The following is a 144,179-nucleotide window of genomic DNA, read 5'->3' as shown; positions in this document are numbered from 1 at the left end:
TACTTAAACCTTGCACGACGATCACTCCGTCCAAGATATCGTTAGAATGCAATTTCTGAGCAACCTCTTCCTGTGTCTCTGTTCCAGTTCCAATCCCCCCGACTCTCCCTGCTCCCACATCCTGCACCCCCGGACCCTTCCCGCTCCTGTCCGCCGCAGCCCAGATCTTCCCTCATGTTTGCTCCCTATGCGTCCTGTCCGCGTCCTCGGACAGATCTCCCAGATCTTCGACCTAACGGCACCCGACCTGACTACGATTACGGTTTTCCCTTTGACTTCGGTATTACGGATCGGACGGATTTTGGTTGTGACCCTGCTTGTTTGGACTTCTCTCTGATTTGCCCCAATAAAGGACCGTTGGACCTTTCCCCAGTGTTCTGTCGTTAAACCTGGTGAGTCAGCTCTCCCTTGTATGATATTGTCCATACCCTCGGTGTTGCTGCTGACCTTAGCCACATTGAGACCAGGGCCCAGGTCACTGGCTATGTCGGACCAGAGCAACTCCCAGAAGCTCTGAAGGGGAGTGAGGTTGTCCTCATTCCCGCTGTAGTGCCCAGGAAGCCCGGGATGACACGAGATGATCTATTTGACATCAACGCCTCCATCGTGGCCACCCTGGCTGACGCCTGTGCCCGCAACTGCCCTGACGCAATGTTGTGCATAATCACCAACCCAGTAAACTTCACTGTTCTCATAGTTCCGGGCATCCTTAAAAAGCATGGAGTTTACAACCCTAAGCGGCTGTTTGGTATGACAACTTTGGACATCGTCAGGGCTAACACCTTTGTGGCAGAACTCACAGGACTGGATCCGTCACACGTCAATGTTCCCGTAGTTGGTGGCCATGTGGGCAAGACTGTCATTCCTCTGTTATCTCATTGCACTCCCAAAGCGGAGTTCACCGAGGATACGCTTGCTGCCTTGACGCACCCTATCCAAGAGGTAGGTACTGAGGTCGTGAAGGCTAAGGCTGGGGCAGGCTCTGCCACCCTCTCCATGGCGTATGCAGGGGCTATGTTCGCCTTGTCCCTGCTGGATGCCATGAATGGCAAAGAGGGTTTCAAGGAATGTGCATTCGTCAGGTCAGAGGAAAGCAAATGCACATATTTCTCCACCCCTCTCCTCCTCGGCACCAACGGAGTGAAGAGGAAGCAGGGCCTTGGAAAGCTCTCCGCATTTGAGGAAAAACTTGTGGCGGAAGCACTGAATGAACTAAAGGCCTCCATCAGGAAGGGGGAGGACTTTGTCAGAGAAACAGCAGCTCAAGGAGAAGCACAGTAAAAAGTGCAATGGAGTCATTTCAAAATTTCTGGGATTTAAAAGAGAAGGATTGACAATCGTTTCAAATGGGAAAAAAATTACTACTGAAAGAGGAGTGTGAAGGTAACCTCTGTGGGAGAAGGCTAAAGATTTGAATGAATTGACAGGAACCACAGAGCAATTGAATGGTAGTGTATTTTATTGTTGTTGCTTTGAAATGTTCACAGTAAAATTATTATAAAAGTCCAGTATTATTTCCGAGCTATGACCCTATAAGTTGTGCATAAGCCGTGGTACAGGATGTTAGTGCCATTACCAAAGGAGAATCTACATAATTTCCATTTTGTTATCAGCAAACCAGTCCTCAGAATGTTTTCCTGCATTGCAAGATCAACTCTAATCATCGGTTGGAGTATCCCCGAATATTGCCAAGATAACAGTGTTGGGTGCATTCGGGGGCATCTGCAAGCCCCTGTCCTTGCTGCTGAAAAGGAGTGCCCTGGTGTCACACCGGCAGCTGCGACCAATCGAAGCCACACCCCCCTTCACTACTTAAACCTTGCACGACGATCACTCCGTCCAAGATATCGTTAGAATGCAATTTCTGAGCAACCTCTTCCTGTGTCTCTGTTCCAGTTCCAATCCCCCCGACTCTCCCTGCTCCCACATCCTGCACCCCCGGACCCTTCCCGCTCCTGTCCGCCGCAGCCCAGATCTTCCCTCATGTTTGCTCCCTATGCGTCCTGTCCGCGTCCTCGGACAGATCTCCCAGATCTTCGACCTAACGGCACCCGACCTGACTACGATTACGGTTTTCCCTTTGACTTCGGTATTACGGATCGGACGGATTTTGGTTGTGACCCTGCTTGTTTGGACTTCTCTCTGATTTGCCCCAATAAAGGACCGTTGGACCTTTCCCCAGTGTTCTGTCGTTAAACCTGGTGAGTCAGCTCTCCCTTGTATGATATTGTCCATACCCTCGGTGTTGCTGCTGACCTTAGCCACATTGAGACCAGGGCCCAGGTCACTGGCTATGTCGGACCAGAGCAACTCCCAGAAGCTCTGAAGGGGAGTGAGGTTGTCCTCATTCCCGCTGTAGTGCCCAGGAAGCCCGGGATGACACGAGATGATCTATTTGACATCAACGCCTCCATCGTGGCCACCCTGGCTGACGCCTGTGCCCGCAACTGCCCTGACGCAATGTTGTGCATAATCACCAACCCAGTAAACTTCACTGTTCTCATAGTTCCGGGCATCCTTAAAAAGCATGGAGTTTACAACCCTAAGCGGCTGTTTGGTATGACAACTTTGGACATCGTCAGGGCTAACACCTTTGTGGCAGAACTCACAGGACTGGATCCGTCACACGTCAATGTTCCCGTAGTTGGTGGCCATGTGGGCAAGACTGTCATTCCTCTGTTATCTCATTGCACTCCCAAAGCGGAGTTCACCGAGGATACGCTTGCTGCCTTGACGCACCCTATCCAAGAGGTAGGTACTGAGGTCGTGAAGGCTAAGGCTGGGGCAGGCTCTGCCACCCTCTCCATGGCGTATGCAGGGGCTATGTTCGCCTTGTCCCTGCTGGATGCCATGAATGGCAAAGAGGGTTTCAAGGAATGTGCATTCGTCAGGTCAGAGGAAAGCAAATGCACATATTTCTCCACCCCTCTCCTCCTCGGCACCAACGGAGTGAAGAGGAAGCAGGGCCTTGGAAAGCTCTCCGCATTTGAGGAAAAACTTGTGGCGGAAGCACTGAATGAACTAAAGGCCTCCATCAGGAAGGGGGAGGACTTTGTCAGAGAAACAGCAGCTCAAGGAGAAGCACAGTAAAAAGTGCAATGGAGTCATTTCAAAATTTCTGGGATTTAAAAGAGAAGGATTGACAATCGTTTCAAATGGGAAAAAAATTACTACTGAAAGAGGAGTGTGAAGGTAACCTCTGTGGGAGAAGGCTAAAGATTTGAATGAATTGACAGGAACCACAGAGCAATTGAATGGTAGTGTATTTTATTGTTGTTGCTTTGAAATGTTCACAGTAAAATTATTATAAAAGTCCAGTATTATTTCCGAGCTATGACCCTATAAGTTGTGCATAAGCCGTGGTACAGGATGTTAGTGCCATTACCAAAGGATAATCTACATAATTTCCATTTTGTTATCAGCAAACCAGTCCTCAGAATGTTTTCCTGCATTGCAAGATCAACTCTAATCATCGGTTGGAGTATCCCCGAATATTGCCAAGATAACAGTGTTGGGTGCATTCGGGGGCATCTGCAAGCCCCTGTCCTTGCTGCTGAAAAGGAGTGCCCTGGTGTCACACCGGCAGCTGCGACCAATCGAAGCCACACCCCCCTTCACTACTTAAACCTTGCACGACGATCACTCCGTCCAAGATATCGTTAGAATGCAATTTCTGAGCAACCTCTTCCTGTGTCTCTGTTCCAGTTCCAATCCCCCCGACTCTCCCTGCTCCCACATCCTGCACCCCCGGACCCTTCCCGCTCCTGTCCGCCGCAGCCCAGATCTTCCCTCATGTTTGCTCCCTATGCGTCCTGTCCGCGTCCTCGGACAGATCTCCCAGATCTTCGACCTAACGGCACCCGACCTGACTACGATTACGGTTTTCCCTTTGACTTCGGTATTACGGATCGGACGGATTTTGGTTGTGACCCTGCTTGTTTGGACTTCTCTCTGATTTGCCCCAATAAAGGACCGTTGGACCTTTCCCCAGTGTTCTGTCGTTAAACCTGGTGAGTCAGCTCTCCCTTGTATGATATTGTCCATACCCTCGGTGTTGCTGCTGACCTTAGCCACATTGAGACCAGGGCCCAGGTCACTGGCTATGTCGGACCAGAGCAACTCCCAGAAGCTCTGAAGGGGAGTGAGGTTGTCCTCATTCCCGCTGTAGTGCCCAGGAAGCCCGGGATGACACGAGATGATCTATTTGACATCAACGCCTCCATCGTGGCCACCCTGGCTGACGCCTGTGCCCGCAACTGCCCTGACGCAATGTTGTGCATAATCACCAACCCAGTAAACTTCACTGTTCTCATAGTTCCGGGCATCCTTAAAAAGCATGGAGTTTACAACCCTAAGCGGCTGTTTGGTATGACAACTTTGGACATCGTCAGGGCTAACACCTTTGTGGCAGAACTCACAGGACTGGATCCGTCACACGTCAATGTTCCCGTAGTTGGTGGCCATGTGGGCAAGACTGTCATTCCTCTGTTATCTCATTGCACTCCCAAAGCGGAGTTCACCGAGGATACGCTTGCTGCCTTGACGCACCCTATCCAAGAGGTAGGTACTGAGGTCGTGAAGGCTAAGGCTGGGGCAGGCTCTGCCACCCTCTCCATGGCGTATGCAGGGGCTATGTTCGCCTTGTCCCTGCTGGATGCCATGAATGGCAAAGAGGGTTTCAAGGAATGTGCATTCGTCAGGTCAGAGGAAAGCAAATGCACATATTTCTCCACCCCTCTCCTCCTCGGCACCAACGGAGTGAAGAGGAAGCAGGGCCTTGGAAAGCTCTCCGCATTTGAGGAAAAACTTGTGGCGGAAGCACTGAATGAACTAAAGGCCTCCATCAGGAAGGGGGAGGACTTTGTCAGAGAAACAGCAGCTCAAGGAGAAGCACAGTAAAAAGTGCAATGGAGTCATTTCAAAATTTCTGGGATTTAAAAGAGAAGGATTGACAATCGTTTCAAATGGGAAAAAAATTACTACTGAAAGAGGAGTGTGAAGGTAACCTCTGTGGGAGAAGGCTAAAGATTTGAATGAATTGACAGGAACCACAGAGCAATTGAATGGTAGTGTATTTTATTGTTGTTGCTTTGAAATGTTCACAGTAAAATTATTATAAAAGTCCAGTATTATTTCCGAGCTATGACCCTATAAGTTGTGCATAAGCCGTGGTACAGGATGTTAGTGCCATTACCAAAGGATAATCTACATAATTTCCATTTTGTTATCAGCAAACCAGTCCTCAGAATGTTTTCCTGCATTGCAAGATCAACTCTAATCATCGGTTGGAGTATCCCCGAATATTGCCAAGATAACAGTGTTGGGTGCATTCGGGGGCATCTGCAAGCCCCTGTCCTTGCTGCTGAAAAGGAGTGCCCTGGTGTCACACCGGCAGCTGCGACCAATCGAAGCCACACCCCCCTTCACTACTTAAACCTTGCACGACGATCACTCTGTCCAAGATATCGTTAGAATGCAATTTCTGAGCAACCTCTTCCTGTGTCTCTGTTCCAGTTCCAATCCCCCCGACTCTCCCTGCTCCCACATCCTGCACCCCCGGACCCTTCCCGCTCCTGTCCGCCGCAGCCCAGATCTTCCCTCATGTTTGCTCCCTATGCGTCCTGTCCGCGTCCTCGGACAGATCTCCCAGATCTTCGACCTAACGGCACCCGACCTGACTACGATTACGGTTTTCCCTTTGACTTCGGTATTACGGATCGGACGGATTTTGGTTGTGACCCTGCTTGTTTGGACTTCTCTCTGATTTGCCCCAATAAAGGACCGTTGGACCTTTCCCCAGTGTTCTGTCGTTAAACCTGGTGAGTCAGCTCTCCCTTGTATGATATTGTCCATACCCTCGGTGTTGCTGCTGACCTTAGCCACATTGAGACCAGGGCCCAGGTCACTGGCTATGTCGGACCAGAGCAACTCCCAGAAGCTCTGAAGGGGAGTGAGGTTGTCCTCATTCCCGCTGTAGTGCCCAGGAAGCCCGGGATGACACGAGATGATCTATTTGACATCAACGCCTCCATCGTGGCCACCCTGGCTGACGCCTGTGCCCGCAACTGCCCTGACGCAATGTTGTGCATAATCACCAACCCAGTAAACTTCACTGTTCTCATAGTTCCGGGCATCCTTAAAAAGCATGGAGTTTACAACCCTAAGCGGCTGTTTGGTATGACAACTTTGGACATCGTCAGGGCTAACACCTTTGTGGCAGAACTCACAGGACTGGATCCGTCACACGTCAATGTTCCCGTAGTTGGTGGCCATGTGGGCAAGACTGTCATTCCTCTGTTATCTCATTGCACTCCCAAAGCGGAGTTCACCGAGGATACGCTTGCTGCCTTGACGCACCCTATCCAAGAGGTAGGTACTGAGGTCGTGAAGGCTAAGGCTGGGGCAGGCTCTGCCACCCTCTCCATGGCGTATGCAGGGGCTATGTTCGCCTTGTCCCTGCTGGATGCCATGAATGGCAAAGAGGGTTTCAAGGAATGTGCATTCGTCAGGTCAGAGGAAAGCAAATGCACATATTTCTCCACCCCTCTCCTCCTCGGCACCAACGGAGTGAAGAGGAAGCAGGGCCTTGGAAAGCTCTCCGCATTTGAGGAAAAACTTGTGGCGGAAGCACTGAATGAACTAAAGGCCTCCATCAGGAAGGGGGAGGACTTTGTCAGAGAAACAGCAGCTCAAGGAGAAGCACAGTAAAAAGTGCAATGGAGTCATTTCAAAATTTCTGGGATTTAAAAGAGAAGGATTGACAATCGTTTCAAATGGGAAAAAAATTACTACTGAAAGAGGAGTGTGAAGGTAACCTCTGTGGGAGAAGGCTAAAGATTTGAATGAATTGACAGGAACCACAGAGCAATTGAATGGTAGTGTATTTTATTGTTGTTGCTTTGAAATGTTCACAGTAAAATTATTATAAAAGTCCAGTATTATTTCCGAGCTATGACCCTATAAGTTGTGCATAAGCCGTGGTACAGGATGTTAGTGCCATTACCAAAGGATAATCTACATAATTTCCATTTTGTTATCAGCAAACCAGTCCTCAGAATGTTTTCCTGCATTGCAAGATCAACTCTAATCATCGGTTGGAGTATCCCCGAATATTGCCAAGATAACAGTGTTGGGTGCATTCGGGGGCATCTGCAAGCCCCTGTCCTTGCTGCTGAAAAGGAGTGCCCTGGTGTCACACCGGCAGCTGCGACCAATCGAAGCCACACCCCCCTTCACTACTTAAACCTTGCACGACGATCACTCCGTCCAAGATATCGTTAGAATGCAATTTCTGAGCAACCTCTTCCTGTGTCTCTGTTCCAGTTCCAATCCCCCCGACTCTCCCTGCTCCCACATCCTGCACCCCCGGACCCTTCCCGCTCCTGTCCGCCGCAGCCCAGATCTTCCCTCATGTTTGCTCCCTATGCGTCCTGTCCGCGTCCTCGGACAGATCTCCCAGATCTTCGACCTAACGGCACCCGACCTGACTACGATTACGGTTTTCCCTTTGACTTCGGTATTACGGATCGGACGGATTTTGGTTGTGACCCTGCTTGTTTGGACTTCTCTCTGATTTGCCCCAATAAAGGACCGTTGGACCTTTCCCCAGTGTTCTGTCGTTAAACCTGGTGAGTCAGCTCTCCCTTGTATGATATTGTCCATACCCTCGGTGTTGCTGCTGACCTTAGCCACATTGAGACCAGGGCCCAGGTCACTGGCTATGTCGGACCAGAGCAACTCCCAGAAGCTCTGAAGGGGAGTGAGGTTGTCCTCATTCCCGCTGTAGTGCCCAGGAAGCCCGGGATGACACGAGATGATCTATTTGACATCAACGCCTCCATCGTGGCCACCCTGGCTGACGCCTGTGCCCGCAACTGCCCTGACGCAATGTTGTGCATAATCACCAACCCAGTAAACTTCACTGTTCTCATAGTTCCGGGCATCCTTAAAAAGCATGGAGTTTACAACCCTAAGCGGCTGTTTGGTATGACAACTTTGGACATCGTCAGGGCTAACACCTTTGTGGCAGAACTCACAGGACTGGATCCGTCACACGTCAATGTTCCCGTAGTTGGTGGCCATGCGGGCAAGACTATCATTCCTCTGTTATCTCATTGCACTCCCAAAGCGGAGTTCACCGAGGATACGCTTGCTGCCTTGACGCACCCTATCCAAGAGGTAGGTACTGAGGTCGTGAAGGCTAAGGCTGGGGCAGGCTCTGCCACCCTCTCCATGGCGTATGCAGGGGCTATGTTCGCCTTGTCCCTGCTGGATGCCATGAATGGCAAAGAGGGTTTCAAGGAATGTGCATTCGTCAGGTCAGAGGAAAGCAAATGCACATATTTCTCCACCCCTCTCCTCCTCGGCACCAACGGAGTGAAGAGGAAGCAGGGCCTTGGAAAGCTCTCCGCATTTGAGGAAAAACTTGTGGCGGAAGCACTGAATGAACTAAAGGCCTCCATCAGGAAGGGGGAGGACTTTGTCAGAGAAACAGCAGCTCAAGGAGAAGCACAGTAAAAAGTGCAATGGAGTCATTTCAAAATTTCTGGGATTTAAAAGAGAAGGATTGACAATCGTTTCAAATGGGAAAAAAATTACTACTGAAAGAGGAGTGTGAAGGTAACCTCTGTGGGAGAAGGCTAAAGATTTGAATGAATTGACAGGAACCACAGAGCAATTGAATGGTAGTGTATTTTATTGTTGTTGCTTTGAAATGTTCACAGTAAAATTATTATAAAAGTCCAGTATTATTTCCGAGCTATGACCCTATAAGTTGTGCATAAGCCGTGGTACAGGATGTTAGTGCCATTACCAAAGGATAATCTACATAATTTCCATTTTGTTATCAGCAAACCAGTCCTCAGAATGTTTTCCTGCATTGCAAGATCAACTCTAATCATCGGTTGGAGTATCCCCGAATATTGCCAAGATAACAGTGTTGGGTGCATTCGGGGGCATCTGCAAGCCCCTGTCCTTGCTGCTGAAAAGGAGTGCCCTGGTGTCACACCGGCAGCTGCGACCAATCGAAGCCACACCCCCCTTCACTACTTAAACCTTGCACGACGATCACTCCGTCCAAGATATCGTTAGAATGCAATTTCTGAGCAACCTCTTCCTGTGTCTCTGTTCCAGTTCCAATCCCCCCGACTCTCCCTGCTCCCACATCCTGCACCCCCGGACCCTTCCCGCTCCTGTCCGCCGCAGCCCAGATCTTCCCTCATGTTTGCTCCCTATGCGTCCTGTCCGCGTCCTCGGACAGATCTCCCAGATCTTCGACCTAACGGCACCCGACCTGACTACGATTACGGTTTTCCCTTTGAATTCGGTATTACGGATCGGACGGATTTTGGTTGTGACCCTGCTTGTTTGGACTTCTCTCTGATTTGCCCCAATAAAGGACCGTTGGACCTTTCCCCAGTGTTCTGTCGTTAAACCTGGTGAGTCAGCTCTCCCTTGTATGATATTGTCCATACCCTCGGTGTTGCTGCTGACCTTAGCCACATTGAGACCAGGGCCCAGGTCACTGGCTATGTCGGACCAGAGCAACTCCCAGAAGCTCTGAAGGGGAGTGAGGTTGTCCTCATTCCCGCTGTAGTGCCCAGGAAGCCCGGGATGACACGAGATGATCTATTTGACATCAACGCCTCCATCGTGGCCACCCTGGCTGACGCCTGTGCCCGCAACTGCCCTGACGCAATGTTGTGCATAATCACCAACCCAGTAAACTTCACTGTTCTCATAGTTCCGGGCATCCTTAAAAAGCATGGAGTTTACAACCCTAAGCGGCTGTTTGGTATGACAACTTTGGACATCGTCAGGGCTAACACCTTTGTGGCAGAACTCACAGGACTGGATCCGTCACACGTCAATGTTCCCGTAGTTGGTGGCCATGCGGGCAAGACTATCATTCCTCTGTTATCTCATTGCACTCCCAAAGCGGAGTTCACCGAGGATACGCTTGCTGCCTTGACGCACCCTATCCAAGAGGTAGGTACTGAGGTCGTGAAGGCTAAGGCTGGGGCAGGCTCTGCCACCCTCTCCATGGCGTATGCAGGGGCTATGTTCGCCTTGTCCCTGCTGGATGCCATGAATGGCAAAGAGGGTTTCAAGGAATGTGCATTCGTCAGGTCAGAGGAAAGCAAATGCACATATTTCTCCACCCCTCTCCTCCTCGGCACCAACGGAGTGAAGAGGAAGCAGGGCCTTGGAAAGCTCTCCGCATTTGAGGAAAAACTTGTGGCGGAAGCACTGAATGAACTAAAGGCCTCCATCAGGAAGGGGGAGGACTTTGTCAGAGAAACAGCAGCTCAAGGAGAAGCACAGTAAAAAGTGCAATGGAGTCATTTCAAAATTTCTGGGATTTAAAAGAGAAGGATTGACAATCGTTTCAAATGGGAAAAAAATTACTACTGAAAGAGGAGTGTGAAGGTAACCTCTGTGGGAGAAGGCTAAAGATTTGAATGAATTGACAGGAACCACAGAGCAATTGAATGGTAGTGTATTTTATTGTTGTTGCTTTGAAATGTTCACAGTAAAATTATTATAAAAGTCCAGTATTATTTCCGAGCTATGACCCTATAAGTTGTGCATAAGCCGTGGTACAGGATGTTAGTGCCATTACCAAAGGATAATCTACATAATTTCCATTTTGTTATCAGCAAACCAGTCCTCAGAATGTTTTCCTGCATTGCAAGATCAACTCTAATCATCGGTTGGAGTATCCCCGAATATTGCCAAGATAACAGTGTTGGGTGCATTCGGGGGCATCTGCAAGCCCCTGTCCTTGCTGCTGAAAAGGAGTGCCCTGGTGTCACACCGGCAGCTGCGACCAATCGAAGCCACACCCCCCTTCACTACTTAAACCTTGCACGACGATCACTCCGTCCAAGATATCGTTAGAATGCAATTTCTGAGCAACCTCTTCCTGTGTCTCTGTTCCAGTTCCAATCCCCCCGACTCTCCCTGCTCCCACATCCTGCACCCCCGGACCCTTCCCGCTCCTGTCCGCCGCAGCCCAGATCTTCCCTCATGTTTGCTCCCTATGCGTCCTGTCCGCGTCCTCGGACAGATCTCCCAGATCTTCGACCTAACGGCACCCGACCTGACTACGATTACGGTTTTCCCTTTGAATTCGGTATTACGGATCGGACGGATTTTGGTTGTGACCCTGCTTGTTTGGACTTCTCTCTGATTTGCCCCAATAAAGGACCGTTGGACCTTTCCCCAGTGTTCTGTCGTTAAACCTGGTGAGTCAGCTCTCCCTTGTATGATATTGTCCATACCCTCGGTGTTGCTGCTGACCTTAGCCACATTGAGACCAGGGCCCAGGTCACTGGCTATGTCGGACCAGAGCAACTCCCAGAAGCTCTGAAGGGGAGTGAGGTTGTCCTCATTCCCGCTGTAGTGCCCAGGAAGCCCGGGATGACACGAGATGATCTATTTGACATCAACGCCTCCATCGTGGCCACCCTGGCTGACGCCTGTGCCCGCAACTGCCCTGACGCAATGTTGTGCATAATCACCAACCCAGTAAACTTCACTGTTCTCATAGTTCCGGGCATCCTTAAAAAGCATGGAGTTTACAACCCTAAGCGGCTGTTTGGTATGACAACTTTGGACATCGTCAGGGCTAACACCTTTGTGGCAGAACTCACAGGACTGGATCCGTCACACGTCAATGTTCCCGTAGTTGGTGGCCATGCGGGCAAGACTATCATTCCTCTGTTATCTCATTGCACTCCCAAAGCGGAGTTCACCGAGGATACGCTTGCTGCCTTGACGCACCCTATCCAAGAGGTAGGTACTGAGGTCGTGAAGGCTAAGGCTGGGGCAGGCTCTGCCACCCTCTCCATGGCGTATGCAGGGGCTATGTTCGCCTTGTCCCTGCTGGATGCCATGAATGGCAAAGAGGGTTTCAAGGAATGTGCATTCGTCAGGTCAGAGGAAAGCAAATGCACATATTTCTCCACCCCTCTCCTCCTCGGCACCAACGGAGTGAAGAGGAAGCAGGGCCTTGGAAAGCTCTCCGCATTTGAGGAAAAACTTGTGGCGGAAGCACTGAATGAACTAAAGGCCTCCATCAGGAAGGGGGAGGACTTTGTCAGAGAAACAGCAGCTCAAGGAGAAGCACAGTAAAAAGTGCAATGGAGTCATTTCAAAATTTCTGGGATTTAAAAGAGAAGGATTGACAATCGTTTCAAATGGGAAAAAAATTACTACTGAAAGAGGAGTGTGAAGGTAACCTCTGTGGGAGAAGGCTAAAGATTTGAATGAATTGACAGGAACCACAGAGCAATTGAATGGTAGTGTATTTTATTGTTGTTGCTTTGAAATGTTCACAGTAAAATTATTATAAAAGTCCAGTATTATTTCCGAGCTATGACCCTATAAGTTGTGCATAAGCCGTGGTACAGGATGTTAGTGCCATTACCAAAGGATAATCTACATAATTTCCATTTTGTTATCAGCAAACCAGTCCTCAGAATGTTTTCCTGCATTGCAAGATCAACTCTAATCATCGGTTGGAGTATCCCCGAATATTGCCAAGATAACAGTGTTGGGTGCATTCGGGGGCATCTGCAAGCCCCTGTCCTTGCTGCTGAAAAGGAGTGCCCTGGTGTCACACCGGCAGCTGCGACCAATCGAAGCCACACCCCCCTTCACTACTTAAACCTTGCACGACGATCACTCCGTCCAAGATATCGTTAGAATGCAATTTCTGAGCAACCTCTTCCTGTGTCTCTGTTCCAGTTCCAATCCCCCCGACTCTCCCTGCTCCCACATCCTGCAGCCCCGGACCCTTCCCGCTCCTGTCCGCCGCAGCCCAGATCTTCCCTCATGTTTGCTCCCTATGCGTCCTGTCCGCGTCCTCGGACAGATCTCCCAGATCTTCGACCTAACGGCACCCGACCTGACTACGTTTACGGTTTTCCCTTTGACTTCGGTATTACGGATCGGACGGATTTTGGTTGTGACCCTGCTTGTTTGGACTTCTCTCTGATTTGCCCCAATAAAGGACCGTTGGACCTTTCCCCAGTGTTCTGTCGTTAAACCTGGTGAGTCAGCTCTCCCTTGTATGATATTGTCCATACCCTCGGTGTTGCTGCTGACCTTAGCCACATTGAGACCAGGGCCCAGGTCACTGGCTATGTCGGACCAGAGCAACTCCCAGAAGCTCTGAAGGGGAGTGAGGTTGTCCTCATTCCCGCTGTAGTGCCCAGGAAGCCCGGGATGACACGAGATGATCTATTTGACATCAACGCCTCCATCGTGGCCACCCTGGCTGACGCCTGTGCCCGCAACTGCCCTGACGCAATGTTGTGCATAATCACCAACCCAGTAAACTTCACTGTTCTCATTGTTCCAGACATCCTTAAAAAGCATGGAGTTTACAACCCTAAGCGGCTGTTTGGTATGACAACTTTGGACATCGTCAGGGCTAACACCTTTGTGGCAGAACTCACAGGACTGGATCCGTCACACGTCAATGTTCCCGTAGTTGGTGGCCATGCGGGCAAGACTATCATTCCTCTGTTATCTCATTGCACTCCCAAAGCGGAGTTCACCGAGGATACGCTTGCTGCCTTGACGCACCCTATCCAAGAGGCAGGTACTGAGGTCGTGAAGGCTAAGGCTGGGGCAGGCTCTGCCACCCTCTCCATGGCGTATGCAGGGGCTATGTTCGCCTTGTCCCTGCTGGATGCCATGAATGGCAAAGAGGGGTTCAAGGAATGTGCATTCGTCAGGTCAGAGGAAGGCAAATGCACATATTTCTCCACCCCTCTCCTCCTCGGCACCAACGGAGTGAAGAGGAAGCAGGGCCTTGGAAAGCTCTCCGCATTTGAGGAAAAACTTGTGGCGGAAGCACTGAATGAACTAAAGGCCTCCATCAGGAAGGGGGAGGACTTTGTCAGAGAAACAGCAGCTCAAGGAGAAGCACAGTAAAAAGTGCAATGGAGTCATTTCAAAATTTCTGGGATTTAAAAGAGAAGGATTGACAATCGTTTCAAATGGAAAAAAAATTACTACTGAAAGAGGAGTGTGAAGGTAACCTCTGTGGGAGTAGGCTAAAGATTTGAATGAATTGACAGGAACCACAGAGCAATTGAATGGTAGTGTATTTTATTGTTGTTGCTTTGAAATGTTCACAGTAAAATTATTTTAAAAGTCCAGTATTATTTCCGAGCTATGACCCTATAAGTTGTGCATAAGCCGTGGTACAGGATGTTAGTGCCATTACCAAAGGATAATCTACATAATTTCCATTTTGTTATCAGCAAACCAGTCCTCAGAATGTTTTCCTGCATTGCAAGATCAACTCTAATCATCGGTTGGAGTATCCCCGAATATTGCCAAGATAACAGTGTTGGGTGCATTCGGGGGCATCTGCAAGCCCCTGTCCTTGCTGCTGAAAAGGAGTGCCCTGGTGTCACACCGGCAGCTGCGACCAATCGAAGCCACACCCCCCTTCACTACTTAAACCTTGCACGACGATCACTCCGTCCAAGATATCGTTAGAATGCAATTTCTGAGCAACCTCTTCCTGTGTCTCTGTTCCAGTTCCAATCCCCCCGACTCTCCCTGCTCCCACATCCTGCACCCCCGGACCCTTCCCGCTCCTGTCCGCCGCAGCCCAGATCTTCCCTCATGTTTGCTCCCTATGCGTCCTGTCCGCGTCCTCGGACAGATCTCCCAGATCTTCGACCTAACGGCACCCGACCTGACTACGATTACGGTTTTCCCTTTGACTTCGGTATTACGGATCGGACGGATTTTGGTTGTGACCCTGCTTGTTTGGACTTCTCTCTGATTTGCCCCAATAAAGGACCGTTGGACCTTTCCCCAGTGTTCTGTCGTTAAACCTGGTGAGTCAGCTCTCCCTTGTATGATATTGTCCATACCCTCGGTGTTGCTGCTGACCTTAGCCACATTGAGACCAGGGCCCAGGTCACTGGCTATGTCGGACCAGAGCAACTCCCAGAAGCTCTGAAGGGGAGTGAGGTTGTCCTCATTCCCGCTGTAGTGCCCAGGAAGCCCGGGATGACACGAGATGATCTATTTGACATCAACGCCTCCATCGTGGCCACCCTGGCTGACGCCTGTGCCCGCAACTGCCCTGACGCAATGTTGTGCATAATCACCAACCCAGTAAACTTCACTGTTCTCATAGTTCCGGGCATCCTTAAAAAGCATGGAGTTTACAACCCTAAGCGGCTGTTTGGTATGACAACTTTGGACATCGTCAGGGCTAACACCTTTGTGGCAGAACTCACAGGACTGGATCCGTCACACGTCAATGTTCCCGTAGTTGGTGGCCATGCGGGCAAGACTATCATTCCTCTGTTATCTCATTGCACTCCCAAAGCGGAGTTCACCGAGGATACGCTTGCTGCCTTGACGCACCCTATCCAAGAGGTAGGTACTGAGGTCGTGAAGGCTAAGGCTGGGGCAGGCTCTGCCACCCTCTCCATGGCGTATGCAGGGGCTATGTTCGCCTTGTCCCTGCTGGATGCCATGAATGGCAAAGAGGGTTTCAAGGAATGTGCATTCGTCAGGTCAGAGGAAAGCAAATGCACATATTTCTCCACCCCTCTCCTCCTCGGCACCAACGGAGTGAAGAGGAAGCAGGGCCTTGGAAAGCTCTCCGCATTTGAGGAAAAACTTGTGGCGGAAGCACTGAATGAACTAAAGGCCTCCATCAGGAAGGGGGAGGACTTTGTCAGAGAAACAGCAGCTCAAGGAGAAGCACAGTAAAAAGTGCAATGGAGTCATTTCAAAATTTCTGGGATTTAAAAGAGAAGGATTGACAATCGTTTCAAATGGGAAAAAAATTACTACTGAAAGAGGAGTGTGAAGGTAACCTCTGTGGGAGAAGGCTAAAGATTTGAATGAATTGACAGGAACCACAGAGCAATTGAATGGTAGTGTATTTTATTGTTGTTGCTTTGAAATGTTCACAGTAAAATTATTATAAAAGTCCAGTATTATTTCCGAGCTATGACCCTATAAGTTGTGCATAAGCCGTGGTACAGGATGTTAGTGCCATTACCAAAGGATAATCTACATAATTTCCATTTTGTTATCAGCAAACCAGTCCTCAGAATGTTTTCCTGCATTGCAAGATCAACTCTAATCATCGGTTGGAGTATCCCCGAATATTGCCAAGATAACAGTGTTGGGTGCATTCGGGGGCATCTGCAAGCCCCTGTCCTTGCTGCTGAAAAGGAGTGCCCTGGTGTCACACCGGCAGCTGCGACCAATCGAAGCCACACCCCCCTTCACTACTTAAACCTTGCACGACGATCACTCCGTCCAAGATATCGTTAGAATGCAATTTCTGAGCAACCTCTTCCTGTGTCTCTGTTCCAGTTCCAATCCCCCCGACTCTCCCTGCTCCCACTTCCTGCACCCCCGGACCCTTCCCGCTCCTGTCCGCCGCAGCCCAGATCTTCCCTCATGTTTGCTCCCTATGCGTCCTGTCCGCGTCCTCGGACAGATCTCCCAGATCTTCGACCTAACGGCACCCGACCTGACTACGATTACGGTTTTCCCTTTGACTTCGGTATTACGGATCGGATGGATTTTGGTTGTGACCCTGCTTGTTTGGACTTCTCTCTGATTTGCCCCAATAAAGGACCGTTGGACCTTTCCCCAGTGTTCTGTCGTTAAACCTGGTGAGTCAGCTCTCCCTTGTATGATATTGTCCATACCCTCGGTGTTGCTGCTGACCTTAGCCACATTGAGACCAGGGCCCAGGTCACTGGCTATGTCGGACCAGAGCAACTCCCAGAAGCTCTGAAGGGGAGTGAGGTTGTCCTCATTCCCGCTGTAGTGCCCAGGAAGCCCGGGATGACACGAGATGATCTATTTGACATCAACGCCTCCATCGTGGCCACCCTGGCTGACGCCTGTGCCCGCAACTGCCCTGACGCAATGTTGTGCATAATCACCAACCCAGTAAACTTCACTGTTCTCATTGTTCCAGACATCCTTAAAAAGCATGGAGTTTACAACCCTAAGCGGCTGTTTGGTATGACAACTTTGGACATCGTCAGGGCTAACACCTTTGTGGCAGAACTCACAGGACTGGATCCGTCACACGTCAATGTTCCCGTAGTTGGTGGCCATGCGGGCAAGACTATCATTCCTCTGTTATCTCATTGCACTCCCAAAGCGGAGTTCACCGAGGATACGCTTGCTGCCTTGACGCACCCTATCCAAGAGGCAGGTACTGAGGTCGTGAAGGCTAAGGCTGGGGCAGGCTCTGCCACCCTCTCCATGGCGTATGCAGGGGCTATGTTCGCCTTGTCCCTGCTGGATTCCATGAATGGCAAAGAGGGGTTCAAGGAATGTGCATTCGTCAGGTCAGAGGAAGGCAAATGCACATATTTCTCCACCCCTCTCCTCCTCGGCACCAACGGAGTGAAGAGGAAGCAGGGCCTTGGAAAGCTCTCCGCATTTGAGGAAAAACTTGTGGCGGAAGCACTGAATGAACTAAAGGCCTCCATCAGGAAGGGGGAGGACTTTGTCAGAGAAACAGCAGCTCAAGGAGAAGCACAGTATAAAGTGCAATGGAGTCATTTCAAAATTTCTGGGATTTAAAAGAGAAGGATTGACAATCGTTTCAAATGGGAAAAAAATTACTACTGAAAGAGGAGTGTGAAGGTAACCTCTGTGGGAGAAGGCTAAAGATTTGAATGAATTGACAGGAACCACAGAGCAATTGAATGGTAGTGTATTTTATTGTTGTAAGCTCTGAAGGGGAGTGAGGTTGTCCTCATTCCCGCTGTAGTGCCCAGGAAGCCCGGGATGACACGAGATGATCTATTTGACATCAACGCCTCCATCGTGGCCACCCTGGCTGACGCCTGTGCCCGCAACTGCCCTGACGCAATGTTGTGCATAATCACCAACCCAGTAAACTTCACTGTTCTCATTGTTCCGGACATCCTTAAAAAGCATGGAGTTTACAACCCTAAGAAATAAAAAAATCACATTATAAACATTTCTAGCCAGGACTTTTGAGCTCTGAAGCTTATAGACACAGGGGTTGGCTACACATAGGTGAATGAGATGTTCTGAAATTTTATGCAGTTTGATTACTAAAGTGTTACAACTTTGGAGTGACACACTGTTTTTTTCAAAGTCAGTGGTCTACACAATATTGATGACACAGGTGTCCCACACCTGTAGGTGTTTGCATACTGTCAGTGGCCCATCAGTCTGGAATGTCACTACACCCCACAATCATCGTTTTGGAAAGGCAGTTTGAAACGCAAGAAAAGTAGCAACAATAAAATCCTCTAAAGTCTCTTTTATAAGACAGACCTGGTCAACATAGCAGCTGTACAAACTTACAAACATGTTAAAACACAACGTGTTTATGTCCTTTATCACCCAGGGGCAGAATGTTACCAAGAGTGCGGTGCGACTTCACATTTCTGGTCCGTCTTACCTACATTCTCCATCACAGTCAGGCACAGGAGGGACACAGAGACGAAGGAAGATGTTTAGTCATCTTAAGTACTTGGCCATCCATGGTGTTTGTGGAGTTTTTATGCAGTGCTTCATCGATTCAGCCAAGCAAGCAGACCTGGTAGCTATCAGACTGATTCAAGGGTGTAGCTTTGGGTACGGACAGTAAGGACATGTCCCTATAAATACTCTGGGAGTACTGTGTGTGTTATAGGGGGACGGGAGTTTCGAGGTTGATTTTGTCCTTACCAACGTTGAAACCAAACCTACGCCTTCGGGTTGGTTTAGGAGAAATATCCCAAGCAGTCAGTTTATTTCATTTTTCTTTTATTTAACCAGAGTGTCACACTGAGACAAAGTCCCTTTTCTAAGCGAGCCCTAGCCAAGACACAGCAGCACAAGGTTAAAACATAGCACACAACATAAAACATAATCGTACACAAAGGCAGATTAAAGAAAAGATGAAGTGTATGACAAAACACAATCCAATACATTCACAATGGTACCTTACAAGATTTCCAACCAGAAAGTGAAATAAATGAAGTTTTAACTGATTTTGTCATAAGTTCCAGGAAGAAGGTATGTTATAGCAAAATGCAACCTTATGAAATTCAGTTGTTATAAAGGGTTAATAAGAATGAGAATATTATTATTATTACCTGAGATTATGTATTGTTGGTTAACTATTAGAAAACATAGAGATGCGATGGTAACGAACCAATAATTGTTTATGGAGACAGTACATATCATACTCTCCTTTCCTCAACCCTATTGCGCATTTTTTTTTCAACTATCCAAGCCATGGATGAGGCATGCAGTGACATGACTTTAGACCAGCGTCAGGCCTAGATTCGCCATGCCAGAAGATTCTTTCCAAGATGCTTGGCAAGAGAAAACATTCATTGATTCAGTGATGTGGATGAGAACCTGTGGCCAAATCCACATGACATGGTTGATGGACATAAGAGCGACATGTAATCCTTTATTTAGTTTTTTGTAAGACAGGTTAGGAACATTGCAGAACTTTAGTTGTGAGAATTTATGCTGTGTATTTTATCAATAAATTTTGGATTTGTTTAAATGATTCCACTGCATCTGTATATGCATGTTTTTTTCCTTTACAACAATGTTATATGAAGCACCATAATGAAACACGTGTCAAAAATTCTGTATTACTATATCTAATGCTTGGAAGGACAACCAAACAGTGGAACTATTAGTAGCTTGTGTGTGGCCGATCTAAACAAATTTTACTATGATTCTCTGAATGTTTCTTTATAAATATGAACGCAAAAAGCAATGTTTTGAATGTTGGAGAGTGTGCGTTACAAGTGGTTACCATATTGTGTTCTGTGACTAGAGTTTTGGAAAATAACATCAGTGTTCTATAACTAGTGAAAAAATGTTTGGAAAAAACTGTAATATGTAGCCATGTGGTGTTTCTGCAAAAAAAAAAAATAATCTGGAGATGCATAAAATGGCCAATTAAATTTAAGCTTAAATTTAAGAAAATTAACCTTTGTCAGTGTGATGCTTAGTCAGTCTGGATGTTTTTCTGTATTTACTCCCCCATGAAACCCCCAGGGGTCTCGCATCATCTCACCTGAACTTCATCAATTTGTCTACAGAGTGTAGTGACACTGAGCACCCAGTTGTCCAAGCCAGCATGGAGCCCTGTGCCGCTTTGCACTTCAGTTAGTCTGCAGACCAAGCTTTGTTGGCCTACCTGGAGGAGAGTCACTGCTTTTGGGATGTATCTCTCCAGAGCAGGATGTGGAAACCAGTTCACCACTAGAGAACCCAGAAGAGATGGATGGGAAGCCCAAGATTCTTAGTCAGCTCTGTGTAGATGATGAGCTGGGCTTGTAGCTTATTTACATTTCTCATTGACTACCTTGTGTCTCATAAAACAAAAACCAATGAAAGATACAGTCAATTACATAGGTCAGGGGTAATCAATTCTGGTCCTGGAGGGCCGGTGTCCTGCATGCTACCGCATTTCACAGCATTCACACCTGGTCTCAGGTAGATAACCACCAGAAAAGACTGTTCAAGTAGGATGGAAAACCTCCAGGACACCGGCCTTCTAGCGATTACCCCTGACATACATGGATTGGATCTTGTTTGCAGTTTTGTGGACTGAAGACCAAGTACAGCTGTACTTCGAAAAAAATGTCTGAGGTTTCTGTTGCCAGTATAAGTACCTTATTGTGGTTTCAACACAATAACTATACACCAGACTAACTGACAAAGGGGTAAATCTGGAAATAAATTCTTCCATGTCCAGAGCTCAAGAGATTCAGTGTTTTTTTTTTCAAGTTTATTTTACTTGTCTACAACTTGAACGTAATCGTCTACCAACAGTCCAGAATTATAGTTAACACAAAGAGAACCTGATTGAGTTTCATGTGAAACCATTTCCTTAAACTATTATTAGAGTTTTATTGTTTTTACTGCTACTTCCACAACAAACAATTCAGAAAATTCAGGAAAAAATAAGCATGCATGTACTATATGTAGAGTAGACAGACAAAGCAGTCATAAGTTATAAACATCCTGTTTTATTTAGTGTCTACCGAGGAGGAGAGGGGTGGAGAAGTATGTGCATTCGCCTTCCTTGGACTTGACGAATGCACACTCGATGACCCCTTCTTTGCCATTCATGGCATCTAGCAGAGACACGGCGAACCTAGCCCCTGCATATGCCATAGAGAGGGTTGCAGAACCTGCCCCAGCCTTTGCCTTCACCACCTCAGTGCCTGCGTCTTGGATACGCCTCATGAGGTTAGCGAGAGTATCCGCACTGAACTCCACTTTGGGAGTGCACCGAGATAAGACGGGAATTATGGTCTTGCCCGCATGGCCACCAACTACAGGTACGTTGACATGAGCAGGATTCAGTCCCGTGAGTTCGGCCACGAAGGTGTTAGCCCTGACGATGTCTAGAGTCGTCACACCAAAGACCCGCTTAGGGTTGTAAACTTCATGCTTCTTAAGAATCTCTGAAGCTATGGGAACAGTGGAGTTTACTGGGTTGGTGATTATACATATCATCGCTTCAGGGCAGTTGCGGGCACAGGCATCAGCCAGGGTAGCCACGATGGAGGCGTTGGTATCAAAGAGGTCATACCGTGCCAGTGACCTGGGTCCTGGTCTCGATGTGGCTGAGGTTTGCAGCTACTCCGAGGGTGTGGACAACATCGTTTAGTGAGAGCTGGCTGACCAGTGGACTGGCTGAGCAGTGACAGGGGCTGGCTGATGCCCCCAAACGCACCCAACACTGCCACCTTTGTTTTGCTCCCGGCATTGTATTGCAATGCTCGCAGCTGATCTGGCGATGCGAGAGAACATTCTGATGCGAGAGAGTACTGCTTTGCTGGTAAGCTGAAAACAAAATGAGAATTCTGTAGACTCTCCCTTAGCAACAGTGAGATTTATTCCCTGGGTTTTAGAGCTTATACACGTAAGGAATGCAACATCTCCTTCGAAATGGACTGGGACTGGAACTGAATGGAAGAACATCACTTTGTGGATGAAATGTGTTTCGGGAGTGAAAGAAATGCATTTTGTGTATGTTGTAGGTGCATGCCTGTGTAGTACCTTCTAATCCCTACACAGTAGGTATACTAACTGAGTAACAAACTGTTAAAAACACAGCTAAATTGTTTACATTTGCAGAGTAATGGTCTTTAGGTCTCCGCTATCCAGATAACATTTGTTTTTTTGTCATACACATCTTCAGTGCTATTGTCACTATTTCAAATTGAGATGGTTGTTCAAGAAAATAATATTGTCAGTAGTTTTAGGTAAGTCAAAACTGTGTATTGTATTCTGAATCAGTTCTGCTTCATGTAGACAATTGCCAAACATAGTATATGATTGAGTTGATCTGTTTTTGCTAATATACATACACTTTTTCAATAGGGAAGTAACTTTAACTCTGTTTTGATCCAGCCTGCATTCAGGCTATGGTGTCGATCTGGCCTTGGTTTCCATATAGCAATGTTCATTATACTATATTCTTAAAGCACATTATTGCATCTGTGCTGGCCTTTGATCTGATCTAGTTTATACTATTTGACATCCTGTTTGGTTGTGTGATGATTCCATAGTCAAATTGTTTTGCTAATAAAGGTACTCAAATGGTGAACATACTGTAAATTTGTTTGTTAGCAAAGAATATTGAGTGTATTTTTGGTAGATGTTAAGTGACTAACATGCAAATATAGAAAGTCTCAGTGTGTGCAGAAGCTTTTGACTGAGAGTGTATTTCATTCCATTGTACATTATTTAATTCATGTGCTTCCAATCAGTCATTGTATAGGAGCAGGCATTTATGACATGCATTTGTGCTTATGCTGCATTGCCAGTGCTGCCCCCAACAGGGGTATTGTCCCTGAGCTGACCCTCACAAGCACTATATGGTGCCTCTGTCTTGTGTTTTCACTACATTTGGGTGGGCTTGATTTGCACACATTTAGCCACTGCACCACTCATGTACAACATTTACATACTGTAATTATATAGCAATGTGATTATATAGATAAGCAACAATGTAGTAATCTGGAATTTTTGGAAGCAGGGGTATTGGAAATGATGGGACAGGGGGGACCCCCTCTCCCTTCTCTGAAAATTAATTATGAATCTGAGCTTTAGTGAGGCTATTAAGTGTTTTATGAGGACAAAACACATCTAATAAAATGTATATTCCTGTTTTATATAGTTGTGAAACTAAATTTTAAATGTCTAATTTTAAATGAAATCTTTATCATTCAAAATAATTGTAACATCTTGCTCCCATCCTTTCACAATGTGACTATTGTACATGTGCCCAGTGCGATGTCACAATACACATTGCATTTGCCCCCACCCCACCGCCAAGGCAAATTCTGTTCCCCCAGTGTCACACTCCTGTAGGCACTACTGTAGGCACAAAACACATATTACTTGTGAATAATTTAGCAAGTATTATTAGAAGATAAATTTTTGGGTGTGAAAGTATTAGCGTAAACTATGACATGAACTATTTTTGGCTGCATTAATGAATCACTTTAATTACTGAGGTGTTTCTCAGTCACGCCAGTGGTCTTTGGTGTCCAGGGGTGTCTTTCTCTTGTGTGATATTATGCATTCACCACTCTTTTGGGGTTTTCCCATGTTAAGTTTAAAATGGCCTAGGAGCAAATGCATTTCACGTGGTATTTTGTATTTTTAATCCTCAAGCAAAATATGAATACAATACAAATACAGTTCTATAGTTATTTATTTATACATCAGTTTTCACTGATTGCTTGCCCAGTACAGGAAGCTACCTGTTTGGCCAGCAGATGTTGCTGAACATCCGGTCTTCTACCCTAATGTCAGTCCTAATTTGTTTATTAAGTGGTCACACCTGTTCCTTGTTTACACCTCATCAGCTGTGTATATACCCTTTCCCTGGTTCTCTGTTATCTGACAACCACATCTCGTCATGCCACAAGTTACAGTAACTGTATTTAGAGACACCTCTTGACCAAATGTTCTTGAACTGTGGGAGGAAACTGAAGGAGATTTACATAAACAGTGGGATACTATTCAGATTCCATTTGTACATAGAGAGCAAGAGGCAGAAATCAAACCCACGAACCTGGCTTTGTGAGGCACGCCTAAGCACCAAACCACTATGTCATCCTATTAGCATTATTAACTGCATTGACATTGCATCATTTCCCTAGATTCTTTTTCTTTTAGTGGTTTATATCCTTTTAATATTTAAAGTTAGGTGTAGGTGGTAAAAACTTCCTACTGGAGATGTTTTATTTGCATTTTAGCTCCATTACTTGGGCCAGCTGTAGTCTGGGCACCAAAGAGTCACCCTAAATCACAGCAGACCTTGAAGTAAGTGACCTCATAAGCGGCCCTCACAACAGGTCACTTTCTGAGGACGGAACTGACGGCACTGTATGGCCTGTAAGCATCTGACAAGAAACTACAGGCACAGCTTTTCATTATCTTCATTACCCCAAAGCCTCGGTCACACAGAACAGCTTGCAGAAATGCAAGATATATTCACCACTGTAATTATATTTGCTTTCATTTTTACTGAAATACATGAAAACACCTTTATTCCAGTATGTAATTGTTGTAAGTGCTTTAATGCAAATTGGTATCGAATACACTTCTGAGTGGTAATGCACAGGGCATAAAATGTGGCTCTTTAAAGCAAAATGAACACTGTTTCTGCCATTAAACAGCATGACGAAAGTACTAGCAGGAATTGTGCTAGCAGAATTGCAGGTTTTGTGTTTTTCATTTAGATCTGAGGTTGGAGCAGCTGCGCTTGTGTGTGAACTCATCTGTCACTCTGACCCTCCTTATTCCAAGGTTTTCTTCCAATGGTACATCTCCTGTCAGTTATAGAGAAAAGGATAATGCTTAGCTGCAAATCTCTGGCCATCTTTAACAATGAATCACAATGCAGAACAATATGTTTCCTTTATATATATTCTGCTCATATTTCTTTTTTATTTTCTAGTTTTTCATGTCTTATTCAGTAGTGTAGGAACTGAGGGAACTGATGCCATGTCTATAAGAATCTATGAACACATGACACATTATAATGCATTCATAAAGCATTATAAATATGGCTATATATATATATATATATATATATATATATATATATAAAAGGAATATAAAATTATTATGCATTATGACTTCTTTATGAAGCACTCATTTATAATGCACTATGCCTTCATAATGAAGTACCAAGCATCCTTAATTATTATACTGACCATTATAATACATTATGAAGATATCTGTGCTGCATTATAAATGAGAGCTTCATTTGGGCTTATGAAGTATTATAATCAACACTATAATGCCTTATGACTCTCAAAGGAAGATGTTGTAATGCTTTATTATTTTTTATACCAAACATTATACTGCATTATAGATGACAGCTTTAAGTAAAGAGTTACCCAGCATTCTTATAAAGACGAGCGATAATAGTCGATACTGCTGACCTTGGTTGTGGTCATTTGAGCCCCATGACTTTTAATTAAATGCCAGGTACTAATCAGTCACTTGGAAGTTTTGAAAAGGTCATCAAAGCCATGCAGGTTCACGTCTGTGTGTGTGTGTGTGTGTGTGTGCGTGCGTGCATGTGTATGACCATTGCAATAACACAAAAATCACGTTACTCTCAAAAAGTATGTCCATGTACACATTTATTTATTGAATGTTATTTATATCAGAATACACTGCTCAGAAAGTTAAAGGAACTCTTTTTAATCAGAGTCTAGTATCAAGTCAATTAAACTTCTGGGATATGTATCTAGTCAGTTTAGTAGCAGAGGGGGCTGTTAATCAGTTTCAGCCGCTTTGGTGTTAATGAAATTAAGAACAGGTGCACTTGAGGGGAAACAATGACACAGCCCCCAAAACAGGAATGGTTTAACAGCTGGAGGCCACTGACATTTTTCACTCCTCACTTTTTCCGACAGTTTTTTCACTAGTTTTGCATTTGGCTCCTGGTAGCATGAGGCGATACCTGGACCCTATGGAGGTTGCACAGGTAGTCCAACCCCTCCAGGATGGTGCATCAATATGTGCCATTGCCAGAAGGTTTACTGTATCTCCCAGCACAGTCTTAAGGGTTTGGAGGAGATTGCAGGAGACAGACAGTTACTCTAGGAGAGCTGGATCCATCAGTAGGGCTGGTACGTACTATTTTATGCGAGGAACAGGATGAGCACTGTCAGAACCAACAAAATTACCTCCAGCAGGCCACTGGTGTGAATGTCTCTGATCAAACAATCAGAAACAGACTTCATGAGGGTGGCCTGAGGGTCTGACGTCCTCTAGTGGGCCCTGTGCTCAATGCCCAGCACCATGGAGCTCGATTGGCATTTGCCATAGAACACCAGAATTTGCAGGTCTGCCACTGGCACCCTGTGCTTTTCACAGATGAGAGCAGGTTCACCCTGAGCACATGTGACAGACGTGAAAGGGTCTGGAGAAGCCGTGGAGAACGTTATACTGCCTGTAAAATTGTTCAGCATGACCGGTTCGGTGGTGGGTCAGTGATGGTCTGGGGAGGCATATCTATAGAGTTACGCACAGACCTCTACAGGCTAGACTATGGCACCTTGACTGCCATTAGGTATCGGGATGAAATCCTTGGACCCATTGTCAGACCCTGTGTTGGTGCAGAGGGTCCTGGGCTCCTCCTTTTGCACGACAATGCCCAGCCTCATGTGGGGAGAGTATGCCAGCAGTTTCTGGAGGATGAAGGAATTGATACCATTGACTGATCCCCATGCTCGCCTGACCTAAATCCAATAGAACACTAGGGACTAGTGAATAATAGAATAATAGGGACATTATGTTTCGGTCCATCTGACACCAGCAGGTTGCACCTCAGACTGTCCAGGAGCTCAGGGATCCCCTGGTCCAGATCTGGGAGGAGATCCCCCAGGACACCATCCATGGTCTCATTAGGACCATGCCTCGACATTGTCAGGCATGCATATAACCACGTGGGGACCATACAAACTACTGATTATGATTCTGAGTTACTGTAATGACATTTTGCCAAAATGGACTGGCCTGCCGCATAATTTCTTTCACTTAGATTTTCAGGGTGTCTTTGAATTCAGCCTCTGTAGGTTGATAAATTTCATTTCCATCAAACAGTGTGGCATCCTTTCATTCCTAATACATTACCCAGTCCACATTGGCATATATATCCAGTATGATTTTTTTCCCATTGAGATCTGATGTGTTTTCAAAGCGTTCCTTTAATTCTTTTGAGCAGTCTACATGTTCTCATTCAGTTGTCCATAAATAAATATATAGCAGATATTTAATTCTTGCTCAGATTTACAATTCCTTTTTTCAGTAACAGATGCAAGCAACGTAACTTCACAAGAATAGCTTCAATACAACAAACGCTGCAATCACATAAAAAGCAAAATACAAATTCACCAGAGTGGCAAAATGAAGATTCACCTTCACATGTAATAATGATGTAATCACACTTTGCTCATATACTGTAGCAGATGCTGTGAATACGGTTCTTGATATATGACTCATTTAATGCTAAATAAATCTTGTGTAATTATCAAAGTGGAGATAAAGATGAAAGTTTGTGTAAATGGTAGCAAGTGGAGTTACATACTGTTCTCATGTAATTACGGTTTTAAAATGATTGTTTTCATGAAAAATTTTCTCTTTTTGTATTTCCCAGTAGGATTATGCTGAATGAAACAAATTAAAAACAAATGTATGATTATTAATGTGTAAGAATTTATGTGTAAGAATTGGGATTGAAGACATTGGTTTCATTCTGTACTCCATATTCTATTCTCTTAGTGGAGAATTTAAATGAAACAGAAAACACATTGCTGTTTTTCAGTCGGTGTTATGACCCAGTTTGGTTAATTCAAGAGGCTGGTTTGCTACAGCAATCTGAATAAAAGAAGAAATGGGCACAGTCTTCCAATGCTTTAAACCACATATAGCAAAATGTAATGGGACATTGATTTGCTGTGATGTCTGTAAAAATAGAATTGAGAGACATTTGGATGATGCACTATCAACAAGCTGGATGATGATGAAAAACATTCACAGCCTAGGATGGACGCGAACACACATGACTGGAAATGCAGCCGTCTTTAGAACCGTCTGCAGAGGAGTTTTTAATGAAAAATTTCTCTTTATCTACTGGGCACAGTGTTTCTGTTTTGGAAAACAGATTTTTACTTTTGTACTGAAGGGTTTATGCTGAATGTCACTTAAAGGGTGACGCACCTGTGAAGACTGACAAAGCTTCCTCTGCAACACAGTGATATATCCAACATGGCATCCTGCTCCCTTTTGAGCTAACAAGGAAATAATGTAGCTGTCATCCATGCTGTTTCCTGCCGCTCTCAGACTCTCAGAGGTGACACGGACTCTGTTTGCAGTCTAAGGTGCTGTTTTGTGTTCTCAGGATCCAGATCTGTTAGGCTGGTACTCTTTCAGCTCTGTGCATGTCAAAAATGATGAGTCACGCTGACGGACAGTGGAATCCTTTTGCAACCTTCTACAATTTTAGGATTATTTTCCAAACGTCAATATTTGTTGGCCGCGAAGAGAGTAGGACGATTATCCTTTTGGCATTCTAAATAGACACACATATAGCATGATGCTATGTTATTAGGCTAAAATAAAGAACTGAATGGCATATAGAATGAAAGTCCTTCTTTCTTAATTCTGCTCAAGAAAATTCACAGGCCACCTGAACTGAAAATAATTACCAAGCTATGAGATTAATATTTTGATCACTGAGTATGTGTATACAGCCTAACGTTTTGGGCAATTATGAAAATGACTCTTACCTTCCCCTTTCCCTGAAGGCTGATGAAAAAAAACAACGAATACCGTTATTGGCACATTCAGTTTGAGACTAATTCTGCTGCTTTGATTTTACTGTAGCCATGATCCTCCCTTGCTTGCCAGGTGATATTAATTAGCATTAGCTAATCAGAGATCAGTACACAGTCTCCTTGATAACATTGGTAGAGCAGGTGTGGTTGCTGGAGGTACTATTGGAGTATCTGGTCAGGACCTGTCTCTGCTTCTTCTGGTGACAGGGCAGGCAGAAGTAATTTACCATGGAGAAAAAGATCTGCCTGTAGTTTGCCGATACCAGGTTGTAGAGGATGGGGTTGATAACAGAGCTGACATAGAACAGCACGTTTGTCACCATGTAGAAGTAGTGGTAGAAGTCATATAGGCTGCTGTGGGAGAAAAGAGACAGGAAGGGAATGTTGCTTGATCCCATCAATCCATGCAGAAGGTCTATACAGAACCACTTGTCTAGTTTATTTTTTTACATAATAGTAGAAACATTAGTTACACACCGTATACTGTAACTGCCAGAAAACGCTTTTAGACAAATATATGGTCATTTATGCAGTAAAAGCAATATTTCCAGCCGAGTATATTAAACCAATGTAATTATCGTGTCAGTATAAGCACAATGAGGTGCTGTAATACACAGCAATAATACTGTATCCATTCAGTATTTCAGTAACAGAAAAACTGCTTCAATGACATTGAGCTTTACAGAACAAGGTCTTAGTGCCAAAAGCATGGGAAGTTTATAACCCACGGCTGATTGCTCATAGTACAGTGGAGCTGAGATGTCTGTAATGAGTCCTGTTTGAAAGGGCTCTCCACAGTACCCTTGAAAATGACACAACCTCAATTGCTAAAGTAAAAAAATTCAGCTTTACGGTTAAAAAAAGTTGCTTTGGATAAATCCATCAGCCAAACAAGCAAGCGTAACTCAGCAGAATGGAAAAAAGCCATTCCTTATTGCGTTCCTTGCTAGTGCATTTGTGTAATCAGGATATGAACATCATGCACTTTTATGTAACTCTCATCAGCAGCCTTTACCTGTATTATTATATTATTAAAAGCTAAGTCAGTGTACTTGTGGTAAAAAATAAAACATCTTATATAATTCCTCTCAAGTTTCCCTCGGCCTTCACAAGCATGCATTCATTTAGTCCGAGTTAAGAACACTTTTTTCCCCCCATCATCTATAAAGCTGAATGAAATTTGAAAAACCATGGCAACTGTAAAAGGAAACATATGCAGTCAACACTCTTAGTCAGGAGAATCTGACCAAATCCCATTACTAACAGCCTTTTAAATTCGGCGCTTCTGTCAGATTGGAATATTGATTTAGTTAGGCACCAGACATGCTACAGTATGACTGTGCTCAAAGTACTTCTTTTCTCTTTTTTTAGCTTGTTACTTGTGTGTTTTTCAATAAGTAACCTATGGATGATGATCTTCAAACATCATATACACACTAACCCGCAACCCTTTACCCAAAACTTGGTAATAAGATGGACAGATCGAAGGAATTTTGCAGTATTTCATCTGACATCCACCACTGAAAATGAGAGTGAATTCCTTTCCCTGAATAGCTTTGCATTTTGCCTTATTCGAACTGACCTACCGCAGTGCATCATGTATTGGTGGCGTGTGACACTGCGTAGCGATGTCTGTGGGTCTGCTAGCATTCAAACATGAGCGGTGTGTGATTCCCTCTCTCTTCAGCATACTGTCGCATTGGTACATATTGCTGCAATCTGCTCAGGAGTTGAAAAGTCAGTGTAATTACCTACAAGACTTCTGATTAAAATGGTGACCTTGCTTGACCTTTGGGTTTGACTGATTATTCTCCCAAAGGGTTCTTCCTAAAGCAGTGGAGCAAAATAATACCACATTACGATCTGCAGTGTCACTCTGCTCCAAGCATTCCTTGTGACATATGTGGTTTGTTTGTTTCTGAAAACAATCCTGCAGAACGACTCCTTTTACCTAAAAGGCAGGACAGAAAACATCACAGGCCTAGAATATTTCATATGTAAAATAAGTCATTTATGGACAGGTATTCGTGAAGAGCACCTTGACCGATTTGATCTGCTGCACTCACTCTGTCCACTCAGTGACGTAGCAGAACATGAGCCGTCTCGTGTGGTAGGGCAGCCAGCACACCACAAACGCGATGACCACAGCGCCTGGCAAGGTACAGGGCCACACAGAGATGTCACCGAGGGAGAGACGGAGGGAGGGAGAAGAGAGACAAACAGTACTGTCACTGCAGGGGGCAAAAAAGGACTGAATGAGGAGCCGTATTCAGTCTTTTTGCCAAAATGTTTTTTAATTTAAGCGTTAATTTGTTAAGAATGCTAGTTTAATCTATCCAGTATTTCTGCTTTATTTGCCTGAAGTGAATTTACAGTAATTGACTGTTTACAGTTCTTTCCAATCATTTTCACACTTGTTTCAATACCATGTCCACTTTTTCAAAACGCTTCACGATTCACACACAATGCACTAAAAACCACCAAAACACTTCACCCAAAAAGAAGCAGAATTAGAATTTATCATTATTCATCACTTAACTTATAAAAATCAAACAAGGGCAAGAAGCTTTGTATATCTTATAAGAAGGGACTTAAAAGCTCAGTGGACTGTAATTTAGGCATAGATCATGTATTAATGCCATGACCCTGTTTAGCACTTGCACACAAACATGAAAACATGAAAATGAAAGGAACAGCAATTCTGATACCAAAGAAGGAGTCCAAAAGAGGAAGAACAACAGAATGTAGATGAGGCATTGTTTATTCCTCCCTGGTACCTTTGGGGGGGGGGGGGGGGGGGGGGCAGGGTCTGTCATTCAGCGAGTGACAAGAGTTACTGATCATACTGATCATCCCAATTACTTATTCATTTCCACACGTCTCTTGTTCCCTGGGTTTGTTTAACCTGAGATTGTTTTAATAAAATTATGCTATTTGGCATTTAGCAGTGGTTAGCACTGTCGCCTCACACCTCTGGGACCCGGGTTCGAGTCTCCGCCTGGGTCACATGTGTGCGGAGTTTGCATGTTCTCCCCGTGTTGTCGTGGGGTTTCCTCCGGGTACTCCGGTTTCCCCCCACAGTCCAAAAACATGCTGAGGCTAATTGGAGTTGCTGAATTGCCCGTAGGTGTGCATGTGTGAGTGAATGGTGTGTGAGTGTGCCCTGCGATGGGCTGGCCCCCCATCCTGGGTTGTTTCCTGCCTCGTGCCCATTGATTCCGGGATAGGCTCCGGACCCCCCGCGACCCAATAGGATAAGCGGTTTGGAAAATGGATGGATGGATGGATATTTGGCATTTATAAGTTCACACACAGAGAGAAAGAGAGAGAGAGAGAGAGAGAGAGAGAGACCTTTACTCCTATATTTGTGGGGACCGTCTATTAATTTCTATGGCAAAAACCAAAATAAAAAATGACCACCTTAACCGCTACCCAGCCTTAACCCTGACCATAAGTAACCAAACAAAATACAAGTCTTTTGGCAGTTTTAGTCACTGATTTTTATTATACTGAGGTTATCCTTAAGGGGACTGGTCCCCACAACTTAAAAATAACAGGTTTTTATCTCATTGTGGGTCCCCACAACATATGGTATACCTGTAACACACACACACACACACACACACACACATGCGCGGTATGAATACATTCATCCTTTATTGCAATGTTTCCCAGTCCGGTCCTTGGGACGCACAGACAGTCCACATTTTTTCTCCCTCCCAGCTCCCTGGGCCAAAAATGTGGATTGTCTGGCAGGGAGGGAAAACATGGACTGCTGTGGGTCCCAGAGGACTGGGTTGGGAGACACTGCTTTACAGTATTGATTTAAGATGTTCCTTGGTTGTCATACAACTGCTGGCCAGATAACATCCTGAACCTCTTTGGGAAACAACTCAGAGGTAAGTCCCTCTCAAAATACAAAGTGTGGTATATCGTGACAACATGACAACAAATCTCTGTTCTATGAAATTAATATTTACTATGAGGCATTTACTTGGAGCCCAGGACAGACAGTAAAATACATATTATAAAGCTCTATCACATAAAACTCCTGTAGCAGAAGGACAGCTGCAAAACTGCACCAGATAGTATTTGGCTTAACAGACTTTCTGTTACTGGATGGTCCACCAGCTGGTGGGGGGAGGGGGGGGATCTTGTTCTGGACCGGAGGAAAGGTGAGTTAGTGGTTAGTTTACCCCCTTTGTAGGAGTCTGACTGTGTGATTGTGGAGGAGTGTGAGAAGTATTATGCTTCTTGTCAGCAATGTAACATGTACGAGTACATAATACTTTCCACTAGTCCCTCATTTATTTCTTAGAAACAATGTTTTTCTTCACAAGTGAGATTACAGACTGGGGCTCACATAATAAAAGTAGAGAGTTTAAAAGATGATGATGCAGAAATATGCACATTATTATTCCTCAGGATCTCTGATTAATACTCTGAGAATGTCTGATTATTACTCTGGGGTTCTCTGATTATTACTCTGAGTAATACTCCGAGGAACTCTGATTAATACTCTGAGGAACTCTGGATCAAACATATTACAGGGAAAAATGCTGCTGCTGTAAGTTGATGGTACAATGGAGCTCATCACATCTCTCCGATCGGCAATGGGGCACCGCATTGTAGGGCCCTGCTGTGAAATTTGTAAAGGTGTTAAGAGTAGCTCCAGTACTTCCTTACCAGTAACACCTTGTGCCCAACCGTGTCTGTGGCAACCAAAAATTAGGGGGAAACTGAGGGAGAAAGGGGGAGGCTTGGGACACAGCTGTACTTTTGTGTGGGAAAAGATCCTATTATTGATAATGGCTCTCCCAATCCACTCCGCTCATCTGTGCTACTGAAGGAACATTTAAGCGAATTTTTTTGCTCTAAAATGAATTCTGTGCAAGTGTGTGTCTAAAACACTGTTTTGGTTATTTTTTAGTTTTGTTCTTCTAATCATCCTGGGTTTTTTTTCCAGACTCTATGATCCACAGACGTAGGTGTGTCACATAAATCCCTTTACCGATTGTCTGTTGTTTCCTGATACATGCCGAAAGAGAAAAACTTCCTTCTTGATAAAATTATCTACCATCACAGTAGGACGGAAACCATTTCAATGATCTATTTGTGCCTTCAAATTGGTCGAGTGAAATCCAGCTGATGAAGATAAAGGCTACATTTCCGCTTTTACGAAACCTTTCAGTGGCTACCTGTTGCTTTCTGGGAAATAAGTGTGTTGAAAAATCGGTCAGTGCTCGATGCTTTTCTAAATGGTGAACATTAGTGACACCAGGTGGTCAAATAAGTAAATAGCAGTTCATTTTGACTGAGTGTAGTACATCAGAATATACACAAGTAGGCAAAAATGTAAGTGGTCTGTAGTGCAAAGGGTTTATGGAAGTCAGGGGCCCTCCTCTTCATCTTCTCGTAGGTCAGATCAAGTTGCGGCCCTGCACAACCCCCAAACACTCTGTGCATGTAAGCATTCCCAAAAGACATGCATGATAGTTTCTTCCTCACTGCACTCGGGCCAGGGGCAGTGGGGGTTTCTGGTCATCTTAGGCCTGTACAAGAGATCCCTGATGGGCAGCTTACTGTGGAGGCGCCTACAGTTCAGGTCCTTCAGCTGATTCAAACTCTCAGCATGGCCTGAGTACCTCTATAATCAAGTAAATTCTTATAAAAGATGGACTTACTCCATCCCTTGTTAAATCATATACATCTCCAGACTGTATTCACTGTCACCCACCTCACTCACACAGGAAAACACTGGCATTAAATTCTTGGGCCTGTCTGGTTTTGGGTACATATGTTTAGATGGAATATATCACATATGAGAAAAATCTTATTTTCACCATTTCTATCAAGTTTTAATACTTGGACCACACTACTTCTGAGTACTTGTCTTATTATTGTGCAGTACAGACTAATTTTCTTTTGCTACACATACCAAAAAACATCACACCGTAAACAATCATTTGTAAGACTATATTTAAAGCACATTTCAGGACAGTACATGTTTGCAACAGTCAGATCCTGCTTATTCCCATCAATCCGGCAATACTTCTATTCTACAAAATCCACCCCAGCAGAAAGCCTGTGTTAGAAGGACCTTGTGTGGGGTTGCCCTTGACCTGACTTGAAGTGCACCATGTGGACTGGGAGAATTTTTGACCAGAAACAAATCCCCTTTCTTGATGGAGGCCTTCAACTAGGCAGCTATGATATTCTAGTTATCACTAAATCCCATAGGAATTTAAAAACTTGCGCTAATAAAGCCCCTCACAATTTCACCAAAATGAAACAAACATACATATTAAAGAAGAAAAATAGCCTCAACAACCCAAAATGATGTAAAGTGTCCCCAGATTGATAGAAAAGAGCAGGATCTGTGACAAACATGTACTGTCCTTCCCATCGATCCGAGAATACTTATATCCCAGCTCAGAGAAAAGCCAGCAAAAGACCTGTATAGGAAGGACTTTCTGTGGGGCTGCCCTTCACCCAACTGTTCACATGAAGGTCGATCATCTTGCTTCTTGAATGCCTATGGTGAATAGAAGCAACACTGACCGTCACACCTGAACTGCAATAACTCATATTCACTCTGAAACAAATAAGTCCAGCATGCATTAAACTTTTTGGGCTGGTTTACCAGACAGACTAAGCCTAGTCCTAGAATAAAAGGGTATTTTAATCCAGATTAACTGAAGAATGCTTTCTCAGTCACGGTTTGAAATAGTTCTGATGCAACCCATGATTTATGAATTTCCCTTAACTCATCTCTGTAAACTCAGCTTCAATGAGGGGATCAGAATGGAATATTGCTTGATGACAGTGGGTATGCTCAGAATTTCGTGTTTACGTCATGCTCTCACCCATCAACAGCTGAGCCATGTCGCTACAACCAGGCTCATATGCACACTAGCGGTCTAGTACAGCACGCGTGGTGTTTGGAAGAGTCATTTTCAGTGCCTTGAGAAAACACTTTGGTGTCAATTAAGAAGTTGCTGCACTGTCATCACTGCGACAGCTGTCCTTCACAACTGCCTGAAATGCATGGATGCCCAGATCCTCCATGAGAAGAGGACAACAATCCAAATGTTTCACCATTTGCAACAGACTACAGAGGACTTGCATAGAGATGCTTTTGCATTGCGCTGCTTTAAGTAGATATTTTTGATTTTATTTTCATTCTTCTACTCGGATCACATAAAAGTTTTGTATTCATTTTTAAAACCATGATTAACTATTCCACATTAGGGCCAACCCCTGTCTTAATCTGAATCCTCTCTGGGAAACCAACCCCTTAAGACTAAACTCAGTACCTTGATGCTGGTCTCTGGGATCTCAAAGAGGACAGAACTCCCACATCTGGTACCCAGTTTCAGCAGCATCTCCCTCATTGTCTGCCTCGGATCTCACACCTGAAAACAATACTGCATGGTGAGTACAGGCCTATATTCCACTTTTCATTACCTTCTTCTCGAGCTTAACCCATGGGCACGGGCTTTGCACGAATTACAGCCCAGCAAATTTGGACTCTGACCGTGTGTCACACTCACATCAGGACACTCAGGGTACTTCACCAAAATCCATTTATTAACGAAAGCCAATTCGTGGTCCAACGAACAGGCAGGGTCAAAGCCAGAGATCAGTCGGTACCAAGTGCCAAAACAATGATCGTGATCCAAATGAGTTGTCGATGAGCCGGGAGCAGGCAGGTCAGGAAGCCAAAAGGTCAATCCTTAAACAGACGGAAGACAGGAGTTAGACCCACGAGGGAGGAACGGGGTTAGGTCGGACGGGAGTGGGAAGGTTCTGGAGGCGCGGGAAGATGAGGCAGGAAAAGTCGGGCGGTACAGACCTGAAACAGAGACAGAGTTAGATCGCTTAGCAATTGCATAGCAAAAAAATACCTTACACTGAGCGATTTCACTTGTAATCTAATCATTTACTTGTGTCCTATTATTGTGTGACCAGGGGACTCTTCTTCAGGAGCAGTGACAGGGGCTGGCCGATGCCCCTGGACGCATCCAACACTGCCACCTTGGCATTGTTCTGGGAAGAAGTGCAAAAGCTTCGAGCGATGCTTGCAGGTGATCTTGCAACGCGGGAAAACATTCCGATTACTGGTTTGCTGGTAGGATTAAAACAAAATAGAAATTATGCAGATTCTCCCTTAGCAATGGCACTGACATCCATTAAAATAAAAGTTGTCGTGCACGCGAGCACTCTGGGTGTTGGCGCGCTCCGGCTTTCCACTTGTTGTACACACGTTACTTGGTACAGGATCTGCGCTGTGTTCGCATCGCGCTGTACGATTAACTGGTGTTTTGTGGTGTTTGCTTATTGTCCACCGATCTGGGTAGAACAATTATTAAAACACGTGAACATAGGGGTTACACAGTCTTCTTCCTAAGGCCACTTAAAAAAAAATTGGTTCTCGTCCTTTTTTTTTGGAGGGGGTGGGTAGGGCGGGAGGGATTTTTTTTATTATTATTTATTTTTTTTTACAAATTTTGATTGACTGTTTGGACTTTCAAATATGTAAGAAAATACATATTTGAAAATACATACCGAAGAGAGCAGACCTCCTCAGTTCTTCCAGTTTGTTGCGTTTCAAATATATTAAATGTAAGAAAATACAAGAATGTAAATTCCTTGATCCATGTGTATCTCATAAATGCCTTCCCAACTATGGATTTGGATACTTTATCCTGATGTTTCATTCGTGAATATAAAAATGATACTATTTGAAACTAATATTCTGTTTGTCATTCCCATTCTAAATGAACAACCAAGATTTTAAAATATATATCTAGAAAGAAAGTGTATTAAAACATGTTAAAACATGAGGAATTTTAAAAATACAGGAACCTGAATGGTTGAACAAGGAAATGCAACTCTACAAACAAGTACTTAAGAACATGTACCACATCACTTCCCCAGATTTAAATCTTTGCACCAGCCCATCTCAGGTAGAGACATATTTAGGTTCATGAAACCATTCCAAGACTAGGATTACACAATGTGGATCAATCGTCAATGTGGAATGAGCGGGAAATTCAAATTTCGTCATTCTTGGGCATTTTCCATGCGATTTTTACGAAATAAAAAAAAATAAAAAATTTGGGTCAGAGGCATTTCTGCGGGTCGGGAGGGGACAAGAACCAATCTTTTTTTTAAGTGGCCTAATACAGGTTCCCTATGGGAAGCCCATGTGGACTGAGTACATTGTCACTAAAAGGGATCAATGAGATTCTAGAGGGCTACACTGAGTTTGCTCTCAACAGTCTACGATGTCATCACTCGTCAGTCAATCAGTCACAGTCAGTTATACTCAACAATGACGACAAAGAGATTATGGCAAGGTAGGTGACATTATTGTAAAGGGGTGCTTAAATGATCTAACGTTAAAGTTAACATTATATAAGGCTAAGTATCTGTAACATTGAGAAAGAACCAGCTTGTTTTTCTCTGCTCAAATCATCATTTAATTGCTGAAACAGTTTTAATTAATTTTCCTTAGATATATACAATAAGGTAAATAAGCACAAGATAAATATTTTGTTTTCAATCACCAGAGGTAAAGGTTAAAAATAAGAGAAGCTAAGAGGAGGAAGCTTAAATGCACGCAACTACAGACATCTGTTAAACCATTAATTTACTGGTCTTTCATGTAAGTTAACTGGGCTAGGGCCCTTTTGCTTAAGGCTTCATGTAGTTTGGTAGTAATACACCAATCACTGGGTAGCCCAGTCCCGTTGGAAATTCATTTATTAATATTGTAGTGGCTGTTTGTCAACAACATAAAACAACTCTCTGCGATAAAACTAAATCAAACAACTACTGCACCCTGCACAGGTACAATGTACTCAGGTAAAGACACAACTCTCCATTATTGCGATTTTGATGGTTTATTTCTCCCATTGAGCAAACAAACAGCATTTCTTTTCTCTCTTTCGCTCTGGTAAAAAACCATATGCTCACCACCCAGGTGTGCCCACACTACTCCCTCCTACCTACATATATACACATTACATGTACCCACTAGCGCCTCCCAGTCCATCCAATGAACATTACAATAAAACAAAATATAGCTCCAGCAAAAAAAAAAAAGTACAAAACTGAACAACCAAGATATTATCTGTTGATAGATGTGTTATGTTTAATGCCTTCTCAGATGTTCCTTTCTCTTTAACAATTCTCATGTAAATGCAGAGTTCAGCAAAACACTGCAGGTGGTGAGAAAAGAGCAGGGGAGACTGTGCAAAGGGATGGAAGCAAGAATAGTCACAAGTGAATATGAATCCAGTAACAGTCAACGTGTTGGACAAAAATACATGGCGCCAAGCCCTCTACCTTTAATGTGTGGAGAAAATGAAGTGACAGAGCTTTGTAACCTTTTTAATATAGGACTCACTGGTATAAAGCAAAATCATAGGGATTTCAAAGACAATTCCAGTGCAACAAATGCACAAGTCCCTTCTCAAACATAAACATGCAATTGAAACCATTGCTGCAAGCAGTGCAGAGTGTGAGTGGGGGTTCTTGGGGTAAATGCTTTTGTGATACCATTTCATTCCCAACTGAGAATTGAAAATATTACCTCAATAATGTTTGATAAAATTAATGGCCCTCCTCTCATTTCTTAGAACCCCACAAAGTTTGTAAAGAAGTGGGTCGCAACAAATGGTCTGCTGAACATTTAGTATGTGAACAAAGTTCAATACTGCACAGGTGTCTGCAGCCAATCTGGGATCTGATGAAGTAAATGATATATTAATAGGGAGAAATAACTTATGTACAAAAGTTAAGGAAATTTCATTGAGTTCTTTGCAATAAACTTTAGAGGATTATGGAAGACAATAAAGATTTCAGTATAACTGAAAGACCTAAAAGAATTTTTTTTTCTCAAAAATGTTTTTTTTTTCTGTCACAAAAAAATCAATAATTTTAATTAAAAATAAATAAAGCTACCCTTGTTTTCATTATTGTTACTATAGCCGAATTGTTAATGTCCCGCCCCCCAGGCCCAACCAGAGCCCCCACCTCCCTCCAAGACAGAAAATCTCAATTTAAACCCTGATAAAATCTGTATATATTGTAGGAATATATATGGGCCCAAATACTCAGCCCACGTGGGCTGACTGTGAGCCCACTTTGGGATATGTGTGCGTGCGTGTGTGTATCCTGCTGGCATATTTATTGGGCAATGATTTAAAGGCAAAGATGTTTTGTTTGATAAATCCGATTTTAATAACAAGACAAATGCTGCAGCCACCCAATTAATTTATTTAAAATAATTTCTTTTATTTTAAATTTACCGCGCGCGCGGTCGTTTTTTTCATGCAGCTCGCGCGTTTTTTTTTTTAATTAAGCGCTGCACCTCAGGAGGAATTCAGCAGTAGCCGGCGGCGGTAAAAGTGGAGTCCTGCACAAGTGAGTAACATACCTGCCAGTTTGACTGTCACTATTGTATTAAATCATCAGTATCCTCGCAATATTGTAAGCGGCCGAATTACTTGAGCTCGCGTTATTTACTAGTGAACGTTTTAGCTAGCTGATCATAGTATTGCGAATCAACATAGTAAGTTACGAATCAAGCTAATAGCATATACTGTTTTAGCATTTAGCCCCTTCTGAAATAAAATGTGTTAAACATTTCGCTCAGAACGTTTGTGAAAGTTTAGAATTCTCCCAAAAATGATAGCTATGTCATTGCTTGCTAAGCAACTGCCCCTGGCAGCTCTTCTTTGTTGCCCAGGTGTCCTGGGCCGTTGAGAGGGCCGAACCGGGCCGCAAAAACTGCAAGGTAGTGGTGTGGGATACTGCAAAATTTTGTATAGATTTTATACTAAATGAACAGATATCCAGTATCACCGATACCAATACTTTTTACTTATGAAAATAGCTTTCATGTATGGGAGAGCAGTGTGTCATGATTTAAGAAGTGAATGCATCATCAATATGCTAAATCTACTTAAAGCAGCGCAATGCAAAAGCATCTCTATGCAAGTCCTCTGTAGTCTGTTGTAAATAGTGGAACATTTGGATTGTTGTCCTAGTGCATTTTGTAGAATAGAAGTATTCCCGGATTGATGTGAATAAGCAGGATCTGACTGTCGCAAACATGTACTGTCCTGAAATGTGGACACAGCAAGAGGGTTGAAATTTGCGATTTCAGAGATGAAGACGGGGAAATCCAAACAAAATCGTACTGGCAAAATTGTTCAGAATCGCCGGAATTGCGCGGCGTGGCGGTAGGTGGCACTCGATTGTTTTACGGGCGGTAAGCGAAAACCGACTCGCTGGTGCTAGCCGAGCTTCAGCAGCTAATCCTGGGCGGAATCCCATAGCGCCTCGTGGTGCGCCTAACCCGTCCGGCTCCTGACGCCGGCTTTGTCACTAGAGATTAGGACCAGCGATGTGCAATGGATCTTAACATAAAAATTATGTGTAAGTGTAACCGGTGTGGTTTGGTGTTTATATTTTAAACTTATTAATTTTATACTGGATGTTTGTGTGTATTTCCCTTAAAGAAAGTACCAACTGCTGATGCCTTCTTCCGGGCACCTCAGTTTGCCCCGTGGACAGCGAGACGGCACGTAGTGTTTCGGCGGTCGCGTACAAGGAGTGTATTTTTAGTTATACTGTATAAAGGTTTGTGGCTTTGCTTTTGATTACGTTTGTGAATAATTATTCGTGTGTCGTTTAATGTCGTTTTTGTTAAAATGCATTATTTTGATGGATAGGTGACCGGGCTTTTTATGTTCTCTGTTGAAACGCAACAAACTGGAAGAACTGAGGAGGTCTGCTTTCTTCGGTATGCATTTTCAAATATGTATTTTCTTACATATTTGAAAGTCCAAACAGTCAATCAAAATTTGTAAAAAAAAAAAAAAATAATAATAATAATTATTAAAAAAAAAAAGGACGAGAACCAATTTTTTTTTTAAGTGGCCTTAGGAAGAAGACTGTGTGTAATCCATATGTTCACATGTTTTAATAATTGTTCTACCCAGATCGGTGGACAATAAGCAAACACCACAAAACACCAGTTAATCGTACAGCGCGATGCGAACACAGCGCAGATCCTGTACCAAGTAACGTGTGTACAACAAGTGGAAAGCCGGAGCGCGCCAACACCCAGAGTGCTCGCGTGCACGACAACTTTTATTTTAATGGATGTCAGTGCCATTGCTAAGGGAGAATCTGCATAATTTCTATTTTGTTTTAATCCTACCAGCAAACCAGTAATCGGAATGTTTTCCCGCGTTGCAAGATCACCTGCAAGCATCGCTCGAAGCTTTTGCACTTCTTCCCAGAACAATGCCAAGGTGGCAGTGTTGGATGCGTCCAGGGGCATCGGCCAGCCCCTGTCACTGCTCCTGAAGAAGAGTCCCCTGGTCACACAATAATAGGACACAAGTAAATGATTAGATTACAAGTGAAATCGCTCAGTGTAAGGTATTTTTTTGCTATGCAATTGCTAAGCGATCTAACTCTGTCTCTGTTTCAGGTCTGTACCGCCCGACTTTTCCTGCCTCATCTTCCCGCGCCTCCAGAACCTTCCCACTCCCGTCCGACCTAACCCCGTTCCTCCCTCGTGGGTCTAACTCCTGTCTTCCGTCTGTTTAAGGATTGACCTTTTGGCTTCCTGACCTGCCTGCTCCCGGCTCATCGACAACTCATTTGGATCACGATCATTGTTTTGGCACTTGGTACCGACTGATCTCTGGCTTTGACCCTGCCTGTTCGTTGGACCACGAATTGGCTTTCGTTAATAAATGGATTTTGGTGAAGTACCCTGAGTGTCCTGATGTGAGTGTGACACACGGTCAGAGTCCAAATTTGCTGGGCTGTAATTCGTGCAAAGCCCGTGCCCATGGGTTAAGCTCGAGAAGAAGGTAATGAAAAGTGGAATATAGGCCTGTACTCACCATGCAGTATTGTTTTCAGGTGTGAGATCCGAGGCAGACAATGAGGGAGATGCTGCTGAAACTGGGTACCAGATGTGGGAGTTCTGTCCTCTTTGAGATCCCAGAGACCAGCATCAAGGTACTGAGTTTAGTCTTAAGGGGTTGGTTTCCCAGAGAGGATTCAGATTAAGACAGGGGTTGGCCCTAATGTGGAATAGTTAATCATGGTTTTAAAAATGAATACAAAACTTTTATGTGATCCGAGTAGAAGAATGAAAATAAAATCAAAAATATCTACTTAAAGCAGCGCAATGCAAAAGCATCTCTATGCAAGTCCTCTGTAGTCTGTTGCAAATGGTGAAACATTTGGATTGTTGTCCTCTTCTCATGGAGGATCTGGGCATCCATGCATTTCAGGCAGTTGTGAAGGACAGCTGTCGCAGTGATGACAGTGCAGCAACTTCTTAATTGACACCAAAGTGTTTTCTCAAGGCACTGAAAATGACTCTTCCAAACACCACGCGTGCTGTACTAGACCGCTAGTGTGCATATGAGCCTGGTTGTAGCGACATGGCTCAGCTGTTGATGGGTGAGAGCATGATGTAAACACGAAATTCTGAGCATACCCACTGTCATCAAGCAATATTCCATTCTGATCCCCTCATTGAAGCTGAGTTTACAGAGATGAGTTAAGGGAAATTCATAAATCATGGGTTGCATCAGAACTATTTCAAACCGTGACTGAGAAAGCATTCTTCAGTTAATCTGGATTAAAATACCCTTTTATTCTAGGACTAGGCTTAGTCTGTCTGGTAAACCAGCCCAAAAAGTTTAATGCATGCTGGACTTATTTGTTTCAGAGTGAATATGAGTTATTGCAGTTCAGGTGTGACGGTCAGTGTTGCTTCTATTCACCATAGGCATTCAAGAAGCAAGATGATCGACCTTCATGTGAACAGTTGGGTGAAGGGCAGCCCCACAGAAAGTCCTTCCTATACAGGTCTTTTGCTGGCTTTTCTCTGAGCTGGGATATAAGTATTCTCGGATCGATGGGAAGGACAGTACATGTTTGTCACAGATCCTGCTCTTTTCTATCAATCTGGGGACACTTTACATCATTTTGGGTTGTTGAGGCTATTTTTCTTCTTTAATATGTATGTTTGTTTCATTTTGGTGAAATTGTGAGGGGCTTTATTAGCGCAAGTTTTTAAATTCCTATGGGATTTAGTGATAACTAGAATATCATAGCTGCCTAGTTGAAGGCCTCCATCAAGAAAGGGGATTTGTTTCTGGTCAGAAATTCTCCCAGTCCACATGGTGCACTTCAAGTCAGGTCAAGGGCAACCCCACACAAGGTCCTTCTAACACAGGCTTTCTGCTGGGGTGGATTTTGTAGAATAGAAGTATTGCCGGATTGATGGGAATAAGCAGGATCTGACTGTTGCAAACATGTACTGTCCTGAAATGTGCTTTAAATATAGTCTTACAAATGATTGTTTACGGTGTGATGTTTTTTGGTATGTGTAGCAAAAGAAAATTAGTCTGTACTGCACAATAATAAGACAAGTACTCAGAAGTAGTGTGGTCCAAGTATTAAAACTTGATAGAAATGGTGAAAATAAGATTTTTCTCATATGTGATATATTCCATCTAAACATATGTACCCAAAACCAGACAGGCCCAAGAATTTAATGCCAGTGTTTTCCTGTGTGAGTGAGGTGGGTGACAGTGAATACAGTCTGGAGATGTATATGATTTAACAAGGGATGGAGTAAGTCCATCTTTTATAAGAATTTACTTGATTATAGAGGTACTCAGGCCATGCTGAGAGTTTGAATCAGCTGCAGGACCTGAACTGTAGGCACCTCCACAGTAAGCTACCCATCAGGGATCTCTTGTACAGGCCTAAGATGACCAGAAACCCCCACTGCCCCTGGCCCGAGTGCAGTGAGGAAGAAACTATCATGCATGTCTTTTGGGAATGCTTACATGCACAGAGTGTTTGGGGGTTGTGCAGGGCCGCAACTTGATCTGACCTACGAGAAGATGAAGAGGAGGGCCCCTGACTTCCATAAACCCTTTGCACTACAGACCACTTACATTTTTGCCTACTTGTGTATATTCTGATGTACTACACTCAGTCAAAATGAACTGCTATTTACTTATTTGACCACCTGGTGTCACTAATGTTCACCATTTAGAAAAGCATCGAGCACTGACCGATTTTTCAACACACTTGGGAAAAGCTTTGGTACTTCGGAAAGCTTAATTTTGCCATCATTTGCCATCCATTTCTTTCACTCCCGAAATTTATTTCGTCCACAAAGTGACGTTCTTCCATTCCGTTCCAATCCGTTTCCAAGGAGATGTTGAATCCCTAGTTAGCGTTTTACATGGTTGCTTACGTGTATAAATTCTAGAACCTAGGCTGGGTATGAATCTCGTTGTTGCTAACGGAAAGTCTGTAGAATTCTCATTTCGTTTTCATTTCACCAGCAAAGTAGTACTCCCACGTAATGTTCTCCCGTGTCGTAAGGTCAGCTGTGAGCATAGACTCCCCTGGTTAGCCAGCTCTCACTTTATGTTGTTGTCCACTCCCTTGGAGTGGCTGCAGACCTCAGTCACATTGAGACCAGGGCCCAGGTCACTGGCTACATCGGCTCAAAGCAACTCGATGTAGTTCTGAAGGGGTGCGAAGTTGTGCTCCTTTCTGCTGGAGTGGCCAGGAAGCCCGGAATGACTTGCGATGACCTGTTCAATAGCCACACCATCATTGTAGGGTTGGGACAGGCTCTACCACACTCTCAATGACGTATGCGGGAGCTAGGTTCACCTTCTCTCTGCTGGACACTATGAATGGCAAAGAGGAGGTTGTCGAGTATGCATTTGTGAGATTCGAGATAAGCGAATGCAAATACTTCTCTATCCCTCTCTTCCTCAGGAAACATGGAATTGAAAACAACCTGGGCCTTGCCAAGCTCTCCGCCTTTGAGGAGAAGCTGGTGAGGGAAGCGTTCTGTGAGTTGAAGGCCTCCATCAAGAAAGGGGAGGAGTTTCTGCTGAACTTCTGCTGATTTTCTGCTGATCAAGGGCAGCGCCACAAAAATTCCTTCTAACACAGGCTTTCTGCTGGACTGCTTTTGTGTGATATAAGTATTCCCTGATTGATGGGAACAAGCAGGATTTGACTGTTGCAAACATGTACTGTCCTGAAATTTAGGTAGAAAACAACAGTGGTGCTTGGGAATACAGCCCAAACCAGGTAGGAAACTCCATCTAAGGCTAAATTTATATAGCACTCTTCTTACCACGGGCCATTTGCTTGAACTTTAATTTATTCCAGTCCTTTAATCAAAAGTCTTTTGTCGGTCTCAACTGGAAGCCGTGGTGCCATTAGTGCCATTACTAAGAGAGAATCTGCATGATTTCCATATTGTTTTAAACTTATCAGCAAACCAGTCCTCAGAATATTTCCCGCATTGCAAGATCAGCCCTGAGCATCGCTTGGAGCATCCCAGAACAATGCCAAGGTTGTCATGCCCAGCTCATCTGATCTTCGTGTGGGGAATGCTTGCTTGCGTGCTTGGGAATGCAACCCAAACCTGCTAAGAAACTCCATCTAAGCCTAAGTTTATATAGCAATCTTTTAACTACAGGGCATTTGCTTGAACTTAAATTCAATCCAGTTCTTTAATGAAAAATCTTTTGTTGGTCTCAACTGGGAGCCGTGGTACAAGATGTTAGTGCCATTACCAAAGGAGAATCTACATAATTTCCATTTTGTTATCAGCAAACCAGTCCTCAGAATGTTTTCCTGCATTGCAAGATCAACTCTAATCATCGGTTGGAGTATCCCCGAATATTGCCAAGATAACAGTGTTGGGTGCATTCGGGGGCATCTGCAAGCCCCTGTCCTTGCTGCTGAAAAGGAGTGCCCTGGTGTCACACCGGCAGCTGCGACCAATCGAAGCCACACCCCCCTTCACTACTTAAACCTTGCACGACGACCACTCCGTCCAAGATATCGTTAGAATGCAATTTCTGAGCAACCTCTTCCTGTGTCTCTGTTCCAGTTCCAATCCCCCGACTCTCCCTGCTCCCACTTCCTGCACCCCCGGACCCTTCCCGCTCCTGTCCGCCGCAGCCCAGATCTTCCCTCATGTTTGCTCCCTATGCGTCCTGTCCGCGTCCTCGGACAGATCTCCCAGATCTTCGACCTAACGGCACCCGACCTGACTACGATTACGGTTTTCCCTTTGACTTCGGTATTACGGATCGGACGGATTTTGGTTGTGACCCTGCTTGTTTGGACTTCTCTCTGATTTGCCCCAATAAAGGACCGTTGGACCTTTCCCCAGTGTTCTGTCGTTAAACCTGGTGAGTCAGCTCTCCCTTGTATGATATTGTCCATACCCTCGGTGTTGCTGCTGACCTTAGCCACATTGAGACCAGGGCCCAGGTCACTGGCTATGTCGCACCAGAGCAACTCCCAGAAGCTCTGAAGGGGAGTGAGGTTGTCCTCATTCCCGCTGTAGTGCCCAGGAAGCCCGGGATGACACGAGATGATCTATTTGACATCAACGCCTCCATCGTGGCCACCCTGGCTGACGCCTGTGCCCGCAACTGCCCTGACGCAATGTTGTGCATAATCACCAACCCAGTAAACTTCACTGTTCTCATTGTTCCGGACATCCTTAAAAAGCATGGAGTTTACAACCCTAAGCGGCTGTTTGATATGACAACTTTGGACATCGTCAGGGCTAACACCTTTGTGGCAGAACTCACAGGACTGGATCCGTCACACGTCAATGTTCCCGTAGTTGGTGGCCATGCGGGCAAGACTATCATTCCTCTGTTATCTCATTGCACTCCCAAAGCGGAGTTCACCGAGGATACGCTTGCTGCCTTGACGCACTCAATCCAAGAGGCAGATACTGAGGTCGTGAAGGCTAAGGCTGGGGCAGGCTCTGCCACCCTCTCCATGGCGTATGCAGGGGCTATGTTCGCCTTGTCCCTGCTGGATGCCATGAATGGCAAAGAGGGGTTCAAGGAATGTGCATTCGTCAGGTCAGAGGAAGGCAAATGCACATATTTCTCCACCCCTCTCCTCCTCGGCACCAACGGAGTGAAGAGGAAGCAGGGCCTTGGAAAGCTCTCCGCATTTGAGGAAAAACTTGTGGCGGAAGCACTGAATGAACTAAAGGCCTCCATCAGGAAGGGGGAGGACTTTGTCAGAGAAACAGCAGCTCAAGGAGAAGCACAGTAAAAAGTGCAATGGAGTCATTTCAAAATTTCTGGGATTTAAAAGAGAAGGATTGACAATCGTTTCAAATGGGAAAAATACTACTGAAAGAGGAGTGTGAAGGTAACCTCTGTGGGAGAAGGCTAAAGATTTGAATGAATTGACAGGAACCACAGAGCAATTGAATGGTAGTGTATTTTATTGTTGTTGCTTTGAAATGTTCACAGTAAAATTATTATAAAAGTCCAGTATTATTTCCGAGCTATGACCCTATAAGTTGTGCATAAGCCGTGGTACAGGATGTTAGTGCCATTACCAAAGGAGAATCTACATAATTTCCATTTTGTTATCAGCAAACCAGTCCTCAGAATGTTTTCCTGCATTGCAAGATCAACTCTAATCATCGGTTGGAGTATCCCGAATATTGCCAAGATAACAGTGTTGGGTGCATTCGGGGGCATCTGCAAGCCCCTGTCCTTGCTGCTGAAAAGGAGTGCCCTGGTGTCACACCGGCAGCTGCGACCAATCGAAGCCACACCCCCCTTCACTACTTAAACCTTGCACGACGACCACTCCGTCCAAGATATCGTTAGAATGCAATTTCTGAGCAACCTCTTCCTGTGTCTCTGTTCCAGTTCCAATCCCCCCGACTCTCCCTGCTCCCACTTCCTGCACCCCCGGACCCTTCCCGCTCCTGTCCGCCGCAGCCCAGATCTTCCCTCATGTTTGCTCCCTATGCGTCCTGTCCGCGTCCTCGGACAGATCTCCCAGATCTTCGACCTAACGGCACCCGACCTGACTACGATTACGGTTTTCCCTTTGACTTCGGTATTACGGATCGGACGGATTTTGGTTGTGACCCTGCTTGTTTGGACTTCTCTCTGATTTGCCCCAATAAAGGACCGTTGGACCTTTCCCCAGTGTTCTGTCGTTAAACCTGGTGAGTCAGCTCTCCCTTGTATGATATTGTCCATACCCTCGGTGTTGCTGCTGACCTTAGCCACATTGAGACCAGGGCCCAGGTCACTGGCTATGTCGGACCAGAGCAACTCCCAGAAGCTCTGAAGGGGAGTGAGGTTGTCCTCATTCCCGCTGTAGTGCCCAGGAAGCCCGGGATGACACGAGATGATCTATTTGACATCAACGCCTCCATCGTGGCCACCCTGGCTGACGCCTGTGCCCGCAACTGCCCTGACGCAATGTTGTGCATAATCACCAACCCAGTAAACTTCACTGTTCTCATAGTTCCGGGCATCCTTAAAAAGCATGGAGTTTACAACCCTAAGCGGCTCTTTGGTATGACAACTTTGGACATCGTCAGGGCTAACACCTTTGTGGTCACTGGCTACATCGGCTCAAAGCAACTTGATGTAGTTCTGAAGGGGTGCGAAGTTGTGCTCCTTTCTGCTGGAGTGGCCAGGAAGCCCGGAATGACTTGCGATGACCTGTTCAATAGCCACACCATCATTGTAGGGTTGGGACAGGCTCTACCACACTCTCAATGACGTATGCGGGAGCTAGGTTCACCTTCTCTCTGCTGGACACTATGAATGGCAAAGAGGAGGTTGTCGAGTATGCATTTGTGAGATTCGAGATAAGCGAATGCAAATACTTCTCTATCCCTCTCTTCCTCAGGAAACATGGAATTGAAAACAACCTGGGCCTTGCCAAGCTCTCCGCCTTTGAGGAGAAGCTGGTGAGGGAAGCGTTGCGTGAGTTGAAGGCCTCCATCAAGAAAGGGGAGGAATTTCTGCTGAACTTCTGCTGATTTTCTGCTGATCAAGGGCAGCGCCACAAAAATTCCTTCTAACACAGGCTTTCTGCTGGACTGCTTTTGTGTGATATAAGTATTCCCTGATTGATGGGAACAAGCAGGATTTGACTGTTGCAAACATGTACTGTCCTGAAATTTAGGTAGAAAACAACAGTGGTGCTTGGGAATACAGCCCAAACCAGGTAGGAAACTCCATCTAAGGCTAAATTTATATAGCACTCTTCTTACCACGGGCCATTTGCTTGAACTTTAATTTATTCCAGTCCTTTAATCAAAAGTCTTTTGTCGGTCTCAACTGGAAGCCGTGGTGCCATTAGTGCCATTACTAAGAGAGAATCTGCATGATTTCCATATTGTTTTAAACTTATCAGCAAACCAGTCCTCAGAATATTTCCCGCATTGCAAGATCAGCCCTGAGCATCGCTTGGAGCATCCCAGAACAATGCCAAGGTTGTCATGCCCAGCTCATCTGATCCTCGTGTGGGGAATGCTTGCTTGCGTGCTTGGGAATGCAACCCAAACCTGCTAAGAAACTCCATCTAAGCCTAAGTTTATATAGCAATCTTTTAACTACAGGGCATTTGCTTGAACTTAAATTCAATCCAGTTCTTTAATGAAAAATCTTTTGTTGGTCTCAACTGGGAGCCGTGGTACAGGATGTTAGTGCCATTACCAAAGGAGAATCTACATAATTTCCATTTTGTTATCAGCAAACCAGTCCTCAGAATGTTTTCCTGCATTGCAAGATCAACTCTAATCATCGGTTGGAGTATCCCGAATATTGCCAAGATAACAGTGTTGGGTGCATTCGGGGGCATCTGCAAGCCCCTGTCCTTGCTACTGAAAAGGAGTGCCCTGGTGTCACACCGGCAGCTGCGACCAATCGAAGCCACACCCCCCTTCACTACTTAAACCTTGCACGACGATCACTCCGTCCAAGATATCGTTAGAATGCAATTTCTGAGCAACCTCTTCCTGTGTCTCTGTTCCAGTTCCAATCCCCCCGACTCTCCCTGCTCCCACTTCCTGCACCCCCGGACCCTTCCCGCTCCTGTCCGCCGCAGCCCAGATCTTCCCTCATGTTTGCTCCCTATGCGTCCTGTCCGCGTCCTCGGACAGATCTCCCAGATCTTCGACCTAACGGCACCCGACCTGACTACGATTACGGTTTTCCCTTTGACTTCGGTATTACGGATCGGACGGATTTTGGTTGTGACCCTGCTTGTTTGGACTTCTCTCTGATTTGCCCCAATAAAGGACCGTTGGACCTTTCCCCAGTGTTCTGTCGTTAAACCTGGTGAGTCAGCTCTCCCTTGTATGATATTGTCCATACCCTCGGTGTTGCTGCTGACCTTAGCCACATTGAGACCAGGGCCCAGGTCACTGGCTATGTCGGACCAGAGCAACTCCCAGAAGCTCTGAAGGGGAGTGAGGTTGTCGTCATTCCCGCTGTAGTGCCCAGGAAGCCCGGGATGACACGAGATGATCTATTTGACATCAACGCCTCCATCGTGGCCACCCTGGCTGACGCCTGTGCCCGCAACTGCCCTGACGCAATGTTGTGCATAATCACCAACCCAGTAAACTTCACTGTTCTCATAGTTCCGGGCATCCTTAAAAAGCATGGAGTTTACAACCCTTAAGCGGCTGTTTGGTATGACAACTTTGGACATCGTCAGGGCTAACACCTTTGTGGCAGAACTCACAGGACTGGATCCGTCACACGTCAATGTTCCCGTAGTTGGTGGCCATGCGGGCAAGACTATCATTCCTCTGTTATCTCATTGCACTCCCAAAGCGGAGTTCACCGAGGATACGCTTGCTGCCTTGACGCACTCAATCCAAGAGGCAGGTACTGAGGTCGTGAAGGCTAAGGCTGGGGCAGGCTCTGCCACCCTCTCCATGGCGTATGCAGGGGCTATGTTCGCCTTGTCCCTGCTGGATGCCATGAATGGCAAAGAGGGGTTCAAGGAATGTGCATTCGTCAGGTCAGAGGAAGGCAAATGCACATATTTCTCCACCCCTCTCCTCCTCGGCACCAACGGAGTGAAGAGGAAGCAGGGCCTTGGAAAGCTCTCTGCATTTGAGGAAAAACTTGTGGCGGAAGCACTGAATGAACTAAAGGCCTCCATCAGGAAGGGGGAGGACTTTGTCAGAGAAACAGCAGCTCAAGGAGAAGCACAGTAAAAAGTGCAATGGAGTCATTTCAAAATTTCTGGGATTTAAAAGAGAAGGATTGACAATCGTTTCAAATGGGAAAAATACTACTGAAAGAGGAGTGTGAAGGTAACCTCTGTGGGAGAAGGCTAAAGATTTGAATGAATTGACAGGAACCACAGAGCAATTGAATGGTAGTGTATTTTATTGTTGTTGCTTTGAAATGTTCACAGTAAAATTATTATAAAAGTCCAGTATTATTTCCGAGCTATGACCCTATAAGTTGTGCATAAGCCGTGGTACAGGATGTTAGTGCCATTACCAAAGGAGAATCTACATAATTTCCATTTTGTTATCAGCAAACCAGTCCTCAGAATGTTTTCCTGCATTGCAAGATCAACTCTAATCATCGGTTGGAGTATCCCGAATATTGCCAAGATAACAGTGTTGGGTGCATTCGGGGGCATCTGCAAGCCCCTGTCCTTGCTACTGAAAAGGAGTGCCCTGGTGTCACACCGGCAGCTGCGACCAATCGAAGCCACACCCCCCTTCACTACTTAAACCTTGCACGACGATCACTCCGTCCAAGATATCGTTAGAATGCAATTTCTGAGCAACCTCTTCCTGTGTCTCTGTTCCAGTTCCAATCCCCCCGACTCTCCCTGCTCCCACTTCCTGCACCCCCGGACCCTTCCCGCTCCTGTCCGCCGCAGCCCAGATCTTCCCTCATGTTTGCTCCCTATGCGTCCTGTCCGCGTCCTCGGACAGATCTCCCAGATCTTCGACCTAACGGCACCCGACCTGACTACGATTACGGTTTTCCCTTTGACTTCGGTATTACGGATCGGACGGATTTTGGTTGTGACCCTGCTTGTTTGGACTTCTCTCTGATTTGCCCCAATAAAGGACCGTTGGACCTTTCCCCAGTGTTCTGTCGTTAAACCTGGTGAGTCAGCTCTCCCTTGTATGATATTGTCCATACCCTCGGTGTTGCTGCTGACCTTAGCCACATTGAGACCAGGGCCCAGGTCACTGGCTATGTCGGACCAGAGCAACTCCCAGAAGCTCTGAAGGGGAGTGAGGTTGTCGTCATTCCCGCTGTAGTGCCCAGGAAGCCCGGGATGACACGAGATGATCTATTTGACATCAACGCCTCCATCGTGGCCACCCTGGCTGACGCCTGTGCCTGCAACTGCCCTGACGCAATGTTGTGCATAATCACCAACCCAGTAAACTTCACTGTTCTCATAGTTCCGGGCATCCTTAAAAAGCATGGAGTTTACAACCCTTAAGCGGCTGTTTGGTATGACAACTTTGGACATCGTCAGGGCTAACACCTTTGTGGCAGAACTCACAGGACTGGATCCGTCACACGTCAATGTTCCCGTAGTTGGTGGCCATGCGGGCAAGACTATCATTCCTCTGTTATCTCATTGCACTCCCAAAGCGGAGTTCACCGAGGATACGCTTGCTGCCTTGACGCACCCAATCCAAGAGGCAGGTACTGAGGTCGTGAAGGCTAAGGCTGGGGCAGGCTCTGCCACCCTCTCCATGGCGTATGCAGGGGCTATGTTCGCCTTGTCCCTGCTGGATGCCATAAATGGCAAAGAGGGGTTCAAGGAATGTGCATTCGTCAGGTCAGAGGAAGGCAAATGCACATATTTCTCCACCCCTCTCCTCCTCGGCACCAACGGAGTGAAGAGGAAGCAGGGCCTTGGAAAGCTCTCCGCATTTGAGGAAAAACTTGTGGCGGAAGCACTGAATGAACTAAAGGCCTCCATCAGGAAGGGGGAGGACTTTGTCAGAGAAACAGCAGCTCAAGGAGAAGCACAGTAAAAAGTGCAATGGAGTCATTTCAAAATTTCTGGGATTTAAAAGAGAAGGATTGACAATCGTTTCAAATGGGAATAAACTACTACTGAAAGAGAGGAGTGTGAAGGTAACCTCTGTGGGAGAAGGCTAAAGATTTGAATGAATTGACAGGAACCACAGAGCAATTGAATGGAAGTGTATTTTATTGTTGTTGCTTTGAAATGTTTACAGTAAAATTATTATAAAAGTCCAGTATTATTTCCGAGCTATGACCCTATAAGTTGTGCATAAGCCGTGGTACAGGATGTTAGTGCCATTACCAAAGGAGAATCTACATAATTTCCATTTTGTTATCAGCAAACCAGTCCTCAGAATGTTTTCCTGCATTGCAAGAAAAACTCTAATCATCGGTTGGAGTATCCCCGAATATTGCCAAGATAACAGTGTTGGGTGCATTCGGGGGCATCTGCAAGCCCCTGTCCTTGCTGCTGAAAAGGAGTGCCCTGGTGTCACACCGGCAGCTGCGACCAATCGAAGCCACACCCCCCTTCACTACTTAAACCTTGCACGACGACCACTCCGTCCAAGATATCGTTAGAATGCAATTTCTGAGCAACCTCTTCCTGTGTCTCTGTTCCAGTTCCAATCCCCCCGACTCTCCCTGCTCCCACTTCCTGCACCCCCGGACCCTTCCCGCTCCTGTCCGCCGCAGCCCAGATCTTCCCTCATGTTTGCTCCCTATGCGTCCTGTCCGCGTCCTCGGACAGATCTCCCAGATCTTCGACCTAACGGCACCCGACCTGACTACGATTACGGTTTTCCCTTTGACTTCGGTATTACGGATCGGACGGATTTTGGTTGTGACCCTGCTTGTTTGGACTTCTCTCTGATTTGCCCCAATAAAGGACCGTTGGACCTTTCCCCAGTGTTCTGTCGTTAAACCTGGTGAGTCAGCTCTCCCTTGTATGATATTGTCCATACCCTCGGTGTTGCTGCTGACCTTAGCCACATTGAGACCAGGGCCCAGGTCACTGGCTATGTCGGACCAGAGCAACTCCCAGAAGCTCTGAAGGGGAGTGAGGTTGTCGTCATTCCCGCTGTAGTGCCCAGGAAGCCCGGGATGACACGAGATGATCTATTTGACATCAACGCCTCCATCGTGGCCACCCTGGCTGACGCCTGTGCCCGCAACTGCCCTGACGCAATGTTGTGCATAATCACCAACCCAGTAAACTTCACTGTTCTCATAGTTCCGGGCATCCTTAAAAAGCATGGAGTTTACAACCCTAAGCGGCTCTTTGGTATGACAACTTTGGACATCGTCAGGGCTAACACCTTTGTGGTCACTGGCTACATCGGCTCAAAGCAACTTGATGTAGTTCTGAAGGGGTGCGAAGTTGTGCTCCTTTCTGCTGGAGTGGCCAGGAAGCCCGGAATGACTTGCGATGACCTGTTCAATAGCCACACCATCATTGTAGGGTTGGGACAGGCTCTACCACACTCTCAATGACGTATGCGGGAGCTAGGTTCACCTTCTCTCTGCTGGACACTATGAATGGCAAAGAGGAGGTTGTCGAGTATGCATTTGTGAGATTCGAGATAAGCGAATGCAAATACTTCTCTATCCCTCTCTTCCTCAGGAAACATGGAATTGAAAACAACCTGGGCCTTGCCAAGCTCTCCGCCTTTGAGGAGAAGCTGGTGAGGGAAGCGTTGCGTGAGTTGAAGGCCTCCATCAAGAAAGGGGAGGAATTTCTGCTGAACTTCTGCTGATTTTCTGCTGATCAAGGGCAGCGCCACAAAAATTCCTTCTAACACAGGCTTTCTGCTGGACTGCTTTTGTGTGATATAAGTATTCCCTGATTGATGGGAACAAGCAGGATTTGACTGTTGCAAACATGTACTGTCCTGAAATTTAGGTAGAAAACAACAGTGGTGCTTGGGAATACAGCCCAAACCAGGTAGGAAACTCCATCTAAGGCTAAATTTATATAGCACTCTTCTTACCACGGGCCATTTGCTTGAACTTTAATTTATTCCAGTCCTTTAATCAAAAGTCTTTTGTCGGTCTCAACTGGAAGCCGTGGTGCCATTAGTGCCATTACTAAGAGAGAATCTGCATGATTTCCATATTGTTTTAAACTTATCAGCAAACCAGTCCTCAGAATATTTCCCGCATTGCAAGATCAGCCCTGAGCATCGCTTGGAGCATCCCAGAACAATGCCAAGGTTGTCATGCCCAGCTCATCTGATCCTCGTGTGGGGAATGCTTGCTTGCGTGCTTGGGAATGCAACCCAAACCTGCTAAGAAACTCCATCTAAGCCTAAGTTTATATAGCAATCTTTTAACTACAGGGCATTTGCTTGAACTTAAATTCAATCCAGTTCTTTAATGAAAAATCTTTTGTTGGTCTCAACTGGGAGCCGTGGTACAGGATGTTAGTGCCATTACCAAAGGAGAATCTACATAATTTCCATTTTGTTATCAGCAAACCAGTCCTCAGAATGTTTTCCTGCATTGCAAGATCAACTCTAATCATCGGTTGGAGTATCCCGAATATTGCCAAGATAACAGTGTTGGGTGCATTCGGGGGCATCTGCAAGCCCCTGTCCTTGCTACTGAAAAGGAGTGCCCTGGTGTCACACCGGCAGCTGCGACCAATCGAAGCCACACCCCCCTTCACTACTTAAACCTTGCACGACGATCACTCCGTCCAAGATATCGTTAGAATGCAATTTCTGAGCAACCTCTTCCTGTGTCTCTGTTCCAGTTCCAATCCCCCCGACTCTCCCTGCTCCCACTTCCTGCACCCCCGGACCCTTCCCGCTCCTGTCCGCCGCAGCCCAGATCTTCCCTCATGTTTGCTCCCTATGCGTCCTGTCCGCGTCCTCGGACAGATCTCCCAGATCTTCGACCTAACGGCACCCGACCTGACTACGATTACGGTTTTCCCTTTGACTTCGGTATTACGGATCGGACGGATTTTGGTTGTGACCCTGCTTGTTTGGACTTCTCTCTGATTTGCCCCAATAAAGGACCGTTGGACCTTTCCCCAGTGTTCTGTCGTTAAACCTGGTGAGTCAGCTCTCCCTTGTATGATATTGTCCATACCCTCGGTGTTGCTGCTGACCTTAGCCACATTGAGACCAGGGCCCAGGTCACTGGCTATGTCGGACCAGAGCAACTCCCAGAAGCTCTGAAGGGGAGTGAGGTTGTCGTCATTCCCGCTGTAGTGCCCAGGAAGCCCGGGATGACACGAGATGATCTATTTGACATCAACGCCTCCATCGTGGCCACCCTGGCTGACGCCTGTGCCCGCAACTGCCCTGACGCAATGTTGTGCATAATCACCAACCCAGTAAACTTCACTGTTCTCATAGTTCCGGGCATCCTTAAAAAGCATGGAGTTTACAACCCTTAAGCGGCTGTTTGGTATGACAACTTTGGACATCGTCAGGGCTAACACCTTTGTGGCAGAACTCACAGGACTGGATCCGTCACACGTCAATGTTCCCGTAGTTGGTGGCCATGCGGGCAAGACTATCATTCCTCTGTTATCTCATTGCACTCCCAAAGCGGAGTTCACCGAGGATACGCTTGCTGCCTTGACGCACTCAATCCAAGAGGCAGGTACTGAGGTCGTGAAGGCTAAGGCTGGGGCAGGCTCTGCCACCCTCTCCATGGCGTATGCAGGGGCTATGTTCGCCTTGTCCCTGCTGGATGCCATGAATGGCAAAGAGGGGTTCAAGGAATGTGCATTCGTCAGGTCAGAGGAAGGCAAATGCACATATTTCTCCACCCCTCTCCTCCTCGGCACCAACGGAGTGAAGAGGAAGCAGGGCCTTGGAAAGCTCTCTGCATTTGAGGAAAAACTTGTGGCGGAAGCACTGAATGAACTAAAGGCCTCCATCAGGAAGGGGGAGGACTTTGTCAGAGAAACAGCAGCTCAAGGAGAAGCACAGTAAAAAGTGCAATGGAGTCATTTCAAAATTTCTGGGATTTAAAAGAGAAGGATTGACAATCGTTTCAAATGGGAAAAATACTACTGAAAGAGGAGTGTGAAGGTAACCTCTGTGGGAGAAGGCTAAAGATTTGAATGAATTGACAGGAACCACAGAGCAATTGAATGGTAGTGTATTTTATTGTTGTTGCTTTGAAATGTTCACAGTAAAATTATTATAAAAGTCCAGTATTATTTCCGAGCTATGACCCTATAAGTTGTGCATAAGCCGTGGTACAGGATGTTAGTGCCATTACCAAAGGAGAATCTACATAATTTCCATTTTGTTATCAGCAAACCAGTCCTCAGAATGTTTTCCTGCATTGCAAGATCAACTCTAATCATCGGTTGGAGTATCCCGAATATTGCCAAGATAACAGTGTTGGGTGCATTCGGGGGCATCTGCAAGCCCCTGTCCTTGCTACTGAAAAGGAGTGCCCTGGTGTCACACCGGCAGCTGCGACCAATCGAAGCCACACCCCCCTTCACTACTTAAACCTTGCACGACGATCACTCCGTCCAAGATATCGTTAGAATGCAATTTCTGAGCAACCTCTTCCTGTGTCTCTGTTCCAGTTCCAATCCCCCCGACTCTCCCTGCTCCCACTTCCTGCACCCCCGGACCCTTCCCGCTCCTGTCCGCCGCAGCCCAGATCTTCCCTCATGTTTGCTCCCTATGCGTCCTGTCCGCGTCCTCGGACAGATCTCCCAGATCTTCGACCTAACGGCACCCGACCTGACTACGATTACGGTTTTCCCTTTGACTTCGGTATTACGGATCGGACGGATTTTGGTTGTGACCCTGCTTGTTTGGACTTCTCTCTGATTTGCCCCAATAAAGGACCGTTGGACCTTTCCCCAGTGTTCTGTCGTTAAACCTGGTGAGTCAGCTCTCCCTTGTATGATATTGTCCATACCCTCGGTGTTGCTGCTGACCTTAGCCACATTGAGACCAGGGCCCAGGTCACTGGCTATGTCGGACCAGAGCAACTCCCAGAAGCTCTGAAGGGGAGTGAGGTTGTCCTCATTCCCGCTGTAGTGCCCAGGAAGCCCGGGATGACACGAGATGATCTATTTGACATCAACGCCTCCATCGTGGCCACCCTGGCTGACGCCTGTGCCCGCAACTGCCCTGACGCAATGTTGTGCATAATCACCAACCCAGTAAACTTCACTGTTCTCATAGTTCCGGGCATCCTTAAAAAGCATGGAGTTTACAAGCCTTAAGCGGCTGTTTGGTATGACAACTTTGGACATCGTCAGGGCTAACACCTTTGTGGCAGAACTCACAGGACTGGATCCGTCACACGTCAATGTTCCCGTAGTTGGTGGCCATGCGGGCAAGACTATCATTCCTCTGTTATCTTATTGCACTCCCAAAGCGGAGTTCACCGAGGATACGCTTGCTGCCTTGACGCACCCAATCCAAGAGGCAGGTACTGAGGTCGTGAAGGCTAAGGCTGGGGCAGGCTCTGCCACCCTCTCCATGGCGTATGCAGGGGCTATGTTCGCCTTGTCCCTGCTGGATGCCATAAATGGCAAAGAGGGGTTCAAGGAATGTGCATTCGTCAGGTCAGAGGAAGGCAAATGCACATATTTCTCCACCCCTCTCCTCCTCGGCACCAACGGAGTGAAGAGGAAGCAGGGCCTTGGAAAGCTCTCCGCATTTGAGGAAAAACTTGTGGCGGAAGCACTGAATGAACTAAAGGCCTCCATCAGGAAGGGGGAGGACTTTGTCAGAGAAACAGCAGCTCAAGGAGAAGCACAGTAAAAAGTGCAATGGAGTCATTTCAAAATTTCTGGGATTTAAAAGAGAAGGATTGACAATCGTTTCAAATGGGAAAAAAACTACTACTGAAAGAGAGGAGTGTGAAGGTAACCTCTGTGGGAGAAGGCTAAAGATTTGAATGAATTGACAGGAACCACAGAGCAATTGAATGGAAGTGTATTTTATTGTTGTTGCTTTGAAATGTTCACAGTAAAATTATTATAAAAGTCCAGTATTATTTCCGAGCTATGACCCTATAAGTTATGCATAAGCCGTGGTACAGGATGTTAGTGCCATTACCAAAGGAGAATCTACATAATTTCCATTTTGTTATCAGCAAACCAGTCCTCAGAATGTTTTCCTGCATTGCAAGAAAAACTCTAATCATCGGTTGGAGTATCCCCGAATATTGCCAAGATAACAGTGTTGGGTGCATTCGGGGGCATCTGCAAGCCCCTGTCCTTGCTGCTGAAAAGGAGTGCCCTGGTGTCACACCGGCAGCTGCGACCAATCGAAGCCACACCCCCCTTCACTACTTAAACCTTGCACGACGACCACTCCGTCCAAGATATCGTTAGAATGCAATTTCTGAGCAACCTCTTCCTGTGTCTCTGTTCCAGTTCCAATCCCCCCGACTCTCCCTGCTCCCACTTCCTGCACTCCCGGACCCTTCCCGCTCCTGTCCGCCGCAGCCCAGATCTTCCCTCATGTTTGCTCCCTATGCGTCCTGTCCGCGTCCTCGGACAGATCTCCCAGATCTTCGACCTAACGGCACCCGACCTGACTACGATTACGGTTTTCCCTTTGACTTCGGTATTACGGATCGGACGGATTTTGGTTGTGACCCTGCTTGTTTGGACTTCTCTCTGATTTGCCCCAATAAAGGACCGTTGGACCTTTCCCCAGTGTTCTGTCGTTAAACCTGGTGAGTCAGCTCTCCCTTGTATGATATTGTCCATACCCTCGGTGTTGCTGCTGACCTTAGCCACATTGAGACCAGGGCCCAGGTCACTGGCTATGTCGGACCAGAGCAACTCCCAGAAGCTCTGAAGGGGAGTGAGGTTGTCGTCATTCCCGCTGTAGTGCCCAGGAAGCCCGGGATGACACGAGATGATCTATTTGACATCAACGCCTCCATCGTGGCCACCCTGGCTGACGCCTGTGCCCGCAACTGCCCTGACGCAATGTTGTGCATAATCACCAACCCAGTAAACTTCACTGTTCTCATAGTTCCGGGCATCCTTAAAAAGCATGGAGTTTACAACCCTAAGCGGCTCTTTGGTATGACAACTTTGGACATCGTCAGGGCTAACACCTTTGTGGTCACTGGCTACATCGGCTCAAAGCAACTTGATGTAGTTCTGAAGGGGTGCGAAGTTGTGCTCCTTTCTGCTGGAGTGGCCAGGAAGCCCGGAATGACTTGCGATGACCTGTTCAATAGCCACACCATTATTGTAGGGTTGGGACAGGCTCTACCACACTCTCAATGACGTATGCGGGAGCTAGGTTCACCTTCTCTCTGCTGGACACTATGAATGGCAAAGAGGAGGTTGTCGAGTATGCATTCGTGAGATTCGAGATAAGCGAATGCAAATACTTCTCTATCCCTCTCTTCCTCAGGAAACATGGAATTGAAAACAACCTGGGCCTTGCCAAGCTCTCCGCCTTTGAGGAGAAGCTGGTGAGGGAAGCGTTGCGTGAGTTGAAGGCCTCCATCAAGAAAGGGGAGGAATTTCTGCTGAACTTCTGCTGATTTTCTGCTGATCAAGGGCAGCGCCACAAAAATTCCTTCTAACACAGGCTTTCTGCTGGACTGCTTTTGTGTGATATAAGTATTCCCTGATTGATGGGAACAAGCAGGATTTGACTGTTGCAAACATGTACTGTCCTGAAATTTAGGTAGAAAACAACAGTGGTGCTTGGGAATACAGCCCAAACCAGGTAGGAAACTCCATCTAAGGCTAAATTTATATAGCACTCTTCTTACCACGGGCCATTTGCTTGAACTTTAATTTATTCCAGTCCTTTAATCAAAAGTCTTTTGTCGGTCTCAACTGGAAGCCGTGGTGCCATTAGTGCCATTACTAAGAGAGAATCTGCATGATTTCCATATTGTTTTAAACTTATCAGCAAACCAGTCCTCAGAATATTTCCCGCATTGCAAGATCAGCCCTGAGCATCGCTTGGAGCATCCCAGAACAATGCCAAGGTTGTCATGCCCAGCTCATCTGATCCTCGTGTGGGGAATGCTTGCTTGCGTGCTTGGGAATGCAACCCAAACCTGCTAAGAAACTCCATCTAAGCCTAAGTTTATATAGCAATCTTTTAACTACAGGGCATTTGCTTGAACTTAAATTCAATCCAGTTCTTTAATGAAAAATCTTTTGTTGGTCTCAACTGGGAGCCGTGGTACAGGATGTTAGTGCCATTACCAAAGGAGAATCTACATGATTTCCATTTTGTTATCAGCAAACCAGTCCTCAGAATGTTTTCCTGCATTGCAAGATCAACTCTAATCATCGGTTGGAGTATCCCGAATATTGCCAAGATAACAGTGTTGGGTGCATTCGGGGGCATCTGCAAGCCCCTGTCCTTGCTGCTGAAAAGGAGTGCCCTGGTGTCACACCGGCAGCTGCGACCAATCGAAGCCACACCCCCCTTCACTACTTAAACCTTGCACGACGACCACTCCGTCCAAGATATCGTTAGAATGCAATTTCTGAGCAACCTCTTCCTGTGTCTCTGTTCCAGTTCCAATCCCCCCGACTCTCCCTGCTCCCACTTCCTGCACCCCCGGACCCTTCCCGCTCCTGTCCGCCGCAGCCCAGATCTTCCCTCATGTTTGCTCCCTATGCGTCCTGTCCGCGTCCTCGGACAGATCTCCCAGATCTTCGACCTAACGGCACCCGACCTGACTACGATTACGGTTTTCCCTTTGACTTCGGTATTACGGATCGGACGGATTTTGGTTGTGACCCTGCTTGTTTGGACTTCTCTCTGATTTGCCCCAATAAAGGACCGTTGGACCTTTCCCCAGTGTTCTGTCGTTAAACCTGGTGAGTCAGCTCTCCCTTGTATGATATTGTCCATACCCTCGGTGTTGCTGCTGACCTTAGCCACATTGAGACCAGGGCCCAGGTCACTGGCTATGTCGGACCAGAGCAACTCCCAGAAGCTCTGAAGGGGAGTGAGGTTGTCCTCATTCCCGCTGTAGTGCCCAGGAAGCCCGGGATGACACGAGATGATCTATTTGACATCAACGCCTCCATCGTGGCCACCCTGGCTGACGCCTGTGCCCGCAACTGCCCTGACGCAATGTTGTGCATAATCACCAACCCAGTAAACTTCACTGTTCTCATTGTTCCGGACATCCTTAAAAAGCATGGAGTTTACAACCCTAAGCGGCTGTTTGATATGACAACTTTGGACATCGTCAGGGCTAACAACTTTGTGGCAGAACTCACAGGACTGGATCCGTCACACGTCAATGTTCCCGTAGTTGGTGGCCATGCGGGCAAGACTATCATTCCTCTGTTATCTCATTGCACTCCCAAAGCGGAGTTCACCGAGGATACGCTTGCTGCCTTGACGCACTCAATCCAAGAGGCAGGTACTGAGGTCGTGAAGGCTAAGGCTGGGGCAGGCTCTGCCACCCTCTCCATGGCGTATGCAGGGGCTATGTTCGCCTTGTCCCTGCTGGATGCCATGAATGGCAAAGAGGGGTTCAAGGAATGTGCATTCGTCAGGTCAGAGGAAGGCAAATGCACATATTTCTCCACCCCTCTCCTCCTCGGCACCAACGGAGTGAAGAGGAAGCAGGGCCTTGGAAAGCTCTCTGCATTTGAGGAAAAACTTGTGGCGGAAGCACTGAATGAACTAAAGGCCTCCATCAGGAAGGGGGAGGACTTTGTCAGAGAAACAGCAGCTCAAGGAGAAGCACAGTAAAAAGTGCAATGGAGTCATTTCAAAATTTCTGGGATTTAAAAGAGAAGGATTGACAATCGTTTCAAATGGGAAAAATACTACTGAAAGAGGAGTGTGAAGGTAACCTCTGTGGGAGAAGGCTAAAGATTTGAATGAATTGACAGGAACCACAGAGCAATTGAATGGTAGTGTATTTTATTGTTGTTGCTTTGAAATGTTCACAGTAAAATTATTATAAAAGTCCAGTATTATTTCCGAGCTATGACCCTATAAGTTGTGCATAAGCCGTGGTACAGGATGTTAGTGCCATTACCAAAGGAGAATCTACATGATTTCCATTTTGTTATCAGCAAACCAGTCCTCAGAATGTTTTCCTGCATTGCAAGATCAACTCTAATCATCGGTTGGAGTATCCCGAATATTGCCAAGATAACAGTGTTGGGTGCATTCGGGGGCATCTGCAAGCCCCTGTCCTTGCTACTGAAAAGGAGTGCCCTGGTGTCACACCGGCAGCTGCGACCAATCGAAGCCACACCCCCCTTCACTACTTAAACCTTGCACGACGATCACTCCGTCCAAGATATCGTTAGAATGCAATTTCTGAGCAACCTCTTCCTGTGTCTCTGTTCCAGTTCCAATCCCCCCGACTCTCCCTGCTCCCACTTCCTGCACCCCCGGACCCTTCCCGCTCCTGTCCGCCGCAGCCCAGATCTTCCCTCATGTTTGCTCCCTATGCGTCCTGTCCGCGTCCTCGGACAGATCTCCCAGATCTTCGACCTAACGGCACCCGACCTGACTACGATTACGGTTTTCCCTTTGACTTCGGTATTACGGATCGGACGGATTTTGGTTGTGACCCTGCTTGTTTGGACTTCTCTCTGATTTGCCCCAATAAAGGACCGTTGGACCTTTCCCCAGTGTTCTGTCGTTAAACCTGGTGAGTCAGCTCTCCCTTGTATGATATTGTCCATACCCTCGGTGTTGCTGCTGACCTTAGCCACATTGAGACCAGGGCCCAGGTCACTGGCTATGTCGGACCAGAGCAACTCCCAGAAGCTCTGAAGGGGAGTGAGGTTGTCGTCATTCCCGCTGTAGTGCCCAGGAAGCCCGGGATGACACGAGATGATCTATTTGACATCAACGCCTCCATCGTGGCCACCCTGGCTGACGCCTGTGCCCGCAACTGCCCTGACGCAATGTTGTGCATAATCACCAACCCAGTAAACTTCACTGTTCTCATAGTTCCGGGCATCCTTAAAAAGCATGGAGTTTACAACCCTTAAGCGGCTGTTTGGTATGACAACTTTGGACATCGTCAGGGCTAACACCTTTGTGGCAGAACTCACAGGACTGGATCCGTCACACGTCAATGTTCCCGTAGTTGGTGGCCATGCGGGCAAGACTATCATTCCTCTGTTATCTCATTGCACTCCCAAAGCGGAGTTCACCGAGGATACGCTTGCTGCCTTGACGCACTCAATCCAAGAGGCAGGTACTGAGGTCGTGAAGGCTAAGGCTGGGGCAGGCTCTGCCACCCTCTCCATGGCGTATGCAGGGGCTATGTTCGCCTTGTCCCTGCTGGATGCCATGAATGGCAAAGAGGGGTTCAAGGAATGTGCATTCGTCAGGTCAGAGGAAGGCAAATGCACATATTTCTCCACCCCTCTCCTCCTCGGCACCAACGGAGTGAAGAGGAAGCAGGGCCTTGGAAAGCTCTCTGCATTTGAGGAAAAACTTGTGGCGGAAGCACTGAATGAACTAAAGGCCTCCATCAGGAAGGGGGAGGACTTTGTCAGAGAAACAGCAGCTCAAGGAGAAGCACAGTAAAAAGTGCAATGGAGTCATTTCAAAATTTCTGGGATTTAAAAGAGAAGGATTGACAATCGTTTCAAATGGGAAAAATACTACTGAAAGAGGAGTGTGAAGGTAACCTCTGTGGGAGAAGGCTAAAGATTTGAATGAATTGACAGGAACCACAGAGCAATTGAATGGTAGTGTATTTTATTGTTGTTGCTTTGAAATGTTCACAGTAAAATTATTATAAAAGTCCAGTATTATTTCCGAGCTATGACCCTATAAGTTGTGCATAAGCCGTGGTACAGGATGTTAGTGCCATTACCAAAGGAGAATCTACATAATTTCCATTTTGTTATCAGCAAACCAGTCCTCAGAATGTTTTCCTGCATTGCAAGATCAACTCTAATCATCGGTTGGAGTATCCCGAATATTGCCAAGATAACAGTGTTGGGTGCATTCGGGGGCATCTGCAAGCCCCTGTCCTTGCTACTGAAAAGGAGTGCCCTGGTGTCACACCGGCAGCTGCGACCAATCGAAGCCACACCCCCCTTCACTACTTAAACCTTGCACGACGATCACTCCGTCCAAGATATCGTTAGAATGCAATTTCTGAGCAACCTCTTCCTGTGTCTCTGTTCCAGTTCCAATCCCCCCGACTCTCCCTGCTCCCACTTCCTGCACCCCCGGACCCTTCCCGCTCCTGTCCGCCGCAGCCCAGATCTTCCCTCATGTTTGCTCCCTATGCGTCCTGTCCGCGTCCTCGGACAGATCTCCCAGATCTTCGACCTAACGGCACCCGACCTGACTACGATTACGGTTTTCCCTTTGACTTCGGTATTACGGATCGGACGGATTTTGGTTGTGACCCTGCTTGTTTGGACTTCTCTCTGATTTGCCCCAATAAAGGACCGTTGGACCTTTCCCCAGTGTTCTGTCGTTAAACCTGGTGAGTCAGCTCTCCCTTGTATGATATTGTCCATACCCTCGGTGTTGCTGCTGACCTTAGCCACATTGAGACCAGGGCCCAGGTCACTGGCTATGTCGGACCAGAGCAACTCCCAGAAGCTCTGAAGGGGAGTGAGGTTGTCGTCATTCCCGCTGTAGTGCCCAGGAAGCCCGGGATGACACGAGATGATCTATTTGACATCAACGCCTCCATCGTGGCCACCCTGGCTGACGCCTGTGCCCGCAACTGCCCTGACGCAATGTTGTGCATAATCACCAACCCAGTAAACTTCACTGTTCTCATAGTTCCGGGCATCCTTAAAAAGCATGGAGTTTACAACCCTTAAGCGGCTGTTTGGTATGACAACTTTGGACATCGTCAGGGCTAACACCTTTGTGGCAGAACTCACAGGACTGGATCCGTCACACGTCAATGTTCCCGTAGTTGGTGGCCATGCGGGCAAGACTATCATTCCTCTGTTATCTCATTGCACTCCCAAAGCGGAGTTCACCGAGGATACGCTTGCTGCCTTGACGCACCCAATCCAAGAGGCAGGTACTGAGGTCGTGAAGGCTAAGGCTGGGGCAGGCTCTGCCACCCTCTCCATGGCGTATGCAGGGGCTATGTTCGCCTTGTCCCTGCTGGATGCCATAAATGGCAAAGAGGGGTTCAAGGAATGTGCATTCGTCAGGTCAGAGGAAGGCAAATGCACATATTTCTCCACCCCTCTCCTCCTCGGCACCAACGGAGTGAAGAGGAAGCAGGGCCTTGGAAAGCTCTCCGCATTTGAGGAAAAACTTGTGGCGGAAGCACTGAATGAACTAAAGGCCTCCATCAGGAAGGGGGAGGACTTTGTCAGAGAAACAGCAGCTCAAGGAGAAGCACAGTAAAAAGTGCAATGGAGTCATTTCAAAATTTCTGGGATTTAAAAGAGAAGGATTGACAATCGTTTCAAATGGGAAAAAAACTACTACTGAAAGAGAGGAGTGTGAAGGTAACCTCTGTGGGAGAAGGCTAAAGATTTGAATGAATTGACAGGAACCACAGAGCAATTGAATGGAAGTGTATTTTATTGTTGTTGCTTTGAAATGTTCACAGTAAAATTATTATAAAAGTCCAGTATTATTTCCGAGCTATGACCCTATAAGTTGTGCATAAGCCGTGGTACAGGATGTTAGTGCCATTACCAAAGGAGAATCTACATAATTTCCATTTTGTTATCAGCAAACCAGTCCTCAGAATGTTTTCCTGCATTGCAAGAAAAACTCTAATCATCGGTTGGAGTATCCCCGAATATTGCCAAGATAACAGTGTTGGGTGCATTCGGGGGCATCTGCAAGCCCCTGTCCTTGCTGCTGAAAAGGAGTGCCCTGGTGTCACACCGGCAGCTGCGACCAATCGAAGCCACACCCCCCTTCACTACTTAAACCTTGCACGACGACCACTCCGTCCAAGATATCGTTAGAATGCAATTTCTGAGCAACCTCTTCCTGTGTCTCTGTTCCAGTTCCAATCCCCCCGACTCTCCCTGCTCCCACTTCCTGCACCCCCGGACCCTTCCCGCTCCTGTCCGCCGCAGCCCAGATCTTCCCTCATGTTTGCTCCCTATGCGTCCTGTCCGCGTCCTCGGACAGATCTCCCAGATCTTCGACCTAACGGCACCCGACCTGACTACGATTACGGTTTTCCCTTTGACTTCGGTATTACGGATCGGACGGATTTTGGTTGTGACCCTGCTTGTTTGGACTTCTCTCTGATTTGCCCCAATAAAGGACCGTTGGACCTTTCCCCAGTGTTCTGTCGTTAAACCTGGTGAGTCAGCTCTCCCTTGTATGATATTGTCCATACCCTCGGTGTTGCTGCTGACCTTAGCCACATTGAGACCAGGGCCCAGGTCACTGGCTATGTCGGACCAGAGCAACTCCCAGAAGCTCTGAAGGGGAGTGAGGTTGTCGTCATTCCCGCTGTAGTGCCCAGGAAGCCCGGGATGACACGAGATGATCTATTTCACATCAACGCCTCCATCGTGGCCACCCTGGCTGACGCCTGTGCCCGCAACTGCCCTGACGCAATGTTGTGCATAATCACCAACCCAGTAAACTTCACTGTTCTCATAGTTCCGGGCATCCTTAAAAAGCATGGAGTTTACAACCCTAAGCGGCTCTTTGGTATGACAACTTTGGACATCGTCAGGGCTAACACCTTTGTGGTCACTGGCTACATCGGCTCAAAGCAACTTGATGTAGTTCTGAAGGGGTGCGAAGTTGTGTTCCTTTCTGCTGGAGTGGCCAGGAAGCCCGGAATGACTTGCGATGACCTGTTCAATAGCCACACCATCATTGTAGGGTTGGGACAGGCTCTACCACACTCTCAATGACGTATGCGGGAGCTAGGTTCACCTTCTCTCTGCTGGACACTATGAATGGCAAAGAGGAGGTTGTCGAGTATGCATTTGTGAGATTCGAGATAAGCGAATGCAAATACTTCTCTATCCCTCTCTTCCTCAGGAAACATGGAATTGAAAACAACCTGGGCCTTGCCAAGCTCTCCGCCTTTGAGGAGAAGCTGGTGAGGGAAGCGTTGCGTGAGTTGAAGGCCTCCATCAAGAAAGGGGAGGAATTTCTGCTGAACTTCTGCTGATTTTCTGCTGATCAAGGGCAGCGCCACAAAAATTCCTTCTAACACAGGCTTTCTGCTGGACTGCTTTTGTGTGATATAAGTATTCCCTGATTGATGGGAACAAGCAGGATTTGACTGTTGCAAACATGTACTGTCCTGAAATTTAGGTAGAAAACAACAGTGGTGCTTGGGAATACAGCCCAAACCAGGTAGGAAACTCCATCTAAGGCTAAATTTATATAGCACTCTTCTTACCACGGGCCATTTGCTTGAACTTTAATTTATTCCAGTCCTTTAATCAAAAGTCTTTTGTCGGTCTCAACTGGAAGCCGTGGTGCCATTAGTGCCATTACTAAGAGAGAATCTGCATGATTTCCATATTGTTTTAAACTTATCAGCAAACCAGTCCTCAGAATATTTCCCGCATTGCAAGATCAGCCCTGAGCATCGCTTGGAGCATCCCAGAACAATGCCAAGGTTGTCATGCCCAGCTCATCTGATCCTCGTGTGGGGAATGCTTGCTTGCGTGCTTGGGAATGCAACCCAAACCTGCTAAGAAATTCCATCTAAGCCTAAGTTTATATAGCAATCTTTTAACTACAGGGCATTTGCTTGAACTTAAATTCAATCCAGTTCTTTAATGAAAAATCTTTTGTTGGTCTCAACTGGGAGCCGTGGTACAGGATGTTAGTGCCATTACCAAAGGAGAATCTACATGATTTCCATTTTGTTATCAGCAAACCAGTCCTCAGAATGTTTTCCTGCATTGCAAGATCAACTCTAATCATCGGTTGGAGTATCCCGAATATTGCCAAGATAACAGTGTTGGGTGCATTCGGGGGCATCTGCAAGCCCCTGTCCTTGCTGCTGAAAAGGAGTGCCCTGGTGTCACACCGGCAGCTGCGACCAATCGAAGCCACACCCCCCTTCACTACTTAAACCTTGCACGACGACCACTCCGTCCAAGATATCGTTAGAATGCAATTTCTGAGCAACCTCTTCCTGTGTCTCTGTTCCAGTTCCAATCCCCCCGACTCTCCCTGCTCCCACTTCCTGCACCCCCGGACCCTTCCCGCTCCTGTCCGCCGCAGCCCAGATCTTCCCTCATGTTTGCTCCCTATGCGTCCTGTCCGCGTCCTCGGACAGATCTCCCAGATCTTCGACCTAACGGCACCCGACCTGACTACGATTACGGTTTTCCCTTTGACTTCGGTATTACGGATCGGACGGATTTTGGTTGTGACCCTGCTTGTTTGGACTTCTCTCTGATTTGCCCCAATAAAGGACCGTTGGACCTTTCCCCAGTGTTCTGTCGTTAAACCTGGTGAGTCAGCTCTCCCTTGTATGATATTGTCCATACCCTCGGTGTTGCTGCTGACCTTAGCCACATTGAGACCAGGGCCCAGGTCACTGGCTATGTCGGACCAGAGCAACTCCCAGAAGCTCTGAAGGGGAGTGAGGTTGTCGTCATTCCCGCTGTAGTGCCCAGGAAGCCCGGGATGACACGAGATGATCTATTTGACATCAACGCCTCCATCGTGGCCACCCTGGCTGACGCCTGTGCCCGCAACTGCCCTGACGCAATGTTGTGCATAATCTCCAACCCAGTAAACTTCACTATTCTCATAGTTCCGGGCATCCTTAAAAAGCATGGAGTTTACAACCCTAAGCGGCTCTTTGGTATGACAACTTTGGACATCGTCAGGGCTAACACCTTTGTGGTCACTGGCTACATCGGCTCAAAGCAACTTGATGTAGTTCTGAAGGGGTGCGAAGTTGTGCTCCTTTCTGCTGGAGTGGCCAGGAAGCCCGGAATGACTTGCGATGACCTGTTCAATAGCCACACCATCATTGTAGGGTTGGGACAGGCTCTACCACACTCTCAATGACGTATGCGGGAGCTAGGTTCACCTTCTCTCTGCTGGACACTATGAATGGCAAAGAGGAGGTTGTCGAGTATGCATTTGTGAGATTCGAGATAAGCGAATGCAAATACTTCTCTATCCCTCTCTTCCTCAGGAAACATGGAATTGAAAACAACCTGGGCCTTGCCAAGCTCTCCGCCTTTGAGGAGAAGCTGGTGAGGGAAGCGTTGCGTGAGTTGAAGGCCTCCATCAAGAAAGGGGAGGAATTTCTGCTGAACTTCTGCTGATTTTCTGCTGATCAAGGGCAGCGCCACAAAAATTCCTTCTAACACAGGCTTTCTGCTGGACTGCTTTTGTGTGATATAAGTATTCCCTGATTGATGGGAACAAGCAGGATTTGACTGTTGCAAACATGTACTGTCCTGAAATTTAGGTAGAAAACAACAGTGGTGCTTGGGAATACAGCCCAAACCAGGTAGGAAACTCCATCTAAGGCTAAATTTATATAGCACTCTTCTTACCACGGGCCATTTGCTTGAACTTTAATTTATTCCAGTCCTTTAATCAAAAGTCTTTTGTCGGTCTCAACTGGAAGCCGTGGTGCCATTAGTGCCATTACTAAGAGAGAATCTGCATGATTTCCATATTGTTTTAAACTTATCAGCAAACCAGTCCTCAGAATATTTCCCGCATTGCAAGATCAGCCCTGAGCATCGCTTGGAGCATCCCAGAACAATGCCAAGGTTGTCATGCCCAGCTCATCTGATCCTCGTGTGGGGAATGCTTGCTTGCGTGCTTGGGAATGCAACCCAAACCTGCTAAGAAACTCCATCTAAGCCTAAGTTTATATAGCAATCTTTTAACTACAGGGCATTTGCTTGAACTTAAATTCAATCCAGTTCTTTAATGAAAAATCTTTTGTTGGTCTCAACTGGGAGCCGTGGTACAGGATGTTAGTGCCATTACCAAAGGAGAATCTACATGATTTCCATTTTGTTATCAGCAAACCAGTCCTCAGAATGTTTTCCTGCATTGCAAGATCAACTCTAATCATCGGTTGGAGTATCCCGAATATTGCCAAGATAACAGTGTTGGGTGCATTCGGGGGCATCTGCAAGCCCCTGTCCTTGCTGCTGAAAAGGAGTGCCCTGGTGTCACACCGGCAGCTGCGACCAATCGAAGCCACACCCCCCTTCACTACTTAAACCTTGCACGACGACCACTCCGTCCAAGATATCGTTAGAATGCAATTTCTGAGCAACCTCTTCCTGTGTCTCTGTTCCAGTTCCAATCCCCCCGACTCTCCCTGCTCCCACTTCCTGCACCCCCGGACCCTTCCCGCTCCTGTCCGCCGCAGCCCAGATCTTCCCTCATGTTTGCTCCCTATGCGTCCTGTCCGCGTCCTCGGACAGATCTCCCAGATCTTCGACCTAACGGCACCCGACCTGACTACGATTACGGTTTTCCCTTTGACTTCGGTATTACGGATCGGACGGATTTTGGTTGTGACCCTGCTTGTTTGGACTTCTCTCTGATTTGCCCCAATAAAGGACCGTTGGACCTTTCCCCAGTGTTCTGTCGTTAAACCTGGTGAGTCAGCTCTCCCTTGTATGATATTGTCCATACCCTCGGTGTTGCTGCTGACCTTAGCCACATTGAGACCAGGGCCCAGGTCACTGGCTATGTCGGACCAGAGCAACTCCCAGAAGCTCTGAAGGGGAGTGAGGTTGTCGTCATTCCCGCTGTAGTGCCCAGGAAGCCCGGGATGACACGAGATGATCTATTTGACATCAACGCCTCCATCGTGGCCACCCTGGCTGACGCCTGTGCCCGCAACTGCCCTGACGCAATGTTGTGCATAATCACCAACCCAGTAAACTTCACTGTTCTCATAGTTCCGGGCATCCTTAAAAAGCATGGAGTTTACAACCCTAAGCGGCTCTTTGGTATGACAACTTTGGACATCGTCAGGGCTAACACCTTTGTGGTCACTGGCTACATCGGCTCAAAGCAACTTGATGTAGTTCTGAAGGGGTGCGAAGTTGTGCTCCTTTCTGCTGGAGTGGCCAGGAAGCCCGGAATGACTTGCGATGACCTGTTCAATAGCCACACCATCATTGTAGGGTTGGGACAGGCTCTACCACACTCTCAATGACGTATGCGGGAGCTAGGTTCACCTTCTCTCTGCTGGACACTATGAATGGCAAAGAGGAGGTTGTCGAGTATGCATTTGTGAGATTCGAGATAAGCGAATGCAAATACTTCTCTATCCCTCTCTTCCTCAGGAAACATGGAATTGAAAACAACCTGGGCCTTGCCAAGCTCTCCGCCTTTGAGGAGAAGCTGGTGAGGGAAGCGTTGCGTGAGCTGAAGGCCACCATCAAGAAAGGGGATTAATTTCTGCTGAACTTCTGCTGATTTTCTGCTGATCAAGGGCAGCGCCACAAAAATTCCTTCTAACACAGGCTTTCTGCTGGACTGCTTTTGTGTGATGTAAGTATTCCCTGATTGATGGGAACAAGCAGGATTTGACTGTTGCAAACATGTACTGTCCTGAAATTTAGGTAGAAAACAACAGTGGTGCTTGGGAATACAGCCCAAACCAGGTAGGAAACTCCATCTAAGGCTAAATTTATATAGCACTCTTCTTACCACGGGCCATTTGCTTGAACTTTAATTTATTCCAGTCCTTTAATCAAAAGTCTTTTGTCGGTCTCAACTGGAAGCCGTGGTGCCATTAGTGCCATTACTAAGAGAGAATCTGCATGATTTCCATATTGTTTTAAACTTATCAGCAAACCAGTCCTCAGAATATTTCCCGCATTGCAAGATCAGCCCTGAGCATCGCTTGGAGCATCCCAGAACAATGCCAAGGTTGTCATGCCCAGCTCATCTGATCCTCGTGTGGGGAATGCTTGCTTGCGTGCTTGGGAATGCAACCCAAACCTGCTAAGAAACTCCATCTAAGCCTAAGTTTATATAGCAATCTTTTAACTACAGGGCATTTGCTTGAACTTAAATTCAATCCAGTTCTTTAATGAAAAATCTTTTGTTGGTCTCAACTGGGAGCCGTGGTACAGGATGTTAGTGCCATTACCAAAGGAGAATCTACATGATTTCCATTTTGTTATCAGCAAACCAGTCCTCAGAATGTTTTCCTGCATTGCAAGATCAACTCTAATCATCGGTTGGAGTATCCCGAATATTGCCAAGATAACAGTGTTGGGTGCATTCGGGGGCATCTGCAAGCCCCTGTCCTTGCTGCTGAAAAGGAGTGCCCTGGTGTCACACCGGCAGCTGCGACCAATCGAAGCCACACCCCCCTTCACTACTTAAACCTTGCACGACGACCACTCCGTCCAAGATATCGTTAGAATGCAATTTCTGAGCAACCTCTTCCTGTGTCTCTGTTCCAGTTCCAATCCCCCCGACTCTCCCTGCTCCCACTTCCTGCACCCCCGGACCCTTCCCGCTCCTGTCCGCCGCAGCCCAGATCTTCCCTCATGTTTGCTCCCTATGCGTCCTGTCCGCGTCCTCGGACAGATCTCCCAGATCTTCGACCTAACGGCACCCGACCTGACTACGATTACGGTTTTCCCTTTGACTTCGGTATTACGGATCGGACGGATTTTGGTTGTGACCCTGCTTGTTTGGACTTCTCTCTGATTTGCCCCAATAAAGGACCGTTGGACCTTTCCCCAGTGTTCTGTCGTTAAACCTGGTGAGTCAGCTCTCCCTTGTATGATATTGTCCATACCCTCGGTGTTGCTGCTGACCTTAGCCACATTGAGACCAGGGCCCAGGTCACTGGCTATGTCGGACCAGAGCAACTCCCAGAAGCTCTGAAGGGGAGTGAGGTTGTCGTCATTCCCGCTGTAGTGCCCAGGAAGCCCGGGATGACACGAGATGATCTATTTGACATCAACGCCTCCATCGTGGCCACCCTGGCTGACGCCTGTGCCCGCAACTGCCCTGACGCAATGTTGTGCATAATCACCAACCCAGTAAACTTCACTGTTCTCATAGTTCCGGGCATCCTTAAAAAGCATGGAGTTTACAACCCTAAGCGGCTCTTTGGTATGACAACTTTGGACATCGTCAGGGCTAACACCTTTGTGGTCACTGGCTACATCGGCTCAAAGCAACTTGATGTAGTTCTGAAGGGGTGCGAAGTTGTGCTCCTTTCTGCTGGAGTGGCCAGGAAGCCCGGAATGACTTGCGATGACCTGTTCAATAGCCACACCATCATTGTAGGGTTGGGACAGGCTCTACCACACTCTCAATGACGTATGCGGGAGCTAGGTTCACCTTCTCTCTGCTGGACACTATGAATGGCAAAGAGGAGGTTGTCGAGTATGCATTTGTGAGATTCGAGATAAGCGAATGCAAATACTTCTCTATCCCTCTCTTCCTCAGGAAACATGGAATTGAAAACAACCTGGGCCTTGCCAAGCTCTCCGCCTTTGAGGAGAAGCTGGTGAGGGAAGCGTTGCGTGAGTTGAAGGCCTCCATCAAGAAAGGGGAGGAATTTCTGCTGAACTTCTGCTGATTTTCTGCTGATCAAGGGCAGCGCCACAAAAATTCCTTCTAACACAGGCTTTCTGCTGGACTGCTTTTGTGTGATGTAAGTATTCCCTGATTGATGGGAACAAGCAGGATTTGACTGTTGCAAACATGTACTGTCCTGAAATTTAGGTAGAAAACAACAGTGGTGCTTGGGAATACAGCCCAAACCAGGTAGGAAACTCCATCTAAGGCTAAATTTATATAGCACTCTTCTTACCACGGGCCATTTGCTTGAACTTTAATTTATTCCAGTCCTTTAATCAAAAGTCTTTTGTCGGTCTCAACTGGAAGCCGTGGTGCCATTAGTGCCATTACTAAGAGAGAATCTGCATGATTTCCATATTGTTTTAAACTTATCAGCAAACCAGTCCTCAGAATATTTCCCGCATTGCAAGATCAGCCCTGAGCATCGCTTGGAGCATCCCAGAACAATGCCAAGGTTGTCATGCCCAGCTCATCTGATCCTCGTGTGGGGAATGCTTGCTTGCGTGCTTGGGAATGCAACCCAAACCTGCTAAGAAACTCCATCTAAGCCTAAGTTTATATAGCAATCTTTTAACTACAGGGCATTTGCTTGAACTTAAATTCAATCCAGTTCTTTAATGAAAAATCTTTTGTTGGTCTCAACTGGGAGCCGTGGTACAGGATGTTAGTGCCATTACCAAAGGAGAATCTACATGATTTCCATTTTGTTATCAGCAAACCAGTCCTCAGAATGTTTTCCTGCATTGCAAGATCAACTCTAATCATCGGTTGGAGTATCCCGAATATTGCCAAGATAACAGTGTTGGGTGCATTCGGGGGCATCTGCAAGCCCCTGTCCTTGCTGCTGAAAAGGAGTGCCCTGGTGTCACACCGGCAGCTGCGACCAATCGAAGCCACACCCCCCTTCACTACTTAAACCTTGCACGACGACCACTCCGTCCAAGATATCGTTAGAATGCAATTTCTGAGCAACCTCTTCCTGTGTCTCTGTTCCAGTTCCAATCCCCCCGACTCTCCCTGCTCCCACTTCCTGCACCCCCGGACCCTTCCCGCTCCTGTCCGCCGCAGCCCAGATCTTCCCTCATGTTTGCTCCCTATGCGTCCTGTCCGCGTCCTCGGACAGATCTCCCAGATCTTCGACCTAACGGCACCCGACCTGACTACGATTACGGTTTTCCCTTTGACTTCGGTATTACGGATCGGACGGATTTTGGTTGTGACCCTGCTTGTTTGGACTTCTCTCTGATTTGCCCCAATAAAGGACCGTTGGACCTTTCCCCAGTGTTCTGTCGTTAAACCTGGTGAGTCAGCTCTCCCTTGTATGATATTGTCCATACCCTCGGTGTTGCTGCTGACCTTAGCCACATTGAGACCAGGGCCCAGGTCACTGGCTATGTCGGACCAGAGCAACTCCCAGAAGCTCTGAAGGGGAGTGAGGTTGTCGTCATTCCCGCTGTAGTGCCCAGGAAGCCCGGGATGACACGAGATGATCTATTTGACATCAACGCCTCCATCGTGGCCACCCTGGCTGACGCCTGTGCCCGCAACTGCCCTGACGCAATGTTGTGCATAATCACCAACCCAGTAAACTTCACTGTTCTCATAGTTCCGGGCATCCTTAAAAAGCATGGAGTTTACAACCCTAAGCGGCTCTTTGGTATGACAACTTTGGACATCGTCAGGGCTAACACCTTTGTGGTCACTGGCTACATCGGCTCAAAGCAACTTGATGTAGTTCTGAAGGGGTGCGAAGTTGTGCTCCTTTCTGCTGGAGTGGCCAGGAAGCCCGGAATGACTTGCGATGACCTGTTCAATAGCCACACCATCATTGTAGGGTTGGGACAGGCTCTACCACACTCTCAATGACGTATGCGGGAGCTAGGTTCACCTTCTCTCTGCTGGACACTATGAATGGCAAAGAGGAGGTTGTCGAGTATGCATTTGTGAGATTCGAGATAAGCGAATGCAAATACTTCTCTATCCCTCTCTTCCTCAGGAAACATGGAATTGAAAACAACCTGGGCCTTGCCAAGCTCTCCGCCTTTGAGGAGAAGCTGGTGAGGGAAGCGTTGTGTGAGTTGAAGGCCTCCATCAAGAAAGGGGAGGAATTTCTGCTGATCTTCTGATTTTCTGCTGATCAAGGGCAGCGCCACAAAAATTCCTTCTAACACAGGCTTTCTGCTGGACTGCTTTTGTGTGATATAAGTATTCCCTGATTGATGGGAACAAGCAGGATTTGACTGTTGCAAACATGTACTGTCCTGAAATTTAGGTAGAAAACAACAGTGGTGCTTGGGAATACAGCCCAAACCAGGTAGGAAACTCCATCTAAGGCTAAATTTATATAGCACTCTTCTTACCACGGGCCATTTGCTTGAACTTTAATTTATTCCAGTCCTTTAATCAAAAGTCTTTTGTCGGTCTCAACTGGAAGCCGTGGTGCCATTAGTGCCATTACTAAGAGAGAATCTGCATGATTTCCATATTGTTTTAAACTTATCAGCAAACCAGTCCTCAGAATATTTCCCGCATTGCAAGATCAGCCCTGAGCATCGCTTGGAGCATCCCAGAACAATGCCAAGGTTGTCATGCCCAGCTCATCTGATCCTCGTGTGGGGAATGCTTGCTTGCGTGCTTGGGAATGCAACCCAAACCTGCTAAGAAACTCCATCTAAGCCTAAGTTTATATAGCAATCTTTTAACTACAGGGCATTTGCTTGAACTTAAATTCAATCCAGTTCTTTAATGAAAAATCTTTTGTTGGTCTCAACTGGGAGCCGTGGTACAGGATGTTAGTGCCATTACCAAAGGAGAATCTACATGATTTCCATTTTGTTATCAGCAAACCAGTCCTCAGAATGTTTTCCTGCATTGCAAGATCAACTCTAATCATCGGTTGGAGTATCCCGAATATTGCCAAGATAACAGTGTTGGGTGCATTCGGGGGCATCTGCAAGCCCCTGTCCTTGCTGCTGAAAAGGAGTGCCCTGGTGTCACACCGGCAGCTGCGACCAATCGAAGCCACACCCCCCTTCACTACTTAAACCTTGCACGACGACCACTCCGTCCAAGATATCGTTAGAATGCAATTTCTGAGCAACCTCTTCCTGTGTCTCTGTTCCAGTTCCAATCCCCCCGACTCTCCCTGCTCCCACTTCCTGCACCCCCGGACCCTTCCCGCTCCTGTCCGCCGCAGCCCAGATCTTCCCTCATGTTTGCTCCCTATGCGTCCTGTCCGCGTCCTCGGACAGATCTCCCAGATCTTCGACCTAACGGCACCCGACCTGACTACGATTACGGTTTTCCCTTTGACTTCGGTATTACGGATCGGACGGATTTTGGTTGTGACCCTGCTTGTTTGGACTTCTCTCTGATTTGCCCCAATAAAGGACCGTTGGACCTTTCCCCAGTGTTCTGTCGTTAAACCTGGTGAGTCAGCTCTCCCTTGTATGATATTGTCCATACCCTCGGTGTTGCTGCTGACCTTAGCCACATTGAGACCAGGGCCCAGGTCACTGGCTATGTCGGACCAGAGCAACTCCCAGAAGCTCTGAAGGGGAGTGAGGTTGTCGTCATTCCCGCTGTAGTGCCCAGGAAGCCCGGGATGACACGAGATGATCTATTTGACATCAACGCCTCCATCGTGGCCACCCTGGCTGACGCCTGTGCCCGCAACTGCCCTGACGCAATGTTGTGCATAATCACCAACCCAGTAAACTTCACTGTTCTCATAGTTCCGGGCATCCTTAAAAAGCATGGAGTTTACAACCCTAAGCGGCTCTTTGGTATGACAACTTTGGACATCGTCAGGGCTAACACCTTTGTGGTCACTGGCTACATCGGCTCAAAGCAACTTGATGTAGTTCTGAAGGGGTGCGAAGTTGTGCTCCTTTCTGCTGGAGTGGCCAGGAAGCCCGGAATGACTTGCGATGACCTGTTCAATAGCCACACCATCATTGTAGGGTTGGGACAGGCTCTACCACACTCTCAATGACGTATGCGGGAGCTAGGTTCACCTTCTCTCTGCTGGACACTATGAATGGCAAAGAGGAGGTTGTCGAGTATGCATTTGTGAGATTCGAGATAAGCGAATGCAAATACTTCTCTATCCCTCTCTTCCTCAGGAAACATGGAATTGAAAACAACCTGGGCCTTGCCAAGCTCTCCGCCTTTGAGGAGAAGCTGGTGAGGGAAGCGTTGTGTGAGTTGAAGGCCTCCATCAAGAAAGGGGAGGAATTTCTGCTGAACTTCTGATTTTCTGCTGATCAAGGGCAGCGCCACAAAAATTCCTTCTAACACAGGCTTTCTGCTGGACTGCTTTTGTGTGATATAAGTATTCCCTGATTGATGGGAACAAGCAGGATTTGACTGTTGCAAACATGTACTGTCCTGAAATTTAGGTAGAAAACAACAGTGGTGCTTGGGAATACAGCCCAAACCAGGTAGGAAACTCCATCTAAGGCTAAATTTATATAGCACTCTTCTTACCACGGGCCATTTGCTTGAACTTTAATTTATTCCAGTCCTTTAATCAAAAGTCTTTTGTCGGTCTCAACTGGAAGCCGTGGTGCCATTAGTGCCATTACTAAGAGAGAATCTGCATGATTTCCATATTGTTTTAAACTTATCAGCAAACCAGTCCTCAGAATATTTCCCGCATTGCAAGATCAGCCCTGAGCATCGCTTGGAGCATCCCAGAACAATGCCAAGGTTGTCATGCCCAGCTCATCTGATCCTCGTGTGGGGAATGCTTGCTTGCGTGCTTGGGAATGCAACCCAAACCTGCTAAGAAACTCCATCTAAGCCTAAGTTTATATAGCAATCTTTTAACTACAGGGCATTTGCTTGAACTTAAATTCAATCCAGTTCTTTAATGAAAAATCTTTTGTTGGTCTCAACTGGGAGCCGTGGTACAGGATGTTAGTGCCATTACCAAAGGAGAATCTACATGATTTCCATTTTGTTATCAGCAAACCAGTCCTCAGAATGTTTTCCTGCATTGCAAGATCAACTCTAATCATCGGTTGGAGTATCCCGAATATTGCCAAGATAACAGTGTTGGGTGCATTCGGGGGCATCTGCAAGCCCCTGTCCTTGCTGCTGAAAAGGAGTGCCCTGGTGTCACACCGGCAGCTGCGACCAATCGAAGCCACACCCCCCTTCACTACTTAAACCTTGCACGACGACCACTCCGTCCAAGATATCGTTAGAATGCAATTTCTGAGCAACCTCTTCCTGTGTCTCTGTTCCAGTTCCAATCCCCCCGACTCTCCCTGCTCCCACTTCCTGCACCCCCGGACCCTTCCCGCTCCTGTCCGCCGCAGCCCAGATCTTCCCTCATGTTTGCTCCCTATGCGTCCTGTCCGCGTCCTCGGACAGATCTCCCAGATCTTCGACCTAACGGCACCCGACCTGACTACGATTACGGTTTTCCCTTTGACTTCGGTATTACGGATCGGACGGATTTTGGTTGTGACCCTGCTTGTTTGGACTTCTCTCTGATTTGCCCCAATAAAGGACCGTTGGACCTTTCCCCAGTGTTCTGTCGTTAAACCTGGTGAGTCAGCTCTCCCTTGTATGATATTGTCCATACCCTCGGTGTTGCTGCTGACCTTAGCCACATTGAGACCAGGGCCCAGGTCACTGGCTATGTCGGACCAGAGCAACTCCCAGAAGCTCTGAAGGGGAGTGAGGTTGTCCTCATTCCCGCTGTAGTGCCCAGGAAGCCCGGGATGACACGAGATGATCTATTTGACATCAACGCCTCCATCGTGGCCACCCTGGCTGACGCCTGTGCCCGCAACTGCCCTGACGCAATGTTGTGCATAATCACCAACCCAGTAAACTTCACTGTTCTCATAGTTCCGGGCATCCTTAAAAAGCATGGAGTTTACAACCCTAAGCGGCTGTTTGGTATGACAACTTTGGACATCGTCAGGGCTAACACCTTTGTGGCAGAACTCACAGGACTGGATCCGTCACACGTCAATGTTCCCGTAGTTGGTGGCCATGCGGGCAAGACTATCATTCCTCTGTTATCTCATTGCACTCCCAAAGCGGAGTTCACCGAGGATACGCTTGCTGCCTTGACGCACCCTATCCAAGAGGTAGGTACTGAGGTCGTGAAGGCTAAGGCTGGGGCAGGCTCTGCCACCCTCTCCATGGCGTATGCAGGGGCTATGTTCGCCTTGTCCCTGCTGGATGCCATGAATGGCAAAGAGGGTTTCAAGGAATGTGCATTCGTCAGGTCAGAGGAAAGCAAATGCACATATTTCTCCACCCCTCTCCTCCTCGGCACCAACGGAGTGAAGAGGAAGCAGGGCCTTGGAAAGCTCTCCGCATTTGAGGAAAAACTTGTGGCGGAAGCACTGAATGAACTAAAGGCCTCCATCAGGAAGGGGGAGGACTTTGTCAGAGAAACAGCAGCTCAAGGAGAAGCACAGTAAAAAGTGCAATGGAGTCATTTCAAAATTTCTGGGATTTAAAAGAGAAGGATTGACAATCGTTTCAAATGGGAAAAAAATTACTACTGAAAGAGGAGTGTGAAGGTAACCTCTGTGGGAGAAGGCTAAAGATTTGAATGAATTGACAGGAACCACAGAGCAATTGAATGGTAGTGTATTTTATTGTTGTTGCTTTCAAATGTTCACAGTAAAATTATTATAAAAGTCCAGTATTATTTCCGAGCTATGACCCTATAAGTTGTGCATAAGCCGTGGTACAGGATGTTAGTGCCATTACCAAAGGAGAATCTACATAATTTCCATTTTGTTATCAGCAAACCAGTCCTCAGAATGTTTTCCTGCATTGCAAGATCAACTCTAATCATCGGTTGGAGTATCCCCGAATATTGCCAAGATAACAGTGTTGGGTGCATTCGGGGGCATCTGCAAGCCCCTGTCCTTGCTGCTGAAAAGGAGTGCCCTGGTGTCACACCGGCAGCTGCGACCAATCGAAGCCACACCCCCCTTCACTACTTAAACCTTGCACGACGATCACTCCGTCCAAGATATCGTTAGAATGCAATTTCTGAGCAACCTCTTCCTGTGTCTCTGTTCCAGTTCCAATCCCCCCGACTCTCCCTGCTCCCACTTCCTGCACCCCCGGACCCTTCCCGCTCCTGTCCGCCGCAGCCCAGATCTTCCCTCATGTTTGCTCCCTATGCGTCCTGTCCGCGTCCTCGGACAGATCTCCCAGATCTTCGACCTAACGGCACCCGACCTGACTACGATTACGGTTTTCCCTTTGACTTCGGTATTACGGATCGAACGGATTTTGGTTGTGACCCTGCTTGTTTGGACTTCTCTCTGATTTGCCCCAATAAAGGACCGTTGGACCTTTCCCCAGTGTTCTGTCGTTAAACCTGGTGAGTAAGCTCTCCCTTGTATGATATTGTCCATACCCTCGGTGTTGCTGCTGACCTTAGCCACATTGAGACCAGGGCCCAGGTCACTGGCTATGTCAGACCAGAGCAACTCCCAGAAGCTCTGAAGGGGAGTGAGGTTGTCCTCATTCCCGCTGTAGTGCCCAGGAAGCCCGGGATGACGCGAGATGATCTATTTGACATCAACGCCTCCATCGTGGCCACCCTGGCTGACGCCTGTGCCCGCAACTGCCCTGACGCAATGTTGTGCATAATCACCAACCCAGTAAACTTCACTGTTCTCATTGTTCCGGACATCCTTAAAAAGCATGGAGTTTACAACCCTAAGCGGCTGTTTGGTATGACAACTTTGGACATCGTCAGGGCTAACACCTTTGTGGCAGAACTCACAGGACTGGATCCGTCACACGTCAATGTTCCCGTAGTTGGTGGCCATGCGGGCAAGACTATCATTCCTCTGTTATCTCATTGCACTCCCAAAGCGGAGTTCACCGAGGATACGCTTGCTGCCTTGACGCACCCAATCCAAGAGGCAGGTACTGAGGTCGTGAAGGCTAAGGCTGGGGCAGGCTCTGCCACCCTCTCCATGGCGTATGCAGGGGCTATGTTCGCCTTGTCCCTGCTGGATTCCATGAATGGCAAAGAGGGGTTCAAGGAATGTGCATTCGTCAGGTCAGAGGAAGGCAAATGCACATATTTCTCCACCCCTCTCCTCCTCGGCACCAACGGAGTGAAGAGGAAGCAGGGCCTTGGAAAGCTCTCCGCATTTGAGGAAAAACTTGTGGCGGAAGCACTGAATGAACTAAAGGCCTCCATCAGGAAGGGGGAGGACTTTGTCAGAGAAACAGCAGCTCAAGGAGAAGCACAGTAAAAAGTGCAATGGAGTCATTTCAAAATTTCTGGGATTTAAAAGAGAAGGATTGACAATCGTTTCAAATGGGAAAAAAATTACTACTGAAAGAGGAGTGTGAAGGTAACCTCTGTGGGAGAAGGCTAAAGATTTGAATGAATTGACAGGAACCACAGAGCAATTGAATGGTAGTGTATTTTATTGTTGTTGCTTTGAAATGTTCACAGTAAAATTATTATAAAAGTCCAGTATTATTTCCGAGCTATGACCCTATAAGTTGTGCATAAGCCGTGGTACAGGATGTTAGTGCCATTACCAAAGGATAATCTACATAATTTCCATTTTGTTATCAGCAAACCAGTCCTCAGAATGTTTTCCTGCATTGCAAGATCAACTCTAATCATCGGTTGGAGTATCCCCGAATATTGCCAAGATAACAGTGTTGGGTGCATTCGGGGGCATCTGCAAGCCCCTGTCCTTGCTGCTGAAAAGGAGTGCCCTGGTGTCACACCGGCAGCTGCGACCAATCGAAGCCACACCCCCCTTCACTACTTAAACCTTGCACGACGATCACTCCGTCCAAGATATCGTTAGAATGCAATTTCTGAGCAACCTCTTCCTGTGTCTCTGTTCCAGTTCCAATCCCCCCGACTCTCCCTGCTCCCACATCCTGCACCCCCGGACCCTTCCCGCTCCTGTCCGCCGCAGCCCAGATCTTCCCTCATGTTTGCTCCCTATGCGTCCTGTCCGCGTCCTCGGACAGATCTCCCAGATCTTCGACCTAACGGCACCCGACCTGACTACGATTACGGTTTTCCCTTTGACTTCGGTATTACGGATCGGACGGATTTTGGTTGTGACCCTGCTTGTTTGGACTTCTCTCTGATTTGCCCCAATAAAGGACCGTTGGACCTTTCCCCAGTGTTCTGTCGTTAAACCTGGTGAGTAAGCTCTCCCTTGTATGATATTGTCCATACCCTCGGTGTTGCTGCTGACCTTAGCCACATTGAGACCAGGGCCCAGGTCACTGGCTATGTCAGACCAGAGCAACTCCCAGAAGCTCTGAAGGGGAGTGAGGTTGTCCTCATTCCCGCTGTAGTGCCCAGGAAGCCCGGGATGACGCGAGATGATCTATTTGACATCAACGCCTCCATCGTGGCCACCCTGGCTGACGCCTGTGCCCGCAACTGCCCTGACGCAATGTTGTGCATAATCACCAACCCAGTAAACTTCACTGTTCTCATTGTTCCGGACATCCTTAAAAAGCATGGAGTTTACAACCCTAAGCGGCTGTTTGGTATGACAACTTTGGACATCGTCAGGGCTAACACCTTTGTGGCAGAACTCACAGGACTGGATCCGTCACACGTCAATGTTCCCGTAGTTGGTGGCCATGCGGGCAAGACTATCATTCCTCTGTTATCTCATTGCACTCCCAAAGCGGAGTTCACCGAGGATACGCTTGCTGCCTTGACGCACCCAATCCAAGAGGCAGGTACTGAGGTCGTGAAGGCTAAGGCTGGGGCAGGCTCTGCCACCCTCTCCATGGCGTATGCAGGGGCTATGTTCGCCTTGTCCCTGCTGGATTCCATGAATGGCAAAGAGGGGTTCAAGGAATGTGCATTCGTCAGGTCAGAGGAAGGCAAATGCACATATTTCTCCACCCCTCTCCTCCTCGGCACCAACGGAGTGAAGAGGAAGCAGGGCCTTGGAAAGCTCTCCGCATTTGAGGAAAAACTTGTGGCGGAAGCACTGAATGAACTAAAGGCCTCCATCAGGAAGGGGGAGGACTTTGTCAGAGAAACAGCAGCTCAAGGAGAAGCACAGTAAAAAGTGCAATGGAGTCATTTCAAAATTTCTGGGATTTAAAAGAGAAGGATTGACAATCGTTTCAAATGGGAAAAAAATTACTACTGAAAGAGGAGTGTGAAGGTAACCTCTGTGGGAGAAGGCTAAAGATTTGAATGAATTGACAGGAACCACAGAGCAATTGAATGGTAGTGTATTTTATTGTTGTTGCTTTGAAATGTTCACAGTAAAATTATTATAAAAGTCCAGTATTATTTCCGAGCTATGACCCTATAAGTTGTGCATAAGCCGTGGTACAGGATGTTAGTGCCATTACCAAAGGATAATCTACATAATTTCCATTTTGTTATCAGCAAACCAGTCCTCAGAATGTTTTCCTGCATTGCAAGATCAACTCTAATCATCGGTTGGAGTATCCCCGAATATTGCCAAGATAACAGTGTTGGGTGCATTCGGGGGCATCTGCAAGCCCCTGTCCTTGCTGCTGAAAAGGAGTGCCCTGGTGTCACACCGGCAGCTGCGACCAATCGAAGCCACACCCCCCTTCACTACTTAAACCTTGCACGACGATCACTCCGTCCAAGATATCGTTAGAATGCAATTTCTGAGCAACCTCTTCCTGTGTCTCTGTTCCAGTTCCAATCCCCCCGACTCTCCCTGCTCCCACATCCTGCACCCCCGGACCCTTCCCGCTCCTGTCCGCCGCAGCCCAGATCTTCCCTCATGTTTGCTCCCTATGCGTCCTGTCCGCGTCCTCGGACAGATCTCCCAGATCTTCGACCTAACGGCACCCGACCTGACTACGATTACGGTTTTCCCTTTGACTTCGGTATTACGGATCGGACGGATTTTGGTTGTGACCCTGCTTGTTTGGACTTCTCTCTGATTTGCCCCAATAAAGGACCGTTGGACCTTTCCCCAGTGTTCTGTCGTTAAACCTGGTGAGTCAGCTCTCCCTTGTATGATATTGTCCATACCCTCGGTGTTGCTGCTGACCTTAGCCACATTGAGACCAGGGCCCAGGTCACTGGCTATGTCGGACCAGAGCAACTCCCAGAAGCTCTGAAGGGGAGTGAGGTTGTCGTCATTCCCGCTGTAGTGCCCAGGAAGCCCGGGATGACACGAGATGATCTATTTGACATCAACGCCTCCATCGTGGCCACCCTGGCTGACGCCTGTGCCCGCAACTGCCCTGACGCAATGTTGTGCATAATCACCAACCCAGTAAACTTCACTGTTCTCATAGTTCCGGGCATCCTTAAAAAGCATGGAGTTTACAACCCTAAGCGGCTCTTTGGTATGACAACTTTGGACATCGTCAGGGCTAACACCTTTGTGGTCACTGGCTACATCGGCTCAAAGCAACTTGATGTAGTTCTGAAGGGGTGCGAAGTTGTGCTCCTTTCTGCTGGAGTGGCCAGGAAGCCCGGAATGACTTGCGATGACCTGTTCAATAGCCACACCATCATTGTAGGGTTGGGACAGGCTCTACCACACTCTCAATGACGTATGCGGGAGCTAGGTTCACCTTCTCTCTGCTGGACACTATGAATGGCAAAGAGGAGGTTGTCGAGTATGCATTTGTGAGATTCGAGATAAGCGAATGCAAATACTTCTCTATCCCTCTCTTCCTCAGGAAACATGGAATTGAAAACAACCTGGGCCTTGCCAAGCTCTCCGCCTTTGAGGAGAAGCTGGTGAGGGAAGCGTTGCGTGAGTTGAAGGCCTCCATCAAGAAAGGGGAGGAATTTCTGCTGAACTTCTGCTGATTTTCTGCTGATCAAGGGCAGCGCCACAAAAATTCCTTCTAACACAGGCTTTCTGCTGGACTGCTTTTGTGTGATGTAAGTATTCCCTGATTGATGGGAACAAGCAGGATTTGACTGTTGCAAACATGTACTGTCCTGAAATTTAGGTAGAAAACAACAGTGGTGCTTGGGAATACAGCCCAAACCAGGTAGGAAACTCCATCTAAGGCTAAATTTATATAGCACTCTTCTTACCACGGGCCATTTGCTTGAACTTTAATTTATTCCAGTCCTTTAATCAAAAGTCTTTTGTCGGTCTCAACTGGAAGCCGTGGTGCCATTAGTGCCATTACTAAGAGAGAATCTGCATGATTTCCATATTGTTTTAAACTTATCAGCAAACCAGTCCTCAGAATATTTCCCGCATTGCAAGATCAGCCCTGAGCATCGCTTGGAGCATCCCAGAACAATGCCAAGGTTGTCATGCCCAGCTCATCTGATCCTCGTGTGGGGAATGCTTGCTTGCGTGCTTGGGAATGCAACCCAAACCTGCTAAGAAACTCCATCTAAGCCTAAGTTTATATAGCAATCTTTTAACTACAGGGCATTTGCTTGAACTTAAATTCAATCCAGTTCTTTAATGAAAAATCTTTTGTTGGTCTCAACTGGGAGCCGTGGTACAGGATGTTAGTGCCATTACCAAAGGAGAATCTACATGATTTCCATTTTGTTATCAGCAAACCAGTCCTCAGAATGTTTTCCTGCATTGCAAGATCAACTCTAATCATCGGTTGGAGTATCCCGAATATTGCCAAGATAACAGTGTTGGGTGCATTCGGGGGCATCTGCAAGCCCCTGTCCTTGCTGCTGAAAAGGAGTGCCCTGGTGTCACACCGGCAGCTGCGACCAATCGAAGCCACACCCCCCTTCACTACTTAAACCTTGCACGACGACCACTCCGTCCAAGATATCGTTAGAATGCAATTTCTGAGCAACCTCTTCCTGTGTCTCTGTTCCAGTTCCAATCCCCCCGACTCTCCCTGCTCCCACTTCCTGCACCCCCGGACCCTTCCCGCTCCTGTCCGCCGCAGCCCAGATCTTCCCTCATGTTTGCTCCCTATGCGTCCTGTCCGCGTCCTCGGACAGATCTCCCAGATCTTCGACCTAACGGCACCCGACCTGACTACGATTACGGTTTTCCCTTTGACTTCGGTATTACGGATCGGACGGATTTTGGTTGTGACCCTGCTTGTTTGGACTTCTCTCTGATTTGCCCCAATAAAGGACCGTTGGACCTTTCCCCAGTGTTCTGTCGTTAAACCTGGTGAGTCAGCTCTCCCTTGTATGATATTGTCCATACCCTCGGTGTTGCTGCTGACCTTAGCCACATTGAGACCAGGGCCCAGGTCACTGGCTATGTCGGACCAGAGCAACTCCCAGAAGCTCTGAAGGGGAGTGAGGTTGTCCTCATTCCCGCTGTAGTGCCCAGGAAGCCCGGGATGACACGAGATGATCTATTTGACATCAACGCCTCCATCGTGGCCACCCTGGCTGACGCCTGTGCCCGCAACTGCCCTGACGCAATGTTGTGCATAATCACCAACCCAGTAAACTTCACTGTTCTCATAGTTCCGGGCATCCTTAAAAAGCATGGAGTTTACAACCCTAAGCGGCTGTTTGGTATGACAACTTTGGACATCGTCAGGGCTAACACCTTTGTGGTCACTGGCTACATCGGCTCAAAGCAACTTGATGTAGTTCTGAAGGGGTGCGAAGTTGTGCTCCTTTCTGCTGGAGTGGCCAGGAAGCCCGGAATGACTTGCGATGACCTGTTCAATAGCCACACCATCATTGTAGGGTTGGGACAGGCTCTACCACACTCTCAATGACGTATGCGGGAGCTAGGTTCACCTTCTCTCTGCTGGACACTATGAATGGCAAAGAGGAGGTTGTCGAGTATGCATTCGTGAGATTCGAGATAAGCGAATGCAAATACTTCTCTATCCCTCTCTTCCTCAGGAAACATGGAATTGAAAACAACCTGGGCCTTGCCAAGCTCTCCGCCTTTGAGGAGAAGCTGGTGAGGGAAGCGTTGTGTGAGTTGAAGGCCTCCATCAAGAAAGGGGAGGAATTTCTGCTGAACTTCTGATTTTCTGCTGATCAAGGGCAGCGCCACAAAAATTCCTTCTAACACAGGCTTTCTGCTGGACTGCTTTTGTGTGATATAAGTATTCCCTGATTGATGGGAACAAGCAGGATTTGACTGTTGCAAACATGTACTGTCCTGAAATTTAGGTAGAAAACAACAGTGGTGCTTGGGAATACAGCCCAAACCAGGTAGGAAACTCCATCTAAGGCTAAATTTATATAGCACTCTTCTTACCACGGGCCATTTGCTTGAACTTTAATTTATTCCAGTCCTTTAATCAAAAGTCTTTTGTCGGTCTCAACTGGAAGCCGTGGTGCCATTAGTGCCATTACTAAGAGAGAATCTGCATGATTTCCATATTGTTTTAAACTTATCAGCAAACCAGTCCTCAGAATATTTCCCGCATTGCAAGATCAGCCCTGAGCATCGCTTGGAGCATCCCAGAACAATGCCAAGGTTGTCATGCCCAGCTCATCTGATCCTCGTGTGGGGAATGCTTGCTTGCGTGCTTGGGAATGCAACCCAAACCTGCTAAGAAACTCCATCTAAGCCTAAGTTTATATAGCAATCTTTTAACTACAGGGCATTTGCTTGAACTTAAATTCAATCCAGTTCTTTAATGAAAAATCTTTTGTTGGTCTCAACTGGGAGCCGTGGTACAGGATGTTAGTGCCATTACCAAAGGAGAATCTACATGATTTCCATTTTGTTATCAGCAAACCAGTCCTCAGAATGTTTTCCTGCATTGCAAGATCAACTCTAATCATCGGTTGGAGTATCCCGAATATTGCCAAGATAACAGTGTTGGGTGCATTCGGGGGCATCTGCAAGCCCCTGTCCTTGCTGCTGAAAAGGAGTGCCCTGGTGTCACACCGGCAGCTGCGACCAATCGAAGCCACACCCCCCTTCACTACTTAAACCTTGCACGACGACCACTCCGTCCAAGATATCGTTAGAATGCAATTTCTGAGCAACCTCTTCCTGTGTCTCTGTTCCAGTTCCAATCCCCCCGACTCTCCCTGCTCCCACTTCCTGCACCCCCGGACCCTTCCCGCTCCTGTCCGCCGCAGCCCAGATCTTCCCTCATGTTTGCTCCCTATGCGTCCTGTCCGCGTCCTCGGACAGATCTCCCAGATCTTCGACCTAACGGCACCCGACCTGACTACGATTACGGTTTTCCCTTTGACTTCGGTATTACGGATCGGACGGATTTTGGTTGTGACCCTGCTTGTTTGGACTTCTCTCTGATTTGCCCCAATAAAGGACCGTTGGACCTTTCCCCAGTGTTCTGTCGTTAAACCTGGTGAGTCAGCTCTCCCTTGTATGATATTGTCCATACCCTCGGTGTTGCTGCTGACCTTAGCCACATTGAGACCAGGGCCCAGGTCACTGGCTATGTCGGACCAGAGCAACTCCCAGAAGCTCTGAAGGGGAGTGAGGTTGTCCTCATTCCCGCTGTAGTGCCCAGGAAGCCCGGGATGACACGAGATGATCTATTTGACATCAACGCCTCCATCGTGGCCACCCTGGCTGACGCCTGTGCCCGCAACTGCCCTGACGCAATGTTGTGCATAATCACCAACCCAGTAAACTTCACTGTTCTCATAGTTCCGGGCATCCTTAAAAAGCATGGAGTTTACAACCCTAAGCGGCTGTTTGGTATGACAACTTTGGACATCGTCAGGGCTAACACCTTTGTGGCAGAACTCACAGGACTGGATCCGTCACACGTCAATGTTCCCGTAGTTGGTGGCCATGCGGGCAAGACTATCATTCCTCTGTTATCTCATTGCACTCCCAAAGCGGAGTTCACCGAGGATACGCTTGCTGCCTTGACGCACCCTATCCAAGAGGTAGGTACTGAGGTCGTGAAGGCTAAGGCTGGGGCAGGCTCTGCCACCCTCTCCATGGCGTATGCAGGGGCTATGTTCGCCTTGTCCCTGCTGGATGCCATGAATGGCAAAGAGGGTTTCAAGGAATGTGCATTCGTCAGGTCAGAGGAAAGCAAATGCACATATTTCTCCACCCCTCTCCTCCTCGGCACCAACGGAGTGAAGAGGAAGCAGGGCCTTGGAAAGCTCTCCGCATTTGAGGAAAAACTTGTGGCGGAAGCACTGAATGAACTAAAGGCCTCCATCAGGAAGGGGGAGGACTTTGTCAGAGAAACAGCAGCTCAAGGAGAAGCACAGTAAAAAGTGCAATGGAGTCATTTCAAAATTTCTGGGATTTAAAAGAGAAGGATTGACAATCGTTTCAAATGGGAAAAAAATTACTACTGAAAGAGGAGTGTGAAGGTAACCTCTGTGGGAGAAGGCTAAAGATTTGAATGAATTGACAGGAACCACAGAGCAATTGAATGGTAGTGTATTTTATTGTTGTTGCTTTGAAATGTTCACAGTAAAATTATTATAAAAGTCCAGTATTATTTCCGAGCTATGACCCTATAAGTTGTGCATAAGCCGTGGTACAGGATGTTAGTGCCATTACCAAAGGAGAATCTACATAATTTCCATTTTGTTATCAGCAAACCAGTCCTCAGAATGTTTTCCTGCATTGCAAGATCAACTCTAATCATCGGTTGGAGTATCCCCGAATATTGCCAAGATAACAGTGTTGGGTGCATTCGGGGGCATCTGCAAGCCCCTGTCCTTGCTGCTGAAAAGGAGTGCCCTGGTGTCACACCGGCAGCTGCGACCAATCGAAGCCACACCCCCCTTCACTACTTAAACCTTGCACGACGATCACTCCGTCCAAGATATCGTTAGAATGCAATTTCTGAGCAACCTCTTCCTGTGTCTCTGTTCCAGTTCCAATCCCCCCGACTCTCCCTGCTCCCACTTCCTGCACCCCCGGACCCTTCCCGCTCCTGTCCGCCGCAGCCCAGATCTTCCCTCATGTTTGCTCCCTATGCGTCCTGTCCGCGTCCTCGGACAGATCTCCCAGATCTTCGACCTAACGGCACCCGACCTGACTACGATTACGGTTTTCCCTTTGACTTCGGTATTACGGATCGAACGGATTTTGGTTGTGACCCTGCTTGTTTGGACTTCTCTCTGATTTGCCCCAATAAAGGACCGTTGGACCTTTCCCCAGTGTTCTGTCGTTAAACCTGGTGAGTAAGCTCTCCCTTGTATGATATTGTCCATACCCTCGGTGTTGCTGCTGACCTTAGCCACATTGAGACCAGGGCCCAGGTCATTGGCTATGTCAGACCAGAGCAACTCCCAGAAGCTCTGAAGGGGAGTGAGGTTGTCCTCATTCCCGCTGTAGTGCCCAGGAAGCCCGGGATGACGCGAGATGATCTATTTGACATCAACGCCTCCATCGTGGCCACCCTGGCTGACGCCTGTGCCCGCAACTGCCCTGACGCAATGTTGTGCATAATCACCAACCCAGTAAACTTCACTGTTCTCATTGTTCCGGACATCCTTAAAAAGCATGGAGTTTACAACCCTAAGCGGCTGTTTGGTATGACAACTTTGGACATCGTCAGGGCTAACACCTTTGTGGCAGAACTCACAGGACTGGATCCGTCACACGTCAATGTTCCCGTAGTTGGTGGCCATGCGGGCAAGACTATCATTCCTCTGTTATCTCATTGCACTCCCAAAGCGGAGTTCACCGAGGATACGCTTGCTGCCTTGACGCACCCAATCCAAGAGGCAGGTACTGAGGTCGTGAAGGCTAAGGCTGGGGCAGGCTCTGCCACCCTCTCCATGGCGTATGCAGGGGCTATGTTCGCCTTGTCCCTGCTGGATTCCATGAATGGCAAAGAGGGGTTCAAGGAATGTGCATTCGTCAGGTCAGAGGAAGGCAAATGCACATATTTCTCCACCCCTCTCCTCCTCGGCACCAACGGAGTGAAGAGGAAGCAGGGCCTTGGAAAGCTCTCCGCATTTGAGGAAAAACTTGTGGCGGAAGCACTGAATGAACTAAAGGCCTCCATCAGGAAGGGGGAGGACTTTGTCAGAGAAACAGCAGCTCAAGGAGAAGCACAGTAAAAAGTGCAATGGAGTCATTTCAAAATTTCTGGGATTTAAAAGAGAAGGATTGACAATCGTTTCAAATGGGAAAAAAATTACTACTGAAAGAGGAGTGTGAAGGTAACCTCTGTGGGAGAAGGCTAAAGATTTGAATGAATTGACAGGAACCACAGAGCAATTGAATGGTAGTGTATTTTATTGTTGTTGCTTTGAAATGTTCACAGTAAAATTATTATAAAAGTCCAGTATTATTTCCGAGCTATGACCCTATAAGTTGTGCATAAGCCGTGGTACAGGATGTTAGTGCCATTACCAAAGGATAATCTACATAATTTCCATTTTGTTATCAGCAAACCAGTCCTCAGAATGTTTTCCTGCATTGCAAGATCAACTCTAATCATCGGTTGGAGTATCCCCGAATATTGCCAAGATAACAGTGTTGGGTGCATTCGGGGGCATCTGCAAGCCCCTGTCCTTGCTGCTGAAAAGGAGTGCCCTGGTGTCACACCGGCAGCTGCGACCAATCGAAGCCACACCCCCCTTCACTACTTAAACCTTGCACGACGATCACTCCGTCCAAGATATCGTTAGAATGCAATTTCTGAGCAACCTCTTCCTGTGTCTCTGTTCCAGTTCCAATCCCCCCGACTCTCCCTGCTCCCACATCCTGCACCCCCGGACCCTTCCCGCTCCTGTCCGCCGCAGCCCAGATCTTCCCTCATGTTTGCTCCCTATGCGTCCTGTCCGCGTCCTCGGACAGATCTCCCAGATCTTCGACCTAACGGCACCCGACCTGACTACGATTACGGTTTTCCCTTTGACTTCGGTATTACGGATCGGACGGATTTTGGTTGTGACCCTGCTTGTTTGGACTTCTCTCTGATTTGCCCCAATAAAGGACCGTTGGACCTTTCCCCAGTGTTCTGTCGTTAAACCTGGTGAGTCAACTCTCCCTTGTATGATATTGTCCATACCCTCGGTGTTGCTGCTGACCTTAGCCACATTGAGACCAGGGCCCAGGTCACTGGCTATGTCGGACCAGAGCAACTCCCAGAAGCTCTGAAGGGGAGTGAGGTTGTCCTCATTCCCGCTGTAGTGCCCAGGAAGCCCGGGATGACGCGAGATGATCTATTTGACATCAACGCCTCCATCGTGGCCACCCTGGCTGACGCCTGTGCCCGCAACTGCCCTGACGCAATGTTGTGCATAATCACCAACCCAGTAAACTTCACTGTTCTCATTGTTCCGGACATCCTTAAAAAGCATGGAGTTTACAACCCTAAGCGGCTGTTTGGTATGACAACTTTGGACATCGTCAGGGCTAACACCTTTGTGGCAGAACTCACAGGACTGGATCCGTCACACGTCAATGTTCCCGTAGTTGGTGGCCATGCGGGCAAGACTATCATTCCTCTGTTATCTCATTGCACTCCCAAAGCGGAGTTCACCGAGGATACGCTTGCTGCCTTGACGCACCCAATCCAAGAGGCAGGTACTGAGGTCGTGAAGGCTAAGGCTGGGGCAGGCTCTGCCACCCTCTCCATGGCGTATGCAGGGGCTATGTTCGCCTTGTCCCTGCTGGATTCCATGAATGGCAAAGAGGGGTTCAAGGAATGTGCATTCGTCAGGTCAGAGGAAGGCAAATGCACATATTTCTCCACCCCTCTCCTCCTCGGCACCAACGGAGTGAAGAGGAAGCAGGGCCTTGGAAAGCTCTCCGCATTTGAGGAAAAACTTGTGGCGGAAGCACTGAATGAACTAAAGGCCTCCATCAGGAAGGGGGAGGACTTTGTCAGAGAAACAGCAGCTCAAGGAGAAGCACAGTAAAAAGTGCAATGGAGTCATTTCAAAATTTCTGGGATTTAAAAGAGAAGGATTGACAATCGTTTCAAATGGGAAAAAAATTACTACTGAAAGAGGAGTGTGAAGGTAACCTCTGTGGGAGAAGGCTAAAGATTTGAATGAATTGACAGGAACCACAGAGCAATTGAATGGTAGTGTATTTTATTGTTGTTGCTTTGAAATGTTCACAGTAAAATTATTATAAAAGTCCAGTATTATTTCCGAGCTATGACCCTATAAGTTGTGCATAAGCCGTGGTACAGGATGTTAGTGCCATTACCAAAGGATAATCTACATAATTTCCATTTTGTTATCAGCAAACCAGTCCTCAGAATGTTTTCCTGCATTGCAAGATCAACTCTAATCATCGGTTGGAGTATCCCCGAATATTGCCAAGATAACAGTGTTGGGTGCATTCGGGGGCATCTGCAAGCCCCTGTCCTTGCTGCTGAAAAGGAGTGCCCTGGTGTCACACCGGCAGCTGCGACCAATCGAAGCCACACCCCCCTTCACTACTTAAACCTTGCACGACGATCACTCCGTCCAAGATATCGTTAGAATGCAATTTCTGAGCAACCTCTTCCTGTGTCTCTGTTCCAGTTCCAATCCCCCCGACTCTCCCTGCTCCCACATCCTGCACCCCCGGACCCTTCCCGCTCCTGTCCGCCGCAGCCCAGATCTTCCCTCATGTTTGCTCCCTATGCGTCCTGTCCGCGTCCTCGGACAGATCTCCCAGATCTTCGACCTAACGGCACCCGACCTGACTACGATTACGGTTTTCCCTTTGACTTCGGTATTACGGATCGGACGGATTTTGGTTGTGACCCTGCTTGTTTGGACTTCTCTCTGATTTGCCCCAATAAAGGACCGTTGGACCTTTCCCCAGTGTTCTGTCGTTAAACCTGGTGAGTCAGCTCTCCCTTGTATGATATTGTCCATACCCTCGGTGTTGCTGCTGACCTTAGCCACATTGAGACCAGGGCCCAGGTCACTGGCTATGTCGGACCAGAGCAACTCCCAGAAGCTCTGAAGGGGAGTGAGGTTGTCCTCATTCCCGCTGTAGTGCCCAGGAAGCCCGGGATGACGCGAGATGATCTATTTGACATCAACGCCTCCATCGTGGCCACCCTGGCTGACGCCTGTGCCCGCAACTGCCCTGACGCAATGTTGTGCATAATCACCAACCCAGTAAACTTCACTGTTCTCATTGTTCCGGACATCCTTAAAAAGCATGGAGTTTACAACCCTAAGCGGCTGTTTGGTATGACAACTTTGGACATCGTCAGGGCTAACACCTTTGTGGCAGAACTCACAGGACTGGATCCGTCACACGTCAATGTTCCCGTAGTTGGTGGCCATGCGGGCAAGACTATCATTCCTCTGTTATCTCATTGCACTCCCAAAGCGGAGTTCACCGAGGATACGCTTGCTGCCTTGACGCACCCAATCCAAGAGGCAGGTACTGAGGTCGTGAAGGCTAAGGCTGGGGCAGGCTCTGCCACCCTCTCCATGGCGTATGCAGGGGCTATGTTCGCCTTGTCCCTGCTGGATTCCATGAATGGCAAAGAGGGGTTCAAGGAATGTGCATTCGTCAGGTCAGAGGAAGGCAAATGCACATATTTCTCCACCCCTCTCCTCCTCGGCACCAACGGAGTGAAGAGGAAGCAGGGCCTTGGAAAGCTCTCCGCATTTGAGGAAAAACTTGTGGCGGAAGCACTGAATGAACTAAAGGCCTCCATCAGGAAGGGGGAGGACTTTGTCAGAGAAACAGCAGCTCAAGGAGAAGCACAGTAAAAAGTGCAATGGAGTCATTTCAAAATTTCTGGGATTTAAAAGAGAAGGATTGACAATCGTTTCAAATGGGAAAAAAATTACTACTGAAAGAGGAGTGTGAAGGTAACCTCTGTGGGAGAAGGCTAAAGATTTGAATGAATTGACAGGAACCACAGAGCAATTGAATGGTAGTGTATTTTATTGTTGTTGCTTTGAAATGTTCACAGTAAAATTATTATAAAAGTCCAGTATTATTTCCGAGCTATGACCCTATAAGTTGTGCATAAGCCGTGGTACAGGATGTTAGTGCCATTACCAAAGGATAATCTACATAATTTCCATTTTGTTATCAGCAAACCAGTCCTCAGAATGTTTTCCTGCATTGCAAGATCAACTCTAATCATCGGTTGGAGTATCCCCGAATATTGCCAAGATAACAGTGTTGGGTGCATTCGGGGGCATCTGCAAGCCCCTGTCCTTGCTGCTGAAAAGGAGTGCCCTGGTGTCACACCGGCAGCTGCGACCAATCGAAGCCACACCCCCCTTCACTACTTAAACCTTGCACGACGATCACTCCGTCCAAGATATCGTTAGAATGCAATTTCTGAGCAACCTCTTCCTGTGTCTCTGTTCCAGTTCCAATCCCCCCGACTCTCCCTGCTCCCACATCCTGCACCCCCGGACCCTTCCCGCTCCTGTCCGCCGCAGCGCAGATCTTCCCTCATGTTTGCTCCCTATGCATCCTGTCCGCGTCCTCGGACAGATCTCCCAGATCTTCGACCTAACGGCACCCGACCTGACTACGATTACGGTTTTCCCTTTGACTTCGGTATTACGGATCGGACGGATTTTGGTTGTGACCCTGCTTGTTTGGACTTCTCTCTGATTTGCCCCAATAAAGGACCGTTGGACCTTTCCCCAGTGTTCTGTCGTTAAACCTGGTGAGTCAGCTCTCCCTTGTATGATATTGTCCATACCCTCGGTGTTGCTGCTGACCTTAGCCACATTGAGACCAGGGCCCAGGTCACTGGCTATGTCGGACCAGAGCAACTCCCAGAAGCTCTGAAGGGGAGTGAGGTTGTCCTCATTCCCGCTGTAGTGCCCAGGAAGCCCGGGATGACGCGAGATGATCTATTTGACATCAACGCCTCCATCGTGGCCACCCTGGCTGACGCCTGTGCCCGCAACTGCCCTGACGCAATGTTGTGCATAATCACCAACCCAGTAAACTTCACTGTTCTCATTGTTCCGGACATCCTTAAAAAGCATGGAGTTTACAACCCTAAGCGGCTGTTTGGTATGACAACTTTGGACATCGTCAGGGCTAACACCTTTGTGGCAGAACTCACAGGACTGGATCCGTCACACGTCAATGTTCCCGTAGTTGGTGGCCATGCGGGCAAGACTATCATTCCTCTGTTATCTCATTGCACTCCCAAAGCGGAGTTCACCGAGGATACGCTTGCTGCCTTGACGCACCCAATCCAAGAGGCAGGTACTGAGGTCGTGAAGGCTAAGGCTGGGGCAGGCTCTGCCACCCTCTCCATGGCGTATGCAGGGGCTATGTTCGCCTTGTCCCTGCTGGATTCCATGAATGGCAAAGAGGGGTTCAAGGAATGTGCATTCGTCAGGTCAGAGGAAGGCAAATGCACATATTTCTCCACCCCTCTCCTCCTCGGCACCAACGGAGTGAAGAGGAAGCAGGGCCTTGGAAAGCTCTCCGCATTTGAGGAAAAACTTGTGGCGGAAGCACTGAATGAACTAAAGGCCTCCATCAGGAAGGGGGAGGACTTTGTCAGAGAAACAGCAGCTCAAGGAGAAGCACAGTAAAAAGTACAATGGAGTCATTTCAAAATTTCTGGGATTTAAAAGAGAAGGATTGACAATCGTTTCAAATGGGAAAAAAATTACTACTGAAAGAGGAGTGTGAAGGTAACCTCTGTGGGAGAAGGCTAAAGATTTGAATGAATTGACAGGAACCACAGAGCAATTGAATGGTAGTGTATTTTATTGTTGTTGCTTTGAAATGTTCACAGTAAAATTATTATAAAAGTCCAGTATTATTTCCGAGCTATGACCCTATAAGTTGTGCATAAGCCGTGGTACAGGATGTTAGTGCCATTACCAAAGGATAATCTACATAATTTCCATTTTGTTATCAGCAAACCAGTCCTCAGAATGTTTTCCTGCATTGCAAGATCAACTCTAATCATCGGTTGGAGTATCCCCGAATATTGCCAAGATAACAGTGTTGGGTGCATTCGGGGGCATCTGCAAGCCCCTGTCCTTGCTGCTGAAAAGGAGTGCCCTGGTGTCACACCGGCAGCTGCGACCAATCGAAGCCACACCCCCCTTCACTACTTAAACCTTGCACGACGATCACTCCGTCCAAGATATCGTTAGAATGCAATTTCTGAGCAACCTCTTCCTGTGTCTCTGTTCCAGTTCCAATCCCCCCGACTCTCCCTGCTCCCACATCCTGCACCCCCGGACCCTTCCCGCTCCTGTCCGCCGCAGCCCAGATCTTCCCTCATGTTTACTCCCTATGCGTCCTGTCCGCGTCCTCGGACAGATCTCCCAGATCTTCGACCTAACGGCACCCGACCTGACTACGATTACGGTTTTCCCTTTGACTTCGGTATTACGGATCGGACGGATTTTGGTTGTGACCCTGCTTGTTTGGACTTCTCTCTGATTTGCCCCAATAAAGGACCGTTGGACCTTTCCCCAGTGTTCTGTCGTTAAACCTGGTGAGTCAGCTCTCCCTTGTATGATATTGTCCATACCCTCGGTGTTGCTGCTGACCTTAGCCACATTGAGACCAGGGCCCAGGTCACTGGCTATGTCGGACCAGAGCAACTCCCAGAAGCTCTGAAGGGGAGTGAGGTTGTCCTCATTCCCGCTGTAGTGCCCAGGAAGCCCGGGATGACACGAGATGATCTATTTGACATCAACGCCTCCATCGTGGCCACCCTGGCTGACGCCTGTGCCCGCAACTGCCCTGACGCAATGTTGTGCATAATCACCAACCCAGTAAACTTCACTGTTCTCATAGTTCCGGGCATCCTTAAAAAGCATGGAGTTTACAACCCTAAGCGGCTGTTTGGTATGACAACTTTGGACATCGTCAGGGCTAACACCTTTGTGGCAGAACTCACAGGACTGGATCCGTCACACGTCAATGTTCCCGTAGTTGGTGGCCATGTGGGCAAGACTATCATTCCTCTGTTATCTCATTGCACTCCCAAAGCGGAGTTCACCGAGGATACGCTTGCTGCCTTGACGCACCCTATCCAAGAGGTAGGTACTGAGGTCGTGAAGGCTAAGGCTGGGGCAGGCTCTGCCACCCTCTCCATGGCGTATGCAGGGGCTATGTTCGCCTTGTCCCTGCTGGATGCCATGAATGGCAAAGAGGGGTTCAAGGAATGTGCATTCGTCAGGTCAGAGGAAAGCAAATGCACATATTTCTCCACCCCTCTCCTCCTCGGCACCAACGGAGTGAAGAGGAAGCAGGGCCTTGGAAAGCTCTCCGCATTTGAGGAAAAACTTGTGGCGGAAGCACTGAATGAACTAAAGGCCTCCATCAGGAAGGGGGAGGACTTTGTCAGAGAAACAGCAGCTCAAGGAGAAGCACAGTAAAAAGTGCAATGGAGTCATTTCAAAATTTCTGGGATTTAAAAGAGAAGGATTGACAATCGTTTCAAATGGGAAAAAAATTACTACTGAAAGAGGAGTGTGAAGGTAACCTCTGTGGGAGAAGGCTAAAGATTTGAATGAATTGACAGGAACCACAGAGCAATTGAATGGTAGTGTATTTTATTGTTGTTGCTTTGAAATGTTCACAGTAAAATTATTATAAAAGTCCAGTATTATTTCCGAGCTATGACCCTATAAGTTGTGCATAAGCCGTGGTACAGGATGTTAGTGCCATTACCAAAGGATAATCTACATAATTTCCATTTTGTTATCAGCAAACCAGTCCTCAGAATGTTTTCCTGCATTGCAAGATCAACTCTAATCATCGGTTGGAGTATCCCCGAATATTGCCAAGATAACAGTGTTGGGTGCATTCGGGGGCATCTGCAAGCCCCTGTCCTTGCTGCTGAAAAGGAGTGCCCTGGTGTCACACCGGCAGCTGCGACCAATCGAAGCCACACCCCCCTTCACTACTTAAACCTTGCACGACGATCACTCCGTCCAAGATATCGTTAGAATGCAATTTCTGAGCAACCTCTTCCTGTGTCTCTGTTCCAGTTCCAATCCCCCCGACTCTCCCTGCTCCCACATCCTGCACCCCCGGACCCTTCCCGCTCCTGTCCGCCGCAGCCCAGATCTTCCCTCATGTTTGCTCCCTATGCGTCCTGTCCGCGTCCTCGGACAGATCTCCCAGATCTTCGACCTAACGGCACCCGACCTGACTACGATTACGGTTTTCCCTTTGACTTCGGTATTACGGATCGGACGGATTTTGGTTGTGACCCTGCTTGTTTGGACTTCTCTCTGATTTGCCCCAATAAAGGACCGTTGGACCTTTCCCCAGTGTTCTGTCGTTAAACCTGGTGAGTCAACTCTCCCTTGTATGATATTGTCCATACCCTCGGTGTTGCTGCTGACCTTAGCCACATTGAGACCAGGGCCCAGGTCACTGGCTATGTCGGACCAGAGCAACTCCCAGAAGCTCTGAAGGGGAGTGAGGTTGTCCTCATTCCCGCTGTAGTGCCCAGGAAGCCCGGGATGACACGAGATGATCTATTTGACATCAACGCCTCCATCGTGGCCACCCTGGCTGACGCCTGTGCCCGCAACTGCCCTGACGCAATGTTGTGCATAATCACCAACCCAGTAAACTTCACTGTTCTCATAGTTCCGGGCATCCTTAAAAAGCATGGAGTTTACAACCCTAAGCGGCTGTTTGGTATGACAACTTTGGACATCGTCAGGGCTAACACCTTTGTGGCAGAACTCACAGGACTGGATCCGTCACACGTCAATGTTCCCGTAGTTGGTGGCCATGCGGGCAAGACTATCATTCCTCTGTTATCTCATTGCACTCCCAAAGCGGAGTTCACCGAGGATACGCTTGCTGCCTTGACGCACCCTATCCAAGAGGTAGGTACTGAGGTCGTGAAGGCTAAGGCTGGGGCAGGCTCTGCCACCCTCTCCATGGCGTATGCAGGGGCTATGTTCGCCTTGTCCCTGCTGGATGCCATGAATGGCAAAGAGGGTTTCAAGGAATGTGCATTCGTCAGGTCAGAGGAAAGCAAATGCACATATTTCTCCACCCCTCTCCTCCTCGGCACCAACGGAGTGAAGAGGAAGCAGGGCCTTGGAAAGCTCTCCGCATTTGAGGAAAAACTTGTGGCGGAAGCACTGAATGAACTAAAGGCCTCCATCAGGAAGGGGGAGGACTTTGTCAGAGAAACAGCAGCTCAAGGAGAAGCACAGTAAAAAGTGCAATGGAGTCATTTCAAAATTTCTGGGATTTAAAAGAGAAGGATTGACAATCGTTTCAAATGGGAAAAAAATTACTACTGAAAGAGGAGTGTGAAGGTAACCTCTGTGGGAGAAGGCTAAAGATTTGAATGAATTGACAGGAACCACAGAGCAATTGAATGGTAGTGTATTTTATTGTTGTTGCTTTGAAATGTTCACAGTAAAATTATTATAAAAGTCCAGTATTATTTCCGAGCTATGACCCTATAAGTTGTGCATAAGCCGTGGTACAGGATGTTAGTGCCATTACCAAAGGATAATCTACATAATTTCCATTTTGTTATCAGCAAACCAGTCCTCAGAATGTTTTCCTGCATTGCAAGATCAACTCTAATCATCGGTTGGAGTATCCCCGAATATTGCCAAGATAACAGTGTTGGGTGCATTCGGGGGCATCTGCAAGCCCCTGTCCTTGCTGCTGAAAAGGAGTGCCCTGGTGTCACACCGGCAGCTGCGACCAATCGAAGCCACACCCCCCTTCACTACTTAAACCTTGCACGACGATCACTCCGTCCAAGATATCGTTAGAATGCAATTTCTGAGCAACCTCTTCCTGTGTCTCTGTTCCAGTTCCAATCCCCCCGACTCTCCCTGCTCCCACATCCTGCACCCCCGGACCCTTCCCGCTCCTGTCCGCCGCAGCGCAGATCTTCCCTCATGTTTGCTCCCTATGCGTCCTGTCCGCGTCCTCGGACAGATCTCCCAGATCTTCGACCTAACGGCACCCGACCTGACTACGATTACGGTTTTCCCTTTGACTTCGGTATTACGGATCGGACGGATTTTGGTTGTGACCCTGCTTGTTTGGACTTCTCTCTGATTTGCCCCAATAAAGGACCGTTGGACCTTTCCCCAGTGTTCTGTCGTTAAACCTGGTGAGTCAGCTCTCCCTTGTATGATATTGTCCATACCCTCGGTGTTGCTGCTGACCTTAGCCACATTGAGACCAGGGCCCAGGTCACTGGCTATGTCGGACCAGAGCAACTCCCAGAAGCTCTGAAGGGGAGTGAGGTTGTCCTCATTCCCGCTGTAGTGCCCAGGAAGCCCGGGATGACACGAGATGATCTATTTGACATCAACGCCTCCATCGTGGCCACCCTGGCTGACGCCTGTGCCCGCAACTGCCCTGACGCAATGTTGTGCATAATCACCAACCCAGTAAACTTCACTGTTCTCATAGTTCCGGGCATCCTTAAAAAGCATGGAGTTTACAACCCTAAGCGGCTGTTTGGTATGACAACTTTGGACATCGTCAGGGCTAACACCTTTGTGGCAGAACTCACAGGACTGGATCCGTCACACGTCAATGTTCCCGTAGTTGGTGGCCATGCGGGCAAGACTATCATTCCTCTGTTATCTCATTGCACTCCCAAAGCGGAGTTCACCGAGGATACGCTTGCTGCCTTGACGCACCCTATCCAAGAGGTAGGTACTGAGGTCGTGAAGGCTAAGGCTGGGGCAGGCTCTGCCACCCTCTCCATGGCGTATGCAGGGGCTATGTTCGCCTTGTCCCTGCTGGATGCCATGAATGGCAAAGAGGGTTTCAAGGAATGTGCATTCGTCAGGTCAGAGGAAAGCAAATGCACATATTTCTCCACCCCTCTCCTCCTCGGCACCAACGGAGTGAAGAGGAAGCAGGGCCTTGGAAAGCTCTCCGCATTTGAGGAAAAACTTGTGGCGGAAGCACTGAATGAACTAAAGGCCTCCATCAGGAAGGGGGAGGACTTTGTCAGAGAAACAGCAGCTCAAGGAGAAGCACAGTAAAAAGTGCAATGGAGTCATTTCAAAATTTCTGGGATTTAAAAGAGAAGGATTGACAATCGTTTCAAATGGGAAAAAAATTACTACTGAAAGAGGAGTGTGAAGGTAACCTCTGTGGGAGAAGGCTAAAGATTTGAATGAATTGACAGGAACCACAGAGCAATTGAATGGTAGTGTATTTTATTGTTGTTGCTTTGAAATGTTCACAGTAAAATTATTATAAAAGTCCAGTATTATTTCCGAGCTATGACCCTATAAGTTGTGCATAAGCCGTGGTACAGGATGTTAGTGCCATTACCAAAGGATAATCTACATAATTTCCATTTTGTTATCAGCAAACCAGTCCTCAGAATGTTTTCCTGCATTGCAAGATCAACTCTAATCATCGGTTGGAGTATCCCCGAATATTGCCAAGATAACAGTGTTGGGTGCATTCGGGGGCATCTGCAAGCCCCTGTCCTTGCTGCTGAAAAGGAGTGCCCTGGTGTCACACCGGCAGCTGCGACCAATCGAAGCCACACCCCCCTTCACTACTTAAACCTTGCACGACGATCACTCCGTCCAAGATATCGTTAGAATGCAATTTCTGAGCAACCTCTTCCTGTGTCTCTGTTCCAGTTCCAATCCCCCCGACTCTCCCTGCTCCCACATCCTGCACCCCCGGACCCTTCCCGCTCCTGTCCGCCGCAGCCCAGATCTTCCCTCATGTTTGCTCCCTATGCGTCCTGTCCGCGTCCTCGGACAGATCTCCCAGATCTTCGACCTAACGGCACCCGACCTGACTACGATTACGGTTTTCCCTTTGACTTCGGTATTACGGATCGGACGGATTTTGGTTGTGACCCTGCTTGTTTGGACTTCTCTCTGATTTGCCCCAATAAAGGACCGTTGGACCTTTCCCCAGTGTTCTGTCGTTAAACCTGGTGAGTCAGCTCTCCCTTGTATGATATTGTCCATACCCTCGGTGTTGCTGCTGACCTTAGCCACATTGAGACCAGGGCCCAGGTCACTGGCTATGTCGGACCAGAGCAACTCCCAGAAGCTCTGAAGGGGAGTGAGGTTGTCCTCATTCCCGCTGTAGTGCCCAGGAAGCCCGGGATGACACGAGATGATCTATTTGACATCAACGCCTCCATCGTGGCCACCCTGGCTGACGCCTGTGCCCGCAACTGCCCTGACGCAATGTTGTGCATAATCACCAACCCAGTAAACTTCACTGTTCTCATTGTTCCAGACATCCTTAAAAAGCATGGAGTTTACAACCCTAAGCGGCTGTTTGGTATGACAACTTTGGACATCGTCAGGGCTAACACCTTTGTGGCAGAACTCACAGGACTGGATCCGTCACACGTCAATGTTCCCGTAGTTGGTGGCCATGCGGGCAAGACTATCATTCCTCTGTTATCTCATTGCACTCCCAAAGCGGAGTTCACCGAGGATACGCTTGCTGCCTTGACGCACCCTATCCAAGAGGCAGGTACTGAGGTCGTGAAGGCTAAGGCTGGGGCAGGCTCTGCCACCCTCTCCATGGCGTATGCAGGGGCTATGTTCGCCTTGTCCCTGCTGGATTCCATGAATGGCAAAGAGGGGTTCAAGGAATGTGCATTCGTCAGGTCAGAGGAAGGCAAATGCACATATTTCTCCACCCCTCTCCTCCTCGGCACCAACGGAGTGAAGAGGAAGCAGGGCCTTGGAAAGCTCTCCGCATTTGAGGAAAAACTTGTGGCGGAAGCACTGAATGAACTAAAGGCCTCCATCAGGAAGGGGGAGGACTTTGTCAGAGAAACAGCAGCTCAAGGAGAAGCACAGTATAAAGTGCAATGGAGTCATTTCAAAATTTCTGGGATTTAAAAGAGAAGGATTGACAATCGTTTCAAATGGGAAAAAAATTACTACTGAAAGAGGAGTGTGAAGGTAACCTCTGTGGGAGAAGGCTAAAGATTTGAATGAATTGACAGGAACCACAGAGCAATTGAATGGTAGTGTATTTTATTGTTGTTGCTTTGAAATGTTCACAGTAAAATTATTATAAAAGTCCAGTATTATTTCCGAGCTATGACCCTATAAGTTGTGCATAAGCCGTGGTACAGGATGTTAGTGCCATTACCAAAGGATAATCTACATAATTTCCATTTTGTTATCAGCAAACCAGTCCTCAGAATGTTTTCCTGCATTGCAAGATCAACTCTAATCATCGGTTGGAGTATCCCCGAATATTGCCAAGATAACAGTGTTGGGTGCATTCGGGGGCATCTGCAAGCCCCTGTCCTTGCTGCTGAAAAGGAGTGCCCTGGTGTCACACCGGCAGCTGCGACCAATCGAAGCCACACCCCCCTTCACTACTTAAACCTTGCACGACGATCACTCCGTCCAAGATATCGTTAGAATGCAATTTCTGAGCAACCTCTTCCTGTGTCTCTGTTCCAGTTCCAATCCCCCCGACTCTCCCTGCTCCCACATCCTGCACCCCCGGACCCTTCCCGCTCCTGTCCGCCGCAGCCCAGATCTTCCCTCATGTTTGCTCCCTATGCGTCCTGTCCGCGTCCTCGGACAGATCTCCCAGATCTTCGACCTAACGGCACCCGACCTGACTACGATTACGGTTTTCCCTTTGACTTCGGTATTACGGATCGGACGGATTTTGGTTGTGACCCTGCTTGTTTGGACTTCTCTCTGATTTGCCCCAATAAAGGACCGTTGGACCTTTCCCCAGTGTTCTGTCGTTAAACCTGGTGAGTCAGCTCTCCCTTGTATGATATTGTCCATACCCTCGGTGTTGCTGCTGACCTTAGCCACATTGAGACCAGGGCCCAGGTCACTGGCTATGTCGGACCAGAGCAACTCCCAGAAGCTCTGAAGGGGAGTGAGGTTGTCCTCATTCCCGCTGTAGTGCCCAGGAAGCCCGGGATGACACGAGATGATCTATTTGACATCAACGCCTCCATCGTGGCCACCCTGGCTGACGCCTGTGCCCGCAACTGCCCTGACGCAATGTTGTGCATAATCACCAACCCAGTAAACTTCACTGTTCTCATTGTTCCGGACATCCTTAAAAAGCATGGAGTTTACAACCCTAAGCGGCTGTTTGGTATGACAACTTTGGACATCGTCAGGGCTAACACCTTTGTGGCAGAACTCACAGGACTGGATCCGTCACACGTCAATGTTCCCGTAGTTGGTGGCCATGCGGGCAAGACTATCATTCCTCTGTTATCTCATTGCACTCCCAAAGCGGAGTTCACCGAGGATACGCTTGCTGCCTTGATGCACCCTATCCAAGAGGCAGGTACTGAGGTCGTGAAGGCTAAGGCTGGGGCAGGCTCTGCCACCCTCTCCATGGCGTATGCAGGGGCTATGTTCGACTTGTCCCTGCTGGATGCCATGAATGGCAATGAGGGGTTCAAGGAATGTGCATTCGTCAGGTCAGAGGAAAGCAAATGCACATATTTCTCCACCCCTCTCCTCCTCGGCACCAACGGAGTGAAGAGGAACCAGGGCCTTGGAAAGCTCTCCGCATTTGAGGAAAAACTTGTGGCGGAAGCACTGAATGAACTAAAGGCCTCCATCAGGAAGGGGGAGGACTTTGTCAGAGAAACAGCAGCTCAAGGAGAAGCACAGTAAAAAGTGCAATGGAGTCATTTCAAAATTTCTGGGATTTAAAAGAGAAGGATTGACAATCGTTTCAAATGGGAAAAAAACTACTACTGAAAGAGTGGAGTGTGAAGGTAACCTCTGTGGGAGAAGGCTAAAGATTTGAATGAATTGACAGGAACCACAGAGCAATTGAATGGTAGTGTATTTTATTGTTGTAAGCTCTGAAGGGGAGTGAGGTTGTCCTCATTCCCGCTGTAGTGCCCAGGAAGCCCGGGATGACACGAGATGATCTATTTGACATCAACGCCTCCATCGTGGCCACCCTGGCTGACGCCTGTGCCCGCAACTGCCCTGACGCAATGTTGTGCATAATCACCAACCCAGTAAACTTCACTGTTCTCATTGTTCCGGACATCCTTAAAAAGCATGGAGTTTACAACCCTAAGAAATAAAAAAATCACATTATAAACATTTCTAGCCAGGACTTTTGAGCTCTGAAGCTTATAGACACAGGGGTTTGCTACACATAGGTGAATGAGATGTTCTGAAATTTTATGCAGTTTGATTACTAAAGTGTTACAACTTTGGAGTGACACACTGTTTTTTTCAAAGTCAGTGGTCTACACAATATTGATGACACAGGTGTCCCACACCTGTAGGTGTTTGCATACTGTCAGTGGCCCATCAGTCTGGAATGTCACTACACCCCACAATCATCGTTTTGGAAAGGCAGTTTGAAACGCAAGAAAAGTAGCAACAATAAAATCCTCTAAAGTCTCTTTTATAAGACAGACCTGGTCAACATAGCAGCTGTACAAACTTACAAACATGTTAAAACACAACGTGTTTATGTCCTTTATCACCCAGGGGCAGAATGTTACCAAGAGTGCGGTGCGACTTCACATTTCTGGTCCGTCTTACCTACATTCTCCATCACAGTCAGGCACAGGAGGGACACAGAGACGAAGGAAGATGTTTAGTCATCTTAAGTACTTGGCCATCCATGGTGTTTGTGGAGTTTTTATGCAGTGCTTCATCGATTCAGCCAAGCAAGCAGACCTGGTAGCTATCAGACTGATTCAAGGGTGTAGCTTTGGGTACGGACAGTAAGGACATGTCCCTATAAATACTCTGGGAGTACTGTGTGTGTTATAGGGGGACGGGAGTTTCGAGGTTGATTTTGTCCTTACCAACGTTGAAACCAAACCTACGCCTTCGGGTTGGTTTAGGAGAAATATCCCAAGCAGTCAGTTTATTTCATTTTTCTTTTATTTAACCAGAGTGTCACACTGAGACAAAGTCCCTTTTCTAAGCGAGCCCTAGCCAAGACACAGCAGCACAAGGTTAAAACATAGCACACAACATAAAACATAATCGTACACAAAGGCAGATTAAAGAAAAGATGAAGTGTATGACAAAACACAATCCAATACATTCACAATGGTACCTTACAAGATTTCCAACCAGAAAGTGAAATAAATGAAGTTTTAACTGATTTTGTCATAAGTTCCAGGAAGAAGGTATGTTATAGCAAAATGCAACCTTATGAAATTCAGTTGTTATAAAGGGTTAATAAGAATGAGAATATTATTATTATTACCTGAGATTATGTATTGTTGGTTAACTATTAGAAAACATAGAGATGCGATGGTAACGAACCAATAATTGTTTATGGAGACAGTACATATCATACTCTCCTTTCCTCAACCCTATTGCGCATTTTTTTTTCAACTATCCAAGCCATGGATGAGGCATGCAGTGACATGACTTTAGACCAGCGTCAGGCCTAGATTCGCCATGCCAGAAGATTCTTTCCAAGATGCTTGGCAAGAGAAAACATTCATTGATTCAGTGATGTGGATGAGAACCTGTGGCCAAATCCACATGACATGGTTGATGGACATAAGAGCGACATGTAATCCTTTATTTAGTTTTTTGTAAGACAGGTTAGGAACATTGCAGAACTTTAGTTGTGAGAATTTATGCTGTGTATTTTATCAATAAATTTTGGATTTGTTTAAATGATTCCACTGCATCTGTATATGCATGTTTTTTTCCTTTACAACAATGTTATATGAAGCACCATAATGAAACACGTGTCAAAAATTCTGTATTACTATATCTAATGCTTGGAAGGACAACCAAACAGTGGAACTATTAGTAGCTTGTGTGTGGCCGATCTAAACAAATTTTACTATGATTCTCTGAATGTAATGTTTCTTTATAAATATGAACGCAAAAAGCAATGTTTTGAATGTTGGAGAGTGTGTGTTACAAGTGGTTACCATATTGTGTTCTGTGACTAGAGTTTTGGAAAATAACATCAGTGTTCTATAACTAGTGAAAAAATGTTTGGAAAAAACTGTAATATGTAGCCATGTGGTGTTTCTGCAAAAAAAAAAATAATCTGGAGATGCATAAAATGGCCAATTAAATTTAAGCTTAAATTTAAGAAAATTAACCTTTGTCAGTGTGATGCTTAGTCAGTCTGGATGTTTTTCTGTATTTATTCCCCCATGAAACCCCCAGGGGTCTCGCATCATCTCACCTGAACTTCATCAATTTGTCTACAGAGTGTAGTGACACTGAGCACCCAGTTGTCCAAGCCAGCATGGAGCCCTGTGCCGCTTTGCACTTCAGTTAGTCTGCAGACCAAGCTTTGTTGGCCTACCTGGAGGAGAGTCACTGCTTTTGGGATGTATCTCTCCAGAGCAGGATGTGGAAACCAGTTCACCACTAGAGAACCCAGAAGAGATGGATGGGAAGCCCAAGATTCTTAGTCAGCTCTGTGTAGATGATGAGCTGGGCTTGTAGCTTATTTACATTTCTCATTGACTACCTTGTGTCTCATAAAACAAAAACCAATGAAAGATACAGTCAATTACATAGGTCAGGGGTAATCAATTCTGGTCCTGGAGGGCCGGTGTCCTGCATGCTACCGCATTTCACAGCATTCACACCTGGTCTCAGGTAGATAACCACCAGAAAAGACTGTTCAAGTAGGATGGAAAACCTCCAGGACACCGGCCTTCTAGCGATTACCCCTGACATACATGGATTGGATCTTGTTTGCAGTTTTGTGGACTGAAGACCAAGTACAGCTGTACTTCGAAAAAAATGTCTGAGGTTTCTGTTGCCAGTATAAGTACCTTATTGTGGTTTCAACACAATAACTATACACCAGACTAACTGACAAAGGGGTAAATCTGGAAATAAATTCTTCCATGTCCAGAGCTCAAGAGATTCAGTGTTTTTTTTTTCAAGTTTATTTTACTTGTCTACAACTTGAACGTAATCGTCTACCAACAGTCCAGAATTATAGTTAACACAAAGAGAACCTGATTGAGTTTCATGTGAAACCATTTCCTTAAACTATTATTAGAGTTTTATTGTTTTTACTGCTATTTCCACAACAAACAATTCAGAAAATTCAGGAAAAAATAAGCATGCATGTACTATATGTAGAGTAGACAGACAAAGCAGTCATAAGTTATAAACATCCTGTTTTATTTAGTGTCTACCGAGGAGGAGAGGGGTGGAGAAGTATGTGCATTCGCCTTCCTTGGACTTGACGAATGCACACTCGATGACCCCTTCTTTGCCATTCATGGCATCTAGCAGAGACACGGCGAACCTAGCCCCTGCATATGCCATAGAGAGGGTTGCAGAACCTGCCCCAGCCTTTGCCTTCACCACCTCAGTGCCTGCGTCTTGGATACGCCTCATGAGGTTAGCGAGAGTATCCGCACTGAACTCCACTTTGGGAGTGCACCGAGATAAGACGGGAATTATGGTCTTGCCCGCATGGCCACCAACTACAGGGACGTTGACATGAGCAGGATTCAGTCCCGTGAGTTCGGCCACGAAGGTGTTAGCCCTGACGATGTCTAGAGTCGTCACACCAAAGACCCGCTTAGGGTTGTAAACTTCATGCTTCTTAAGAATCTCTGAAGCTATGGGAACAGTGGAGTTTACTGGGTTGGTGATTATACATATCATCGCTTCAGGGCAGTTGCGGGCACAGGCATCAGCCAGGGTAGCCACGATGGAGGCGTTGGTATCAAAGAGGTCATACCGTGCCAGTGACCTGGGTCCTGGTCTCGATGTGGCTGAGGTTTGCAGCTACTCCGAGGGTGTGGACAACATCGTTTAGTGAGAGCTGGCTGACCAGTGGACTGGCTGAGCAGTGACAGGGGCTGGCTGATGCCCCCAAACGCACCCAACACTGCCACCTTTGTTTTGCTCCCGGCATTGTATTGCAATGCTCGCAGCTGATCTGGCGATGCGAGAGAACATTCTGATGCGAGAGAGTACTGCTTTGCTGGTAAGCTGAAAACAAAATGAGAATTCTGTAGACTCTCCCTTAGCAACAGTGAGATTTATTCCCTGGGTTTTAGAGCTTATACACGTAAGGAATGCAACATCTCCTTCGAAATGGACTGGGACTGGAACTGAATGGAAGAACATCACTTTGTGGATGAAATGTGTTTCGGGAGTGAAAGAAATGCATTTTGTGTATGTTGTAGGTGCATGCCTGTGTAGTACCTTCTAATCCCTACACAGTAGGTATACTAACTGAGTAACAAACTGTTAAAAACACAGCTAAATTGTTTACATTTGCAGAGTAATGGTCTTTAGGTCTCCGCTATCCAGATAACATTTGTTTTTTTGTCATACACATCTTCAGTGCTATTGTCACTATTTCAAATTGAGATGGTTGTTCAAGAAAATAATATTGTCAGTAGTTTTAGGTAAGTCAAAACTGTTTATTGTATTCTGAATCAGTTCTGCTTCATGTAGACAATTGCCAAACATAGTATATGATTGAGTTGATCTGTTTTTGCTAATATACATACACTTTTTCAATAGGGAAGTAACTTTAACTCTGTTTTGATCCAGCCTGCATTCAGGCTATGGTGTCGATCTGGCCTTGGTTTCCATATAGCAATGTTCATTATACTATATTCTTAAAGCACATTATTGCATCTGTGCTGGCCTTTGATCTGATCTAGTTTATACTATTTGACATCCTGTTTGGTTGTGTGATGATTCCATAGTCAAATTGTTTTGCTAATAAAGGTACTCAAATGGTGAACATACTGTAAATTTGTTTGTTAGCAAAGAATATTGAGTGTATTTTTGGTAGATGTTAAGTGACTAACATGCAAATATAGAAAGTCTCAGTGTGTGCAGAAGCTTTTGACTGAGAGTGTATTTCATTCCATTGTACATTATTTAATTCATGTGCTTCCAATCAGTCATTGTATAGGAGCAGGCATTTATGACATGCATTTGTGCTTATGCTGCATTGCCAGTGCTGCCCCCAACAGGGGTATTGTCCCTGAGCTGACCCTCACAAGCACTATATGGTGCCTCTGTCTTGTGTTTTCACTACATTTGGGTGGGCTTGATTTGCACACATTTAGCCACTGCACCACTCATGTACAACATTTACATACTGTAATTATATAGCAATGTGATTATATAGATAAGCAACAATGTAGTAATCTGGAATTTTTGGAAGCAGGGGTATTGGAAATGATGGGACAGGGGGGACCCCCTCTCCCTTCTCTGAAAATTAATTATGAATCTGAGCTTTAGTGAGGCTATTAAGTGTTTTATGAGGACAAAACACATCTAATAAAATGTATATTCCTGTTTTATATAGTTGTGAAACTAAATTTTAAATGTCTAATTTTAAATGAAATCTTTATCATTCAAAATAATTGTAACATCTTGCTCCCATCCTTTCACAATGTGACTATTGTACATGTGCCCAGTGCGATGTCACAATACACATTGCATTTGCCCCCACCCCACCGCCAAGGCAAATTCTGTTCCCCCAGTGTCACACTCCTGTAGGCACTACTGTAGGCACAAAACACATATTACTTGTGAATAATTTAGCAAGTATTATTAGAAGATAAATTTTTGGGTGTGAAAGTATTAGCGTAAACTATGACATGAACTATTTTTGGCTGCATTAATGAATCACTTTAATTACTGAGGTGTTTCTCAGTCACGCCAGTGGTCTTTGGTGTCCAGGGGTGTCTTTCTCTTGTGTGATATTATGCATTCACCACTCTTTTGGGGTTTTCCCATGTTAAGTTTAAAATGGCCTAGGAGCAAATGCATTTCACGTGGTATTTTGTATTTTTAATCCTCAAGCAAAATATGAATACAATACAAATACAGTTCTATAGTTATTTATTTATACATCAGTTTTCACTGATTGCTTGCCCAGTACAGGAAGCTACCTGTTTGGCCAGCAGATGTTGCTGAACATCCGGTCTTCTACCCTAATGTCAGTCCTAATTTGTTTATTAAGTGGTCACACCTGTTCCTTGTTTACACCTCATCAGCTGTGTATATACCCTTTCCCTGGTTCTCTGTTATCTGACAACCACATCTCGTCATGCCACAAGTTACAGTAACTGTATTTAGAGACACCTCTTGACCAAATGTTCTTGAACTGTGGGAGGAAACTGAAGGAGATTTACATAAACAGTGGGATACTATTCAGATTCCATTTGTACATAGAGAGCAAGAGGCAGAAATCAAACCCACGAACCTGGCTTTGTGAGGCACGCCTAAGCACCAAACCACTATGTCATCCTATTAGCATTATTAACTGCATTGACATTGCATCATTTCCCTAGATTCTTTTTCTTTTAGTGGTTTATATCCTTTTAATATTTAAAGTTAGGTGTAGGTGGTAAAAACTTCCTACTGGAGATGTTTTATTTGCATTTTAGCTCCATTACTTGGGCCAGCTGTAGTCTGGGCACCAAAGAGTCACCCTAAATCACAGCAGACCTTGAAGTAAGTGACCTCATAAGCGGCCCTCACAACAGGTCACTTTCTGAGGACGGAACTGACGGCACTGTATGGCCTGTAAGCATCTGACAAGAAACTACAGGCACAGCTTTTCATTATCTTCATTACCCCAAAGCCTCGGTCACACAGAACAGCTTGCAGAAATGCAAGATATATTCACCACTGTAATTATATTTGCTTTCATTTTTACTGAAATACATGAAAACACCTTTATTCCAGTATGTAATTGTTGTAAGTGCTTTAATGCAAATTGGTATCGAATACACTTCTGAGTGGTAATGCACAGGGCATAAAATGTGGCTCTTTAAAGCAAAATGAACACTGTTTCTGCCATTAAACAGCATGACGAAAGTACTAGCAGGAATTGTGCTAGCAGAATTGCAGGTTTTGTGTTTTTCATTTAGATCTGAGGTTGGAGCAGCTGCGCTTGTGTGTGAACTCATCTGTCACTCTGACCCTCCTTATTCCAAGGTTTTCTTCCAATGGTACATCTCCTGTCAGTTATAGAGAAAAGGATAATGCTTAGCTGCAAATCTCTGGCCATCTTTAACAATGAATCACAATGCAGAACAATATGTTTCCTTTATATATATTCTGCTCATATTTCTTTTTTATTTTCTAGTTTTTCATGTCTTATTCAGTAGTGTAGGAACTGAGGGAACTGATGCCATGTCTATAAGAATCTATGAACACATGACACATTATAATGCATTCATAAAGCATTATAAATATGGCTATATATATATATATATATATATATATATATATATATATATATATATATATATATATAAAAGGAATATAAAATTATTATGCATTATGACTTCTTTATGAAGCACTCATTTATAATGCACTATGCCTTCATAATGAAGTACCAAGCATCCTTAATTATTATACTGACCATTATAATACATTATGAAGATATCTGTGCTGCATTATAAATGAGAGCTTCATTTGGGCTTATGAAGTATTATAATCAACACTATAATGCCTTATGACTCTCAAAGGAAGATGTTGTAATGCTTTATTATTTTTTATACCAAACATTATACTGCATTATAGATGACAGCTTTAAGTAAAGAGTTACCCAGCATTCTTATAAAGACGAGCGATAATAGTCGATACTGCTGACCTTGGTTGTGGTCATTTGAGCCCCATGACTTTTAATTAAATGCCAGGTACTAATCAGTCACTTGGAAGTTTTGAAAAGGTCATCAAAGCCATGCAGGTTCACGTCTGTGTGTGTGTGTGTGTGTGTGTGTGCGTGCGTGCATGTGTATGACCATTGCAATAACACAAAAATCACGTTACTCTCAAAAAGTATGTCCATGTACACATTTATTTATTGAATGTTATTTATATCAGAATACACTGCTCAGAAAGTTAAAGGAACTCTTTTTAATCAGAGTCTAGTATCAAGTCAATTAAACTTCTGGGATATGTATCTAGTCAGTTTAGTAGCAGAGGGGGCTGTTAATCAGTTTCAGCCGCTTTGGTGTTAATGAAATTAAGAACAGGTGCACTTGAGGGGAAACAATGACACAGCCCCCAAAACAGGAATGGTTTAACAGCTGGAGGCCACTGACATTTTTCACTCCTCACTTTTTCCGACAGTTTTTTCACTAGTTTTGCATTTGGCTCCTGGTAGCATGAGGCGATACCTGGACCCTATGGAGGTTGCACAGGTAGTCCAACCCCTCCAGGATGGTGCATCAATATGTGCCATTGCCAGAAGGTTTACTGTATCTCCCAGCACAGTCTTAAGGGTTTGGAGGAGATTGCAGGAGACAGACAGTTACTCTAGGAGAGCTGGATCCATCAGTAGGGCTGGTACGTACTATTTTATGCGAGGAACAGGATGAGCACTGTCAGAACCAACAAAATTACCTCCAGCAGGCCACTGGTGTGAATGTCTCTGATCAAACAATCAGAAACAGACTTCATGAGGGTGGCCTGAGGGTCTGACGTCCTCTAGTGGGCCCTGTGCTCAATGCCCAGCACCATGGAGCTCGATTGGCATTTGCCATAGAACACCAGAATTTGCAGGTCTGCCACTGGCACCCTGTGCTTTTCACAGATGAGAGCAGGTTCACCCTGAGCACATGTGACAGACGTGAAAGGGTCTGGAGAAGCCGTGGAGAACGTTATACTGCCTGTAAAATTGTTCAGCATGACCGGTTCGGTGGTGGGTCAGTGATGGTCTGGGGAGGCATATCTATAGAGTTACGCACAGACCTCTACAGGCTAGACTATGGCACCTTGACTGCCATTAGGTATCGGGATGAAATCCTTGGACCCATTGTCAGACCCTGTGTTGGTGCAGAGGGTCCTGGGCTCCTCCTTTTGCACGACAATGCCCAGCCTCATGTGGGGAGAGTATGCCAGCAGTTTCTGGAGGATGAAGGAATTGATACCATTGACTGATCCCCATGCTCGCCTGACCTAAATCCAATAGAACACTAGGGACTAGTGAATAATAGAATAATAGGGACATTATGTTTCGGTCCATCTGACACCAGCAGGTTGCACCTCAGACTGTCCAGGAGCTCAGGGATCCCCTGGTCCAGATCTGGGAGGAGATCCCCCAGGACACCATCCATGGTCTCATTAGGACCATGCCTCGACATTGTCAGGCATGCATATAACCACGTGGGGACCATACAAACTACTGATTATGATTCTGAGTTACTGTAATGACATTTTGCCAAAATGGACTGGCCTGCCGCATAATTTCTTTCACTTAGATTTTCAGGGTGTCTTTGAATTCAGCCTCTGTAGGTTGATAAATTTCATTTCCATCAAACAGTGTGGCATCCTTTCATTCCTAATACATTACCCAGTCCACATTGGCATATATATCCAGTATGATTTTTTTCCCATTGAGATCTGATGTGTTTTCAAAGCGTTCCTTTAATTCTTTTGAGCAGTCTACATGTTCTCATTCAGTTGTCCATAAATAAATATATAGCAGATATTTAATTCTTGCTCAGATTTACAATTCCTTTTTTCAGTAACAGATGCAAGCAACGTAACTTCACAAGAATAGCTTCAATACAACAAACGCTGCAATCACATAAAAAGCAAAATACAAATTCACCAGAGTGGCAAAATGAAGATTCACCTTCACATGTAATAATGATGTAATCACACTTTGCTCATATACTGTAGCAGATGCTGTGAATACGGTTCTTGATATATGACTCATTTAATGCTAAATAAATCTTGTGTAATTATCAAAGTGGAGATAAAGATGAAAGTTTGTGTAAATGGTAGCAAGTGGAGTTACATACTGTTCTCATGTAATTACGGTTTTAAAATGATTGTTTTCATGAAAATTTTTCTCTTTTTGTATTTCCCAGTAGGATTATGCTGAATGAAACAAATTAAAAACAAATGTATGATTATTAATGTGTAAGAATTTATGTGTAAGAATTGGGATTGAAGACATTGGTTTCATTCTGTACTCCATATTCTATTCTCTTAGTGGAGAATTTAAATGAAACAGAAAACACATTGCTGTTTTTCAGTCGGTGTTATGACCCAGTTTGGTTAATTCAAGAGGCTTGTTTGCTACAGCAATCTGAATAAAAGAAGAAATGGGCACAGTCTTCCAATGCTTTAAACCACATATAGCAAAATGTAATGGGACATTGATTTGCTGTGATGTCTGTAAAAATAGAATTGAGAGACATTTGGATGATGCACTATCAACAAGCTGGATGATGATGAAAAACATTCACAGCCTAGGATGGACGCGAACACACATGACTGGAAATGCAGCCGTCTTTAGAACCGTCTGCAGAGGAGTTTTTAATGAAAAATTTCTCTTTATCTACTGGGCACAGTGTTTCTGTTTTGGAAAACAGATTTTTACTTTTGTACTGAAGGGTTTATGCTGAATGTCACTTAAAGGGTGACGCACCTGTGAAGACTGACAAAGCTTCCTCTGCAACACAGTGATATATCCAACATGGCATCCTGCTCCCTTTTGAGCTAACAAGGAAATAATGTAGCTGTCATCCATGCTGTTTCCTGCCGCTCTCAGACTCTCAGAGGTGACACGGACTCTGTTTGCAGTCTAAGGTGCTGTTTTGTGTTCTCAGGATCCAGATCTGTTAGGCTGGTACTCTTTCAGCTCTGTGCATGTCAAAAATGATGAGTCACGCTGACGGACAGTGGAATCCTTTTGCAACCTTCTACAATTTTAGGATTATTTTCCAAACGTCAATATTTGTTGGCCGCGAAGAGAGTAGGACGATTATCCTTTTGGCATTCTAAATAGACACACATATAGCATGATGCTATGTTATTAGGCTAAAATAAAGAACTGAATGGCATATAGAATGAAAGTCCTTCTTTCTTAATTCTGCTCAAGAAAATTCACAGGCCACCTGAACTGAAAATAATTACCAAGCTATGAGATTAATATTTTGATCACTGAGTATGTGTATACAGCCTAACGTTTTGGGCAATTATGAAAATGACTCTTACCTTCCCCTTTCCCTGAAGGCTGATGAAAAAAAACAACGAATACCGTTATTGGCACATTCAGTTTGAGACTAATTCTGCTGCTTTGATTTTACTGTAGCCATGATCCTCCCTTGCTTGCCAGGTGATATTAATTAGCATTAGCTAATCAGAGATCAGTACACAGTCTCCTTGATAACATTGGTAGAGCAGGTGTGGTTGCTGGAGGTACTATTGGAGTATCTGGTCAGGACCTGTCTCTGCTTCTTCTGGTGACAGGGCAGGCAGAAGTAATTTACCATGGAGAAAAAGATCTGCCTGTAGTTTGCCGATACCAGGTTGTAGAGGATGGGGTTGATAACAGAGCTGACATAGAACAGCACGTTTGTCACCATGTAGAAGTAGTGGTAGAAGTCATATAGGCTGCTGTGGGAGAAAAGAGACAGGAAGGGAATGTTGCTTGATCCCATCAATCCATGCAGAAGGTCTATACAGAACCACTTGTCTAGTTTATTTTTTTACATAATAGTAGAAACATTAGTTACACACCGTATACTGTAACTGCCAGAAAACGCTTTTAGACAAATATATGGTCATTTATGCAGTAAAAGCAATATTTCCAGCCGAGTATATTAAACCAATGTAATTATCGTGTCAGTATAAGCACAATGAGGTGCTGTAATACACAGCAATAATACTGTATCCATTCAGTATTTCAGTAACAGAAAAACTGCTTCAATGACATTGAGCTTTACAGAACAAGGTCTTAGTGCCAAAAGCATGGGAAGTTTATAACCCACGGCTGATTGCTCATAGTACAGTGGAGCTGAGATGTCTGTAATGAGTCCTGTTTGAAAGGGCTCTCCACAGTACCCTTGAAAATGACACAACCTCAATTGCTAAAGTAAAAAAATTCAGCTTTACGGTTAAAAAAAGTTGCTTTGGATAAATCCATCAGCCAAACAAGCAAGCGTAACTCAGCAGAATGGAAAAAAGCCATTCCTTATTGCGTTCCTTGCTAGTGCATTTGTGTAATCAGGATATGAACATCATGCACTTTTATGTAACTCTCATCAGCAGCCTTTACCTGTATTATTATATTATTAAAAGCTAAGTCAGTGTACTTGTGGTAAAAAATAAAACATCTTATATAATTCCTCTCAAGTTTCCCTCGGCCTTCACAAGCATGCATTCATTTAGTCCGAGTTAAGAACACTTTTTTCCCCCCATCATCTATAAAGCTGAATGAAATTTGAAAAACCATGGCAACTGTAAAAGGAAACATATGCAGTCAACACTCTTAGTCAGGAGAATCTGACCAAATCCCATTACTAACAGCCTTTTAAATTCGGCGCTTCTGTCAGATTGGAATATTGATTTAGTTAGGCACCAGACATGCTACAGTATGACTGTGCTCAAAGTACTTCTTTTCTCTTTTTTTAGCTTGTTACTTGTGTGTTTTTCAATAAGTAACCTATGGATGATGATCTTCAAACATCATATACACACTAACCCGCAACCCTTTACCCAAAACTTGGTAATAAGATGGACAGATCGAAGGAATTTTGCAGTATTTCATCTGACATCCACCACTGAAAATGAGAGTGAATTCCTTTCCCTGAATAGCTTTGCATTTTGCCTTATTCGAACTGACCTACCGCAGTGCATCATGTATTGGTGGCGTGTGACACTGCGTAGCGATGTCTGTGGGTCTGCTAGCATTCAAACATGAGCGGTGTGTGATTCCCTCTCTCTTCAGCATACTGTCGCATTGGTACATATTGCTGCAATCTGCTCAGGAGTTGAAAAGTCAGTGTAATTACCTACAAGACTTCTGATTAAAATGGTGACCTTGCTTGACCTTTGGGTTTGACTGATTATTCTCCCAAAGGGTTCTTCCTAAAGCAGTGGAGCAAAATAATACCACATTACGATCTGCAGTGTCACTCTGCTCCAAGCATTCCTTGTGACATATGTGGTTTGTTTGTTTCTGAAAACAATCCTGCAGAACGACTCCTTTTACCTAAAAGGCAGGACAGAAAACATCACAGGCCTAGAATATTTCATATGTAAAATAAGTCATTTATGGACAGGTATTCGTGAAGAGCACCTTGACCGATTTGATCTGCTGCACTCACTCTGTCCACTCAGTGATGTAGCAGAACATGAGCCGTCTCGTGTGGTAGGGCAGCCAGCACACCACAAACGCGATGACCACAGCGCCTGGCAAGGTACAGGGCCACACAGAGATGTCACCGAGGGAGAGACGGAGGGAGGGAGAAGAGAGACAAACAGTACTGTCACTGCAGGGGGCAAAAAAGGACTGAATGAGGAGCCGTATTCAGTCTTTTTGCCAAAATGTTTTTTAATTTAAGCGTTAATTTGTTAAGAATGCTAGTTTAATCTATCCAGTATTTCTGCTTTATTTGCCTGAAGTGAATTTACAGTAATTGACTGTTTACAGTTCTTTCCAATCATTTTCACACTTGTTTCAATACCATGTCCACTTTTTCAAAACGCTTCACGCTTCACACACAATGCACTAAAAACCACCAAAACACTTCACCCAAAAAGAAGCAGAATTAGAATTTATCATTATTCATCACTTAACTTATAAAAATCAAACAAGGGCAAGAAGCTTTGTATATCTTGTAAGAAGGGACTTAAAAGCTCAGTGGACTGTAATTTAGGCATAGATCATGTATTAATGCCATGACCCTGTTTAGCACTTGCACACAAACATGAAAACATGAAAATGAAAGGAACAGCAATTCTGATACCAAAGGAGGAGTCCAAAAGAGGAAGAACAACAGAATGTAGATGAGGCATTGTTTATTCCTCCCTGGTACCTTTAGGGGGGGGGGGGGGGGGGGGGGGCAGGGTCTGTCATTCAGCGAGTGACAAGAGTTACTGATCATACTGATCATCCCAATTACTTATTCATTTCCACATGCCTCTTGTTCCCTGGGTTTGTTTAACCTGAGATTGTTTTAATTAAATTATGCTATTTGGCATTTATAAGTTCACACAGAGAGAGAAAGAGAGAGAGAGAGAGAGAGAGAGAGAGAGAGAGAGAGACCTTTACTCCTATATTTGTGGGGACCGTCTATTAATTTCTATGGGAAAAACCAAAATTAAAAATGACCACCTTAACCGCTACCCAGCCTTAACCCTGACCATAAGTAACCAAACAAAATACAAGTCTTTTGGCAGTTTTAGTTTTTTGATTGTAGTCACTGATTTTTATTACACTGAGGTTATCCTTAAGGGGACTGGTCCCCACAACTTAAAAATAACAGGTTTTTATCTCATTGTGGGTTCCCGCAACATAAGGTATATCTGTACACACACACACACACACACACACACACAGACACATGCGCGGTATGAATACATTCATCCTTTATTGCAATGTTTCCCAGTCCGGTCCTTGGGACGCACAGACAGTCCACATTTTTTCTCCCTCCCAGCTCCCTGGGCCAAAAATGTGGATTGTCTGGCAGGGAGGGAAAACATGGACTGCTGTGGGTCCCAGAGGACTGGGTTGGGAGACACTGCTTTACAGTATTGATTTAAGATGTTCCTTGGTTGTCATACAACTGCTGGCCAGATAACATCCTGAACCTCTTTGGGAAACAACTCAGAGGTAAGTCCCTCTCAAAATACAAAGTGTGGTATATCGTGACAACATGACAACAAATCTCTGTTCTATGAAATTAATATTTACTATGAGGCATTTACTTGGAGCCCAGGACAGACAGTAAAATACATATTATAAAGCTCTATCACATAAAACTCCTGTAGCAGAAGGACAGCTGCAAAACTGCACCAGATAGTATTTGGCTTAACAGACTTTCTGTTACTGGATGGTCCACCAGCTGGTGGGGGGAGGGGGGGGATCTTGTTCTGGACCGGAGGAAAGGTGAGTTAGTGGTTAGTTTACCCCCTTTGTAGGAGTCTGACTGTGTGATTGTGGAGGAGTGTGAGAAGTATTATGCTTCTTGTCAGCAATGTAACATGTACGAGTACATAATACTTTCCACTAGTCCCTCATTTATTTCTTAGAAACAATGTTTTTCTTCACAAGTGAGATTACAGACTGGGGCTCACATAATAAAAGTAGAGAGTTTAAAAGATGATGATGCAGAAATATGCACATTATTATTCCTCAGGATCTCTGATTAATACTCTGAGAATGTCTGATTATTACTCTGGGGTTCTCTGATTATTACTCTGAGTAATACTCCGAGGAATTCTGATTATTACTCTGAGGAACTCTGGATCAAACATATTACAGGGAAAAATGCTGCTGCTGTAAGTTGATGGTACAATGGAGCTCATCACATCTCTCCGATCGGCAATGGGGCACCGCATTGTGGGGCCCTGCTGTGAAATTTGAAAAGGTGTTAAGAGTAGCTCCAGTACTTCCTTACCAGTAACACCTTGTGCCCGACCGTGTCTGTGGCAACCAAAAATTAGGGAGAAACTGAGGGAGAAAGGGGGAGGCTTGGGACACAGCTGTACTTTTGTGTGGGAAAAGATCCTATTATTGATAATGGCTCTCCCAATCCACTCCGCTCATCTGTGCTACTGAAGGAACATTTAAGCGAATTTTTTTGCTCTAAAATGAATTCTGTGCAAGTGTGTGTCTAAAACACTGTTTTGGTTATTTTTTAGTTTTGTTCTTCTAATCATCCTGGGTTTTTTTTCCAGACTCTATGATCCACAGACGTAGGTGTGTCACATAAATCCCTTTACCGATTGTCTGTTGTTTCCTGATACATGCCGAAAGAGAAAAACTTCCTTCTTGATAAAATTATCTACCATCACAGTAGGACGGAAACCATTTCAATGATGTATTTGTGCCTTCAAATTGGTCGAGTGAAATCCAGCTGATGAAGATAAAGGCTTCATTTCTGCTTTTACGAAACCTTTCAGTGGCTACCTGTTGCTTTCTGGGAAATAAAAAAAAATTCGGAAGGGCTTCACCATTATACACTGTCTGGCTGAAAAAAGAGTGTCACCATTTGAATTTTTTGTGGAACTGCCTTTAGCTCTGATAATGGCGCACAGTTGTCATGGCATTGTTTCCACAGGCGTATACATCTCACCCTTCATCTCACCATTCATTTCCATCCAGATTTGCATTCATTTCTCACCGAGATTTTTCCTGCGTTGACTAGTGAGTTGAACCACTCCATAAAGCCTCCTTCATCACAAACCGAAAGACCTTCAATGAGGTGAAGGTCACAACTTGGTGAGATGCCTCACCAAAAAGTGTTTTTTTTTTCTCCATTGTCCAGGCATCCAGGCTTTGTGCTCAGGTCTTGCCTCTTTTTGCTTTGATCCTGGATATTACTGGTTTCTGAATGACAGTCCTGCTATAAATTCCAGCTTCGTGAAGCTCACAATGTACAGTTTTTATTAAGACTAAGTCAGAGAGATGCTGATTCAGTTTATTTAAGTAAAGTTAATTTATGAGGCCATTCATCTATGCCTGCTCGCATATCATAAAACAAACCCTGGCTTCCAGCTTGTGACAGTTTCCTATAAAAGGCAGTCAGACTCCATCCTCTGATCTGATGTGCTACATCCATCACAACTCCTTGATCTGATGTGCTACATCCATCACAACTCCTTGATCTGATGTGCTACATCCATCACTACTCCCTAATCTGATGTGCTACATCTATCAAAACTCCCTGATCTGATGTGCTACATCCATCACTATTCCCTGATATGATGTGCTACATCCATTCCAACACCCTAATCTGAAGTGCTACATCTATCAAAACTCCATGATCTGATGTGCTACATCGATCACTATTCCCTGATATGATGTGCTACATCCATTCCAACTCCCTAATCTGATGTGCTACATCTATCAAAACTCCATGATCTTATGTGCTACATCCATCACAACTCCCTGATCTGATGTGCTACATCCATCAAAACTGCTTGATCTGATGTGCAATATCCATCACAACTCCCTGATGTGATGTGTTACATCCATCCCTACTCCCTGATCTGATGTGATACTTTCCAAAAATGGCGACATACTGGCAGTTCTAGTCAGGTGAAGTGAAAGCTGGAATGGAGCTGATGAAGATTTTCCTATCAGAAGTGTGGCGTTCAGCCAAATTTGGCTGCTAAGCTACGCGACCTGTTGCCAGCAGGATGTAATTCGCTTCACTGTGACGCTTATTATGTCAGACCAATAGGGCTGGTGAAGCCACAGTCATTCCAGCCCCTTCTTAAGCACACATGCCTCTACTAGCCTGATGGCTCTTTACGGTCCCTGACTGTTCTTATGTTGCACATCTGGTCTTTGAATAGTCCTACGAGGTTCTTGCTTTGTCAGAAGCTGTTGTTTAGCTCTTGCTCCAACACTGCTTACACTTGCACTTCACCAGAAGCTCGGCATAGCTGCACTTATGTCTAGTTTACTGCTTGACAGCACGTATGTTTACAAGGTGTTATTAGTCTCACTTATACGGCAAAAGCATCTGCTAGATACCTACAAAGTAATTGTAAATACTCGGTTTGTATGTCAGCCGACAGACGTGTCAAGCAAAAAATATAGAAGAACACAAAAAAGTCTTCACAAGACGACAAGAAGTCTAATATTTTATACATTATTACTCCCAGGAAGTTTTCATATTGGTATAATAATGTGGCTGTAATTAAGGCAATAATTAATCAAGCCTTTGAGGAAACGTGAAACTGATTTAATTTGCTGCAAAGGGCAAAAAATGTCAGGTTGTTTTTCCTCCATTAAAAAAAAAATAATCTGATTTCACAACTTCTTCTTAGCTTGAGGAGGTTTCTGAAAATCTCAATACCTTGCTGCACTAAAAACATTTCATTTCTGTGCGCCGGTGCCGGTGACAGGCGGTACACTTACGCAGGACCATGACGCCATGACGCAGGGACTGGATGCGGTTGGGCTCCATTGAGACACTCAGCATGGTTGGGCTTCCTCCAATGATGCACACGCGGGTGTCCCGCTCAGCCTGGCGGAACATGTGAAGGAGCTGGCTGGCGATCATTCCATTCAGTGCCGAGATCGCTGCCATGGGAACCACGAAGGAGAGCAAGGCATTCACCTTTTGATGGACAATGGGGCGGAAGAGCAAAAAGTGAGAGTGAGGCACTTGTGCATTCTATTACACTCAGAATATTTCATATATTATAGCTGAAACAGAGATATAGTCCTTGCATCAGTTCGCAAAAACTGTATCCAAACCATAATAGCTTGTAATGCAAACTCTTTTTGACAGTTTTTTGACAGTTGACAGTTGAGGCAGTTATGTGACAGCCTCAAAACCAGAGAGACAGATAACAACACAGCAGTAACAGAAGGACTCTGTGCATGACACCAAATGACAGAACCGGCTTTCGAAAATGTAATCCAAATGTAAGTTTAAGGGAGAAATAATCCTCTTAACATTTCTTGTTTGCTGCTAGGGGTGTAATACAGCTGCATTGATTGAAAATCCCTAATCTGGCTCAGATTCGGGAGGAAATTTGCCGTATGTCGATAAAGACGTCGCAAATCGATATACTCATTGTGTCAGCATTGCAGACTGGAGGAGCTAGTATTATTACTGCACATTCAGCTACCTGGAGTCTAAAGGGTTTTGCAGACCTATTTTGGGAAAAAAAAGTTTTTAGGATTAAGGGCTGTGATCAAGAGATATCATTACTCTGTCAGCCATAGAATTTGAACCAGCAACCTTCCACACAGAGGCACAGAGTCCTAACTTGCAGAAACACACAGTAACAGCAGAAGACGCAGATATGGCACAATAGCTCAATGGGTACCACTTTTGCCTTACACCTCCAGGACTGGGGCCCTGACCCAGACTCTGCTTTTCTATGCGTGGATTCTGCATGTTCTCTCTGATTTGTGCATGTTTCTCTCTTCTCCTCGAAGCAAGCCCCCTCTGACGTGCAGCACAGGTCTGTCCATGGTGCATTTCAGTGGTGAATGACCTGATCAACCGGGAGCAACTCATTAGTGCCTCCTACTGGGCTGCACACTCCAGTGTTTCTCAAACACTCCTCAAAATTTGAAAATCACATATCACATCCCGAATTTCGATTTACTAACAGTCACTGCAAAAGGCAATGAATAAGTAAAGGGATCTGAATTGATTTTTCTCGCTAATAAGCATCAAATTTCAGCTCTTTTTTTTTTGTCCTGTAGACAAGTATTCTTCCACAATGAGCTTGTGGTCAGTATCGTGAATATCAAATAATGCGTTTGTGGTAAAAGCTAATGATGCGCAGCTCTTATTTTCAGGAGTATTTTTACTTGCATGACACAAAACGTTAGGTATGTAGAAGGGCAATGCACCGTTTACCACAAGGGGATCAAGCTAAGCTTTAAAGACCAGTGGCTAAATCCAGGGGTGTGTGATGAAGGCCCTCAGAAAGGATTATTCCAAACGAGCTGTGAGTGAGGGTCAGTTTACAGTTTTGCATAACTAGACATTTGCCCAAAGAGCCTTATGCATAACTCAACTTCACATCAAACATTCATTTTGCACTTTTCACCGTAACTTATTCAGAGTGTACAGACTTTTCCTTGACCAAGGAACTGATGCATCAAAACAACTTCAGTTTAATAAAGAAATATGGCTGATACATCCATCTATGCATCCATCTTCCATAACCACTTACCCTGTACAGGGTCAAATGCACTGTCATTCCATTAAGGATAAATAGATGAATATTGCTAAGGGCGAATCAGCTAACTGTAGAATGACCAAGAGTACAGAGATCCAGAAGCTATTCCTAAAGCCAGTCCATGAATTTTATAAGGTAATCATGAGGCAATTGACTGCCTCGTTTGTGAACAGAGGTGAGAAGAATCTATGTGCATGGGGAGTAGTTAGCTGTTAGGAGGACAATCAGTCATTACAATAAGTCAATCAATAATTCCTTAGCTTAAAAGCACCCAATGGACCGAAGATGTGCTGATTTATACTTTTGACTTTGTTTCCACTGTCCTTCATTCCCTACAAGAAATTTTGCAGTCTAATGAGAATAGAAATACTTACTGATATTGACCCAACATACAAATTTCACATACTGTATTATTTATATCACACAGTTCCAAAACATAGCTATAGATAGATGGTGGGTGGGTGGATGGATGGATGGATGGATGGATAGGTAGGTAGGTGAGTGAATGGATGAATGAATTGGTAGTTAGATAGATAGATAGATAGATAGATAGATAGATAGATAGATAGATAGATAGATAGATAGATAGATAATTTTAAGGGTATCAGTGTTAAATCTGTATTAATTGTATTTATCCTTATATATTCATTATATTCATCCTTCTTAGTGCTCTCCATATGGATCCGACATCCTTGCTTGTTCCTTTTTTTGGATTTCAATGAATGTGATACAGAATTCTCCTTTCAAATGGGGATTTTCCACAGGAGCTGAAGTGCCCAAGTGAACATAGAAATGAATGCCTCGTGAAATTTCATCCATAAAAAAAAAAGATTCTACTTTATAACCGATCTGGCCAGGCTTTCATAAGACTCACAAAATTTCACTTGCGAAAGCATCTGCCCAGAAGAGGAATTAAAAGGTTCATCTAAATCAAAGTTTATTTCACATATAGTATGTGCCAGAAACGACAGAATATTTTACATTTTCTACAAAGTTTTATACAGTATCTACTAGTTTCCCCAGACTTCACACAATCCCCAGTGCTCATTCAAAGTAGCGGAGAAGCAGCGGTGAATTTCAGTCCATTGGTTATTTGCTTCTATCCCAGCTGAAGTGACAATCTACAGAACTGAAAGCCCCCTTTCCATTACAAAATGAATGCCAAGCATTCAATCTGTGCATTATCATCAAGGTTAGACAGGAGCACATCAGTACAGCTGCTGTCTGCAGCTTCTCTTTCCCCAACCTTCTCTCAATCCCAAACACACAAATTACTGCCCAGCCTTTATCTCTACTACTGCAAGAGACACTGTGGAACCACAAGGCACAGATCACTCTTCCATACTCTGTATATTTGATCATCTGCAACAAGTTTGGTGAATTATTTGCTTAATGCATTCTGCAGAAAATGGTGGATTTGATTATTATAGGAAAGATGAAATACGCAGAAAGAGCTGCATGATTGCATTCGTTTTAAACAGATAGTTAGCCCAAGGTTAATGCACTGTGTGGAAAACGCAACACATGCTGTGCAAGGTACAACTCAGCTGTGTGCTCTGCGCTGCCTGGGACAGGCTCCAGGTCCCATGCAACCATGATGTTTAGGTGCGTGAATGAAAAGACCATTTTGTGTCAGCAGCAGACAGGGCAGGGATGGAGAACCACCCCTCCCCATCCGAACATAAAGTAAATTATGTTAAGTAAAGGTGTAGTGCACCGATAACAGTACCAGTGAAAAGTTTGTACATGCCTATAAAGGAGAGTGATAGCGTCGCATCACATGACCTGACCACCTGACCTAAACAGGAGGAGCTTTACTAGAGAGTGAAGGGAAAGTAGCCAATGAGTGTTCAGCGTACATGTGGGGCTTCCTTTAGGACAGGAAAGCTACCCAGGAGGCCACCTCATTAGACCTGGTGTAGAGGATACAGTAGGGTCAGCCGGTCCCTGGGGCAATTGGGGTTAAGGGCCCAGTGGAGGAATCCCTCTGCCGACCCTGGGATTTGAACTGACAACCTTCTGAGTCCCACGTGAGTTGGTACGTGTTATTTTATAGTTTCATTGCCTTTATAATTGTTCTAAAATGTAGAGAATATAAATAAACCTGACTATGGGTAGGTCCAAACTTTTGACTAGTACTGTAATTCAGTCTAATATTGCCAATACTGATACATGGCTAAACCTCTGAGCCATTTGCCGAGTGGCAGTAGAGGTAAAACTTGCCGATCTTGCCGGCACAAATTAGCGAAATTACGTCACATTGTTTTTATTCTGTGGAAAAAGCTCGACCTGCAGCCCAGATTTAATAATGAACTAAAAACATGTTGCAGGCTGTACAAAACCAATCTGAGCTGAATGCAGAAACTCTAATCTATATGTTTTCTTTTCTAGAGTTGATGGCATGGGGACACAGTGTGCAGAATTCATACAGACTGTTTAACTGTCTGTTACAGAGACAATAACAACAAACATGATCCCAAAAATAAACACAAACCATTCTTGGCCACTGCAAACCTAACAAGTGAGCACACTGCAGACTCCCCAAATCCCTGACACCCAAACAGATGACCCTGTTTATTTGGTATGTCTAATCATTCAGCTGGAATTCATTACCTAATGCCTGTAGAGACGAGGTTAAGTATGTATTCAACCATATTAACACAGAGGAGCAAGTGAATCCCACAGAACAGGCCGCAGGCAAGGATTCTTTACAAAAAATGGAGCAAAACCCTCAGTACAAATCCAGCCCAAGATTTTCTTTCTACCAGCCAGTTCAGTCCTCTGTGACTCTGTGACTTTTTATACTCAGCTGGTTGGTAGAAACTAAATTTTGGACCTTAAATGCCGAGATACCAAAAACCCTATGAAGAAACATACTACAAACAGACAGAAACAGAGAGAGAGAGAGAGAGAGAGACTCACCCAGCCCCATTATACTCTGTCCTTCACTGTTCAAAATTTTTTATGTGTTATGGGTCATTTAATAAACGACACAATTCTGTAAATGGACCGCTACTGTTTGACCGGTGCCGCATAAATACAGCATATTGTTATCATCTCACTAGTAGACCAGCGTGGAAGAATTAAGTGAAGATGTTACCTTTTTGAACCCATTTTTGAAAACAAAAAACACAAGTAACCAGAGGTGGGTCAGTGCCTGGGTTCATCTGTCGGCCCATTAATAGTTACGAAGTCACAAATCATTAGCGTAACATAACATACTGTTAAAGACAGCTAATTTTCCACAAGTCAAATCAGCAGCGGACTGATGCTAATTATACTTTGCTGTGGGAACTTTGTTGTGCCTTAGGATAGCTACACAGTGGGAGTCTGCCCAAATATCAGATTTTAATTTTTTTTCAAGCCTGCATAAAGAGAGAAGTTGCAAATATTGTTAGCTGAGAATTTCATGCTTATCTTTTAAAATTCACTGTCTTTGCTGAATAACTGACAAGGAATATCAATGGATGTACAGTATAGAAGGAAGAAAGGAAAAGGAGCTCCAGAAATTCAAAACAGAGCCACTGCGTCTGTTTGGTGCAGTTGGCTGCAGTATTTCTCTCCTTCTTACCGCAGTGCAAACGTGTAAACATCTTCTGACAGGAAGACAGAATGAAGGTATTTTGCAGGTACTGTGTAGGAAAAGTTAAGCGTTAAAGAAACACAGAGTCTGCTTGGTCGACATGTACTTAAGCGAGAGAAAATGCACTTCGGTGAAATGTCAGCTCATCCCGGTAGCCCCAGCTCCCCTAACGTCTGAAGTTTGCCCTCCTTGTCTCGAGCTTCATTTTTCAACATGCCACAACACACTGAGGAAGGAGAACGATTCTCTAGACCCTTCAGCCTTGAAATGAAACCGTGTCGCGAGACGAATTAAGCGTTTCGGCGACAGTAAATGACATATTGCAGCTGTTCGTCGCTGCTCATGCCGATCAGCCTTACAGCCTTCAAACGAATCAGGCACAACCAGACCTTGAGATTCACACATTAAACAGATGGCTGTTGGACATTAAGTCAAGGGCCAGTAACCACTACATGTTAATATCACAGTCATCAGCAATCGTGTGGAAGAATACCTTAACAACTGACTACCTTACTGAATATGTGGACTGTCTGCAGATGCCTGAAGACCAGCTTGGGAAACTGCCATAGGGCATTCGTTCGTTTGTAGCCCATTAAGAATTTGTTCTGTTTAGCTATCAATGCAAACAAAATACGGAAGAAACCACAACACTATTTTTTGTTTCACTCATTTCTCAATTTATAGGAGTGTGTTTGTGAATAATATGTATTTTTTTGCAAACTGCACCCTAGTTCTCTGTTCCACACTGATGAAGGGCTTCTTCCTTGCTTTATGAGTTCTGCTTTTAATGCTGGAAAATAGTATTGAAAGACTGTGATTCTGTATCAGGGAATAAGTCTCCCTATTGTGCTGATTGGGGAGCTCCTCAGGCATGAGAGCAGAAGAAAAATATTCTCTTATGAAAAAGAAGGCGTCTATCTGAAATCTAACTTCCACAGGGGGGTGGGATCATGCAGTTCAGATTCAACTGTATTTCAGTCCAGCCCGTTGGTCACCATTGCTTTGCTAATCTCTAACCCCACTACACCTGCCTTGGGTGGTATCTAATGCTTAATACGGTCATATTGTCCATACAGTATATTGTGGTATAGGCCATTTTGACAGTGTTTTCAAAAGCAACACTATTTCTCCACGATAAAATTTACCGAGCTAGGGGGGGATAAATTTTACTGAACAAAAACATACCATTGTATACCATGCTACTGTAATAGCAGCCGAGCCCACCCTGCACACTCAGAGTACAGCATTATGGTGGAGCCTACAGCCTATGCCAGGTACTGTGGATGGACTGTCCATCGCTCACTCAATTACCCACTCATTCACAATTAGCCAAATTGCATGTTATGAGACTCTGGGACAAAATGCACATAAGAGGAGAACATGAAAATTCCACATGGACATGTGAGGTAACAGTGCTACCCACAGAGTCACCATGCCAACCAGACCCACCCACATGTTTAAAAAATAATTTAAAAATCGATATTAAAAAACTAGCCCTGCGTGAGTGGACAATGGCAACAACCTAGATCAGGGGACCAGTCTTATCCGGAAAGGGCCAGTGTAAATGTGGGTTTTAATGCAGCTCCCTAATTGTATTACTGATTAGAGGACTGATTGGCTGAGAGTCCTCACACCTGGGTGTGAACAGCTGACCTAAAGGTTATCCCAAAACCCACATAAACACCAGCCACCGCTGATCTAGGTGCTTACGGTGTTTGTGGAAATCTATTAGGAAATTTTAAATCATTTGTTTTCAATCCATGCCAGCTGACAAAGTACTGAAGTGAGATGTCAGCATGACCATATACATGATAGAACAATGGCGACAAAGATGACTTTTAATGGCACTTAGAAGATAAACTGACAGTAAATTCACCTTTTCATTATTTTATTGTCACCTCACAGAAGGAGCAAAATTCACAGGACAGGATTAGCTGTGTCTCAATAAAATTATGAACCACAACTCATGTCTATACTCTATTATTATGATTAAAATTGATTGATGTTAGTCTCTGATATAATACCACAGAAAAAGGTCATTCATGAAAATAATAATAATAAAAAAAAAACAGAATGAATTCTGCAACATAATCTAACATCGTGACGACAATGATATCTGACAAGCTGGCTGCGCAGATTTGTATGGAGAATATCCACAGTAACCTAATTGCAAATTCCCAGACAGAATTTCATAAATCATTCGCTTTAAAACGGTTCCATAACAATGGGTAGATTAAGCTGATTTCTTTAAGCAGCCTGTGCAGATAAAACTTTTTGGAAGAAATTACGAGTTGATTAAATGAAATTATTTAAAACAAGTTTAGTGGGCTGAATGCGGAAAACATTTCAAACACTATGAAAGTTAATTCACAGATCAGTGGATGGAACAGTTTCCAAGTACAAAAAGGTGACTAACCACTTAAAGCTCCAAGACAAAGGAGGTTTATTGGGGTAACTAAACACACGGGGTAAACTACAAAGATATCCAGAGAGAGAGAGACTGGGGGCTACCATTCACAGAATCACACGCTCAGCCTGTTGAGCCATGCAACAGTCAAGGGAAAGGTAAAGGCACACGGGGGCTGAAAGACCAGAGGCCGGGAGGAGAACAGGATGGCCAGCAACACCTGCTGATCAAACGGGGAGGAGACACAAAGGGCAGGGTCATATGGGCACTAGCTCTGACAGCAAACTGTGAAACAGCGCAGCGGACTGCAACCCTTATCAGGGTATTTATCCGTGGCGGCAGTAAATGCGGAAACAGAACAAATGGATGTAAGTTTTTTTTGATGTAAGAATAGTTTGAGGCATAAAATTTTGCGATTTTTCGTAATATGCTATAGATAATACAAATTCTCAGTAATTCCACATTATACCCAAAACTTCACAAAAATGATCTGAACTAATCAAAAGTGTCTCATTAAACGATTCTGTGACCATCGTATTTATTCTTCCTATTTTTATTGCAGTGTCTGGCAAACGAATACAGTGTGCGACAAACCATATAGGCCTACGTACATAAGATACACATATCAACCAATATGCGACGTACTTCTGATTAAAGACAAATAGGCTACTTTTATGTGTTTTAATGAAATGACTTTTCAGAAATGAAAATTTCACTGGATAATCGGTTTCACTGTAATTACTGCAACATCTCGGCTTAGCATAAAGATAGATCAGTAGTTATGGCCTTCCTTTAGTAATTAAAAGCGCTAAAAAGTAGTTAAATACGAAAGCCAATTAATTGTATCACTCGGTACGACATGAGCTACTTCTTTTTACTCGATGTAATCTCTCGTATTCACAATAAAACACTTTATCGTGCAAATTTAAAATTGGATAAAATAATGCCATGACGAAACCTAACACTGTTAATATAAAATCACCCGTTAGGATAAAACAATCTGTAAAAAAAAGCCTAGTAACAATTAATTGCTTGTTGGGTGAACTAAATGCAAGGATAACAATCCTAAAAATGTCAACAGGTAGCTTGCATGTGGATGTTTTGTTTCAGTGGACTTCCAGTACTTATGTAGGCGAGACATAACATAAGTCCAGGGTAATTTTCAGTTTATTAAAGCACTTTGTATACGATTCTGTTATACTGCAGTATATAATCCGAGCCTACCTACCTGCAACACGATCTTGGAACTAAGCAGGGACACGATGGTGGTGCAGATGTTCTCGCCGCCGATGTTCTGCTGCCCCATGGTAAAGAGCATCGGTGCGGCCAGGATAAAGGACAAGATCCACATTCCGCTTATCAGTTTCTTAGTGCGGCTCTTGGACATAATACTCTTTGCTTTAAAAGGATGGCAGATTGCCATGTAACGCTCGACGCTCAAGCTGGCGATGTTAAGCACGGTCGCGTAGGAGCAGCCGTCTCGTAAGAAGTAGTAACCCTTGCAAACAGCTTCTCCAAATGCCCATGGGTGGTGCACCCATATGAAGTTGTACAGCTCTATGGGCATGCAGAGGATTAAGATGAGGAGGTCGGAAATAGCCAGGCTGCCCAGGTGGTAATGCACAGTGCTCTGCAGGTTCTGTAAGGATTTTTTCCGTACTAAAGTATACAGCGTGATGGAATTCCCCAGACAACCAACCAAAAACAGCACAATGTATATCACGGTGATCAGTACCTTTGAGTATATATCTGTGTTAACATCCAAACTGGACTCGAGGTCTCGATGGCTGCTGTTGTCATACAGCGAATATGAGAGATTCCCAGGCGCCATGGAGTGCCGCGCTGAAACGCCGAAGTCAATGAAGTTGTGTCCTATCACTGTGGCATCTATCTTCTGATAAAGATCACAAATAAAACGTGCGCGTTACATCTACTATAAATGCACATGAATGGAGAGCTGTCCGCCAGTCCCTACAGATACAGATGTGATGTAGAGATGATGGGATTGTGCATCAAAGCACAGAGGAACCGAAAGAGATACAGAGAAGCAGCCCGTCAGCGCTCAGTATGCGCGCGCTCGGAGAAGTCACGCTGGTTATATTTTGCTCAGCGGAGGCGTGTTGGAGACCAAACCCTTAATACTGACGTAGATTCTTTTTGTATTATAACGTGTAATTGTATTTTTAGCTATCTCTGTTTTTTTAGCAATCTTTTCAAAGATTTTTCATAGATGTTTTTAATCAAGTCAATGGAAACAGGAACAGTTTGTAATTATTTCATCGTGGGTTTTGCTGTTAAATAAAGAATAAAGCAATAAAGAATACAAGATACAGTCATATATGCATATCAAATAAGCTCTGTGTTACATTTGTCCAATACAATACAATTTATTAAAGACTATATCAGTACCTGTTTGATTATTTTAGATAAATTAATCTTAAGGTTACGCGCGCGCCCCGCACACACACACACACACACACACACACACACACACACACACACACATATTGGACTGGGAAAATAGTCAATGTCTGTGTGTCTGAAGGACGCATGAATGGTAGTTCTTCGATGTTTAATAAACCATTTTATTGTTCCCCAGGAAATATAATGAAGTCTGTCTTTTATCTTTGATTGATGTGCCGTGCAATTTAATTTCAGATCATCAGTCGGCATGGATTCTGATTCATCATTAAGAATTGATGAGCCACAAAGAAACAAGTTGGGGTTTTAGTGGGCTATATTACGCGGTTCACCGAACACCGTAGAGTTCTGATGTACATTGAAACTATCGATGCACGTGCTGGTTAGTATAAATCGTCGGAGAAAGTGATGAATGATAATTTTGCGGCGGTAGAGTAGAGATAATCCTTACATTCATTTTGCCAAGAACTGTTGCAATATCTAAATGATTTCGAAATGTAAATAAAACAATGTCTTGCTGATTTTTTTTTTCCTCATAAAAAATATCTTAAATTATAATAATCATTATTACAATTCCTGTGAGCAAAAAAGAGGATATGGAATGTGATGAAACCAGTCTTTTCCAGCAATATCCTGTCAAAGTTCCGCTTTTCTGATTCATGCAGTCTAACTGGGCATCTTTCTGGCCTTTAAGGGTAAGGGAATGGGCTCACAGAAGATGATCTTCTCTTTTAGTGTTCTGTTGCAACCTAAACAACACTGAAATTGAACTGTTTCGGAGATGACAACTTAAAGCAAGGAATAACAAATGCCACTGTATTTTTTCATATCGACATCATGTGTGTCAAGAAATCTTGGAGACACTGGAGATACCTGCTGCTTTTCAGTCTTTATTTCCTCACATGTGATCAAAACCCTGCCGTGAGTCTAATGCTTACATGGTGCAACACAAGCTGAATTGTGGCAATTGCTCTGTCAACGGCTCTGTCAAGGCTAATTAACTTAGAGCTTGAATGAAAACCAGCGTACAGATTGTGTTTCCAGGGCTGGGGCTGAAAACCAGTACGGGCTAAATGTCATGGGTTTGAATAGATGAGAGGGCTTCTATGAGAAGCACATTAAACATGTACTGGTTCATCTTTGTTTAAATGATTGTGCTCTTGCATTGCACAAGTTTTTTTTCATGAATTTATATGGTATTTAGTTTGATTCATGTCTTTGCTAGTGATCCCAGTGTATTTCTGAAGTTCCTGTGCTGTACTTAGGCAAAGTATGAAAATATTATGGGTACTTTGGGTATATGACAGACCTTATCTGCAAGTTATTCTGTTAGGCTGAAATAACAGCTGCACCTCTGAGGAATGGATACATTCTACCCACTTTGGCTTTATGGCAGAGAAGAAACAAAACTGGTCACTGGTCAGACATAGCTGATGAGCATCTGAGCATATGGGACAGAGACAGATGTCAGAGGGAGGAATGAATGGACCTAGATGTAGAACAGAATGGACATGGAAATAGAATAGAGACACACCAAAGGTAGGAATGAATGGACCTCGATGTAGAATAACATGGACATCATGCCACAAACTGGATGGAGGAGATATAAAAGGGAATAACCTCTCTCAAGGTAGGATTTCTGTGGCTGAAATGCTGAGTCCAGGGGCCATGCAGAGAGCCCTGACCTCAACCCTATCGAACACCAAATGGAGATTGTGAACCAGGTCTTCATGTTCAATCAGTGCCTGACCTCACAAATGCTCTTCTGGATGAATGGGCAAAAATTCCAGTAGACACACTCTATACTGTAGCTGTGCTCCCAGTCTACTGTGTTCTTATCATGAGGATTATGTGATAAATTCTGGCGTGAGTGCCTATGATTGCATTCTGTGTTCAGTGTTAGTGTATCAACAGATCTTTTCAGCCTACAAAATATTACATCTAAAAGTTTTCATGAACGATTAAGTCAAGGTACTCTGAATTTGGTTTGGTGACGTATTCAGTTTTCCCAGAACATTCCCAGAGGAAATTTATATAGGGACATTCCCACCCACTTCTTCACCACCAAGTTGTTGATATATTACAACATTCTTTACGTCACACTGTTAGCTTTTAACACTTGGTTTTGGAAGCAGCTGTTTATGAATATTCATTCACACTTTCTTGTTTGGTTGTAATTTAATCTTTTCCTTCTTTGGTTAATCTGTAGCTGCAGAATCTTCATGGCTGATTACATTGAATCAAAACATGTAACACGTCTCATATGTTCATGCATATTTGATGTCGTGAAGAACCACAAATATCATCTTCACTAGAACTCTTCATTAGAGTCAAAGACAGAGTGGATTTTATTTTAATACGACTAAGAACCTTACTTGGTGTGATGGGTTATTGCATTGATTTTATGTCATTTCTATCTATAGTTCTTGTCTTCCTGAGTAGACGCTTTGAGCTGGACACAGCACAGAGCAGTGACGTCATGAAGGTGCCACTGTGGTTCTGCTGATGGATGTCAGGGACAGAGACTGTCTATCCAACTTGTTTGCAGGGCTAACTTCATGTTAACCTCAGCTACAGGTTTTTGGACTCTGGATATGAAGGGAAATGAAGCTGAGATATGAAGACATCTATGAGGTCATTGTTATCGCCACCTCTCATCTATTTTTTGTAGAAGCAGGAGCAGAGCCGATTGTGAAATATTACACATTCATTTTTTTTGTTTGATTTTGCAATAACGGAAATATGAATTAGATAATGTGACATGCAATCAGTTTATGCAGAGTATCAAATGATGCTAGCTCTAGTTTTCGTGTGTTTTGCATCTTATCACATGTGTGCCCATTTATTTGTATGAAATGCTAACACATATAAAAACTCTCTTTGCTTTTTGTAGGGCCCTTCGATTGCTGTAAGTAAAAGTGTTTTGTTACTCTCATTTTTTCTTGTGTGGAGTCAAGGGGAGCAACCTTTTCAATGAGTCTGAATGCTGGTGAGCCTTAGTGGCAAAAAATAGCATGTCTGCATTCAGCCTGTCCATTTCAAACACGAAGCACATTCATCCAGCATACCATTCTTGAATGGAAAGGAAGTAAATGTTGTTGTTATTTTCATTTAAAAGTCCTTGAAAATGTATTTGAGTATTTACCTGTTAGTCTATTTTTGCTAGTTATTTTTCTCTATGTACTTTAAAGGCATTGGAGTGTTGGTTTTCTGACTGTGAGGGGTATGTTATAATTTTGTACCATTTTTAAATCTGGAGGAATATTTTTTCTCAAAAGTGAATAATTGGAGTCCTATTTAGCTCAATGACAATTAAGACTTAATAAATTCAAGCAAATTCAAGCAAAGTTCCTTTTTCTATGAAACTCCAATTAAAACATATATGTTTATGTAAACATTTATTCTTTTAAAAATTAATAATCATTATTTCATCTAAAATTTCAACATTGCATGTCTGTCAGTGCAGGGTGAATCTGAGCATGGTGAGGCTTAGCATGGTGAGTCTTTCTGTGCAACATGATTCTGAGCACGGTGTGTCTGTCAGTATCGACTGAGTGTGAGCATGATGAATCTGAGCATTATGAATCCCAGATTTCAGTCAGAGTGAATCTGAGCATGGTGAGTCTGTTCAGGGTGAGTCTACCAGTACTGGGTGAGTCTGACAGTCAGAGTGAATATGAGCATGGTGAGTCTTTGTTCAGGGTGAGTCTGTCAGTACTGGGTGAGTCTGACAGTCAGAGTGAATCTGAGCATGGTGAGCCTGTTCAGGGTGAGTCTGTCAGTACTGGGTGAGTCTGACAGTCAGAGTGAATCTGAGCATGGTGAGTCTTTGTTCAGGGTGAGTCTGTCAGTACCGGGTGAGTCTGAAAGTCAGAGTGAATCTGAGCATGGTGAGTCTTTGTTCAGGGTGAGTCTGTCAGTACCTGGTGAGTCTAACAGTCAGAGTGAATCTGAGCATGATGAGTCTTTGTTCAGGGTGAGTCTGTCAGTACCTGGTGAGTCTGACAGTCAGAGTGAATCTGAGCATGATGAGTCTTTGTTCAGGATGAGTCTGTCAGTACCTGGTGAGTCTGACAGTCAGAGTGAATCTGAGCATGATGAGTCTTTGTTCAGGGTGAGTCTGTCAGTACCTGGTGAGTCTGACAGTCAGAGTGAATCTGAGCATGATGAGTCTTTGTTCAGGGTGAGTCTGCCAGTACTGGGTGAGTCTGACAGTCAGAGTGAATCTGAGCATGATGAGTCTTTGTTCAGGGTGAGTCTGTCAGTACCTGGGGAGTCTGACAATCAGAGTGAATCTGAGCATGATGAGTCTTTGTTGATGGTTAGTCTGTCAGTACTGGATGAGTCTGTGCAGATATCACCATGGTGCCATCTCTGGAGGGCCAGTCTGTCTGTCCAAGCATGTAACTGTGTAAATATATTCCCACAAGGGATGACATTTCACTAACAATGAGCTTCATACTACAGGGGAAAACAACAAGACTTTGCCTCAGGGGAAGATGATGTTTACAAACAGATAAGATAAATGCTGCAGGGATTGCAGACAGAGTCCTTTTGTATTAACCCAAGGAGATGTGAGTCTCTCCCCTTTCCTTCCTTAGAGACTGAAGAGTTCCTGCTTCAGCATTAGCTCTTGTGATCTGTATTGTATCCCCCTGGAGAGCTTCAATTAATCATTCCTGTCGAAAGACTGAAGGCAGAAAGTGGGAGGAAGAGCAGAGGGTAGGAAAAGAAATACGACAATGGTGGCTTTAACTAACGTTTCATCTCTTTTGTCTTCTATCATGTTTCCAACATAAGAGGTTTTTGTTGTTTTCAACAAATTGATTATTTAACCCTGGCTATCTGAGAGGATGATGATCTCATGCACATTAACTTAGTGTTTTTAACAGACTGCCTTTCCTGAGGAGTTAGAATTGTTCTGATAAATATCCTTCACAAGCACTCTTTACTGTCAGCCCTTTTCAAAAGGTCGTACACGGTGGTTTTCCACACTGACTGTCCCGGTGCCACAATACAGAGCTTAATTACAGTAGCTTCCCATATCATCATTGAGTCATATTTATGTGTGATGCATATTTCAATGGAGAAAAGGCTTGATTTCAAAGTAGAAATGTTTTACTTTATTTTATTTTTTGCCGAATAGCAATAAATTGTTTAGAATGTCTCTGGTGGCAGGTTTGGTTGTGTGAGTTTCCTCATTCTACTCCGGTTTCCCCTCACAGCCTTTGGTGAATGATATTATGTGATAGTGTCTATCAGCATCTGTGTTTGATGGACTGACATACATCCCAGTATGTGTCCCTGCCTTGTGACCTGGCCTGCCAGGGATAAGCAGTATCTTAACAAAGTAATTCGCATTTCACAGTAAAGTGAGCCAGTCTAACACGAATACGTTTGCCATTTACTAACACTGTAGCATTTGAAATTAGATTTGTTATTCAGTAATTTCTGGCACCTAGCAGTAAATTACATGGTTCCAAAATTCAGACCAAAAGCCCCGTGGGCACCCAGCTGGTTCCTGCAGTAGCAGCATGGATGGACATGAAAGCTACTTTTGAATGAACTATGTTTCCAATTAATTAGCTAAGTGCTGTTCAGTAGTAAGAAATTCATTTGCAGAAATCTGAAGCTTACTCAATGCATTTGCTGAGTATGTCTGCTGAAAGAAGTGATGATACCCTGAGTGGTCTTTTTGCCAGTAAGGAGTATTCACCAGTTCCATGCTCTGATTCATTTTTTATTGTTTTGCAACACTGAATCACGGTGGATTTAATTAGGCTTTTTTTGACATTGATGAACAAGAAAAGGTTCTCATTGTCAAAGTGAAAACATATCTACAAAGTCATCTAATTTAATAAGTTAATAATAATTCATATTTGGCAGAAACTTCTGTCTAAAGTGACATGCAATGAAATCAGGATGATCCCTTATGTAATTCCGGTTAAGGAACTTGCTCAAGAGCCCGATAGTGAAAGGCTCTCAGTAGACTCTGGGTTTTGACCCAGCAACCTTTTGCTAACAGACAGAGCGCCCTAACCTGCTGAGCCACATAAAAGACAGCATTTAGAGGCACGCGGGGTACCTTTGGCAGAAATGACAGCCTTGAGGCAGTCTGGCTATGTCTCCATCAGCTTTGCACATGTGCAATTTCCATATTTATCTGCATTTAATCCACTCTACCTCTGTGAACTTACTTACCAGCACCTTATTGTGTGTGTATATATATATATATATATATATATATATATATATATATATATATATATATATATATATATATAGTACATATATTGTGTCTGAACATACTCTCCCATTCTGTTTATGCTATTTCATTGTAAATATACTGTGCATCTGCTGATGTGTTCCAAACTAAATCTCATTGTACTTGCAATGACAATAAAGCATCTATCTATTGCCGTGTTTATCCATGTGTGTCTCTATTGCCCTTCTATATACCTACTGCTTATGCTGCACTGCTTGCTGGAGTGCTGCTAAATGACATTTTACAGTGACGGTGCCAATAAAGATCCTTATTCTTATTTTTTTTTCATGTTTCTTTTCCATCTCTGCAACTCAGATCTTCATTTCCATGCTATTGCACGCAAATAAGTTGAATTCTTTTGAAAATGGGAAGGGCATGGAGAAAATGGGAATGTTACGATGTCGGAAAGCCCTGCGCTGACTCATCAATGACCCGCCCCTTCCTCTGTGTGGTATTGCACTCTGTTTATATCTCTGCACCCCCCCTGAGCTCCTAAGGGAGGGCAACTTTCACATAGGTTCAGTGTAAGGAAGGCCCTGAGTAAGAAGCTGTGCACTGCTGCTGATTTACATATGACAGTTGGATACCCCTCCAGTGCTGCTCTGTCTTATGCCTTATGTTCGGTTGTTATAAAATCCATCCATCCATCCATCCATCCATCCATCCATCCATCCATCCATCTCCTGTAACTGCTTACCCTGTACAGGGTGACAGGGAACCTGGAGCCTCACCAAAGAAGCACAGGGCAGAGGAGCCCCTGAATGGGATTGCAGTATGTTGCCGGGCACACTACCATGTATAAGCCACACTACCTGTAATTCAGAAACAACACTTCACCTAACTGCATGCCTTTGGATAATGGGATGAAGCAGATGTTCTTTGGTATACACACACAAACGCACACATGCACGCACGCAGGCACACAAACAGGCACACACACACACACACACACACACTGGTTTGTAATTATATCTTTGTGGGGACTCTCTATTCATTTCTACGGGGAACATGATGACCCCTACCCAGCCATAACCTTACGCATAAGTAACCAAACAAAATTTGAGACTTTTTACCATCTTTACTTTTTTTGATTGCAGTCACAGATCTTTGTGGGGACCTCAAGAATGATCCCCGCAATGCAAAAAAAAAAAAAAAAACAGTTTTTTTTTTGTTTTGTTTTTACATGGCGGGGGATCATTTCTGAGGTCCCCACAAAGATCTGTGACTGCAGTCAAAAAAGTAAAGAAGTTTCATTGGTGCTTATGAAGTATTATCATCGACACTATAATGCCTTATGACTGTCAACAGAAAAAGCTGTAATGATTTTATCATGCATTATGAAGGAATCTGTAGTGCATTTCAGATGAAAACCCTAAATAAAGTTTTACCAAAACTCTCTTGTATTGAATACAACTATTGTACATTTTGTTCCATGGAGGAAATGTGACAATTTGACTGATGAGCAGGTAAGGAGCATAGAGAAGAGATCCCTGGAACAGCACCTGCTCTGCCTGTTTTTGATATCTTATATAACAACATCTGCATAGCAGAACTGCAAAGCAGGTGCAGAAATTATGAGCAAACCTGAAAGTGGTATAATGTGATGGTACATCTGTACTACTCAAAGGGTAAGTCCTGCTAGACCCAGAATTTTGAGGTTTTGCGTTGTTTTATATTTTACAGTTATATAGCTAAAAGAAAAGAAAAGGTCAGTGAAGGAATGTGTAACGTGATTTCGGGAAATGGCATGTGAGCTGGTGTAATAGCTGGGTATATTATTTTGTAAAGCACATCCATGGTCCTGCATTTCTGCAGGAGATTATCAGGTGAAGGCTTGGTCTTTTTGCTGAGAGGTGCTGAACCGGCTGGA

At 45.6% G+C, this 144,179-nt stretch overlaps 1 protein-coding gene and 1 long non-coding RNA gene across 3 annotated transcripts; both read right to left on the bottom strand.

Annotated features, from left to right (window-relative positions):
- Window positions 1-25,673: 25,673 nt before the first annotated feature.
- Window positions 25,674-135,672, bottom strand: LOC125744561 (neurotensin receptor type 1-like). The gene is made up of 4 exons (XM_049016540.1): window positions 134,852-135,672; window positions 125,847-126,048; window positions 30,950-31,034; window positions 25,674-29,237 (listed from the first exon to the last, which is right to left on the bottom strand). The coding sequence occupies exons 1-4, from the start codon at window positions 135,452-135,454 to the stop codon at window positions 28,988-28,990; spliced, it is 1,140 nt and encodes a 379-aa protein (XP_048872497.1). The 5' UTR covers window positions 135,455-135,672; the 3' UTR covers window positions 25,674-28,987.
- On the bottom strand, window positions 32,370-37,188 carry LOC125744574 (uncharacterized). Of its 2 annotated transcripts, XR_007398449.1 has the most exons (5): window positions 36,739-36,770; window positions 36,437-36,618; window positions 36,200-36,298; window positions 35,339-35,418; window positions 32,370-33,042 (listed from the first exon to the last, which is right to left on the bottom strand). It is a non-coding gene; the product is annotated as an uncharacterized LOC125744574 (long non-coding RNA). The 2 variants fall into 2 exon arrangements; XR_007398448.1 differs by having other exon boundaries at window positions 36,437-37,188.
- Window positions 135,673-144,179: the final 8,507 nt, after the last annotated feature.

This window comes from Brienomyrus brachyistius, chromosome 6 (assembly GCF_023856365.1).
Source record: "Brienomyrus brachyistius isolate T26 chromosome 6, BBRACH_0.4, whole genome shotgun sequence".
Taxonomy (NCBI): Eukaryota; Metazoa; Chordata; class Actinopteri; order Osteoglossiformes; family Mormyridae; genus Brienomyrus; species Brienomyrus brachyistius.
This window is presented reverse-complemented; position numbering and strand designations above follow the sequence as displayed.

Excerpts from the sequence above, each read along its gene's own strand:
- LOC125744561 (XM_049016540.1), bottom strand. The coding sequence starts at position 135,454 with ATGGCGCCTGGGAATCTCTCATATTCGCTGTATGACAACAGCAGCCAT. Across the intron at positions 126,049-134,851 it reads GTTCCAAGATCGTGTTGCAG|GTGAATGCCTTGCTCTCCTT; the intron begins GTAGGTAGGCTC and ends GTCCATCAAAAG. Across the intron at positions 29,238-30,949 it reads TACGTCACTGAGTGGACAGA|CAGCCTATATGACTTCTACC; the intron begins GTGAGTGCAGCA and ends TTTCTCCCACAG.